At 32.5% G+C, this 143,231-nt stretch overlaps 13 protein-coding genes, 1 long non-coding RNA gene and 1 other non-coding gene across 26 annotated transcripts in view; 9 read left to right on the top strand and 6 right to left on the bottom strand.

Annotated features, from left to right (window-relative positions):
* Nucleotides 1-3,530: 3,530 nt before the first annotated feature.
* LOC109803946 (plasmodesmata-located protein 1) lies at nucleotides 3,531-4,995 on the bottom strand. The gene is made up of 2 exons (XM_020365649.3): nucleotides 4,120-4,995; nucleotides 3,531-4,029 (listed from the first exon to the last, which is right to left on the bottom strand). The coding sequence occupies exons 1-2, from the start codon at nucleotides 4,946-4,948 to the stop codon at nucleotides 3,893-3,895; spliced, it is 966 nt and encodes a 321-aa protein (XP_020221238.2). The 5' UTR covers nucleotides 4,949-4,995; the 3' UTR covers nucleotides 3,531-3,892.
* A 10,790-nt stretch (nucleotides 4,996-15,785) lies between these two features.
* Nucleotides 15,786-22,259, top strand: SUVR1 (histone-lysine N-methyltransferase SUVR2-like protein). Of its 7 annotated transcripts, none has more exons than XM_020365120.3 (12): nucleotides 15,786-15,874; nucleotides 16,082-16,239; nucleotides 16,335-16,539; nucleotides 16,621-16,653; nucleotides 16,775-17,279; nucleotides 17,777-17,946; nucleotides 18,106-18,924; nucleotides 19,090-19,352; nucleotides 20,379-20,445; nucleotides 20,569-20,619; nucleotides 20,970-21,066; nucleotides 21,878-22,259. In XM_020365120.3, the coding sequence occupies exons 3-12, from the start codon at nucleotides 16,357-16,359 to the stop codon at nucleotides 21,901-21,903; spliced, it is 2,214 nt and encodes a 737-aa protein (XP_020220709.1). In that variant the 5' UTR covers nucleotides 15,786-15,874; nucleotides 16,082-16,239; nucleotides 16,335-16,356; the 3' UTR covers nucleotides 21,904-22,259. The 7 variants fall into 7 exon arrangements, 6 of the variants coding, with proteins under 6 accessions (XP_020220709.1, XP_020220713.1, XP_020220710.1 ...); XM_020365124.3 differs by lacking the exon at nucleotides 15,786-15,874 and having other exon boundaries at nucleotides 15,881-16,239; nucleotides 19,090-19,115; nucleotides 19,209-19,352; XM_083059286.1 differs by lacking the exon at nucleotides 15,786-15,874 and adding an exon at nucleotides 15,921-15,938.
* Nucleotides 22,260-25,028: 2,769 nt separating this feature from the next.
* Nucleotides 25,029-26,058, top strand: LOC109804064 (large ribosomal subunit protein uL14x/uL14z/uL14y). Its single transcript, XM_020365819.3, has 4 exons — nucleotides 25,029-25,180; nucleotides 25,268-25,552; nucleotides 25,637-25,678; nucleotides 25,822-26,058. The coding sequence occupies exons 1-4, from the start codon at nucleotides 25,168-25,170 to the stop codon at nucleotides 25,902-25,904; spliced, it is 423 nt and encodes a 140-aa protein (XP_020221408.2). The 5' UTR covers nucleotides 25,029-25,167; the 3' UTR covers nucleotides 25,905-26,058.
* A 6,242-nt stretch (nucleotides 26,059-32,300) lies between these two features.
* LOC109803254 (HAD superfamily, subfamily IIIB acid phosphatase) lies at nucleotides 32,301-37,968 on the top strand. 2 transcript variants are annotated; one of them, XM_020364744.3, is made up of 3 exons: nucleotides 32,396-32,887; nucleotides 34,037-34,246; nucleotides 37,604-37,968. In XM_020364744.3, exons 1-3 carry the CDS (start codon nucleotides 32,499-32,501, stop codon nucleotides 37,779-37,781), a joined length of 777 nt encoding a protein of 258 aa, XP_020220333.1. In that variant the 5' UTR covers nucleotides 32,396-32,498; the 3' UTR covers nucleotides 37,782-37,968. The 2 variants fall into 2 exon arrangements, with proteins under 2 accessions (XP_082915416.1, XP_020220333.1); XM_083059290.1 differs by lacking the exon at nucleotides 34,037-34,246 and having other exon boundaries at nucleotides 32,301-32,887.
* Nucleotides 37,969-40,381: 2,413 nt separating this feature from the next.
* On the top strand, nucleotides 40,382-47,384 carry LOC109803402 (protein PHOSPHATE STARVATION RESPONSE 1). 2 transcript variants are annotated; one of them, XM_020364953.3, is made up of 9 exons: nucleotides 40,382-40,610; nucleotides 42,251-42,314; nucleotides 42,409-43,063; nucleotides 43,160-43,373; nucleotides 43,463-43,539; nucleotides 43,619-43,658; nucleotides 44,569-44,626; nucleotides 45,368-45,437; nucleotides 46,708-47,384. In XM_020364953.3, the coding sequence occupies exons 3-9, from the start codon at nucleotides 42,416-42,418 to the stop codon at nucleotides 47,068-47,070; spliced, it is 1,470 nt and encodes a 489-aa protein (XP_020220542.1). In that variant the 5' UTR covers nucleotides 40,382-40,610; nucleotides 42,251-42,314; nucleotides 42,409-42,415; the 3' UTR covers nucleotides 47,071-47,384. The 2 variants fall into 2 exon arrangements, with proteins under 2 accessions (XP_020220542.1, XP_020220543.1); XM_020364954.3 differs by having other exon boundaries at nucleotides 40,385-40,610; nucleotides 43,172-43,373.
* A 5,788-nt stretch (nucleotides 47,385-53,172) lies between these two features.
* LOC109804323 (uncharacterized) lies at nucleotides 53,173-58,116 on the bottom strand. The gene is made up of 2 exons (XM_020366140.3): nucleotides 54,345-58,116; nucleotides 53,173-53,686 (listed from the first exon to the last, which is right to left on the bottom strand). Exons 1-2 carry the CDS (start codon nucleotides 57,673-57,675, stop codon nucleotides 53,310-53,312), a joined length of 3,708 nt encoding a protein of 1,235 aa, XP_020221729.3. The 5' UTR covers nucleotides 57,676-58,116; the 3' UTR covers nucleotides 53,173-53,309.
* A 15,978-nt stretch (nucleotides 58,117-74,094) lies between these two features.
* Nucleotides 74,095-78,807, top strand: LOC109803789 (uncharacterized). Its single transcript, XM_020365465.3, has 2 exons — nucleotides 74,095-77,356; nucleotides 77,684-78,807. The coding sequence occupies exons 1-2, from the start codon at nucleotides 74,095-74,097 to the stop codon at nucleotides 78,055-78,057; spliced, it is 3,636 nt and encodes a 1,211-aa protein (XP_020221054.1). The 3' UTR covers nucleotides 78,058-78,807.
* A 422-nt stretch (nucleotides 78,808-79,229) lies between these two features.
* LOC109804053 (eisosome protein) lies at nucleotides 79,230-80,854 on the bottom strand. Its single transcript, XM_020365804.2, has 3 exons — nucleotides 80,655-80,854; nucleotides 80,424-80,506; nucleotides 79,230-80,337 (listed from the first exon to the last, which is right to left on the bottom strand). The coding sequence occupies exons 1-3, from the start codon at nucleotides 80,715-80,717 to the stop codon at nucleotides 79,455-79,457; spliced, it is 1,029 nt and encodes a 342-aa protein (XP_020221393.1). The 5' UTR covers nucleotides 80,718-80,854; the 3' UTR covers nucleotides 79,230-79,454.
* A 557-nt stretch (nucleotides 80,855-81,411) lies between these two features.
* Nucleotides 81,412-81,497, bottom strand: TRNAM-CAU (transfer RNA methionine (anticodon CAU)). The gene is given in 2 exon segments: nucleotides 81,412-81,447; nucleotides 81,460-81,497. It is a non-coding gene; the product is annotated as a tRNA-Met (tRNA).
* Nucleotides 81,498-82,074: 577 nt separating this feature from the next.
* Nucleotides 82,075-88,542, top strand: LOC109803151 (protein NRT1/ PTR FAMILY 5.2-like). Its single transcript, XM_020364601.3, has 4 exons — nucleotides 82,075-83,436; nucleotides 84,058-84,275; nucleotides 85,769-86,340; nucleotides 86,829-88,542. The coding sequence occupies exons 1-4, from the start codon at nucleotides 83,304-83,306 to the stop codon at nucleotides 87,724-87,726; spliced, it is 1,821 nt and encodes a 606-aa protein (XP_020220190.2). The 5' UTR covers nucleotides 82,075-83,303; the 3' UTR covers nucleotides 87,727-88,542.
* Nucleotides 88,543-90,427: 1,885 nt separating this feature from the next.
* LOC145958880 (uncharacterized) lies at nucleotides 90,428-93,353 on the bottom strand. Its single transcript, XR_014434423.1, has 2 exons — nucleotides 92,986-93,353; nucleotides 90,428-90,615 (listed from the first exon to the last, which is right to left on the bottom strand). It is a non-coding gene; the product is annotated as an uncharacterized LOC145958880 (long non-coding RNA).
* A 7,049-nt stretch (nucleotides 93,354-100,402) lies between these two features.
* Nucleotides 100,403-103,514, top strand: LOC109804582 (protein NRT1/ PTR FAMILY 5.2-like). The gene is made up of 4 exons (XM_020366435.3): nucleotides 100,403-100,598; nucleotides 100,709-100,926; nucleotides 101,606-102,165; nucleotides 102,454-103,514. The coding sequence occupies exons 1-4, from the start codon at nucleotides 100,466-100,468 to the stop codon at nucleotides 103,355-103,357; spliced, it is 1,815 nt and encodes a 604-aa protein (XP_020222024.1). The 5' UTR covers nucleotides 100,403-100,465; the 3' UTR covers nucleotides 103,358-103,514.
* Nucleotides 103,515-113,064: 9,550 nt separating this feature from the next.
* On the top strand, nucleotides 113,065-116,938 carry LOC109803790 (protein NRT1/ PTR FAMILY 5.2). Its single transcript, XM_083059291.1, is given in 3 exon segments — nucleotides 113,065-114,032; nucleotides 114,159-115,071; nucleotides 115,296-116,938. Coding segments are annotated over 3 exon segments (1,953 nt in total). The 5' UTR covers nucleotides 113,065-113,899; the 3' UTR covers nucleotides 116,203-116,938.
* Nucleotides 116,939-120,578: 3,640 nt separating this feature from the next.
* On the bottom strand, nucleotides 120,579-125,476 carry BARD1 (breast cancer associated RING 1). Its single transcript, XM_020366418.3, has 13 exons — nucleotides 125,306-125,476; nucleotides 125,062-125,115; nucleotides 124,896-124,966; nucleotides 124,620-124,715; nucleotides 124,173-124,519; nucleotides 123,798-124,061; nucleotides 123,549-123,649; nucleotides 123,278-123,464; nucleotides 123,069-123,175; nucleotides 122,629-122,719; nucleotides 122,176-122,341; nucleotides 121,412-121,530; nucleotides 120,579-121,142 (listed from the first exon to the last, which is right to left on the bottom strand). The coding sequence occupies exons 1-13, from the start codon at nucleotides 125,404-125,406 to the stop codon at nucleotides 120,798-120,800; spliced, it is 2,049 nt and encodes a 682-aa protein (XP_020222007.2). The 5' UTR covers nucleotides 125,407-125,476; the 3' UTR covers nucleotides 120,579-120,797.
* Nucleotides 125,477-131,641: 6,165 nt separating this feature from the next.
* Nucleotides 131,642-143,231, top strand: part of PSAT1 (phospholipid sterol acyl transferase 1) — a 12,076-nt gene continuing 486 nt past the window's right edge. The window contains exons 1-16 of one of the 4 annotated variants that reach the window (XM_020364709.3): nucleotides 131,644-132,041; nucleotides 132,449-132,584; nucleotides 132,824-132,968; nucleotides 134,028-134,197; nucleotides 134,304-134,380; nucleotides 135,106-135,319; nucleotides 135,400-135,565; nucleotides 136,025-136,124; nucleotides 137,217-137,311; nucleotides 138,057-138,108; nucleotides 138,287-138,358; nucleotides 139,007-139,175; nucleotides 140,095-140,199; nucleotides 140,283-140,367; nucleotides 140,673-140,762; nucleotides 142,975-143,231. The exon at nucleotides 142,975-143,231 is cut by the window's right edge and continues 486 nt beyond it. In XM_020364709.3, the coding sequence (XP_020220298.1) occupies nucleotides 131,826-132,041; nucleotides 132,449-132,584; nucleotides 132,824-132,968; nucleotides 134,028-134,197; nucleotides 134,304-134,380; nucleotides 135,106-135,319; nucleotides 135,400-135,565; nucleotides 136,025-136,124; nucleotides 137,217-137,311; nucleotides 138,057-138,108; nucleotides 138,287-138,358; nucleotides 139,007-139,175; nucleotides 140,095-140,199; nucleotides 140,283-140,367; nucleotides 140,673-140,754 (1,884 nt within the window). In that variant the 5' untranslated portion in view covers nucleotides 131,644-131,825 and the 3' untranslated portion in view covers nucleotides 140,755-140,762; nucleotides 142,975-143,231. Of the gene's footprint in view, nucleotides 132,042-132,448; nucleotides 132,585-132,823; nucleotides 132,969-134,027; nucleotides 134,198-134,303; nucleotides 134,381-135,105; nucleotides 135,320-135,399; nucleotides 135,575-136,024; nucleotides 136,125-137,216; nucleotides 137,312-138,056; nucleotides 138,109-138,286; nucleotides 138,359-139,006; nucleotides 139,176-140,094; nucleotides 140,200-140,282; nucleotides 140,368-140,672; nucleotides 140,763-142,974 lie in introns of those variants that run through there. The other 3 variants (XM_020364707.3, XM_020364706.3, XR_002240150.3) reach the window with 3 other exon arrangements.

Genomic DNA, 143,231 nt, shown 5'->3' on the forward strand with positions numbered 1-143,231 from the left:
TAATATAAAATTTTATTTATATGATCTAAGTGATATGAACTTTCAATTTAACGATTAAATTTACAAAATTCGCATTTAATATAAAGTTATTGAGCGATGTAACACTTAGTAAAAATCACACCGGTATTATTATAACTCCTCCATATTTTATTAGAAGTATATATATAAATGCACTATAATCGCGAAAGGGATAAAAAATAATTGGATGAACCAAGCAAATAAATAGTGGGCAATTTACGTTTAATAGTAGTATATACTATAGATTTAAGGCAAATTCATTTGGCGTCTTTCTTTTTTGTTTTGTTTAGTGGCTGGCCAACACACTTGCAACTGAACCATGTTACACATGTCTCTTTCGAGAAAATAGACCACAGGTGTGTGTTTGAATTAACGTTGTATTTGGTTGAACCAAAAAACTATATAATAAGTGTTGAGTTGTTTTTAACAAGCATCTGAAAGTGGAAAATTCACCAACTAAACACGTTATCAAAAGTTAATTTAAACAATATCTGATTGCATAATCTATCCATAGATATTGTACATTTGTTAACTACGGCTATTAAACTTGTATATGTTTTTTTTTTATATGATGTAGACCTCCACTGAACTAATCATTAGCACACGGCGCAAACCTTGGCATTCTTATTTCTTCACCACTACTTTCTATATTAAGCCCACGTTTCCATTACCATTGCTAATTTTATTTGTAGATATTTTGCCCTAAACTTCTTTCATTTTAAATTCCGGTGTGCTTTTTTGTTTCGATTTCTGGTGGACATTTCTGGTCTTTAATAATACTGATTTGGATTTTTTGTTTCACCTTTTTACCTTTCCCCCACTTTTGAGCCTAATGTTTCTTACCACTTTTTATTTAAGTGCATAAAAAGCATAATGGTCCAAAATGTAGTCTGGTTACACCTTTTAAGACCACTTTCATTTCTTAATAACTAAGAAAAAAAATTGCACTTCCGTAACATTCAGAGTCTAGCTTCTACAGCTACCAGAAAATGACGCAAAGAGACATCTAATTAACGAGGAATGCTAGTGTGAAACCTGTTCTATATAATGTATATTTAAGCTTTATATAGTTTCGGTGGTTACTGCAAATGTACGACTTATTATAGCAAGCACCAATGCACAATACGTTACATGCATTCATTACTTCCCTTTCAAACATTTGTGTTTAGCAGATCCCTCAATTTCCGCTAGTAAATTATGAAACATCGACATTATTTAAGGTGGCAATTAGCTGTGCTTAGTCAATCTGTACAAGGTTTGAGTTTAGCTTTTCATTTTCAAGATTAAAGTTTAACTTGTTCATTTTAAAAAAATTAAATATTGAGATCTAATTCACATAGTTAAGCATATTGCGAGAATTGTTGGAAAAAAATATTTAGTATCGAGTTCAATTTCCATCGGTTTTGCATCATTAAATTTTAATGAAGTTATTTTTTTAACTATTTTCATATATTAAAATTAGTGATTTAATGATTAAATTTAAAATCTTATTAAGCAAATCAAATTACTAAATATATAAACTATATGTTATAGAATAAAATTAATTTAACTCATAATATAGTTTTTTAAAACATGAATAAACATTAATTGTAAGTTTACATAATTTCTAACGTTTAACTTGTGTAAACTTATATACATATATATATATATATATATATATATATATATATATATATATATATATATATATATATATATATATATTAGAAAATGTTATTTAAATAGAATGACATTAAATAACTTTACCAGACCTTGATTTCTTTCTGTTCAACATAGCATAGACTTCTTTTCAAAAGTTGTTTAGAAGTATAATTTATAAGAAGATATTTTAAATAAACTTATAAACATTCTAAATAGGTTAATCTGCATAATAACATTATATGTTATCTAATGAGCTTAAATTTTAAAACAAAATGATAAACACATAATTACAAAATAAAATTATTTCTTTTATTTCAAAATGACTACAATTTTAACATTAAAAAAACCCTAAAATGACTAATGTTTTTCAAATTTTAATATAATATTTTTTCTTCTTCTAATTTGTCCCCTTATAAATTCTTCAACCACCGCACCTAAAGTGATAATTTTATTAATTGGAGAATTTTAATAAAATTATATACATATATATTATTCTTAATTTGTATATAAAAATCTTAAATTTTAGTCAAGATGAATAGGATACAACAAATTTTAATATAATAATAATATCAAAATCCCATTTTATATATATATATATATATATTTTAATAATTTCGTTAAGTGCGTGTTTGGTAACGTGTCAGAAACATAAAAATCATGTAATTTATCATAGAAAACATGGAAGCTATAGTTATTTACTTCTCATTTAACGTGAAAATTCGTATTCAGAACGTGGAAGCAAACACGCTCTAACTTAAAAGCACCTTTTGATTTATTTAAATATAGTCTTTTTAATTAAACATATTGTTGAAAATTTTTAAACCCTAAAATAGCAAGTCTAGCATAACCTAGCGACAGTTTGATTTATAAAATTTTAAAGTTTCACCCCACATTCAACTAAAATTTTATTGACAGGTGGTATTTGTTAGTGAAAAAGTTTTTCTTGCGCAATCATCATTTTTTGTTTTCCTTAAAGATTCTTAGGAATATTAATATAAAATATAGAAAATTAAATATTTTAATATTTGGTTATAATATATATTTATGTGTATATAAATATTTTTTATAAAAATAATTTTATTAAATATATTTATTTATCTAAATTTTATTACAATTATGATATTAAATTATTTTAAAAATTTAAATTTTATGGTTAAAATTATTTAAATATAAAATTTAGCAAAATAAATATTAAAAAATGTCATCTTATAATTAAGAAAAATAAAAATTATTTTATTTTATTTTATTCAAATAAATAAATAAATATGAATAAATATTATTAAACTACAAAAGTAAAAATATTATTAAAATTGATAAAATTAAAAATAATAATAAAATACAAGATAAAAATGAAGAGAAGAAGACGAAGACAGAAATACATATAGAGAGAGAAAGATGGAGCGAGGGAAAGAAAGAGAAATAGAAGAAAGAGATAAAAAGAATTACTCGTGAATTTCAAAAAAATAAAAACATTTTATATATAGAACACTCCCGTACAAATGTACATGTCATGAAAGTAATCATGAATACAAACACAATCATAGAATAGAGGCATGATTCAATAAATTAACTTTAGTATATAACATTTTAGTTATACTACTTTTTTATATTTATTATAAGGACATTTGAAGAAAAATACTATACAAAATATTTTTATATTTCAAGAAATCTTAAATCGTAAATTTCAGTAAAATTGAATACAGATAGGTAATTTATTAATTTTTTTATTATACGTAAAATTATTTTTTCTATAATAGAGAAAGTAAGAGTAAAACAAATCATGTAATCTCTCATTTTTTAATATTTTTTATTTACATTTTAACAGTGTGATATGGCATATAAAGACATGGAGAATGATAAAGGGAAAGCAGTAAGATTTGAAGGGTGGTAATAATTGATGAGAACATATATAAAGAGGTTACATCATGAATTTGTACATTTTACCTTCAATTGGTGGTATGAGATGCAGATGATGCAAGAGTAGGGAGAGGAGAGGATATGCATGGCAAAGGCAAAGGCAAAGGCAAAGGCAATGACCATGTCCAGTGGGGACACAAATCTCCACCACATCACCCAATAAAACTTCTGTTTCACACCTCACTTAATTTATCCTTTCCCCTTTCCCCTTTCCTCTCACCACAACTATACAAAGACAAAGGTATATTCACTTCACCTAATAACAAACACAAAAAAACTCATCTATCTATCTATATATACAAAATCCAAACATCCCTCAACGCTTCCCACCTCTTTTCTTCAACGCCGACTTCACAAATAACATACAAGCAATCAAGAACCCCAACGCCGCCACGCCTCCCACCGCAAGCGCCACCGTCCTCTCCGTGTGCTCATGCCCCCCTTCCCCTGCTCCTGCTCCGACCAAACACAAAAGGAAAAAATTAATTAATAAATCGGAAAAAAATAATCTTTAATTGATTATTAGTTTATTATTATTATTACTCGGCGAAGACGATGCGGCAGTGGGAACTCCATTAGGGTAGAAGCTATAACTAACATAACAAGCGTGGAGATAAGTCTGCGCGGAAATAGCGCGACCGCACTGAGCCTTAGCCTGGTCCGCAGCACTCCTGATACAATCCCCGCAATCCGCATTTCCCAAATCACCCTCGCACTGGGCCAACACGTACAAACTCTCGTAACTTCCCGTGTAGAACAACGCGCCGCTGCTCTGCACGCCGTTCTCCGCCATCTCGAACGCCGCCTCCCTCCGCGCCTCCAAGCCCGCGCCGTCGGAGAGCCGCCGGGACCCGCACACTTTGTAGAGCAGCTGCGTGGCGGGGACCTGCTTGAAGCCCACGGCCTCGTAGCGGAGGTAGCAGCCGCCGAGCTGGACGCGGGCGGCGGCGACGTCGGCGCCGCAGAGGGAGGGGAGCATGGCGGGGATCCTGGCGACGCAGGCGGAGCAGTCGGCGTTGGAGAGGTCGCCGCGGCATTGGTAGGCGGCGGTGAGGGCGTTCTGGGTGGCGGTGGCGAAGGGCTTTTGCGCTGACTCGGACACAAGAGAGGCCAAAAGGGGTTTCAAGCTTGATGGGTCTTGCAGCTTCTGGTCGGCGCAGCCTTTGTAGATGAGGTTTGTGTTGTCTGCGCCTGAGGTGGGTGTGGGTAGTAGAAGGAGTGGTGTAATCAGAAGGAGGAGCGTTTGTGTTTGCTCTTGCTCTCTTCTTCTCGACCTACCCATTTCTGAGTTTGGTGGTGTTTTGCACTTTGCTGTTATTGCTTCCTGCTTTAATACATATATATATATATATATATATTTATATTTGTCCATTAAATCTCACACACGTCGCTTTTGGTTCATTAATGTGTGCAGCTGGGAAAGAGAGGAAGGGTGAGTATATTGGCTTGTGGGTGAATTATTGCGATGGCCTAAAAGGGAATGCGATTGAGTGCTGGAATTATTTTGACCAGAATCATCAAAGGTAGTAACTTTTGATGGAAAATAAATAATAAATTTTGCAGTCAGAGGTGGGCCTGTTAATGTTCTTTGTGGTACCGATGGGACCCGCGGCGGTTTTTAACGCGTCCGACACTGGCACTGTTGTAAATCAGCTTCAGCGGGGAAAAAACAAAGTAGACACAGTTCGTGTGCCTGTTGCTGTTTACTACCATGTAACACAATTTTTTATTTATTAATTTTACATTTTCATGATGCGTCACGTACACTAGGTTATCATCAATGAATGCTTCCAACTATTGTGTACTTATGTTAGAGGTGATTTTTGATGGCGGTGACACTTTTTTTTTTTCCTCCTCTTCTTGTGCGAGTTGTGATTTGCACTGCAATGGAAGAATGTGAGTTCAGATTTCATTTATGAGAATAGAACGCACAAGTGCGAAACTTCTACAATGAGACAAAAAAAGTGTACGAGTTTGAGTCTTTCACGACCAAGTGTGGATTAACCTTAGAGGATTAGTGGGAACACAAACTCTTCACTCTTCTTTTCTTACACAATGGCAGAAACGTGGAGGTAAGTGTGAAGAGGGGAAACGAAACTAATAAGGAGAAGGATCAAAATCATAATTCTGTTAGAATTTTGGAGACTTAGTATTATATATAGGCTATTCTCTTTCCTTTGTAAAAAGCAGATTTTAGATTCAGTAATAAAAGTATTTTTCAGTTTTCAGTTTCACTCTTCTTCTCTCTTCTCCCTAACATGGTATCAAAGCTATCCTAGATTCTTAAAAATGGGTCACCCACCATTCATTGATACATGCACCATGGGCATGAGGGGTGTATTCAAGTCCCGTCATTAAAAAAGGGCCACCTACTATTCATTGATACATGCACCATGGGCATGAGGGGGTGTATTTCAAGTCCCGCCAATCCTAGATCATTGAAAAAAAGGGCCACCTACCATTTATCCACGTACCAAGCCTAATAGTGCTGGACGTGAGGGGGGTGTATTGGGAAAAACCCAAGTCCCACATCGACTAGAGATTAGGCAATTAAATAGTATATAAGTGGAAAGCAACCCTCACCATACAAGCCGGTTTTGTAGGGTTGAGTTAGGCTTAATCCACTAGCGTGACCATGGCTTCCGCTCAAAAATTTCTTGTTCAACATTTCTCTACCCCTATTCCCTGTCGTCTCACTGAAGACAACTACCTCACATGGAAACATGAAGCTGAATCCACCATCAAGGGATACAGATTGAAGAAATACATTCAAGGAGATGCATCGATCCCTCCCAAATACGATTCTACAGAGGAGAAGGTCAAAGATAAAGTGAGTGAAGCTTTCGAAGATTATGAGCAACAAGATGCTCTTCTCAAATCTTGGCTTCTTGAATCCATGGAAGCTGAATTCAAAATTCGAATGGTAGGGTGTGAGTGGAGCTATCAGATTTGGGAAACCCTTGACACCTATTTTACATCTCAAACGCGTGCTCGGATCAAGCAACTCAAGATTCAATTGCGATCCATCAAGAAAACGTCCTCGATTACTCCGTATCTTTTGGAAATCAAGAAAGTTGTAGATACCCTTGCGGCAATTGGTGCTCCTTTGAACGTTGAAGAACATTTTGATGCTATTGTGGATGGGCTTCCTGATGAATATGATGGCTTTGTGACTTCCATTCTATCTCGAAAAGATCCTTACACCATCAAAGAAATAGAGGCATTGCTAATGGCTCAAGAAGACAGATTAGAATCACGAAAGAAAGTTGATGGTACCAACATGCAAGCCAATCTTGCACATGGAAATCACTCAAATAACCGTGGTCGTGGTACCTATCCAGGTCGTAGTGGAGGATTTCAAGGTCGTGGCCGTGCTCGAGGTGGTAGATTTCAGAATACTGGTGGAAGGAACAACAAAATTCAATGCCAATTGTGTGGAAAAATGGGCCACTCTGCTTATAATTGTTGGCACAGGTATGATCAAAAATTACCTGATCCAAATCAAAACTCACATACATTTGTTTCTCAAAATACAGGTCAGAATCCAGTTGCTATGCAAGCCATGAATACTTCAACCCAAAATTTGTCCTATGATGATAGTTGGTATCCTGACTCAGGAGCCACTAATCATCTAACTCCTGATGTTAATAACCTTCAACAACGGACTGAATATTCTGGCCCAGAGAAGATACATATGGGTAATGGCTCAGGTATAGGAATTGCTAATATTGGTACCTCTTATATTCAATCTAATATTGCTGATCAAAATCTTATCCTGAAAAATCTCTTGCATGCACCATTAATTACAAAGAATTTGTTAAGTGTTTCTCAGTTTGCTCGGGAAAACAAGGTTTTCTTTGAGTTTCACCCAGACACTTGTCATGTTAAATCTCAGGTATCCAAGACCACTCTTCTTCAAGGGAGACTTAGGAATGGTCTATATGAATTTCAACATGTTAAACTTGTCAATCCCTCAACAAGCTTCTCTGCAAAGTCACATGGTTTAGCTTCTAGTAATAGGCTTGTAAACAATTATGAAATTCTTCCTGTACAATCTTGTGCTTTTAATATTGAAAATAGAAGTACTATGTTTGATGTTTGGCATGGTAGACTTGCCCATGCTTCCAATAAGATTTGTGAATATGTCATGAGACAATGTAATGTCCCTGAAAAAAATCTCAATAAAACAAATAGTACATGTACTGCATGTTGTATTGGCAAGTCTCATGTTTTGCCCTTTCCTAATTCTTCCACTGATTATATGGCTCCTCTTGATCTTATTTACACTGATGTTTGGGGCCCCTCACCTTTACCTTCTAGACTAGGATATAGATATTATGTAAATTTCATTGATGCTTACTCTAAGTCCACATGGTTGTACTTTATGCACAACAAATCTGAAGTTTTTACGCACTTTAAACATTTCAAAACTCTTGTTGAAAATCAATTTCAGAGAAAACTTAAGTGTGTTCAAACAGATGGTGGAAAAGAATATACTGTGTTCACTAATTTTTTGACAGATCAAGGAATTATACACAGAATGAGTTGCCCATATACGCATCAGCAACATGGTACTGCTGAAAGGAAACACAGACATATAGCTGAGGCTGGCCTTACCTTATTAGCTTCTTCTTATTTACCTTCTAGTTTTTGGGCAGATGCTTTTGCCACAGCTAATTATGTAATCAATAGGTTGCCCACTCCTAATCTTCAATTTCAGACACCCTTTCATAAGCTGTTTCACAAATCACCTGACTACACTTTTCTCAAACCTTTTGGTTGTGCCTGTTTTCCACATTTGAGACCCTACAACAAACATAAAATGGATTTCAGATCCAGTCTTTGTACTTTTGTTGGCTACAGCCCTCAACATAAAGGGTACAAGTGTCTCACTAATAAAGGTTCAATAATTGTGGCCAGAAATGTGGTGTTTCATGAAACTGAGTTTCCTTATAAAAATAGGGTCCAAACTGCTATTCACCTGTCGACTGATGCACAACCAGTGACAATGCTGCCTACAATTCCGATAGTCTCAACACAACATCCTATTCCACAGGTAATTACTAATCTTGTTCCTTCTAGAACCTCTACTGATATTGTTCCCTGTTCAGGTATACCTCTTGAGAATTCAAATTCTGCATCACCATCTCCTTCTGTTTCTGCTCAACCCAATCGTGAGACAACTTCCTCCACTCTCCCACAAACTGATTCTGTTGTTCCACCTCTCAACATGTCTCAACCTATTCCCAGTACTCATTCCATGACTACTCGCGCCAAAGCTGGCATTTTTAAACCCAAAGTTCTTCTTGCTACTTCAGAACCATCCAATCCTATACAAGCTCTCACCATTCCTGAATGGAAACAAGCCATGCAAGTTGAGTACAATGCTCTCTTACACAATAAAACTTGGAGTCTTGTTCCACTTCCACCCGGTAGGAAAGCTGTCACCTGCAAATGGTTGTTTAAAATAAAATATGATACTGAAGGAAAAATCAGCAGACATAAGGCTAGGTTGGTTGCCCGTGGATTTACTCAGCAGGAAGGGCTTGACTTCACCGAAACTTTCAGCCCTGTAGTTAAGCCAGTCACCATCAGGGTAGTCCTTTCCATTGCTCTATCAAGAGGCTGGCCAATCCATCAACTTGACATTGATAATGCCTTTCTCAATGGCACTCTTCAGGAGGAAATCTATATGCAACAACCACCCGGTTTTAGTAATGGCAATGCCAACATTGTCTGCAAACTTCACAAAGCTCTTTATGGCTTAAAACAAGCACCACGTGCCTGGTTTCAAAAGCTTGGCTCAACTCTCCATAGACTTGGCTTTAAAGAAACCAAAAGTGACACCTCTCTTTTCACTCTTCATACACAAGAATTTACAATATTTATGTTAGTGTATGTAGATGATATTATCATCACCAGCAGCTCCGGTCAAGCAATTTCCAGTTTAATAGCTAAACTCAATGCAGAATTTCCTCTCAAAAATCTAGGCAAGTTGCATCATTTTCTTGGTCTAGAAGTTCAACCAGCTTCAAATGGTGGCCTTCAGCTCTCTCAAACAAAGTACATTTCAGACTTGTTAACAAAAACTAATATGTCAAATGCAAGGCCCATAAAGACTCCGTTTGCTCCTTCAACCAAACTTCTAGCTGATGGTACTGATCAAGCTCAAGATCCTCAATTGTATAGATCTGTAATAGGAGCATTGCAATATGCTACAATCACTCGACCGGATATTGCTTACCCTGTCAACAGATTGTGTCAATTCATGCATAATCCTCTTGAAGTTCATTGGACTGCTGCGAAAAGGATACTTCGATATTTAAATGGCACCATTGATTATTGTCTCCATTTTAACAAAACAAATGATCTTAACATTTCTGCTTTCTGTGACAGTGATTGGGCCTCTGACCCAAATGACTTGAGGTCAACTTCTGGTTACTGTGTGTACTTAGGAAACAATATTGTCTCCTGGACAGCAAAGAAACAAAGAGTGGTATCCAAGTCTAGTACTGAAGCTGAATTCAGATCCTTATCAGCTGTAGCTTCAGAAATTACTTATATCCAAAACCTGCTCATTGAACTGCAGATTCCTATCACTAGAGTTCCATTGATTTGGTGTGATAATCAGGGAGCTGTACTTTTATCTGCAAATCCAGTTTTACACAGCAAAACCAAACACTTTGAATTGGATTTATGGTATATCCGGGAGAAGGTTGCAAGAGGAGAATTGCTTGTTAAACATGTTCCAGCTCGTTTTCAAGTTGCAGATTTACTTACCAAGGCTCCTTCATCAAGCACCTTTTTGGAGTTAAGACCCAAACTCAATGTGAAACAAAGATCCACATTGAGTTTGCAGGGGGATAATAAGGAGAAGGATCAAAATCATAATTCTGTTAGAATTTTGGAGACTTAGTATTATATATAGGCTATTCTCTTTCCTTTGTAAAAAGCAGATTTTAGATTCAGTAATAAAAGTATTTTTCAGTTTTCAGTTTCACTCTTCTTCTCTCTTCTCCCTAACAGAAACGATGACGAAGGTGAAGAGTGAGGCACTCTCGCAAGTCGCAAGTGAATCGATGATGCACAGATAAATAAGTATTCTAAACCTCTTCAAGTTATCAATGTTATAAAGCTTGCAAATTATTAATATTTGAACCTCTACAAATTACCCTCACTATGAAATAACACTTTCCTTGAAAGGAAAACAACCGGTATTTATCGACCACGAAACATCAATTGATGTTCAAAGAAAGACGACAATTCTTTGAAACCTTTGTAGATTGCTTTAAACCACATGTTGGAAGAAAAATAACAATTCTTAGCCTTTATAAGGATCACCATCATTCTTTAATTTACCTGCCTTCTAAAGGTTACATTTTAAACATACATTTCAAACTTAGTAGATTCTTTAATGTATTGGGTTTGGGTAAGCATGAGAGTTAATGTTTGCAATGATATTATAGTTTAACAACATTATTTTAGTGAATATCCTTAGAGCTTTGAGCTACATACATCTTTCTACAATTTTTCTAGTTTATAAAGCATTATAAGAGGACTTGAATCACAATTGTGTAATATCACTACAATAAAATGTTACATAGTGACATATAAAAAGTGTCATTATAGATACAATATATGTAGGTATATGTCTATTTGACATATAGTTACACATAATTTTAGTATTGATTTTGAATGAGATTTAACAACATATTTTGTGTGTCACTATAGTTTATACCCATACTTTTTAATAATATACCAACATATATTATAATTTTTGTGTGGATAAAAGTAATTTTTAGTGACATCTATAGTGTCATTATAGAGTGTGTGTCACATATGACAATTTTGTTGTAGTGTATATGAATTATCTCCTTCATGTTTTGATGTTGTCTTTTGCTATTGTATAAACGTCTTATTAGATTATAATTAGAGAGTTTTTTTCCAACTTTACAATAGAATTACAACACCTTTTAATACGTTGTAGAATAATTGTTAGCTCATTTTTAAACTTATAAGTATCACGAACAAGTTTTTGAGTAAACATTATGCATATGCATTCCAATAACACTTGATGACTTTTTAATGAAACCTTATGCAATCATTTATAAGTGTGTTTTGTTATAAGAAGGGCTTTTTGACATAGATGAAAAACAATCAAGAGCTCTCCTTGTTAGGATACTTGTTGATATAACTTGTAAACTTTTATTCCTTTTTTATTAATATAACCTACCCGAGGCATGGACAAAACTAACCTACAAAAAGGTTACCAAGTCTTGCAAGAACAACAATAAAACTTCAAAGGGGAGATCCTCAAGGAGGGAAAAAATCGTAGAGCTCCTATATATGAGCCAGAGTAGCTACATAATCAACCACACAATTTGCTTCCCTAAAAGTGAAAACAAAAATAATTTGTCATTTACGAGATAAGAGATCAGCTCCCCGTTGAAAGAGATTAAATTGGTGAGGCAATAAACTATGATGGAAAGCAACCCAAGCCACCTAAGAATCAATTTCAATAATGACACACTCATGGCCATGGTTCCAAACATTCTCCGAAGCAGTGAAAATAACCCATATTTCAACAACATTTGAAGAACAGACCTCCAACCTCTAACTAAAGCCTTGAATCCACTACCCCTGATCATCATGGAGGACTCCTCTACGGCTAGATTGGAAGCTTCCCCACCAGACTAAGGCATCTACATTATACTTCACCCAACCCCCATCAAGGGGATTCCAAGAGCCACCCCCATCCAGCCCCTTTTGTAGTCTATAAGTCCTCAATATCCAAATTTGTGCAACCTCCACGGTCAGGATTTTAGTCTTTTGAATAACCCTGTTACTGCACCAGTCAAGGCTTAAGAAAATGTCATTTTGGACCTCTAGATGGACCACAAGGTGATACCAAAGAGAGATTCCAAGCATGAAAGGGGGCAGAGACATTCATTGTGATCCAATTCTTAACATTACTCCTGAAGAAATTGGAGTTCAAATTTCTCCTATTTAAAAAAAAAACGCTTAAAAGATATAAAATGAATTTATAGTGTCAACGTGTGTACGGAAATAAAACAACAAGTATTTTCTATGAAATATGAAAGATTTAAAAAATAATTGGTTCCCTTCCAAATAAGGTCTAGGTAACTGCACTTCCAAATTAGGCTTTTTCGCCGTAATGAATTAAAAAAAAATTACTAAAATAAATTAATAAAAAAATTATTTATCAAATTAAACTTGACGTTTTGTGCACATACAAACATAGTGGATCACATGCAAACGCAGTGGGTGCAATGGAAAAGCTTGCAAAACTGAAAATGTCAGCTTGGCTGACGAGTTCCTCCCCGAACAGGTTACAGGTTACATTAATCTCACTTTAACAATTTGTGTTACAACAACTTCGACTGACATTCCACGATAACAATCAAGGGCTACTTCTGCAGTTAGAGCATCCGAAACATAAGAATGCAATTATTTGATGCACACAATATACTAAACCATCATGCAGTTAGCAAAAATTATTGGTTAGAAGAGAAAGAGATGAAACAAATAAAATTTCGTGGGGGATCAAACAAAAGAAGAGAAAATAATTAAGGAGTTAAGTAAAGTAAGTAACCTTGTGAGCAAAAAAGTGTGCAAGTGAAAAGTAACTAATCAACATTGGCCCAATGCTTCGAGTGTAAAGTAAAGACCAACCTTCGCTTGCTTTACATATGGTACAGGGACAACAAATTCACCAATATCCATATCTCAAATAGATCGTGAAAGACACAAGCCACCAAAAAACTGAGGACTGACGTTCACGGGCCTGTATCTTTCTACTACAAGGAGCATTGACCACTGCGAGGTACAAAAAACGTCACAATGGTTAATGTTTTCTGTTCACAATGGACTATGCAACTATTCTTTCTCTCCTACATGCACGCATTTCTGAAACTTTTCACGAGAGCTGACGTTTTCTTTTTCTCTTCGAATTTATTTTAGTAATTTTTATTTATTTTTTTAAATTTATTATGACAAAAAAAAACCCTCCAAATTACCCTTAAAATCGACTTAGACAATTTTTTTTTTCAAACTTTGTTCTCTTCATTTCAATATTTCTCATTGATAGGTAAAAGAAAATTTTCAAATATATCAAGAAAATAAATATAATTTTGTTAGATAAATTATTATTCAATTTGACCTCTCTTTGTTTTTGTAATGTTCAAGTTTGATCCTACTATTCTTAAATAGTTTAATATGCTTATCTAAGGATTTAGGATTTAGAGTTACTATTAATTTGAACTAAAGAACAATATTAAATATTTTATAAAAATTTGATAACTAAATTAAATTATTTAAAAATAATAAATTCAAATTAAATCTCAAAATTAAATAGAGACATTAAAAATATAATTTAGTTTTAACTTGGTATTCAGCATGTCTTGAATAACCATACAAATAAATTTCTTTCAATAATTAACCATATGTATAATTGATTATTGTTATAATCAATTGTAATTAAAATAATTTTTTGTTTACATAAGTTTGTATGGGTGATCAATGATTTGATGCAATTGGTTTCAGACCAATATAGCTCAAACTAATATAATATAAGGGTTGCATTATTTAAATCTGAACTTGATAAATAGCTTATTAGTTTAGGAGGTCTTCGTATGAGCAGATCTCGATTTTAATAAATGTTTTTTAACATGTAGAGATGTATTGACCGTTTAATCATTTAATTAGCCTAAATAAAAATTTTATCCAATTTATTATCTTTATTTTTCAATTATTGTATATTTTTTTTTATACATTTAATCATTCAAATATAATTAGGTTTGCTTAGACTCAAAATGAATAAAAGTTATTAAGTTTTAAATATTATAATAATTTTTTTAAGTACAAAAAAAAAATTAAAGACTACGTCCTTAAATAATTTTTTTCACGATAACAATAAAGATTAAAAATAAATTAAAATAAACTTAATTTTTAGATTTTAATAATAATTACTTTGACATTTATTTTGTTTGGTAGAATCAAGTCTAATTAAAATTAATCGTTTTAAATTATTTTCTTAACTTGTATAAATCAGTAACCTATATGAACCCACCCATTTACATCTTTTTTTCTTTTAATTTTTTTGACTTTGAATTGAGTCTCAGATTATATATATATATATATTTCAAACCTTTGAATTTGTTGTTACATATATACAACTTTTTCTTTTTTTGCATTTTTTTTGCCTTAAAAATAACAAAAATGAGTGAAAATATTTTTTACCAAACGTATTTTAAACATACTAGTATATTATGTAAAAGAAAAAAAACTAGATATTATTTAATAGAGTTTTTTTTTAAATGAAAATTTGGTAGAGGTGTTAACCATATATTTTTTATCCGACTCTTTTTAACACACAATTTACTATTAATTAAAAAATATTAATTATAGAAATACAAGTGTAGTTCAATTAATAGAAAAACAAATTCATAACATTTTAAATATTTCAATAATTTTTAGTTCTACGTATGTTTTTAAAAATTATTATTCATATTTTCTTATTCAATTAACTCTATATATTAATCACAAATAACTATCACATAACTTGATATATATAGAAAAATAATTTTAAAGATTCTCTCTAAGAAGATTATTTATAGAAATTTTTCTTTGATGAGAAATATTTTGAATTTTTTTTAACTTTTCAATTTATATTTATTAAATTTATTTATAAATTAAATTTAATAATTTTAAAACAAATTATAAATAAATAAAAATAATCTTATATCTTAATATTAATTATTTTTTATAAAATATAAAATATAATTTATATATTGAAATATAATATTTATTTATATACATAATTTATTATAAAATTTTATTTATATATAATAAAAAACATGGAAACATAAAAAGCATTAAATATTTTCCATAAATAATAATAAAATAAATGATATAAAATATTAATTGAAAATATTAATAAAATCCCCCCCCTCAAAAAAGAAAATATTAATAAAATAAATGCTACAATATAATTTTATTATAAAAATATTAAATGAAAACATAAATACATTTAATGCACGGAAACATAAAGAGCATTAAATATTTTCCATAAAAAAATAATAAAATAAATGCTATAATAAAAGAATTCATTTAATACTTTCTGATTAATGAATAATTCATTTAATATAAATTGAAAGGTGGCAGCAACAGGTTATTATTTAAAGTATATATATATTTTGACAGAATTTAAATTATTATTTAATACTTGACATAAGTTAAGATGTGAAGGTATGGTGTGCAGAACGCGCTTCCGTTGAAGGTGAGAGAGTGTACTGTTAGAACTTAGAAGAGAGTCCTCCACGGTTCCCAGTTCCCAGTTCCCAGTTCGCATGCTCCTTCCTTTTAAGTTTCAACACTCTAATTCTGCCCTATTTCCATTCACCCCCAAACTCTTTCCCTCCCACAACCGCAATCAAAAAATTCAATTTCACCCTTTATTCCTCACTGCATTATTTGTTTCCCGCAGGTTTAAGGTTTCTGTTTCACCATGCAATGTGTCTTCTGCACCTTTTCTCGCTTTCGCTTTCGGTATCGGTTTCTTTGACCGATAATTTCTGCGTTTCTGTGCCGTTCACCGGTCTGGATTGTTGATTGACTTTTCGCTCTCTGCTGTTTGTTTCGTAGGTTAGTACTTCATAACTGTGGCTTAATTATTCATAGATGTTGTGTCGTTTATCTTTGAAATTGAATTGTGTTTTGCACTTGGGAACGTGTAGCAGAAGTGGTTTTGGGTGATCATACATGGCGCCCAATCCGAGAGTGGTGGCGGCCTTTACGGCAATGGCGAATCTCGGGATTCACGAATCAAAAGTGAAACCGGTGTTGAAGAAACTGCTTAAATTGTATGATAAAAACTGGCAACTAATTGAAGAAGAGAGTTATAGGGCCCTGGCAGATGCAATATTCGAGGAGGAAGAAAATCAGGTGTGTTTTCTTCTCCACATTCTGCTTTATTTTACCCATTATTAACAACACTCTGATTCATTGCTTGATATCATTTAATAGGTGGCGGAGCCAGACCAGAATAATAAAAACAAGGTTGGTTTTGCTTTGTAACACTTGTTATTTATTCTATGTTGCTGAGTTTGTCTGCATTTCTTTCTTGCTCTTAAGCCCATGGATGCTGACATGTATTATTTCTGGTTTTTCAAACGTTCAGGATGGAGTAGATGATGAAGAGGCTCGTACACATGAGGCGCCTTTGCGACCTTTGAAGAGGTTGCGTTTGAGAGGTCAAGAGGGTCAATCTTCACGCCCTATGACTATGACTAGTGGTGGCCCCAGCTCGGGTGCCTTTCCATTGAAAACGCCTAAATTAGAAGATGGCACTGTGCCTGAAAGTAGTTCCAGATTGCAGCCTCAAAGCACAGCAGCGTTATCCGATGGAAATGCAAGGGTTGATGCTCGTCGTGTTCCCCCACAAGATGCTGTTGTTGACAAGGGAAAGCAACCTTTATCACCTCAAGTTACTCCTAGAGGGAGAAGATCTACATCTGACAGAAGCCCCCTTGCAGAAACACTTAAAGGGCCAACAGTTGAGCCAGGAGCCACTCCGACAGCAAATAAAAAAATGCCTCCTCCATTTATTTTTATCAAGCCCAAGGATGAGCCTGTTGATGAATTGCCAGATTATGAGATTATTCCCATTTCAGTGATTCTTCCTGGTATTCAACTGACTGCTTTGATGAGAGCTTCTTACTTTCTGTCTTTTGTTTTTTGTCGTGACATCTTGGTGGTAACTTCTACTTCATGGTGCACTTTTATTGAAGCCAATGATAAGTACTGTATTTTGTTGGCAATGCTGCAGAGTAGGTGGGTTATTCTTATTAGGAAAATATAGGAAAAGACTTTAAATCCAAAATACCTCAAAAGAAGAAAAGAAGTTGATGTGCAAATTTTGGCTAAACTGTGAAATAGTTTTAGTTGAATAGAACCTGATTAATTTTCTCTCCCTGAAAACCTGTCATATGATCATCTCTGTTTGCTGTTGCTTCTATATGTGGAAGATCCTTGGTTCCTGACACCAGAAATTGCCTTGTATTTCAGACTTAAACCAAAGAAATGTTACTTCCGTGCCATTTTATTTTGTTGTTATTCTGTTTCTAACCCCATATTTAAGTTTGTGTTGACGAGTTTTATTTTGATTTCTTTCCCTCAAAAGAACCATCAAGTGGAAGAGACTCTCTAATGGGGGAAGCTGAGAACCAAGATGGCCATGACACTGTGTTATCACAGTGCAGAGATGAAGATGTTGAAGGTGAAGATATTCTTCCTTCCTATAATGAAGAAGCAACTTCTAATGTCAATGTAGTCTTGTCATCTACGAGAGAGGTAAAAATTTCTGTGCCACAGCTCAGTTCTTTGGAACCAGATTTTTATTTGCCTAGTCATGATGAAATTCTAAAATTATGGAGGATAATTGCTTGCTATCATATAAAATCTTTGACCCTTATTTATGAATTTGGAACTGATTCAAATAATAACCCACAGGAACACTCTTTAAAGATAGCACAAGCTGACGATGTTGCAAAGGAATTTGAGACCAATGGCTCACCAATTTTTGGAGTAAATAAAGATTCAGTCATGGCAAATGGATCAGTTAGTGTCAAGTCTTCTTCTACCGTGGATGCACCTCATGTTCCTAGTTCTCTACCCTGTCCGAGTGATATAGATGATGCTGTAGTAGTTTCCAAGAAGGTTGGAATGAATGATTTATTACAAAGTAATGGAGGGAAGGAGCTGGAGGGGCCTATATCCCCAAATTCATGTACTTTAGTGGTTGTTCCAAAACATCAGCTTACAACTGACAATATAGGAACTGTTCATGATGTTAATGACCTAACAAAAGGAGAAGAAAGAGTGAAGATTTCATGGGTGAATAACACTACTAATGATTTCCCACCACCCTTTCACTACATACCCCGAAACCTTGTGTTCCGAGATGCTTATGTTAATATTTCTCTATCTCGTATTGGGAATGAGGATTGTTGTTCAGCTTGTTTGGGCAATTGTGTATTGTCATCTAAACCATGTTCTTGTACAAATAAAACTGGGGGTGAATTTGCTTACACTGCACAAGGCCTACTAAAGGAAGAGTTCTTGGAGGAGTGTATTGCCATCAGCCGTGATCCTCAAAATTATTTCTATTGCAAAGCCTGTCCACTTGAAACATCAAAGAATGATGATTGTTTAGAACCTTGTAAAGGACACTTAAAGAGGAAGTTTATTAAAGAGTGCTGGAGCAAATGTGGGTGTGGGAAACATTGTGGAAATCGGGTTGTCCAGCGTGGAATATCTTGCAATTTGCAGGTGATTTTTTAACTAATCTTTCCCCCTAGTAAACAAATATATTTTCTGCAATGTTGAGATCAATGAGGTGACATCATTGCATTGTTTATGTTCTCAAATGCATTTTTTCCTTGGTAGGACTTTTAACTTTATTTAAATATGCCTTACCTATTATCCACTGCTCAGGTGTTTTTGACTTCAGATGGAAAAGGGTGGGGTCTTCGTACCTTAGATGATCTTCCAAAAGGTGCATTTGTATGTGAGTTTGTTGGGGAAATTTTAACCGCCAAAGAGTTGCATGACAGGAACATGAAATATCCCAAAAATGGGAAATATACATACCCAATTTTATTGGATGCGGATTGGGGTTCTGGAATTGTGAAGGATAGTGAAGCTCTTTGCTTGTATGCAGCATCATATGGAAATGCTGCTAGATTTATTAATCACAGGTATTGAAATTTCTCATATTTCAGTAGTTGTCTTTTGCAGTTATTTATAGTAGTTTTAGTCCTATAGGCTTTCATACTTTTTCTGTTGATGTGTTTAAAATAATTATTTTAGCTCTCATTAATGTCTTTTTTTATAGAAAAAAAGTAAATGTTACTGTGGTATGTGGGGTTTGTTGAAATTAATATTAGTAATTTGTAGCTTTGTTTGATACAAACAGCTATTTGCCTCAACCAAACTTCGTTTTACAGTGATTGTAATGGTTTGTTTTAGATTTTAGGTTGTTAAATCAATTCTGCATCGAGTAGAATTGATTTTGTGCCAAGTGAATTTTTTAGAGTTGTTCGATTTTGTTTTTATTTTCAATTATCACTTCTAATTATGTAAATACGATCATGCTTTCATTTTTTTATTTTTTATTTTATAGATGTGTATAGAAAATAGTGAAAACAATAAAATCACTGGGTTCATCAGAACAATTTTTTTCCAACTTTTTTTGTCTTTCACATACTTTTCTGTTGTGTTTATGACACGGGAAAGAGAAGATTGAAGAAGACAACATGTAAGCAATAAAGGATTCAACTTAAACAAAATATGTGAAGGGGGAAAAATCATTCTTGGGAAGATACCTTCAATTATGATACTTAATAAATAATTCTATTGTGGCAGAAATCAAGAGAATCATTATTCTAGTGTAGATCATTTTCCCATTGATTTTACTTTTTGACACCAGTTTCTAATTATCCTGAGAGAAAAGGATAATATTATTGTTTTATTTTTATATTAGTGAATTGCATAGAAAAAAAGTACTTGGTATAAAAGATGAAGCTAGGAAGGGATTGGTTCAATTTTATTATGTACTGATTAAGGAATTAATGGCTGCATATGAGCAGACTGAGGTTCTTTACATGTGCTGTTGATGGGGTGTTAACTAAAAACTTCTATGAAAAAGTGGCATGCAGACATTACAGTGGACTCATTATCTGGCAAATGTGAATCAGAAGTTTAATATTTCTACTTTTTGGCAGATGTTTGGATGCAAACTTGATTGAGATCCCAGTTGAAATTGAGGGCCCATCTCATCACTATTATCATGTGAGAAGTTAGCAAATCCTCTAATTCCATTTCCCCTTTTTTAATACCTTAGTTGGCATTTGATGGGAGTCTATAAAACACATTGCTTTCTGATGTTTTTGATGTGTTCAAATGTGCATGCAGTTTGCCTTCTTCACATCCAGAAAAATAGCAGCGCAGGAAGAGCTCACTTGGGTGTGTGAGTTTGGTTCTGTATTATGTTTTGGTGATTGTATATTGCAATGATTGTTGCATTTTTTTTATGGTTCATGTTAATTGGTCTTTTTTATCAAGTAGGGCATAAATTAGCTACAAAGGTGAGATAATTTGATTAAATCATGATCCAAATATGGTTGTATTACTGGCTACTAATTTAGTAAATGCCACATTGTATACTGGGTAGTAGTTGGGTCTTCGCAGACCATTTGTGAGCAAACATCATAGGTTCTCAATTTTATGTATTTCTGTTTCTTCAAATTATGTAATCAGTGTAGGAATTTATTTACTTTTCTCTAGAAAAGCTTATGTGCATAGTGTTTCTGCAGGATTATGGCATCAACTTTGATGAACATGATGAGCCTGTTGAGCTGTTCCAGTGCAGATGTGGCAGTAAATTCTGCAGGAATATTAAGCGATCAAATAGTGAGTTCAATCTATCATTTATGTGTAATGTGCAATTTGTTTCACTTTCAACATAAAAATTGTGACCTGTTATTTATCTTTTGGATGATTCAATTCCTACGCTGTGGCTATGCCTTCTCTACTTCTGTTCAATATTTGTTTTGAGTTGTGTATTTCAATTTTCACTTTCTCTAATAGTCATGATACTATTAGAGAGAGTGAAAATACACTGCATCTACTCCTGAGTTGGACAATGGTTTTATTCGATGGATGCTATTCTTCATTCAGCACATCCATACCTGATCAATGGTATCATTGAACAATAGTTTGTAAAAAAATGAATTAATCGCATACAGATAACCTGGAAGTTGTAATATTCAATTCAAGGCGACCTTTGATTGTCATTAACATTATTCTTTGCTGCATATAACCTACCCATCATTATGCATGATTGATAGTTGGAAAGGCTCTGATCATGCTGAAGTTGACATTCTATATTTTTCTTGCTTTGTTTTATAAATACTTTTTGGCCTCTTGTTTTTTTGCCTAGTTTATCCCAATTGTGGTTATTTGATGATATGGCTGATTTGGCCTAATGCCAAACTGCCCTAGCATTAAATGACAGTAAAATTTGAAGACTCGTGATCATGTGCTTGTACCAATGTGATCAGAGTTACATTGGTGCAGTCTCTGTGAATCTTAATTGCATTCCGATTTGCTCAATCTTCTTTCATTCTTACCAAGTGGTGTATGTGTTTCATTTATATTCTTTTTGACTTTAATGGTTATGATTTTACTTTCTTACTAATTCTTTTACTCTTTCTTATTGCAGGATCCAACAGATCTTCAATTGCATAATGGCCATTCTCTGCTAAACCGATTTTGTTGGTCTAATGCATGACCAGATAACCGATTAGTAGTAACAAGTTCCAACTTACTGAATTGGACTCTTTTTTATTTTATTTTTCATTTTTCATTATTTTGCTCGGAGGTTGGATACCAGTTACCATTTACAGTCTCCTAAAAACTATAAGGCAGTCATGGCCTAGAAAAAAAAGTCAGAAAAACAATAACCTTTAGGCTTTAGTAATTCTGAATGGTTCATAAGGTTCTGCCGAATGGCAATGGATGATTCTGTCTCTAGGTTTATGTTGTGCTAATGCATGCATGACGGATTAATGATTAAGAAAACTTCTCACACACAATTTTTTTTATTCTCTCAATTTTTTGAAAGCTGAAAAAAGTTCAATTTTATTATAGCTACGTTGTGAAATGAGTCGTGAACAACCGGTAACAGGTGCTGACCAAATATTTTTTTCGTAAACGACGGGACCTAAGTCGCCAAACATAATGCTGATTAAAGATCAAAAAGGGGAAAAAAGGAGTTTGTTAGCCAAAAATTAAAAACATGCATCCTCTGTTTTTGACGGTCGGAGTTTTTTTTTCTTTCTAAAGCATGGACCTTTGTTAATTGTGATGATGGGAAAAACATGCTATTAGGTTTATTAGTCATATCACACTCAGCAGTTCATTAAATTAAGGCTATTCCATGTTGCGCTTTTATTTTTGCTATCAATAATACTCTTATATGCGGGTGATGTGAGAGTTTGTGACAATTTTGCAGTTCAAATTCTAGAATATCATCTGTATATTTTAGAATTAAACTTAGAAGTTTATTTGTTGAGAAAATAATTTATAAATTGACAATGTAAATAAATTTTATATTGTCATATAAAATAAGTTTACAGGCTTTTACTATGCTTTAAAATTTATAAACAGTGAATTTTTTGTGTGTCAATAAACAGTAATTTATAATTGATTGATAATGTAATTTTTTATTTTTTTATTTAATTTCTTTTACGTATTGCCATTAAACTATTGTTTAATATGCATTTAAAAAAAATGAAAGTTTATAAATTTCATAATTAAATTTTTGAATGTCTATTTATTACGCATTTCACAGTTAATATATGGGAAGTTTATTTTAATTCTAGATTCTAATATTATAAATTTGAAATATGTAACAAATAGATTTATGAAAGTTTAATTTTGGAATGTGTAAATATATTTTTGGAATTTTATTTTCAAAATAAACAAAGAAAATTTGAAAAGATTAATTCTGGAACAAAGAAAGACTTTCAAAAGTGTAACAAATAAAATACGAAAGTTTTCTATTCATTAGAAGTTACAATACTAGTTATAATGATTTTTTTTTTCTCTTTTTGTTTCTCCACATTAGATTCTGGGTGTGTTTGGTTTGTCGATCAGGCATTGAATTAAATTGAGGTTCATCTTACATGGAACATTGCATCTTTTTTGTTTGTGATTTTCATTTTCCATTGAGTGGAATGTCATTTTCCTTTAAATATAAGTTTGATGCAAAGTTACCAGTCTCATGGTTTTCACTTGAACGAAACTGAATTGAAAGCATTTTAGATTGCACTGAGATGTATTTGACAACATTACCTCTTTATAGGGGTGGGTAGATGGACCGCGGTCCGCAAGCCCGCGGATTTTGCGGATAACGGGCTCGTTTTTTTTTAAAACCGTATGATTATGTCTAATTTTTGAGCCCGGCTCGTTAAGTCTGCAGACTTGGCGGATTTAATCCGCGGGCTCGCGGGCTAGTCCGCGGACTTCACATTTAATATTTTTAAATTTTATGATTTTAATATTAAATTGTGTATTTAATTTTTTAAAATTATTATGACATTAAAATTATGTTTAGTTGGTATATATTTGTCATTTGAATTATTTTTAATGATATTTTGATGTTTTTATTATTGAAAGTTTGGTATTATTATTTAAGTATTTGTAATTATTTTTATTTTAATATTTAGTATTTTAAACCATTTTAACTATTGATAATTTTAGTATGATAAAATTTAGCTTATAAATAAAAAATATTTTTTTTTCTTTTAATTTTATGTATTTTTATTTTTAAAAAATTATTTTTTTGAACTATTATTTAGGCCCGCGGACCGGTCTGTTATCCGGATTTTGGCGGGCCGGATACGGACTTAAAAAATAAGTCCATTTATTTTACGGACCTGACTTATCCGGCCCGTATAAAACACGAGTTTTATGGACCGGACCTTAAACGGGCCGGACCGGTCCGTATACCCACCTCTACCTCTTTATATAAAACAACATCTGTACATAAGTATACATCTAAAAGTGTTTTTGATTAATATCACTAAACAAGTTTTATTTAATAAAAACACCATTAAAATAGAAGTATCTAAACTTAAAGCAATTATACTAACCTTACTTTTAGCTAAATTTGAGTTTACAAAATTAATTTTAACTGCACTTCATTGGGTAAATTGAAATCCAAACACACACGGCATGAGGAACCTTTCACAACCAAAGTTCATGGGGAATAGAGAAGAATCACAACTTCACAAGGACAATTGATATTCGAGGGGGAATAATTATAAACACTAAAATGATGTTCTTCACCTTAGACTTCCTCAGTAATTGCCATTTTATAATTCAATCTGTTTCATTGACTTTTTTTTTTTTAAGTGAAAGTTATCTTTTATGAGATACAATCTTACTTAAGTCGGTATGAAATTTTGTTTCTGCATAATCAAATTCATTTCTGAAATTTATTCATCGATAGTTTTCTTTGGATAGGCAAATTTAACAAATAAAATTACATCACCGTTTTACTTATATATTTTTTTTATAAGTAAACATTATATCTTTTTTATTTATTTATTTATAAAATATGTTTTTAATCATAAATAAAATTACGAATATATTTTTTTAAGTTCCATATAAAAATTATATTATGAATTCTTTAATTACTGTAAATAGATAAACCAATCACATTTTCATTTTCCAAAAAAAATATGTTAATCTCATTTAAGAAATATGTATTCTAAAACATAAAAATATGAAAAATATTGTAAAAAAATAATGTTTTCTTTAAAAAAAACAAACAACTCTCTTGAGGTCTATATGTATTTTTTGAATCATTGGATAGTAATGGGCCAGTTTAAGAGCGAAGCCCAAGCCCACAGCGACAAAACCCTAGTCTGAGGCGAGAACGCGCATGCATATATAAAATAGAAAGAAGCACAGCTAGGGTTTGTGTTGTTCCACAGAGACGCAACAATGTCGAAGAGAGGTTCGGTTTCATCTCTCAGATTCTTCAACTCCTTGCGTGCTCGATTATGATTACGGTGCGCTAATCAATTAATATATGCCGTTTCAGGTCGCGGTGGATCGGCGGGGAACAAGTTCAGGATGTCACTGGGTTTGCCAGTGGCGGCGACGGTGAACTGCGCCGACAACACCGGCGCGAAGAACCTCTACATCATATCGGTGAAGGGGATCAAGGGAAGGCTGAACCGGTTGCCGTCGGCGTGCGTCGGAGACATGGTTATGGCAACCGTCAAGAAGGGAAAACCCGATCTCCGTAAGAAGGTTTTGCCTGCCGTTATCGTCCGTCAGCGCAAGCCCTGGCGCCGAAAGGACGGAGTCTACATGTACTTCGAAGGTATATCACTCTTTCTTTCCCTTCCTCTGTAAAATTATTTGTGTTTTGGAACTGTTTCTGAGATTGTGGTTTTCGTTTGTGTAGATAATGCTGGTGTGATTGTGAATCCCAAAGGTGAAATGAAAGGTACGTGATATCTCTTGTCAATGCCTGGTTTCAATTATTGATTGAGTTTGCTGGTTTAGGGTTTTGTTTGGTTGGTTTTGTTAGTGGGAAATTGGAGTGTGATGTTACTTGTTTCGGTAATTGTGTTTGTCTTGTAATTGTAGGTTCTGCTATTACTGGTCCAATTGGGAAGGAGTGTGCTGATCTGTGGCCCAGGATTGCTAGTGCTGCCAATGCTATTGTTTAAGTTGGTTTTAGCTACTGTAATGTTTCTGCATTTTGAACTTGTTTTTGATTGTGTTTTAGGTTGAATTGTAGACATATAGTCTGTCTTGCTTGATTTTGAGATGAGAATGTTTTTGATGGGATTAATTGATAATTATAAGAGTTGTTTCGCTTTATTCTTGTGTTCTGAATTTCTTGTTCAGTTTACGTTATTACTTATTCTGACCGAGTGGTGTTGAAGAATGGTTTTCTTTTGGTTAAAGTTATGTTCGGGTTGTTTGGAATTTCCCCTGGCTTAGCGAAAATTTAGTATAATATGGGGCGTATTGAATAATTAACTTGGCTAAATGATTTGAAGTTTTGGCTATTTAGTTGTTCAAGTAGAGTATTGGTTTTGTTTTAGGAGGTTGTTGTGGCCAAGAGGCTTAGTTTAAGTTGTAAATATCAACTACCTAGTCCTTGCCACGCGATCCAGTTATAAATAAAATTAAGTTGTTAAAACTAGGGCTTTAGGAAAGGTGTGCCTGCCTTCATATTCATCCAGTGTTAAGTCTAAAATAATTGCGGGAATAGTGTGGTGGACTGTGAATAACGTTAATGGATGACGTTGGGTCTTTTAAAGGATATAATTGGTTGCCGTGAAATTTTTTTTTACACTGTGTATAGGTGATTAATTTTACATATATTGTCTAATTATTTTTCTTCCAAAAATTTCATTCAACAAACTATCCATACATTCAACTAACTAGTTACTATTATACAATTTTCATTTGTTATTTTTACTTTTTTAAAAAACAAAGAGGCATAAGTGCCTCTTTTTTCGTACATAACATAAATAAAAGACTTTTGATTGTGAATAAAAAAAAATGAAACATGTTAGAGAAATTCATCAACACACCATCTTATTTATGCGCTTTGACTTCGTTATGAAACATTCGTGTTTTCTTTGGTGTCTTTGGATGCTATGTGCGTGTTACTGTTTATCGCAAGATATTTTACTCCCTAAAAATAGGATCCGATTTTAATATTTATTTATTTTTATTCGCTTTCTTTAATATTAATGCTTGATTTAGCGTGAATATGGCTACTTCACTTATCACTAATAATTCTTCATGTTACTTGCTACTCTTGTTCAGCCGATGCAATGACCAGAAGTCTGGAGCATTGTTATACTACACATGTCAGACTAACACCGTATGTCTTTCTTTTAGGATAGGTCGTGGATACAAGCTCATCCGATGTTCCAATGAAACTGATCTAATTCAAAAGAAAAATTTTGGATTGCTTCGTACTATGGAATCGGTTTGAATTTAAAAGTTAAAAATTCAATTAATTAATTTAATTCGGACTTCGAGTTTTGAATTTTGAACATCAAATTAAACCAATTCATCCGATCAAATTAATTTTTTTTATTATTTTAATAACAATTTATTAGATTTGTTTTGTGTTATTAAATTTTGATTATTTATGAAAAATAAGTAGTAAAGTGGTCCATTCAATAACAAATGAAAAAAAATAAAACCTATTTTTTCTTTTAAAAATTTCCCTCACCATCCCTTGGTGTTGGTCATAACACTTGACAAATTTTGTCTAGTTTGTAATATTATTGAACATGACAAATGATAGATTTGTAGATTTTGTGTTGTTGGATAGATTTATGTTTTTATATAATGATGCTTGTTACATTTTAATTTAATATTTTATCTAGTACTCTATAATGTTGATAAATATGTTTATGATGTTAAATATTTTATTAGTTAATGATATGAAAATATATTTTACAAGTTGTTTAATGTAATTTTTTTAAAATTTTTAATAACAAATTCAATAAATTGATATAATCTAAATGAAATATGATTGAATGAGATTGGTTCGAGTTAAAAATTAAATAATTAAAAAATCAAAAAATCTAATTTAATTAATATTAATTAATCAAAATATATTTGAAATTCGATGTGGAAACACACTGATTTCTTTGCCTTAATACTCCATTCAAATTAGAGAGGGTTCTTATTCTAAATCTTGAAAGTAGAATTTAATTTGTTTAAAAGTTTGAATGTACGGTCGTATCCTCATTTTTCCAATTTTGGTGAAAATATTGCAAATTTTACTTTTACTTGTGATGTATTTAAGGATGGCATGATCTGTCCCTCAAATCAAACTTCAAATTGATTTGGGACTAGATTTATTTTTTTGGTACTCAAGAGGTTAAAAGAAGGAAGGTTGTTGATGTGACTTTTTATATATGCCACAAACTTTAATTAGTGTTTACACTTGGTGGTGCTTACAAGTGAGTGAAGGATAACCTGCAGAAATCTAACCCAAGTGGACAGGACCTTTGTTTTGAGATAGTTCAATCCTACCCTTATCGGTGAATTTTATTTCATTAACATCATTATATGAAACGAAGAAAAGTTAGTGATTTCTGAACTAGTCGTTTTCATACTTATTATAGCTATGGATGAAGCATCAACCTTTGAGCAAAACACGGTAAAACACAAATGATGCACACTAGCAAGTACTGGTAGGTCTTCAAAAAGTGCTTGAGCACCCCATTGATGTTACACCACTAGAGGACATTTTTTCAATCCACTCCATGCTGTGATCATTATTGAGGCAACAAGCTAAAGTGTGATCACTTGATGCGATGTTCATGACCATAATGTTTTCACCTACAACAAATCAAAAATTGACACCACCCTATATTTGGTTCCCTCCTTGTGCGGTGCACACTTTATAACATGCTTTCATCCAGTCCAATTCCTCATCATGCATGCATTTCTTATAGCAACTTTAGTGTCTCAGTTTTATATCTCTCAGATCTCAGTTGTAGAAGCTTGAGAGAAAAATGAGAGTTAGTCCTTTAGTGACACTTGGTAATGTCCCAAGAAGGGGGTTACTTGGCTGTGGCACCACATCAAGCGTTCTCAGACAGCTAGTTTGCAAGTGGAAACGTAGGTGGAAGCATTCTATGGGATGGCACAAGAGAGGACCACAATACAGCTATGATTTTCGCAGTTATTGTCTTAACTTCAGTGATGCTTCTTCCAACGACCATATCCATATCCCTCCTTGTGTTGGCTGAGACATATTATATATATATATATATATCTTTTCTCTATAACCATCCCCTTATGTCTTTTCAGAATTTGAATTAGTTTATATTTTCATTCTATAATCATATATGATAAAATGATATGTAAATTGCATGGTTGTAAACAATTGCTTCAGCAGCCATTTGCCATTCAATCTTTTGTTGTCATGAGCATGCTTCAGAAGTTAAAATGTGGAATAAAGCATATGTCACTTGAATTTTAATCTTGTTCAGGTTCTGGCATTGTGATTATATAAATGATTTCAGTGTGTTAATGATAATTTTACTTCTGTTCTTTCTGGAATCTGTTCTACATTCATTTTACAGTGTACTAGTGTGTTAATGATCATTTGGATGAGCTGTACTCATAATTATCCTCTTTCCAAAGAGAAATTATTGAATGATGGGACTACCATGTTTCCATGACTTAGCCAATTTTTAAATCATTTATGATTTTTTTTCTTTCAAATTTCTAATTTTTTAATAAAACTTAATTGGGTGTCATGCACATAAAAATTATCCCAATCTTTTGCATGCTGTCTTTTTATTTATTTATTTTAAAAAAAAATTAAGATATGATTGTTATAATCATTAAAAAGTAATGACATTCAAGATCTAACAATTTTTTATAGTATATCGATTGAAGAACTTTTATTTATTTATTCTTTTTTAAAAATTAAGATATGATTTGCGTTATTAAAAAATATGACATTTCAAGATCTAATAATTATTTGCAACATATAGATAGAAGAAAAATAATATGGGACAATTAACTCAAATTTCATAAGCAAGAATTAACAAAAACTTAAAAAATAATACAGGAGCTGTCCTTTTATTTTATTTTATTTTACTATTATTATTTATGCAATTCTTTCGTATGAACTTTATGGGCAGGGATGTAGAAACTTAATGCTAAGAAAATAGCAAAGATTAACTATTCAAGATGAGTACCTCATTCGTTTATCAACAAAATAAAGGTAAAAAAAGTTGGCAAAATTGCTCCCCTTGCTGGAACATACATCAATCCTTCTGTCAATTAGCGTAATTAGCGATTTAATCAATTTTGCTAAAACGCATTTGTCCATGTATGTCGGTCGGTATGTGTCTTATCATATGGGAATCCAAAGATTAATAATGGACCTAAAAGCATCTTTTCAAACATAATCTCGATTCGTAATTGTCCATTGCAATAACAATATTATGCGAGTATTATTAAAAATAATTAAGGAATTTAGTTAATTTAATTTACCATATTAAATTTATTAATGATTTGTATTATTTTCTTAAAATTATCCCTCAAATTATTAGAACTTTATTTTCGACCTTTATTATTAGGATAAGTTTGTAAAAATATTATCCATAAGTTGTATATTCATGAACATGGATTTGTTAGCTATAACTATAAAATTAATAGCATACATAAAAAATTTAAAATTACTTCCATAAATGGGAACCCGTTTTCAAAAAGTGGGACTTATCCCATGTATTTGCTTCGCTAGTTTTAAAGCAAACTGCCCCATTTTAGTTGAAGAACTCACCATTTTCAATTAAATCAATTACTAATATCTTTACTTAAGTTTCCTATTCCTATAAAAAAGCGATTTTTTTAAAAAATAATTTATTACATATTATTTATTAACTAGAAAATATTGAATAATTGAGTATGTTTGTGTATTATTTTTGGATGTAGTAAATAATTAGGAAGAGTCTGTCTTACAGAGAAGGAATCAAATTCAAAGCAAACTTTCCAAGCGTTACTCTAAAAACCGGAAGGTGTATTATGTACAAGCATCAACGTGATTATTATTTTTTATAATTTGTTCATAAGTTATTTTTAATTTATTTTAATAAGTTCTTTATGATAACTTATGGAAATAGCTTATAGTAACTTGTATAAAAAAATTAATTTAATTTAATTATAAATAACTTATATATACATAAATACCTATGCAATAAATATTTATTCAATAAGAATTTAATTAAATTGTTTAAAGATGCTAGGTAAGATTTAAGATGTGAGAACTTTTTGAAAACAGCTTAAAGAGCCCGTTGTATGTCCATATATCAATGATAAAATTTCACGTCTTTTCTAGAAGAAGGAGCCCGTGATCTGTGGCAATGATGACGGGCCTAAATTCTTATTAGGGGCATAAAGAAAATTCAATTTTACGTATAAACGTATGTAATATTATATTAGTTATTATAACAAATTAGTAAAATATACTCGCCTCTTCTATATTTACATGTAAAAACAGTGAAGTTATTTTTTCAACATTAATTTTATGTATTTAATAACATGGTAAGTCATTTGTACACGTTAAAGTTTCTTTTTTTTAATTAAACACTTTGTTCATCGACTTATTTCTCCTAAAAGAAATTGTGAATAAAAAGTCATATATTATGAAAAATCATGAATAAAAAGCTTAAATAAGTGGTCATTTCATCACCAATAAATAGAGGCTTTTGAATGATGCTATTATATGTTTCAATCCATTTTACAGAAATAAAAAAATAATATGAGAAAGATATTGTATTTCTGTATTAAAAAGAAGAGAGAATTATTCTGATCACAAAATTGAAAGATAGTCATTTAAGGAAAATGAGAGATCCTTTTGAGAAAAGACAATTTGTAATCATACTTTTATAGTGAAAACATTTTATTGGATAAGTCTCATGATATTTCTCTGTATTGAGAAGATTTCTCCCTTAAAAACTTTGGTGTCATTTTTTTAAAACTTTTTATTCTTAATTTTTTTGGTTTCTGTACTGTGTTTATTTTGCATACACAAAACTGTCTTTCAATTCTCAACTGTACAAACGTTCTAAATGATATTGAAGAGAATATACATACGGTTCTTGCAAAATTCTCTATCTCAAACTAAGGAGGGTATACATTCTAAACCAATATGATTAGAAAAGTGGAAATAAATAATAAGGCTCACATGCATGCCATTTAATGCAGTGCTATTGAAGTTAATCAATACTTTAATTTGTAGTAGTCATTATAGCTCATTGAAGCTACTCCTACCTAATAATAAGTAGATCAAAAAGTGGGAACATTTCTGAGTTGTCAACAATCCCCATTGTCAACTGTACATTATACTAATTATGTCCCAAACGTTGAAATTGAATTACAAAGCCATTCGATATCATCATTTACCACACTATAATGTTATTCACATTTTGTTTTGCGCTTATATACATCCTGTATATTAATTACATTTGCCTCTAAATTATTCATAGCACAATTCAATTAACACTTTCTGTATTATTTTCCCTACAATTTGATGGATATGATATTAATTAGTCACGTATCTTAAAAAGGCATGAACAAAAATATCAGCTAGCTAAATTTTGATGTAGATGTTTAATTTTCCTATTGCATCATGTGAGTATATGAAGAGGAAGGTCATGATAGTATGTCCCACACTAGAACATTTCACGCCTATATGTTTCTTCACCAAGATTTCCTTTTCATACAACTCATCCACCCCTCTTCCTTTGTCACTTATCTTTTGTGCAATGGCAAAGTTTCTGGCACTCTCACTAATCATATCAAGCCTCTTCATTGGCCTAGTGAGTGCAGAATGGAACATATTGAACCAAAGATGGGGAAAAAGAAAAGGGATAGTTGAAGAGAACTTGAAGAACTACTGTGAGAGTTGGAGGATAAATGTTGAACTAAACAACATTAGGGGGTTCAGTGTTGTGCCTCAAGAATGTGTGGAGCACGTGAAGAAATACATGACTTCATCTCAGTACAAGGCTGACTCTGTGAGGGCAGTGGAGGAGGTTAGGCTCTATTTGAGTGGATGCTGCACTTTCAAAGGTGATGGCAAAGATTCCTGGATTTTTGATATTGATGACACCCTTTTGTCCACAATTCCTTATTATAAGAAACATGGTTTTGGGTAAGTGCCTTATGCCAAGCCTTTTCTTTTTATTATTATAGTGGATACACATCAAATTAGTTTTTGGTGTTTTACTCTAAATATGGAATCCGATGAGTTATCATAGTAGTTAGATATTTCGCTCTAATTATGGAATTTGATGAGTTATCATAATAGTTAAATATTTCGTATTCATATAGTGTGAGAACAATCTATTTAATAGAGAATCTCGTGTCTAATTTCTGATATTTGAAAATTCTTTAAATTAGCGATAGTTACAATATTATAAATAAGATTAGTTTTTATTCCATGAATTGAAAATATCCATGAATGTAATAAAAAAAACTTTAATTATGGAAATTGTTTAGAAATTAACTAATTTATAAGCGATGATGACTATTCTATGACCTGTTGTCCACATTAATGCACTGAGGATTTTGAATTAATCTCTCATGAAAAGCTCATATTGTTGTTTTTGACTAGTTGGAATAATGTAAAGGCTATTTCTATCAGATCTGTTCTTTGGATGTTGTCGTGGTGAGTAGATCTAGTTGCTGCAATTTGGGTCTATGTGGTGCAAAACTGGTTCATGTCATTCATTAATGGTTAAGATGTAGTGGAATGAATTGAATTTTGTAGGTTGAATTTATTTATTTTGTGGTTTGTCTTTTAGCTAGGAAGTGCAATCTGTGATGCGTCATTTAGTGACGTGTGTAATTCACTCCAGCTTCTTTTATTTCCACTGACGAAAGTTCTTAAAGTTGTTTCAAGAATTGTAGCCAAAATCCCGTCTCTGTGAAAATCATCAAAAGAAGAAAAGGTGAATTACGTGACTAGCTAATCTGATCTAAGCAACACACTCAATCAACTTATACTTTTTAAACAAATTTCAACTGATAAAAGACTGTGTTAGAAGACATTGTTCTCTTCTATGATTGTGTCAGCTTCCACCCCCAAACAAAGAAATATATGGTGCAAGAATAAATTATTAACAGATTATTCTTTTTCCTCCTAGGGACTTATTATTTCCCAAATGAAATATAAAAGATAAATTGTATGGTGGAGTTTTTATTCTTAATTAACATAAATAAATTTTCTGAGTTATTAGAGTTAGGATTAATATTAAATTTGGTGTCTTACTTAATGTATTGGAATACATGGAAACACTAGGGGAGAAAAGGTGAACGCAAGCTCTTTAGAAGCATGGATGATGAGAAGCAAGGCACCTGCTCTAGATCACACACTTGAACTCTTCCATGAAATCAAGAACAGAGGGATCAATATCTTTCTCATTTCTTCAAGAAAGGAAAACCTTAGATCTTCCACCGTAGACAACCTTGTGAATGTTGGGTACCATGGATGGACTAGTCTTACATTGAGGTAATTCAATGATTCTTTATTTTTTTTATGCATTCAGTTCATGGGACCCACATTTCCTACGATCACAAAGTTAATTGTAACCGTTGAGAAAAGATAACACCACCCATTTTATCACACAGATCATACTTAAAATATACACCTAAATTTTAATCTTCATATAATTTAATAGATTGATTTTTTTTTTAATACAAATTGTCAACCTTTTCAATTCATCAAAACAGGTTGAGTTTGATTAAATAACTCTAACTCTTCAACATATATAACTCACCAACTCAATACTTTTAATGTGTGAGTTGGGTTGGATTATTACCGGTTATGTTTTTTATTTTATTTTATATTTTTATAACATTTTTATAAATTTTTTAGTTAAATATTTTTACTAAATTTAATATTTTGTGAAGGTTTATAAATTTCACGTTATTTTATTATTTTACTCTACATTTATCTAACCTCATAAATGTAATATAATTTGTGTTAAGACAATTTAATAAGATATTATTCTTGTGATTGTGTTTTGATTATTTTATTTGTTTATTTTTGTTATGAGTTATCTAATTTTTATATTTTTAAGGATTAAATATGTTTTTAGCTTCTACAAAATTAACAAGTTTTGATTCTAGTTCTTGTAAAATTTTGTTTTTGTAACGACCCACCCTAGGCCGTCACATCAATAACTAACCAAAATAAAATAATATAAAATAAAGAAAATAGAGCAAAAGCCAGCTACGCTAGAGTGTAATTATACAATAACATATAAATTGTTTCCAAAATATATAATATAATCTTCTATAGCAGAGTCATCATCCTTAGTAAAGTTATACAGTAATCCAAAAAGATAATATAATTACAATGTCATGAAAACATCAAAATAAGACACCATAGGTGCTGGTCAAGCTCTAAACCTAGCCACTTCTCAAAGAAGCTATCCAAAAGACTCCTTGCTATCCCAAGGCCTCACACCTGATCTGCTCCCCCACATAGTGAGATCATCACAGTCCAAACCACATGGAAACATAAGGGTTAGCACATATAAAACCAACCATAGTATATCATAATAAAATATCATTAAACAGATATTTATCCACATTATTTATCCATGCCAAAAAGTCATTTCCATTCTAAATTTAAACCAATATATTGTATACACATCCATGTCAATGCATACATATTTTATGATAATAAGAAAATCCATAACCAACGTATACAATCCATACCATATGTATACATATTCCACATCCAAAACAAAGTCACACCACTGTATAATCCACATGATGTAACCAACACATCCAAACCAAATGTTGGCCTCGACACCATCCAAACCAAGTGTCAAATACGGTGAAACAGGTGATCAACCCATGTCCCACTCCGAACCTCTCATGGAAAATATACAGTTGGATTGCGTCGTCACGTAACCCTGGTGATCATGGCCACTTCATCCATCGGTATGACTCGGCCTTGCCCCCATACCGGTAGCAAATAGAATACTTAAAGGAGTACTTCAGAATCCACCTAACATCTGAAGTGGTTTATTATACAACCTTTGAAAAAGTTCCATATTGGAATCCTCACCATGGGATTCCCAATTTTTATATTTTCCAAAGATTATATCCTGATCTCACCAAGAGATCTAATCCATACCATAACCTTACTCGTTTAAGTCCTATTTACTTTTCCAAACCACATACACATAGCATATTCCATAATTAAACATAACCATAACCATGCCAATTTGTCAATATAATAATAATATAAATAATTAAATATCCAAAACAACCATCAATTGATCCAAATTATACTATATGAAATGAAAATCTCCACATAAAATAGCATATTAAAATTATACTATTTCTATCATGCTCATATATACTAGATTAATTTTATCAGCACTACCCTTACTTGTATAAACCTGAACTGAAACTCGGGCAGAACCTCCTCCTCTCTCTTGCTTAAACAAGAACCGAAACTCGGACAGAACCTCCACCTCTCTCCTTAAGCAAGGACCGAAACTCGGGCAGAATCTCCTCTTCTCCCTCCTCTTTTCTCTCCCCTGGCAGAGCCTCCTCTACTGGATTCCTCTTTCTCTCTCCTCTTTTCTTTTCTTTCTCTCTCTCTCTCTCCCTTCTCTTTCTCTCTCTCTCTCTTCTCTTTCTCTCTCTCTAAGATTTTCACTTCCCTCAGTATATTTTTTTTCACCCCCCCTGGCCCCTATTTATAGGCAACCAGAGTCACCCGGAACGTCCCGTATTGAATTCGGAACGGCCCGTTCCGAATCTTTCAAATGTACGCAAATTTTTAAACTGGAACGACCCGTTCCAAAATCGGAACGGCCCGTTCCCAAAAAGCAGAACGGCCCGTTCTAAAATCAGAACGGCCCGTTCCGAGACTCATCCAGAACGGCCCGTTCTCCTTCCGGAACGGCCCGTTTTCCCTCCAGAATGGCCCGTTCCAAAGTCAGAACGGCCTGTTCTCCTTTTGGAACGGCCTGTTCTGGGCCCGTTCTCACTAAAAAAATATAGTATAATTTTTAAGCTTGGAACGGCCCGTTTTGCTTTTGGAACGGCCCGTTCCAAGTTTCCAAAACACCCCTTAAATTTTTTTTTAATTGCGAAAATGCCATCAGTAATAAAATTACAAGAATACCCCTATACCTTTATAAAATTTACGAAAATGCCATTGATAATTAATAATAAAAAAATGGGTATTACAGTTTTTGTTTTATTTTATCCTTATAAAATTAAAATTATTATTTTTAGTTTCTATTTTTATGTGATCATTTTTTAACTATTTTTATTTATTAAAAAGTAAAATAATTATCTTAAGTGTTATCTACAATCATTACTAATATCATATTGATATTTAATATCTTTAAAAAAATTTATAGGTCCTTAAAACAAATGTTATTTATCCACCTTAAAATAACTATTAAAGACTAAAAATAATTAATTTAGATTTTAGACTAATAAAAATCAAACAAAAATATTTTAAAGAGATCAAAATCAAAATTTACTCATTTTATAAGGACAATAAATAATGTTTATAAATTTTAAAATGAAAAAAATAAAAAAAAAACAAAAAAAATATTTAAGCTTATTTTTTAAAAAAAAATTAGTAGAGCCATAACCCACTTTGAGTTTATTTGGACAAAATTTTTTAACCTAATTACAAATTGAGTCTAACCCAATTCAATTTTTTTTTTTTAAAAGTTAGAAGAAAATTGGTTATTCTCTTTTAACCTACCTTCTTAAAATGTAAGAATCCATGATGATCACACCCAAACTCATTAGTCATTAGTTAATTTTGTACTTTCCCAATATGTATTCATTAAGTTATTCCCTTAACCCTTTATTATGTGGGCAGGGGTTTTGAAGATGAATTGGTGGAAGTGAAAAACTACCATTCCAAGGTGAGGCAACAATTGGTCGATGAAGGTTATCGTATTTGGGGTATTATTGGAGATCAATGGAGCAGCTTTGATGGGCTTCCAATGGCAAAGAGGACATTCAAACTACCCAATTCCATTTACTATATACCATAATTTTTTTCATTGTTTACCCTATTATGTGATCATACTCTTTAACTTTGTCAACATTAGCATAAGCTATTGTCCCTTCATCTATGTCAAAGGCTTATGAATATGGAACTTTTGTTATTCTATTACTTACTCCATATCAAAGTGAATGGACTTTTATGTGGGTAAAGGAAAAGGCTATTTCAAAGGGTCATGATGAGACAGCTTTATTTCTTTGATCGCATCTATTTTCTTCTTTTCTTGGGTTGGAATAGATGCGTTGTAAAATATATAAAAAGCAACTTTCATGTGTCACATGGTTGCTGACATGTTTTTCAATAACGTTTTTGATATCTTAAAAAGAATAATACTAACAAATTTGGTTTGATTTTCAAACGATTAACATGAAGAATGTGGTAATAATGAGGTCCCATTGGCCCATTTATTTCTCACCATGTCAAATTGTTGATTGTCCTTGTCTTATTTTATAGGCTAACTCTCCTCACATTGTCGAACCATAATTTATAAGAAAACAAAAAAGCACAATTGAAGGTGGGGCCATGGGGAAGGGTCTTAATCATAGTTTTAAAAACTGGACCGGTCCTCGAATCGGTTAAGGTACTGGGTCAGTGGATCAAAGGTTGAACCGGTGGGTCATTAGTTGAACCGCATGACTCGATTTTTATTTATTTTTATTAAAAAAATATTCATATTAAATATATTTTATACTTATAAATTTTAATAAATTCATATTTTATTTTAAATTTCAATTTTTCTATCTTATTTAAAATTATTTTTATTTTTATTTTGTAAAAAAATACATAAAAAATTACATGTTAAACGGTATATTAATACAAATTAAAAATATAAATAATATGTACATATATAATATGTTTGTAATTAATATTACAAGATAATATATGTAATATTTACATAAATATTATATTATTAAATATATAATTTAAAATTAATAATATACTATAAAAATTATTTAAGTTGTATATATTGCAAACAAATATATTAGAAGTAGTCATTGTTATATTTAATAAGACTCCTTGCTTTTTCATTAAGAGATTCAATTTTCATTATTATTTTTTATGGTTTATGGTCCATTAAAAAAAATTTTAAAAAAAAGAAAAAAAATTAGTTGAACCGGTTTGACCCATCGGTTCACCGGTTGAACCGAAAAATTGTCCGGTTCAATCCGGTTTGAAACGGGTCGACTGCATAACCGATCTAACTTAAGATTCGAACCGGCTAGACCACCGATTCCCGGTCTGACCGACCGGTTCGGTCTGGTTTTTAAATCACTGGTCTTAATGATGACAACATGGAACTCACTTACATTTATTTTTGAAATAACAATTTCAATTTTTTTGACTTCTTATATTTATACACCAAATTTCTAGTCTCTCTTCTACTTCATTTTCGTATTAGTTTTTGTTTTTATTTTTATCACATTATTTATTATATTCTTCAGTTTTGTCTTTTTGTTTTTTTCTTCTTCTCTCACTCACACAAACTTAAAAATTAGGTGCACATATTTTTCTATATTTGTTTTTCATGCTTTGCTGCCATAAAAATTAGCAGTATGCAAATGTGTTACTCCATCAGTCAGTTTTTTTTTTTTTTTTTTTTTTTTTTTGCAAATCAAACGTGTTGTTTGATTTTCTTAAATTAATCTAAAATATTTTCTTGTATTAATTGTTTTTCTATAAAGTATCTTTTATTAAAATCAATTCTTTTTTATTTAAGATATTTAAATAGTTAATAGAGTAAGAGTCTTGTTAATATTAACAGTAGTTTAAAAAATAAATTTAATATTATTAATTAAATTAATCAACTTTCTCTACAATAATAAATTAAGTAATTAAATTTTCTTAAAAGAATTGGATAGAATATGAAAAAAGTAAAAGGAAGAGAAAACCAGCAGAAAAATCGATGCTTTGGATTTCCTTGTCTTCTGATTAACATTCACCAACCACATAAAATCACTTAAGTTAAAAATTAGAAGAAAGCTAATCCCAGCCTCCCACTTGAATGAAATATTTGCTAGATAATAACTACTATATTGCTTAAAAACAAAAGTAACTCACTTAAAAAAATCATATGTCTTACCTTTAATATTTAACTTTTAAAGCAATAAAATACACTTTGAAAGACAAAATATGTTTATATTTAATGCATGCACTAATAACATAAAATATTTTACACCCATTCAATTACACATTTTAAAATATAATAGATTTTTTAACTTTAATTATAAATACATTAAAAAATCATATCAGAAACAATTTTTTTTGTTATTGAGTAAATTTTTTTACCTTAGCAATAAATAAAAAGTAGACCGTATCTTTTACAATGAACCTTTAATTATTTATTTATTATAGAGATTAATTTTTTAATTTTAATCTTTCTGAAAAAGGTATTTCCAAAATTGCAAGCATGAAGATGAAGCATGGTAATTTAGTTTGTTTTTGGCTTATGAAGAAAATGAAAGAACATTTACCTTTTACTAATCATGTGGTGCAAAGGAAAGGCCACGTGTAGACCGTTAGATATTTTCTAAATGCACTCCAATCAGAGTCGTACGTAAGAAAAACATGATTACATTGGGGAATGCTATGTTATGTTATGTTACATAGTACCACCACCACTCCAATCACCGAGACTGGGCTTCACGCGCCACATTCGCGCGTAAGGTTGGCAGCGTCTATTCCTCCAAAAGGGACCAAAGCGCATTCCTTCGTCACCGTTCACTCTCGCTCGCCAGCACCCAACCTTGCCCTTGCCGGTGACGGAATTTAAAATCACCCGCCCTAGTCTCCATCAAACCTTCACGTGAACCCTCTTTGGGTGAGATTTTGATGCAACCGATTTCCGTTATCTTCTGTTATTTGCGAAAATACCCTTTGCTTCAATTCCCCCTTTTTTCGTTCTTTGTTGTGTCCAATTCGCATTGGCTCACTTCTATTCTCTTTCTTTGTGTCATTGGTTTCACCTGTTAACATTGGTAGGAAGTATGTTCCCAATTTACCCGTATTTTGAGGTTAATTCAACAGGTTTTGAGTTTGCATATGTATTGCTGGCACATCGTGTGAAGATTTGTTTGTGGAGTATGAATTGCTTTTCAGGGGAATTTAATTTAATTTTTGCTATGGAGCTGGTTAATCATCGGTTTATACTTCTTTTAGATTATTTTTTTAATAAATTATGGTTCCTTGTGAGTTGTGCCTATTGTTGGGAGCCTGGCAGTGATGGCTTGCATATTGGGGTGCTTTATTTATGTCTTGTTTTCTGGGTCTTGACTACCCCTTTGACGTTTGAAATGTGGAAACAGTATGGAAGAAACTGAGATTGGTAAAAAGTGAGGTACTCAGAATGCCTTTTTTTACTTATTGTCTGTTTGGACAACACCCGACAAAACTTAGATATAATACCATAAATTCTATTGGTATTGTTCTGCAATCAAAATTGAAGTTTTATTTCAGTAATATTCATTGACATTTAATAGAATCCTTTATTATGCATATTATCTGCTAGGATAAAAGCATCAACAACAACTATAGTACTTCATGTAAGTTTTATCCTTTTCTCATTGTGTGCAACTTTTGAATTTCTGCTGAAGCTTGCCATTCTTGATGTGTTTGGTTAGTAAGCTAAACCTGTACTGAGCAATATCAATGGTGAAATTGATTGTGAACTGTGATGTTCTTACTTATAAGTACTTTTCAATAGTATTTGTAATTTGTAGGCTTTGGTTCGTATTGTATGATGATTGTAATGTATTTTTTTTTTATTCTTTAGGCTGGTGTTTTATCAAACTTAGAGGATTTTCAAGCATGCTCCTTCGCTGTGTTGTGATACTTAGAAGCAAGGCGTTTTTTTCTCTTTGTAGTTGATTGCTGTAGCATTCGATAGATGTCTGGTTTTTATTGTATCATGTATCAAAGTTTTGCAGCATATTGTGACAAATAGAATTGTACCGTTGCATGTTTTGTTATCATAATTTAAACAGTTATATCTCCAGTAGAAGTGTTCCTCCTTTACATATTATTCTTACACATTGACGATCATTGTTTTTAAAACATTAAGACATACCTCTCCATTTTTATATCTGAACCATACATAGTACTATTTCAGAAATTAACCCCAACATCCAGAATGGTTAGTATAATTATTCCTAATTGCAAACATTACGATATTTTTCATACTTCAACCCATGGCATTGAGTATTTTTCTTACACTCAACTTTTAGGTTTGTGATTAGCAGCTATGACGGTTTAAGGTTTTTAAAATGTTCATATGTTCCTTCTATCGAGTTTAGATTTGTGTTTAAGATTACCCATTCTGTTTAATGTTTATTTTAGTCTTACGTTCATGATCAAGTCTTATAATCTAAAGAAGCAATGTTCTCACAAGCGAGTTTTTCTTTTTGTTTTTTGGGGTTAACTTTTGATGCTAAAGTATATTTTTTTTCTTTCATAATTGTAAAGATTGATGACAACTTGTCTGGCTTGGGCATCAAGAACAAAAATCAACCTTTGTAGAGTTTTTCTGGTGAGCATTACATCCAAGGGAAAATGTAAAGTTTAAAGCTTTTACTAGTTTGACTAGATAACTGATATTTTTATCTTTTCAATTAACAATTTAGGAAAATTATGGAAGCACGTCCTGCTTTCTCCATTGAAAGATCAAGTGCTAAGCAACTCACTAACATGGGGATGTCTGAAGCGCTCCATTCATCGTTGCCTGTCCTACCAAACCCTCTAGAAGAGACATACCCCAAATTATCTGATTCTCAGTCAGCTTTTACAGATAAAGAGCTTGGAACAAAACCTTTTACTCATTCAAGTCATTTAACTTCCAGTGGAGCAGTTGGGCATATGTTTTCATCTTCTCCTGGATATTCGACTGATCTTCATCACTCATCCTTTTCATCTCATGAAAAACAACACCCTAGAAATACTCATTTTATTTCACAGTCGTTGAGTAACATGGCTTCATTGCCATTATCTTATTCTTCAAATAGTGGACCAGTGCCTTCTACAACGTCAACCCCTTATTCCAATGGTAACAGTGTTTCCTGGCATACAGATCCCCTGCCTACCTTTCTTGATTTCCCTGTCAATACCTCCATTGATAATAATCAAGTAGAAAGCAGTGCCTGCAATATTGTGGCAACTGAAGAGTATTCTAAGAGAAATGATTGGCAGGAGTGGGCTGACCAGTTAATCAGTGATGATGATACTTTGACTTCTAATTGGAATGATCTTCTTGCTGACAACATTCAAGATCTTGAACCAAAGGTGAAGTTTTTAGTTCCTCAAACAAATGAGTTTGCAGAGTATACTTATTAGCAATTTATTCAAGGAATGTGTTAGAAACTCATTTTGTTTCTTAAGGTGGTGTACCAGGTCTCAAAATCATCTTCACAAGTTCTGATAGGACGCCAATCCCAAAGCCATCAACAACTTCCCACTTTATCTGGAGAAAATCGTGTTGGTGTTGCCCCATCTTCCTCAGCAAATTCTGTACCTGCCAAGCCACGGATGCGGTGGACACCTGAGCTTCATGAGGCATTTGTAGAGGCTGTCAACCAACTTGGTGGGAGTGAAAGTATGTCTATCTTCTTTCTCTCTTTTCAATGCAAGGCCTTAGTTTCTTTAACTTCTGCTTCCTTATTTTTTCCCATTTTCTTTTTACAGGAGCTACCCCTAAAGGTGTGCTAAAGCTCATGAAAGTTGAAGGATTAACTATATATCATGTTAAAAGTCACTTACAGGTCTATACAATTTGCTTTGTCTTCCTAGGTTTGTTTCCTTGCATGCTTTTGATGAAACATATTGCTCCATGAAATGCAGAAATACAGGACAGCTAGATATAGACCCGAGTCATCTGAAGGTACACAACATATGCATTGTATCACAAATACCTTATGTGTACTGTATAGATAATGTTTTGCATGTCTGTTAGGATGAGATCATTGGCTATTGAATAACTTTTTGATGTAAGAACCTTTTGCAATAGTATTTTCCAACTTGATAATTCTTGTCGAATTTCATATTAATTGGAAACTTGTTTGCTGTATATATATTTTGGAACTTACATGATATATACTTTTCAAACAAAAGAATCTATTGCCTTATATAAGAAGTTATTGATTGGTGCAAGCATGTAAAGTCTTACATTGTTGCTAGTGGATCATAGCCCTTTGTGTATATGTTTTTGGTTTCTTTTATGGTATCAGATTTGTTTCCTTCATTGTGCTACTGTATTATGAAACTGTTCAGGATGCAAGTTCGCGAGGAGTCTTTCCCTATATTCTGCACAAATTAGTTGTCTAAATGTAACGTGTTTAAGAAATGAATGCTGTGCATGTATGGTGAATACAGAAACAAGTATTGTATCTGGTAAAATAAGACAATGGAATCTAACAATTTGGTGAAAAATAGGCTACAGCAGCCATACATATGGACTTACATTCAAGTATCTTGGTATGCACTTGCACACGAAGTAAACACTAGTTTATTTTTTTTATATGAAATCCAAAGAGAATAGAAGAGTTTCTAAACTGCAAATAACTACCCAAGTATGCATTAACTGTAATTTTCTTTATTTTAATTTTAGGGTAAGGTTTATATATTGGAGAGATTATGAGACCTAACTCTATGAGGTCTGTTATTATCCTGGTGTTCTGCATTTGATGTCTGGAAGTAGTGTCTCTTAAATCGCTTCCTTGGAATCTAGAGCAATGCTCCTTCTCTGTGTATTCATATATTATAATGCACAATTTGTTGACTACTGTTGGCAGGAGCTGCAGAGAAAAAACTAAGTCCAATTGAAGAGATGTCATCTCTAGATTTGAAAACGTAAGTAAACTATCTATTGCTATTTAAGTAACTTCTCTTATGTAGTATTGTATTTCCATGAAAATTGATACATCAAATTGTTCAGTAACATTTTGTTCTCCGCTGTGACTTTGCTAATATGAATATTCTCTGCAGATCTTAATTATTTTATGTATTTCTCTTTAAATTTTACTGGCCATGTCCAAATCAATCTAAAAGGTACAAGAAAAAATGGCTTTTGAAACTTGTAATGTGGACTTAAGTTTTCCATTTATCATTGGTGTTAGTCACTTGTTATGTTTGGTGGGAAAAGTTGTATGTCCAAACATGTTAGCTGGTAATTTCATCCTAGCGATCGACACTAACACTCACAGAACTGGCATGCAACTTGCATGGAGTTTTAGCCCTGTAAGCTTATTTCTTCTATTGGTCGTAATTATCCAAATCTTATCAGTTACTTGGAGAAGTGAACAGATGGATAGAGAAAGAATTAGGGGAAGCTTCAAGAATGAATATAAGGAATAAAATAAAATACAAATTTTTTTATATAACCATCAATACATTCTGCAACAAGATTCTTAGTGGATTATAATGAAAGAATCAGGAAAGAATTTTGAGCCTTTTCAGGGATCCATCCAGGATTAGGGCTATGGGAGGATTAGTATTTACTTGCTATGTTAAGTTTTTCGTCATATTTGACAAGTATATGTACAGACATGAATACTAATTGATATGCTGACTTTACCACTGAATTGTTCACAGTGGTATTGAAATCACTGAAGCTCTGCGACTGCAGATGGAAGTTCAGAAGCGTTTGCATGAGCAGCTTGAGGTATGAACTCTGATCTTTCAGGAATTTCCTTCTAATGTGTTGAATTGTTAAAAGTCTTGAAATGTGATTCAAAGTTGCCATGACTATCAAAACTCATCATTTATAACATAGAATTAGTGAGAATAAACTTTTAGGACTTGCTGGTATTATGAATTTCAACTGATGTTTGTGAGCTTAGTGAAAGGAATTAAGGAATGTAACTTGCCTATAAAGAAAGGAGTTAATATTGTTTACTGTTCCTCTCACTTTCCGTACTTCTATTCCTATTTTTTGTTGAAGTACAAAGTTGTAGTTTTCAATAAATGATCGGTCTCAATAGACATTAGATTAGTGTCGTATCATTGTAGATACTTGTGGTACCTTTTAAGTAACAATAATTCATTAAGAAAGGAAAGGAAATAGTAGAAAACAGGAGGATCCTGAATCTTCCAAAAGCTACAGGGAAAAAAATTGGCTCAAAAGAGCAACTCAGACCCTTTGCAAGTGTGACTTAGAATCACACTTAAAAAACCCATAAAGGAAACTTGCGAAGAGGCTATCAAAGTGTGTTCCAAAGTTGTGAGGATGGAAGATAAGTATTTCTAAAATTTCTGGAATTAAACTCTAATGAAATACATTGGGTTCCTTCAAAAGGAGGACACTTCAAAGCATTTTTTATTGTCTTTTCTACTCCCAAAACTATAACCACCAAATCAGGCACACATCCAGCAATCTCTGAACAGCCCAAATGGCTTAACCAAAGTTGCCATGCTACCTCAAAACTCAAAAAGGTGATATTAATTCTTGTTATGATCTTATCCACTGCGATTTGGTTGTTTGTCTTTGCTATTGCTTAGAAATTAGATACTAAACATAAACAGAGCATTATCATTTTTAGGTGATGCCCATACCCTCGAGTCCTTGACTATCTGTAGAGGAGATAGAACTATGCTCATCAAGTCTTGCACGCTTTCTTTTGAACCTTGTGTTCTTTATAGTTTTTTACCCTTTTGATTTTGGGAGGAATAAAAGAATATGATTACTATAGTTAGTCATGTGGACTACAGGTATCCTTTGTTACAATGGCGAGAATGAGAACTTTTGTTCTTGGAGCGTGGAACCTATTTCTATTATATTATTTGGCAAGTAGGTTATGGCTAATAGAATTTTGTGGCTTGGGGCTTTTGTTATATCATATGCATGAAATGTATAAGGCATACCAATTGTCTCTTATGGTTGTCGTTCCTTTTTCCATGGTATGATCTGATATAGTTCTCCTATTTTCTGTTAGATTCAAAGAAATCTACAGTTGCGAATTGAAGAACAAGGAAGGTACCTTCAGATGATGTTTGAGAAGCAGTGCAAATCTGGCGTTGAAACATTTAAGGCTTCATCCTCTGCCATCGAGAGTCCATCTGGAGTGTCTTCTGATGCCATGAAAGATTCTCCTGCCAAAACTGAATCAGCAACCGTCAAAGTGGACAATTGCAAGTCAGGACCTGATCAAGCTAATGGCAGTACCCCAGTTGAGGAAAGCCCATCTGAAGTGGGTGAAAAGCAGGATGCTCCTGAAAGTCTAGCTTCTGAGAATCCTAAGAAACATGCTAGTGAAGATAGTGCTCAAGCCCCAAAGCGTCAAAGGACGGAGGAGTAAGCCATATGATCTATTGAATCAGCATTGACTGACAAGATGATACTGATTCATTTGAGATTTTTATTATTTAGTAAGGAAGACACTGATGTCTAGAGCTCCATAACTTTAGTTCCCCCGACTTGTTGTGTTCAATGAGGACTTGCATGTGTATCTTTCATTTTGTTACAAAAATGATGAGTCCAATTTTTGATCATGACGATCTTCAAACTTTTTATGTAGCATCCTGGTTAGGATGAGATTCTAGTGTACAGTACAGACAATGGCTTCATCTCAAATCATAAGTGAGGAATGAATTAGGATAGTATCTTACCAAATACTACCATCCAAAATTCTATGTTGATACGTACATCTACAATATAAATGTTTATTTTAACAGCTCAGAAATGATAAAAAGAAGGGTATTCTAGTTCTGAAGTTCGTTCTTAACAATGCTGAAGTGCATATTTATTGGTCGCCTAGTAATGTCAGTATATGCTCTGTCGCTATTTCCACAAGACAGGGTTTGTATGTCACTTTATTATATATTTGGCCCATTTGTTTCACTTGGAATAGAGTCATTATTTCTACTGTGACATGTATGCGAAGGCAATGGGTGTGTTGAGAATATGAATTAGCATTTATTATTTGAGTTTATTTCAGATTAATGGAGCATTATTAGAATTTCTACGGTTATGAATTTTAATTATAGGAATTATAGGTGCTGTTACACTTTTATGAATATTTATATTTGTCATTTAATTTTATGTTTATGAGCAGAATTTGTATCAGCTTTCAATTGTGCATTTAAAAGGTTGCAAGTATGAATAAAATATGAGTTTAAACCTTCTAATTTTTCTTGAATTCCAACAAGTGGTATCAAGAGCTTACTTCTTACGGGCTGTGAGGAAAAGTTTATTGAGCGCTAAACATATTGAGGTTGAGTGCAAACACTAAATTGAGAGATTTATTGTTTAAACAATTTTTGGTGCAAGGATGTCTACTTCCATCAATTCACCTGCAATTCCAATGTTTAATGGCCCAAATATGATAATTTTCACCATTAAACATTGGAATTGCAGGTGAATTGGTGGAAGTAGACATCCTTGCACCAAAAATTGTTTAAACAATAAATCACTCAATTTAGTGTTTGCACTCAACCTCAATGTGTTTAGCGCTCAATAAACTTTTCCTCACAACCCGTAAGAAGCAAGTTCTTGATACCACTTGTTAGAATTCAAGAAAAATTAGAAGGCTTAAACTCATATATATTTTATTCATACTTGCAAATTTAAATAAAACTAGAGTAAATACAATTATCCTTGTCCTTCAGTACTTCAAATAAAATAGTAGATCCTTCCTTGATATTGTTGACTTGGCAATAGTCAGTCCATCCTCTAGTTAAATTGCAATGTAGAGTTGATCTAGTTTCCCAAGTTATAATGCATTCAAATGTGTTGCCTTTTGGATCAACTAAATCAATATGGTCGGCAGTTTTGGAAATAGCATTTTCACAAAACCCAATTGGCAGTTTATATCCAGGCAAGTATTCGCAATGAATTTCACGATTCTTGACGTCTTTCAGAGTTTCCATTGCCTCTTCACGATCATAAGCAACAGACTTCTCCATTTGAATGAAGAATAGTTTCAAAGAAAAAGAATAGTTTTGGCTTCTGTAGCACAGTCAAAGTTCTTTGTCATATTTTCTTACTACACAACTTTACTTAGACCACTGCTACAGAAGCCAAAACTATTCTTTTTCTTTGAAACTATTCTTCATTCAAATGGAGAAGTCTGTTGCTTATGATCGTGAAGAGGCAATGGAAACTCTGAAAGACGTCAAGAATCGTGAAATTCATTGCGAATACGTGCCTGGATATAAACTGCCAATTGGGTTTTGTGAAAATGCTATTTCCAAAACTACCGACCATATTGATTTAGTTGATCCAAAAGGCAACACATTTGAATGCATTATAACTTGGGAAACTAGATCAACTCTACATTGCAATTTAACTAGAGGATGGACTGACTATTGCCAAGTCAACAATATCAAGGAAGGATCTACTATTTTATTTGGAGTACTGAAGGACAAGGATAATTGTATTTACTCTAGTTTTATTTAAATTTGCAAGTATGAATAAAATATATGAGTTTAAGCCTTCTAATTTTTCTTGAATTCCAACAAGTGGTATCAAGAGCTTACTTCTTACGGGCTGTGAGGAAAATTTTATTGAGCGCTAAACACATTGAGATTGAGTGCAAACACTAAATTGAGTGATTTATTGTTTAAACAATTTTTGGTGCAAGGATGTCTACTTCCACCAATTCACCTGCAATTCCAATGTTTAATGGTGAAAATTATCATATTTGGGCCGTCAAGATGAAATTTGTTTTAAGATCTCAAGGCTTATGGAATGTTGTAATTTCTGAAGCTGATCCACCACCATTGAGAGAAAATCCAACCATTGCACAAATCAAAGCTTATGAGGAGGAGAAGCTGAAGAAAGATAAAGCCATCACTTGTCTACATGCAGGACTTGTAGATCATATTTTTACTAAAATTATGGATTTGGAAACACCTAAACAGGTGTGGGACAAGATTCAAGATGAATTTGAAGGCAGTAGCAGAGTCAAATCTGTTAGACTTCTCACATTGAAGAGAGAATTTGAATCTGCTGCCTCCCGTAGGATAATGAATTTGTCAAAGATTATTCTGGCAGATTAATGGATGTTGTGAACCAAATGTGACTTTATGGTGAAACATCATTTACAGATCAAAAGGTTGTTGAGAAAATCATGGTTTCGGTGCCTGAAAGATTTGAAGCCGAGATTAATTGAAGAGTCTTGTGATTTGCAAACTCTCACAATTACTGAATTGACCAGCAAGCTTCACGCATAAGAGCAAAGAGTCTCCACTAGAAGTGATGAAGCTGTTGAAGGTGCCTTTCGAGCAAAGCACAATGGAAGGAATTTTGGAAAGTCACGAACTTTCAATAAGAACAAAGGAAAAGATGAAGGTTCTTCGAGAAAAGAAATTTTTTTGCTTTGTTTTCATTGTCAAAGAACCAACCATTCTAAATAAGATTGTTGGTTTAAAGATAAATTACTTTTTCACTGTAATTTTTGCAATAAAAATGGTCACAGTGAAAAGTATTGTAGATTAAAGAAGAATCAGCCTGAACAACAACTAGAAAAACAGGCAAATGTGATTGAAGAAAAAAATAATAATGAAGATAAGTATTTATTTATGGTATCTCAAGAATTCAATTCACATGAATTGAATACTTGACTCATTGACAGTGGTTGCACTAGTCACATGACTAAATCTTTATCATTTTTTACCTTCATTGACAAATCAATTAAGTCAAAAGTCAATATGAGAAATGGTGAAATTGTACAAGCAAATGGAAAATGAATAATTTTTATTGCAACCAAGAAAGGTATGATAATTGTTAAAGATGTTCTCTACATTCCAAAATTGGATCAAAATGTTCTTAGTGTTCCACAAATGCTAAGGAGTGGTTATGAAGTCTCTTTTAAAGAGAATTATTGTTTTATCATGGATGAACATGGTTTAGAGATTGCAAAGATTGAGATGACTAAAAACGGGTTTTATTTGAAATTTGATTTGATTTGATTGAAGATCATGATTTTATTGCTAAAATTGATAAGAGTAATGTTTGGCATGGAAGATTTGGTCACACTTTTATTCAAGATGTATTTGATATGACAAATTTCAACAAATGGTATTCAAAGACAAGAGAAGGAGTTAGATTGAATGGCAGACATTTTCACAAAGGCACTTCCAAAAGGAAAGTTTGAGAACTTGAGAGGGAAACTTCGAGTTAATAGCTACTGATACAAGGAGGAGTGTTGAAAATTTGAATCAACATCTATTATTTGAGTTTATTTCAGATTAATGGAACATTATTAGAATTTCTACGGTTATGAATTTTAATTATAGGAATTATAGGTGCTGTTACACTTTTATGAATATTTATATTTGTCATTTAATTTTATGTTTATGAGCATAATTTGTATCAGCTTTCAATTGTGTATTTAAAAGGTTGCAAGTATGAATAAAATATATATGAGTTTAAGCCTTCTATTTTTTCTTGAATTCGAGAAGGGCGTGTCGCAGAAACCTTTAGCAATGGAAATCACTTTTTTCCCACTCCATTCATTCACAAATTCATTTGGGTTCACAAGAATTAAAAGTATACTTGTCATTCTATAAACACTGTTGTCAAGACTAGAGTTAAGGAAGCATAAGATATACTAAGTTCTCATTGTATGACAATTCATCAAATCCAGGTGCTCGAGTCTTGTTAATGGTAGGGGTAAATTAAGCCTAAAAAATGTTTATCCACATCTTGAAGGTCATTACCAACATACTCCACTTATCCCACCAACTAGTAGTAATTTTAAATACGGCTCAGGAGACCTTTGTTTGGGAATCTATTTTTGGGTCATCATCTCGCATCTATTTCCTTTTGTTTCCTCAAATCGGAACATTAGTACTCTACCCAATACTTCTAGCATTAATTTTCTCAAGCGGTTGCTATTTCCCCTCGCACCACACCTTGCACACCCCATCACCCTCACTCTCATTTTCGCATCTTTAACCCCTCCCATTTCCCTTCATATTGGCATGAGTATCCTCCTTTTAGAGTTATTTATTTTATCAAATTTAAGATTTAAATTTGAGATCTTGAGGTTTGAATTTTTTTTTGGTTCGTCCCTGGAGTATCCACCGCCGATAGCAGTGACTAATCTCCTCGTTACGTTGGAGGCACCTCAAAGGGTGGGATAGCTGGCCCCAAGATTTAACGCGGCTGCATACACAAGGCAGGATTCGAACCCCTGACCTTGCTTAAGCGTGGATCAAGAAACTGATAACTAAATTACATCCTTTAAAAAAAATTAGTTAATTTAATAAAGAGCATTTAAATTGTCAATAATATAAATTATTTTTTCAAAATTAACCTTTTCTCTTTCTTCTTAATTATTTTTCATCTAATTAATTAATGTTTGAAAGAGAGATATCACTTTATATTTTTATCTTCTTTAATCTTAATAAAAGATAGAATTTTTATCCATTTAATTTCAAATATTTTTTTATCTTTTGTTAAAAAGAATTGTTAATTAAATAAGAGTATTTTAGAAAAGATACTATTAATACAATCAACAATTAGGAGATGATCTTATAAAAGAGACAAATTAAAAAGTAAAAAAAGTCTTATATATATAAAGACGGAAGTAATATTAGTTTTTTTAGTTATTTAAACTCATATGAAATTGAAAATATTTTGAAATAACTTTTAAACTTTTGTTTAAATTTATAGTTAAAATATTCGTGTAGATTAGGTTTTTATTTATTTATTTATTTATTTTACATCTTGTAGATTAGTTATTGAACATGTAACAGTGGACAATAGTTCAATTAACAATCTGACACCAAAATGTTAAAATTTTCGTAGCACACCATAAAGACTAAGCTCCAAAATGTACACCTCCTTAAGTCACTTTTTCTAAATCCTACCATTTTACATCAAATTTACTCCAATTATTATACAATCCTCTAAAGTGAATCTCACATATTATCTCATAATATTTCTTTTAAGGGTTAAATATGCTTTCAAAGTCTCTCAAATAGTAAATTTATTTTTAATATCTTAAATTTAAAATCGATCTTAACTTTTATAATTTTAAAAATTTTAATTTTAATTCTCATACTCAAATTTTATTATGAAACCTATTTAAATATCATATTAAATTTAACTTATAGTGCATAATTACTTTGATCTATCAATTTTAGATATATTATTAGTGATTTGAGGAATTAAAATAAGATTTTTTTAAAAAATATATGAATTAAAAATATTATTAAATTTGAGAAAAAAAATTTATTCTAAATTTAAGGAATTAAAAATATATTTAAGTTTTTTTTTTAATTACAAAAGTTAAAGTCAACCTGCTCGCATAATAATACCGAATAAGAACCGGTTCTTAAACTTGTGAAGCTGACATAAACTTGGATTAGAGTGTGACATAGGGCTGAATGCAGAAAGCAATGGGGTCAACACCGCTCTAACTCAAACACGCATACAGAATTACACATGCTCCAATCATCAAACCTATCCTTTATTGTAGTATTAAATTTGAACTTCAAATATAATTTTACAACCGAGTATACATATTTGTGTGCAAGAAAATGAAACTAAACACATTTCTACAAAGTTATGACACAGTCCTACATGACACTATTTCTGGAACCCTGTAAGCTTGCTTATGGTTATCATGCCAAAAGGCTCGGCAAGATAAGCCTGCGTAGTGGCTGATAGTTCTTGTGCCACAGAACGCATCATGGGTCTGGACTCTGGAGCCACACGTGTGCATGCCAACGCTATGGTCACTGTGAACACTACTGCTTCTGCTAATTGGCCCGTTGGAGGTGGAAGCCGTTGGTCAAGCACATCCTTCAGTAGCACCTCTGCTTCCTCCATTGATGACAAGTACTTGTTTGAATGCATCCTAGTCAACAGTTCTCCAGGATGCTTTCCCATCATTATCTCCAACACCACCACTCCAAAGCTATACACGTCACACTTGTCAGTCACCCTCATGGTTTGTGCTAGTTCTGCAAATTACAAATTTTGTTAGTCACTATAATATATATCCTATTGTTGGGATTCAAACAAGTCTCACATCGATAAAATAATACAACAAATAACAATTTATATAATACAAACATACTTCAATGATTGAGAGGCCTTTGGTGATGACAAAAAGCAAAACCGTGAGGACTTAGGCCCAAAGCGGACAATATCTCATCATTGTAGAGTATGTTTGTGTAATAACCTTATAAAAATAACTTATAATATATCCTTTCAGACAAATATCATAAAAATAACCCCATCAGTGATATCATGTAGAGTATGTTTGTGTAATAACCTTAAGGCACTGTGTATGGCACAAGGATATGTTAAAGAAATGAGATGAAAAGATTGCATTAAGAAAGAAAATATTCATTGTATCTAAAATATAAATCATTTAATACATGTTTTTAAATTGTTGGAAATATTTAATACAATATATTTAAGGATTTAATAGTCATGTACTGTCATTATAAAAACTTTTACATTGTAAGCTAATTAGAAATCATTGTAATATATGATTTGTGATTGGATGACTGTTTTACGGTACAAAGCCTATTTTCTCATGTATTTAATATTTCCTTGGCATGATATATACTATAGAGTATATATGCTAGAATTGAAATTGGTTGGATCATATACCTGGAGCCATGTAGCCATAGGATCCAGCAACCGAGGTCCAGGTTGAAGTGTTGGAGCTTAGCAGCTTTGCTGTGCCAAAATCTGCAAGGCGAGGTCCAAAATCTGAGTCTAGTAGAATGTTATTCAATGTAATATCCCGGTGCACAATGGGTGGGGAGCAGTCAGTATGCAAGTATGATATCGCATGTGCTATTCCCTGCACAATTTTAAGCCTTGTAGCCCACCTTAGTTCCAATTTTCCTTCCTCTCCATACAATACTTTCCCCAAACTTCCTCTCTCTACATGTTCATAAACCAAGAACATTTGTCCCCTCCAAGAGCAGAACCCATAAAGCTTTATTATATTGCGGTGCCTCACTCCTGTAAGTGATTTTATCTCATTCTCAAAGCTCTGGCGGTTCACCGCAGGAATTTCGTCAGAGTTTGATATGTTCAGCCTTTTAACAGCAACAACTTGACCTGTGAGTAAATGTGCTCTATAAACACTTCCAAATCCTCCCTTTCCAATGCAGTACTTGTCATTAAAGTCATCTGTGGCCTTAACAAGTTCAGAAAATGTGAATTTCCCATCTCTTCCCCACACCATGCTAATAGACTGATCACTTTTTTCAATGCTTTTGGACTCTTCATCAAGGCGTTTTTTGGCGTGCTGCCTGCATAATAGGACTCCAACACCAATCATCCCAATAAATAAGCAACAAACCGGTATGATAACACCAAGAAGAACCTTTTTGTTTACCCCTCCAGATTTGCCTGGGGAAGACACTTTGGGGCAAGTTAATCCTTTTACCTCACCACACAAATCATTGTTCCCAACATAGGCTTCAGCAGTTGCTGTCTGAAAAACACCACCTGTGGGGATTCTACCACTCAAGTTGTTGTAAGAAAAATCAATAGATTGAAGGCTGAGCATGCTTGAAAATGATTGTGGGATTTTCCCTGATAGATGGTTGTGTGAGACATTGAGAATCTCCAATGATGCTAACTTTTCAAGGTTTTGGGGAAGAGCCCCAGAGAGAGAGTTGCTGCTGAGGTCCAACATGATTTGGAGTGAGAACAGATTGCCAAGTTCATATGGTATCTCCCCAGATAGATTGTTGTGGCTTAAATTCAGACTCAGCAAGCGACCACAATCACCGAGTTCTCTAGGAATTCTTCCACTGAAGTTGTTATTTGACAAATCAAGATTATTTAGCTGAGCCAATCTGCCATAATTCTTTGGGATTTCTCCTGATAAATGGTTACTACTCAAGTTGAACATGAAAAGCTGGCCTAGATTTCCAATTTCAGGTGGGATATTGCCAGTGAATTCATTGGAATGAAGGCTTAGATACCTCAATTGACTCAACTTACTTAGTTCAGATGGAACTTTTCCGGAAAGTTTGTTGCTTCCCATATCCATCAGAGTTAAGTTGACACATTCACCCCACTCCGGGGAGAGCTCACCAACAAGCTGATTTCTACTAAGTGAGATAAAAACAAGATTTGGGAGTACCCCAAATGCGTCTGTGATGCTTCCAGTGAAATGGTTATCATCAAGCCGAACTCTAGTTAGTGATGAACAATTTCTGAATGACTTTGGCAATGGCCCTGAAAAGCTGTTGTTATTGACTGCCAAGATAATTAGATTCCCATCATTGCACAAGTCAGGAGGCAGTTCTCCGGAGAAGCTGTTATTTGAAAGATAGATATGAGTCAAAGCAGGATTACTCTTTCCAAATTCTCTGGGAATGCTGCCAGTGAAGTTATTGGTGAACACAGAAAAATTTCTTAAAACAGTTAGTTGAGTAATGGTCTCTGGCAACTCCCCATACAAGTTATTGGTGTTGACATCAAAGATTTGCAGTGAGGTTAAGTTTCCAATATCCATGGGAATGGTTCCAGAGAGCTCATTGAAGAAAAGATTCATGACTTGAATGTTTGTCAGATTCCAAAGTGTTGATGGAATTTGACCAGAGAATTGGTTTTGGGAAAGGTCCAACTCTATCATTTCCTTCAGATTTCCAATCTCTACAGGAATTGAACCAGAGAATAGATTATTGTACAGATAGAGGTAATTAATTTTTTTCAACAGGCCAATCTGTGGAGGAATCTTTCCTGCAAATTTATTGTTTTGAACTTGCAAGGAGATCAACTGAGTCCAGTTAGAGACGAATGAAGCAGAAAGTTGACCAGAAAAGGAATTCTCTGATAATCCCAATTGTGATATTTTAGCCAGATTAGCTAATGACAAAGGCAAAGGACCAGTCAAACTATTCATTGCTAAACTCAAAAAGGTTAGATTTGTGCATAGGCCAAGCTCAGAAGGGATTGTAGAATTCAAAAAATTATTACTGAGATCAAGGTACCGGAGCTCCCTGAGTTGGCCTAATGAAGAAGGAATTTTCCCATTGGCAGAAATGTTATTCAATTCAAGAATTTGAAGCCCAGATATCAATCCTATCTCAGTGGGAACAGAACCATTAAACATGTTATTACCTATACGAAGTTCTTTGAGATTAGAAAGCATGGACAAGTTGGGTGACAGTTTCCCTTGAAGGCCACAATTGGTGAGGTTGAGGTATTCCAGCTTGGCCAAATTGCTATACAAGGATTCAGGTATGGTGCCATTCCACTGATTCTGAGAGATGTCAAGGTATGTCAAGTTCTGGCACTCCAGTATGAATCTTGGGAATTCAGCAGTGAAGTAATTGAGATCCAAAGCAAGGTAAGTTAAGGAAGGCATGCCTGAATATTTTGACCACTCAAAAGGACTTATAAAGTAGTTTGATCCAAAGTCCAGGTACCTTACCTTAGGGAGATTCATGAGCTGATAGGGAATGGTACCATTGAGATTGTTGTAATAAAAATTAAGATATTGAAGTTCTCTTAGCTGCCCTAGCTCATAGGGCAGTATGTCTTCAAATAAGTTGTGACTCAAGTCCAAAAAAGTCAGCTTGGAGAGGTTGCCAATTGCTGATGGTATTGAACCACCAAAATTGTTGGCATTGAGGTTGAGTTGGGTGAGGTTAGGAAGGGAAGCAAAGTCCAAGCCAATGAGAGTCCCAGTGAGATTGTAACCAGACAAGTTTATCTCGGAGACTGTTGAGTTGGTGTTGTCACAAACAATGGCATCCCAATTGCAAAGGTTGCCAAGGTTGGTGAGGGACCATGAAGAGTTTAGAGAGGGAGGAAGAGGAGGGGATAGAGTATTTTTCCATTTCACAATGGCTTCTGCTTCTGTTCTTGGTGATGCTGTGATTTTCAAGGGAAGCAAAGATATCAAAAGCATGAGAAAGATAAGAGCATGAACCTTTTGAAAAGTTGTCATGTCTTGCATATGGCTTAGCATCTATGTCAATATTTTACTCTCTTATATAGCATAATCGATTTCTGTAAGGGCTGCGGAGCTGTCAAACATATTATGACATGAGAATAAAGAATCCTACTAGGATTTAGTTAAGCCATATTATGTTCATAAAAGTCAGAGTGAAGAGGTAAATGTAAATATGGGAAAAAGATGTCACGCTATGCAGTATCTCCTAATCAACAAAGTATGTTATGATTGATAAATAACCTTACATCTTAAACATATGCTCATAACTTTAATTGGAAGAAGTTTATCTCTTAAATAAATTTCATTATGTCAAAAGATTAATCACTAACATCTTTGTTTAAAAAATAATAATAGTAATTGTATCCCTTGTTTCTTCAGTCAAATAAATGCATTGCAAGCTGGAGAGTCTTACTTGGAGTTGATTTGTTAGGTTGACTTTATGGTTTGATATTATTTTAACAAGCACAATTGGATATTTAATTTGAAAGAATTTACCCACAATCCATATGTCACATGTTTCGGTCTAAACGAATTTCAGTGTTTGCCCCACTTTCAACGAAGCTTCCGTATGGCCATTTTGGATCGGAATTGGAATCTCTGTAGTTGAAGTTTCTAGTGCACAAATCTTAACCATGTAATTTTTTTTCTACATAAAATTATAAACTAAAATGCAAGTTAATACATTTTAAACGTAAAAGATGGAACTGCATGACCCCTGAAGATATAACATGTAAAAAGTGGTGAGAGATTTAAGTAATATATAGAAAGTCTTAATTTTAAACTTTGTTATCGTAAATATTAAAAATAAAATAAAAAAGCAAGTATAGAGGATTGTCTCCTGTTTGGATCTCACTATAGATGTCAACTTGTTAGGTTCTGATCCAACTCATTGTCGCTTCGATTGCAGAAATCCCGTACGATATGACGTAATATATTTGACAAGTTCCATTGCATTACAAACCCAATCGAGATGTGTTTTCTTTACACACTGTTAAGGGAGAAAGATTCCAAATACCTACCTAATACAAAATTTGATGGACCAAACGTTAAAAAAGAAAAAAAGAGACGACGAAGACTGTGATAATAATGAAAACAAACTATTTAATTCGCTCTAAAATTGAGATTTTATGGTAAATAAATGTTATAATGTGAGTAATGGCGGATATAAACTCTCAGCGGGACGATTTATTTTAAAATATAAAAACTAATAATTATTATCATTACAGAAATACATGAAATGTGAGGTGAAATGAAATGTCTAGTTGAATAAAACAAAATATATTATAAAAGCTAAAAATGGAACAAAAGGTAAGAAAAATATTAATCAATGAAAGACAAATTTAACAAGAGAGTAACAAATAGGAATGAGAGAGTTTAAACTTTAAAATACATAAAAATAGGGAGTAAAATATAAAAACTATACTTACTGTTTTCTCAAGGCATTTGCACCTAGGGATGACAATGGGCCTCATGGAAGCGGGTAATAGTAAACTCGCCCTTGTCTCATTAGATGAAAATTAGTCACATACCCACCCCATATTCGTGCGGGTATCCATTAAGCGAGTATCAATGAATTTCTTGGATATCCATGAATATTTATAAATTTTTTAAGAAATTAAAAAATTATATTACAAATAAGTTTAAGTTTATATTTAATGTCATTGAAATATTAAAAGTAAAAATTCAATGTTAATTTTGAACTTGTATTTAACGTTAATTTTGTTGAAATAATAATAAAAATACAAGATAATCAATAACTTAAAACACATCAATCTCACACAAGTAAGTGAAAGTGTCATATCAAAAAACTACAATAATTCAATCTCATAATTCCAAACGACAGTAAACAACTTAAAATACATAAATCTTATTGCTCCAATCAAAGCTAGAAAATTTATCAAATTACATCCAACATAATTCTATGGATAGTTTTAGGGTTATGTGATACAAGAATAATTAGGATATTTAAGAAATATTATTAAACGGGTATCTGCGGATATGAATATCATCATACCCGCCCCCGTCCCGTTTATAAACGGGTAAAAAATTATTCATTCCCATTATCCGCAGGTACCCAATTAGCCTATCCATTTATTATCCGTAGCGGATTTTACCCGCCGATACCCGCAGGTGCGGGTATTTTTGGCATCCCTAATCATACCTGCCCCCGCCCCATTTATAAACGGATAATCCGTCCCCATTATCCGCGATTACCCAATTAGCCTATCCATTTATTATCCGTAGCGAATTTTATCTGCAGATACCTGCAAGTGCAGGTATTTTTGCCATCCCATTGCACCCCTCAATCCTACATGGGCCCGCCACTAGATTTTTCATAAAATTTTTGTTTGTCTAGTTTAATTTTTGGTTTAAATATGGTTTTAATTTTTTTAATTTGGTATAAATTTATTTTTTCTCAAATTTAAAATTTTTGTAATTTAAAAAAAAATCTTTACTTAGTCTTTTTGTTCAATTTTTTAGTGAATATATCAAATATTATCTCACAAATTCTATTTATTAGTGTTTTTATTAATAAAAATATTATATTAAATCTAGTTTATATAGTTATCTCAATCTGTTGTTGTTAAATATTTTATTAGTGACTATTTTATCTCAATCGTGTAGTTAAGGAGGAACAAAATCCCTCGTCAATGAATTGAAGTAAGTATTTAACCGCTGAACCAAGACAAATTTCTACATATCAAATGAGTTCATATTTGACAGTTGACATCCATAACATAAAATAACTCTAAAATAATGTTTGATACTTGATAGTCAAGGAGCGTTTTAATTAAGGAAAATGCTGTATCCTTAAAAAACGGAGGCCGAAAAATTGTCCAAATAATTAAAAAATTATTATTTTTTAATAAATTTATTATAAAATAATTATCTTTTATATAAATTTATTAAAAAATAATAATTTTTTTAATATTTCGAAAGTTTTTCGCCTCTATTTTCGGGGCTGTAGCAATGCTCATTAATTAATAGTTATTTGACTGCATGTTTGTAGACTTTTAAGACTTCTACTTTTCATTTGATTTTAGTTTTTTTTATTTTTATTTTTTTACAATGAGTATCTTGTGTGTGGAAGGTAATTTCATTCGATTTAAATATAAACATTATAAGTTATTTTTTTAAGATAAAATGAGAATAATTTATGTACTACATAAAAAAAAAATTATGCCCTAACACGTATTATATTTGATCATATTTCGTTTTATCTATAAATAAATAATTTAAATATATTTTTAATTATTTAATTAAAATAAATTAATTTAAAACACTCAAAAAAATCTTTGAATCGTAAAAAAATAAGTTTAAATGAAACTATAATAATTAGATTATTGACTTTAAGTTTGAAATGAATTATGTTAAGAATGAAATATTTATTTTGTGTGTATATATATACGTTTTTTATGAAAATTAATAATTATTTTTATGATGAAGACATTGTACTAATATCATAATTATCTAAAAAATATTATATTATTTTTATTATAATGTTATAAAGTTATATGTTTATTAATTTATTTAAATAATTAAGGTTACTTTTTTAATCAATAGTTGAGTTTATTAATCTTCCATCAAAGCTTAAGTCAGTTAATTATTAAGGAATAAAGTTATTGCTTACTTTTAAAAATATCCTATTATAAAGAGGTCTTCTAAATATATTTTTAGACTATACTAAACTTTTTAAAAGAGATATAAAATCTTAAAAAATTTCTTAAGTTTTAAAAAATGAAATAAACTTATTTAAGTTAAAATTAAACTTACTCAAACTCATTTATCTTTATTTGCACAATAAAATAAGAGTGCTGCTATATCATCTCAAAAAACGTGGAATCATTCTCCTAAGTCCTAATAAATAATTAAGTGGCATCTGTAAGAAAATTTAAAATATAATAATATTCACTCTCTGTGTTTCGGTAAATTCTTCGGCAATTCTATTCAGAGAGTTCAGCATTTTCCACAAAATAAACAACATTTCTCACTTACATGTCCAACAACTTACCATTTGCTTGGATCAATTTAATACAATTTACAAGCTTTATAGATTTTCTTCAATGGAGATCAAATTATTCTTCTAGTAATTTTTGCTAGTATAGATTGAATTTTAATCGTCATTTTATTTTCATTTAATAGATAAGTTTACAAACTTTTGTAAAGGTCGAAAACCCTTTCATATTTTCTGACATTATATAAGTAAAAAAAAAGTATTTAAAATTTTGAGTTTAAATATAAGTAATTTTTAACTATTTTAACTAAATTTAATATTATTACAAAAAAATTTCTTAAATTAAATATGATTATTATTTTCAATAAATATTATTAAAGGTGATTTAAGAACTGAAGTTTAGTTTTTACTTCCTCAAAACCTATATATAAATAAAAAATATATTTAAATATAATTAAATTTTAATTAAATTAACTTTATTCAATGCTCTTAATCTAAAAGTATTTTAAGATAACAAATGATAACACTAATGTGATTAAGGATATTTTAGTAAATATAATATATATTTCAATATAAAATTATGAAAATTAAATGTACTTAATTATTTTTTTTGAGGGAAAACTTAATTATTTTTTTAATCTATATAAAATTGATTATTTTGTTTATATATGAGTTTAGAAGAAATATATAAATTAATAAAATTAAATGAACTTAAAATTTAGATATTTTTTATATGAGTCTAGAGAGAATACTTTATTACATAAGTTTAGGGTTTATATAAGTTCAAATTAACATATTTTATAAAAGTATTAAATTAATGTTTGTCACTTTAATGAAACAAAATTGCTTACATGACAAATTAAATACACAAATATGAAGACACATCCACCTATATTTCTTAAAGTATGTTTGACAAAGGTATTTGAATTTTATAAGTTCTTTTGACATATTTAAAAGTTAATTTGACTAAAATAAATTTGTTTGAAGCGAAAATTTATTTTAAAAATTTATTTTATTTTTATAAGTTAATTGAAGTAGCTTGAATTTATTAGTTTTTAATTTTTTTGTTTCATTTTTTATCTTCATTAATTTCTGAAAAGCATTTTTTTACTTTTTTAATTTATAAACTATTTTATTATAATTAATTAATTTATCAATTAATTTTATTAAATACTTCTAATTCAATCAATTAACTCATAAGTATCTAATTTTGAAACTCTAATTTATAATTTATAAACTTTCAACTAACTTATAAATTTGGTGAATTTATAAATTAGTTTTTATCAAACAGTAACACACCTTTAAACAGCGTCCAGATGAAACATTATTTCAGGATCATTGAAATTTTGGTGTGGCGTTTGGTTTGGAAAAGCTATCATTATCATGAGTGGCGTTGAATGGTTCCATGCATGGACTTTCAAGTTTCAACCCTTCTTTCAATTGGTTCATTTAATGAGCTATTTAAATAATCAAAACGTGAAATATTAATTAAGTAAAAATGGTAAATTAAATAGAATTAATCACTTATACATTGTCAGTATAAATTTTTTTTACACTGACAGTCAATCAGAACTGTTAATAGTATCTTTTCATCTGCTCATTTAATTAAATTAAAATAAAAAAATACTATTAACAATTCTGATTGACTGCCAATATAAAAAACTTTACACTAGTTGTATATAAGTGATTAACTCAATTAAATATTCAAACCTCTCACTCAACTCATCCTAGGAATTGTCTTGAGACGTGAGATAGACTTAATGTTCGCAAGATCAAATTTTGTTGATATTAAAATAATATTTAATTAATAAAAAATTATGTTATTTACATATATATTAATACTTGATTGTTAATTAACTTTGAGGCTTTACATTAATTAAAAAAAATGTAAAATTTTATTTTAACTTTTTTTAATAAGAAGATATAGTTTCTTATAAGGTGAATTTGTGAGACCCCTTTATTCCTTTTCTTTCTTCCCCGGACTCTCTTTCACTCTCTTCTCACTCAATTCTCATTTTCTCCTCACTCACACTCTTCTCTTCCATTTTTACTGGTTGTGCTCTCATTGTCCTTGTGGTAACTTTGTGATCAAGGTGCTGAGTAGGTGTTTAGGAGCTTGCTGTTGAGATTTCCGTTGAAACACTTTTGTTAATATTTGTAAATTCGTTTAATTCTATCAACGGTCTCAAACACGGCAAGTATACCGGCCGTTCAAGTAGTAAAAATATCGTATCCACAGAGATTAGAAGGTAAAATAAGCATTTATTGACTATTCGTGACTAAAGAATAATTCCAATTTATAGTTTGTCATGTAAATGTGAGATGAAGAGCATGACTATTGGAATGTTAAAACTATAAAAAGATTAGTTTTAGAATGGGAAAGAGTAGAAATGGGATAATGGTATTGTGAGGCTGTGGGGGTCAGATTTCACCGAACGTAACACTAATGTATCCTTAATCTCTTGTTAAATTCATTGCTTAGTCAACCCAATAGTTTACTCAAACCTAATCCCTTAGAGAAAAAGCCTAGGTGCGGATATTGAATATCAATCCCTTGAGTACCCAATACCTACACCCGCATTACGGGCTAGGGTTTAAGACTACTAATGGGTCAAACTCTATCCCTAGATACAATCTCCACTAGGCATATGTTCCAGAACTAATTTCAAAGGTATTTCCCAATACTCAATGGAACCTTAAATCATGCAAAGGGTGATCAATCCAAAGCAAGCATTAAGCAAAGAAACAAACACAACAATGAATGAAACAACAAATATATATATCATTGAAAACGTAAGGATTACAATAGAGTATGTTGGCTACATCTAACCCCACAAAATGGGTGAAACCACTCAACAAAGAGGGCAAATACAAAATAGAGATGAAAGGAGGATGAAGAACCGAAGGAAAGATCCGCACACGGACGATCCCAAGCCCTGGGAATCCCTTCCGCAGCTCCTGGAGGCGCCCAATGTGAGGATGAGGGAGAAACCCTCGAAAATGGCTTCAAATACGAGCCTGGGAGGTCAGATTAGGGTTTCGCGCCCGGCGCATAAGTCTTCGCGCCCGGCTCAGAGTCTTCTGAGCACTTTCTGCCTCGTTATAAGCCCGGCGCAATTACTTTTACGCCCGGCGCAGTGTCTTCCAGAGGCTTTCAAGCATTCTCTGCCTTAGAGCAAGCCCGACACAATTCTCTATTAAGCCCGGCGCAATTCGTTCCAGAGAGTATTGAGGTACTCTCTGCCTCGATCACGCCCGGCGTGGTGGAGTCTCGCGCCCGGTGCATGTATGACTTCCAGAAGTCCACTGCTCTGTTCTTCTCAAGCCCGGCGCGGAGTCATCTTGCGCCCGGCGCAGCCACTCTGCTCTGCTCCTTGGCTCCTTATGTTTACAATCCAAAAGATCTTCAATCCTCAAATCTCTAGCTCAATACCTGCACAAAAAATGAGGTGTATTAAGGTATTGTTAGCTAAATTTGGGTTAGTTATATCTGCACACAAAATGAACCAAAAAGAGAACAATTATATTGCAATGGTTCAAAGAATGAGTGAAATTTGTTCAATAAGTCTCATCCAAAAAGAGATAAAATTGAGACTTAACACTTGCGGAGGCTCAGAATTCTTCTTCCTTCTTCATTCCCCATCTCTTTCAAGCTTCTTCTTCCTCGTGCCTCCCGGAGCTCGAAAATTTTGAAACCGAGGTAAGGGAAGCTAGACTTTGGTGTACTTTGGGTTGCAATTGAGTCTTAGTACTCACTAGATGATTGTGAATGACTGATTCTTGGCTGAAACTCGAAGGAAGTTGTTTTCGGGGTTACTCGGGGATTTAAGGAAAAATTTGGGGATTTCTTGAGTTGTTGTTGCATGTTGAAAAAGATGGTATTTTTGAGATGTTTGATGAAAACGTGATATCTGGAATGGATTGCATGTGGAGTTTTCTGGTTATTTTGCAGGTTTTTTAAGAAATTTTTGAAAGTATGAGGTTACTGCTGAACTCGTGCTGAGTGCAGTTCTTCGCGCCGGGCGCGTGGCCACCTGAGGGCAGCATTTAGGCAAGCCCGCCGGGCGCAAAGATGTGTGTGCCGGACGTGCTTGAAGATGTTAGCCTCTGGATGGCCCACGCCGGGGGAGGGATGAACCGCGCTGGGCGCGATGTCAGTTGTGACTTATTTTTGGGCTTCTGGCATGGCGCTAAGCGCGATCTTGGTCGCGCTGGGCGCGGGGGACTCCTTGGAGTCTCTGCCATGGGGGCGCAGGGCGCAATTCGAATTGCGCTAGGCGCGAGACCAAGGGAGGTCTCTGCCTTCCCCACGCTGGGCGCGGGTTTGGGCACGCCGGGCGCATGAGACTCCTTAAAGTCTCTGCCTGACATGCGCTGGGCGCAATAGGTATTGCGCAGGCGCGTGTGAGCTTGGGGCTCTCTGGCTGGGTCCCGCCGGGCGCAATCATGCTTGCGCTGGGCGCGCTGGCCCCCTGGTGCTCTCTGGTTGCACCGCGCTAGGCGCAACCACGAGTGCGCCAGGCGCGGAGATGTGATTTCACTAAATGTTGTTAGATGTTGTTTTATGCTGAGTTTAAGTGGAAGTTGATGAACATGAAGTGATGACTAGTAGATAATGCTGTTTGATGATGTTGAGTTGCATCAGATGAATATTGTTGTAAGATGTCTTGATGTGCTGTAAGATGATATGTTGTGCTGTAAAGTTGTGTTGTGTTGTATGATGATATGAGATGTTGTAGGCCATAATGGCTGAGTTGTTGTAGGCCATAATGACTGAGTTGTTGTAGGCCATAATGGCTGAGTTGTTTATAGGCCATAATGGCTGAGTTGTTGTAGGAGATCTCCGAAATGATATGCGTGATGACGCATTATTTTGCCAATTGCTGATTTGTTGTACAATCGATGAGATGTAGGCTGATGATGTGTTGATAGTTGTAGTTGTTCATATTACTTAAATCTTGCTTTACGTTGTTTTTTTATACTAGCTTATCTTTTGTTGTTTCCATGTGGTTTGGACTGCAATGATCATACTATGTATGGGAGCAGAGCAGGGATAGGTGGGTGGCTAGTGGTGAGTCTGCAACTGGCAGGCGGAGCTGGTCTTAGTTGATGTTTTGTTGTTCAGTTACTTGATGTAGTAGCTTGGTTGTATTGTTGTACATTTTGAATCTAGTCAGACTTTGACCATGTATATATGTATATTCTAGACACTATATATATGCACTTGTTCCTTTCTGTTCAGTTTTTAGGTGTACGGTGTTGTGTATAGTGACTAGCCGGGTCGTTACAGAATTGCTATAAAATTAAAGTAGTAACACATGACTCTAATCCTGACTTCAATCGTTAATAAAAAAATACAAATGCTGAATTGTTTATAGTAAAATTCTATTGTAACCTTCATTCTAATTTTCTAATTCAATTAATAACCGTGTATTGTAAAAATTAAGAAATAAGAGAGTTTAACGAGTATTTAAAAATTCTTTATAAAAAAAATCTTTTTTTTGAAAGACATGTACATAAGTGCTTGTTTTAAAATAGAAAAGTCAAATTATATATTTTATCCTATGAATTTTTTTTTTTATCTTTAAGCATCTTGGTATTTTTTTCTTCATATTTTGAAAAAAAGAACTGAATAATATCAAAATATTAGAAGAATAATTAAAATATAACTCTTAAAAAATTATTATTCTATATCAATATCATAATTTATAGAGAGAAAAGTTTAAAAAAAAAATAAGTACAAGCAAATGGATATCACATAAATAGAGGAGATGTTTTATATGTGAAATACTTTTACCTTTTCATGAATTTGAAGTTAGGAATATTAGTTTTTCATTTTAAAGAATAGCATTTTTAAGAAGTATGATTTTTTGGGGATTTTTTTTATATAAATTTTCACAAAATTTTCTATGAAGTAGGTAGGAGTTTAACATTCACGAGTTAATAAAAATATTTTAGTACATTAAAAATATTACATTATTTTAATTTATTTAATTAACTCAGTAAAAATATTTAATTCTCAACTAATATTTATAAATATTTTTAAAAATATTTATGATTAATCAAAGAAATTTGATTAAATTCCAGAATCATGATTCACAATATTTATTATTTCTAAAAATCATAATTTAATGTATAAAAAAATCCCCTTAAAAGTCCCTAAATGAAATTAGTTTTGAAAAGATTTTTTTTTAGTGAGTATAATTGATTGTAAGATTAAAACCTATACTTTTTTTTTTGAAAATACATTTACATTTATATTTTAAAATTAATTTATGCTGATATTTAAATAATAATGTTTTCTCAATTTATTTTAAAGATTAGTTTTCAAATATAAAGTAATTCTTTGAATAGATAAATGTAATATCACATTTTATAACATTAAGTCTATTAAATTTTGAACGAAGAGCCGCTACACTGTTGAGAAATTTCCAAGTTATAGAAAAGCAATTGCCAATTTGTAACCAAAAAAATTCTCCTTTTGTCTTTGACTATAAACCATGTTTCAGACATTTTCAAAGCATTCATTTATTGTTTTTGTGAAATATTGCTGTTAGTTAATTGGTCGTAGCAAGCTCGTTGACCGGAGTTCGATTAAGACTTCGGATTCTGTTGCAAGTATAACGATAAATGGATAATACTATAAGTGTCCATTTATCTTTTGAATTCCATTTTTTAAGAAACATTTTATATTTATATTTTATAAATAAAAATATATAACCAAAAGAATATTTCACTAAATATTGTTAATCAAATTTCTTGACATAAATTAATTATCAATAAATTTAATAAATATTTTGTATTAATAATATTATTAAAATATATAATACAATCATTTTGTCAATCGATACGAAAACTGGGGTTTCACATTACTTTCTCATGTTACTTTCTGAAAAGTTTTCTTTTTCTTCTCATCCCATAAATTTTCTCTGGCTTCTTTTCAGACTTATTATTACATTGACTCGTATAATTTTGTTTCATAAATAGCAGATCTTTAATAATAGCCTCATTTTTTATTCTGTTCGTATACAAAATTGAATAAGTCAGGTATTTGCGACAAAGATGTTGGATAGGTTCACCTGTATTTTTTTAGCGTAAAATTTTTTTATACATGTAATTAATAATATATTTTAATTGTGTTATGTCATTGTTAATACATTTATTTTTAACAGTGACATAGCATAAATAAAAAATATAATTCGTTGTCAGTATAATTTTTTTTTTACACTCACAGTATATAAGTGATTAACTCTAAGTATAGATATTAGATAATAATTCAAAAGATTTAAATATTTTTTAATATATATAAACAACGATCAAATAACATCGTGGAAATTTTATCAACTATTATATTATTTTATAAATTTATATTATATATAAATTTTATCAATCTAACCGTTGAATTATAACTCTATATTATTTTATATGTTTATGTCAAATTTTGTTAAAATTGAATAATTTGAAGGTAATCAAATTATTTATATATGTTAATATATTTTAAAAAATATATATTACGTTAATTTTAATCTATATAAATGAAATATCAAATTATTTTATATTAATATAAAATTTTGAAAATACTATCTAATAATAAATTATGAAAAATAATCATTTAATTGAAAATTATTAAATGATATAATAATTGGTAAAAGTTACATCGATGTTATTTGATCCCAATATATATATATATATATATATATATATATATATATATATATATATATATATATATATATATATATATACACATATATAACTCTAAAAGTAAGTCTATTTAGATTTACTCTATTACATAACTCATGTTTTATATTAAATTTTAACAATTCATGTAACAACCCGCTTGGTCACTACACACTACACAATACACCTGAAAACCGGATAGAAAGGAACAAGTGTATACATATAGTGTCTAGAATATACATATATACATGGTTCAAGTGTGACTAGATTCAAAATGTACAAAAATACATCCAAAGCTACTACACCAAGTAGCTGAAACAACAAAACATCATCAAGGATCAGCTCTGCCTGCCAGTTGCAGACTCACCACTAGCCACCAACCTATCCCTGCTCTGCTCCCATACATAGTATGATCATCGCAGTCCAAAACTACATGGAAACAACAAAGGGTAAACTAGTATAAAGAGAATAACATATAACAAAATTTAAGTAATATGAACAACTACAACTATCAGCACTTCGTCAGCATACATCTCATCAGTTGTACAGCATAATCAATAATAAGCACACAATGCGTCGTCACGCATATCATCTCGGAGATCTCCTACTACAGCTCAGCCTTACGGCCTACAACAACTCAGCCTTACGGCCTACCACAACTCAGCCTTACGGCCTACAACAACTCAGCCTTACGACCTACAACAATTTATATCAACATACAACACAACACAGCTTTACAGCACAACATATCATCTTACAGCACATCTAAACATCTTACAGCAATATACATCTAATACAACTCAACATCATCAAACATCATTTTTAGTTAGTCATCACATTATATTCATCAATTTCAGCTTATACTCAGCATATAACAACTTCTAATAGCATTTAGTGAAATCAAATCTTCGCGCCCGGTGCCAGCATTCCCGCGCCCGGCGGGACTCAGCCAGAGAGCCCAAGGCTCACATGCGCCCGGCGCAATACCAATTGCACCCAATGCATGCCAGGCAGAGACTCCAAGGAGTCTCACGCGCCCGGCGTGCCTAAACCCGCGCCCAGCGCGGGGAAGGCAGAGACCTCCCCAAGGTCTCGCGCCCAGCGCAATTCAAATTGTGCCCAGCGCCCTCAAGGCAGAGACTCCCAAGGAGTCTCACGCCCAGCACGACAAGGGTCGCGCTCAACGCAGAATCAAAAAGCCCAAAACAGGTTACAACTGGTATCGCGTCCAGCGCGGTCCAAGTCATGCCCAGCACGGACCAACTAGAGACCCTCATTCTCAAGCACGCCCGGCGGGCTTGCCTAAATGGAGTCCCCTGGTGGCCACGCGCCCGGCGCGAAGAACGGCGCTCAGCGCGAAGCTCAGCAGCAACTTCACCAAGTTCGAAAGTTTACCCAAAACCTGCAAGAATCCACTTTCCAGCACATGCAATCTAGCCAAGATACCACATTTTCATCCAAGAGTTCAAAAATAACATCTTTTTACACATGCATCCACAAATCAAAGAAAAACCAAGAATTTTCTCAAAACCCCAAAGACCCCAAAAACTCAAATTTTCACCCGATCAGTAAAGAATCAACAATCATAAACAACCAAATGAGTTCTTAGACCCATTTTCAGCCAAAACGCAACAAGAAAACTAGCTTCCCTTATCTTGGGCAAAGATTCCGAGCTTCCGGGAAGAAGAACAACAGGAAGGAGAAGTGAAGAAGAGAGAGCTTGAGAAAGGAAGAGTTCCACACGGATCAGCTAGCTCCTCTAAACTTGGTCAGCACCTACACACCTAGAGAGTCCAGAGAATTTGAGACCAAAAGCCAGCAAAAGAAAAGAGAGAATTGAGAGTGATGGTTCTGAAGTTTGGGGAAGGAAAAGAAAAGGGAAGGGGTCTCACAATTCAATCGTTAAATTAAAAATTCTTAATGAATAAATCAAGTTTGTAAATTTTTAAAAATTTTGAAAACTATTTGTTACTTCGTTTTATTAATTCAAATCAATGTAGATAAAATATTTTTATAATTATTCATTAATTTGAATTAATAAAATAGAGTATCACCTCATACTTAATATTGGTTCATTGAATGATGTGTTGTTTTTAATAGGTGAATTCTTTATATTCAAATTAGCAACTTTAACTTAAATATATTCAACAAATTATGATTTTTATATATTTCCTAACCATTATAATAAGACTCGAATCTCATAGAATAAAAGTTACATGATTAAATAATTAACATGAAGATTGATCAAAGAAAATCATATAAAAAGCCACTAACATCAAAGAAAATAAAGAAAAAAAATATATTATATTAAAAGAAAAAGGAAAGGTGGTACAAAAATACAAACAAGCATCCACCAAAACCAGAATCCCAAAGAGTGAGTAGAATGATATATAGTATATAATATTTCTGATCCTTCTCTCAAGTCCAATTCGAGTATTTAAAGAGAAAAATTAGTTATTAAACATAAATATAATATGTATGCAATTTGGTTAACCACCAATAATTGATAGGAATTTCTTTAACTTTCTCTAGGAATTCCTTGGCAACATGTCCTGTTTTTTTTTTTTTAAATTAAAAAAAAAACCCTTAATTCTTTAGGTGTATTCACTAGGCACTAATGCATTACGCTTAAGAATCTCTAAGAGCTCACATACATAACCTACATAACTCCCCTTCCTAGAGCCTATGCAAATGATATGTCTAAATTCTTCAATTCAATAACTCAAAATCTCTCTCTCAAATTAACCTAAAGTTAGCTACAATTACATGGTTTCTACCTTGCCAAAAGCATTAATTAAGCATAGAAAAATGAAAATGACACACAAAGCATGTAATTAAAGTTTAATTGAACTAGCTAAATAGAACAATATCATTGAAAAACAATGACTCGGAATGAGAAGGAGACGAACAAGAAGCCATAACTAGTACCTTCTTCAATTATTGAAAAGCTACTTCACATAATGTCTTCCCACATTTGATGCCCATCTAACTAAAATCGTGTTGATATAAAATATTAGTCAAGCCTCCTTGATTTGCAAATACTTGTCCCATATCATTATTCATTATTAACGGTCTTATAACTATTTGGTCATCATGCTTAAGGTGATGTCTTTATAATTATCAATTGGAGAAGATATTATTGGGGTGACTTCCCTGTTGTTCGATCTTTTATAGTCAAGGTACCACCTTCAATATATTTCCTGAAATTGTATTAATTTATATTTGTGGTGATAGAGGGCAAGATGGAGTAGTGTAGATAAGGATTTTGTGAGTTGAATTCACCTTCAAGTGATCAATCAAATGTGACCTTAGCTTGCATTGTTTGACATTGGTGTTCAACTGTTCATGATGGGTGGGAGTTGGATTTACCGCATCAATAATATGTTCAAGATAGTCTGTTAACTTTAACTAAACTCTAATTAAAGTTAACCAAAACTTGCTTCCATATCCATCTCCTAATATTGATTGAGCTCTCTAGCACTATGACTATGAGATACCTTAAATAATAAGTTGATATTCATAAAATACACTTTGATATTCAAATTAATAGAGATTATACTAGAATGATAATATGTAATAAATGTTTATCTATCTCATATAGTTAATGTTAGTAGTATTTCTAAGAGTTTAGCCGGATAAATATGAATTTTTTATGATAAAAATTAATTTTGTGTTATTTATTTATGCTGCAACAAGTTTTTAGTCGGATAATTTTTAAATCGATTTATATGTATATATAAAATACAACTGGTGAGTTTTAAAGTCACCAGAAGGTGACCGTCACAAATTGCAACGCTGCATGCGCTGTTTTTTTTAAACTATTTCTGTGCGATTGAGAGTAAAAAAAAAAAAAAAAAAAAAAACACTGTAGTAGCCACACTTTTTTATTTCTCATATTTTATCCATCAAACAATCAAACTTATTTTATTCTCTCTTCCTTTCTCAGATTACTAAACAAAGAAACCACTAGGGTTAGCCTAGTAATTGGTAAGGAAAAGATCGGGATAATTAAAAACATGACAACCTAGGCTCAATTCTTATTACGTACATCTTTGTAATATTTTCTATCTTTACAAAAAAAAAATTACTAAACAAAGGATAACATGTAATTAGAAAATAAAGTTTAAGCTGTCTGAGGCAAAATTCAACAATTCTTACAAGCACTTACACAAACTTGGAGTTAGAGGGCCACTAGGCCAATCACATCATTTGTTAGTCAACTATAAATTAAGTATGATGATTATATTAGTTAATAAAATTGTTAGTCTGCTTCGCCAAACACAATTACTCTAGTTTTACGCCGTCTAAAGAGTGTTGAACTTAAAATTATACAATTACAATGCAATGTCAACTTCCCTTTCTCGCGCAAAGTTCTCTAGTCTAAACCATTTCGTACCCAGAAAATGGTGTATTGAATACACAGTGTATTTGCTTAGCAATACGCAAACACATAATAACAATATAAAACTTTTAAAATGTTACCTGCAACAGCTAACCATCTGCATCTTAGGTTGTTACCTAAACAAATAGGAATTGAACCATACATATAATATATACAAGGTCATATGATTCATATCCATCACTCAAAATTCTCTCAAAACAATTCATAAATTAATTGTTTGTAATTTCTTTACTTGTTCCTGGTTCAACGCCAGTGGAAATGTTCAGCTCTAAACCAAAACATAATATCCACAACTCACTTAAAATAACCTCATGTGACATAAGATGTGACATAAGATTTGCTCATAAATTTTGATATGAACAAGTCTTCTCTTTGTTGAACTAGCCAATTTACCAGCATGAAGAAAACTTTTCAGCTGACAATTTTCTCTCTGGTTTTGTGTTGTATACTTGGAGAGATTTCTGCACAGAAAGAAGCAGAGTCTCTTAGAACCTGGATATACAGTTTGAACTCTCCCTTGTCACCTTCATGGAACAAGAGCAATAATCCATGCAAATGGACTGGCATTACTTGTAACAAAGAAGGAAGTGTTGTTGAGATAAAGCTTCCCAATGCAGGCTTAGATGGAACACTTAACAGGTTTGACTTCTCAGCCTTTTCTAACCTCACCAACTTCAATGTAAGTTTGAATAACCTGGTTGGAGAGATACCATCTGGAATTGGAAATGCAACAAAGCTGAAAATACTTGATTTGAGTAGCAACAATTTCACCTTTCCAATCCCCTCAGAAATAGGAAACCTCCAACAGCTTCAAGTTCTTAGTCTCGATAATAATTCCCTCTTAAATCAAATACCAGTTCAACTGAGCAATTTGCAGAATCTATGGTTCCTTGATCTAGGGGCTAATTATTTGGAGAATCCTGACCCAGTTCAGTTTAAGGGCATGGCATCCTTAACTGAACTCAATCTCAATTTTAACTATCTCACAGAGGTTCCCCCATTTGTGTCTAAATGTCCTAAGCTTGTGTCTCTTGATTTATCACTCAACAACATCACTGGGCAGATTCCAGTACACTTACTAGCAAGTCTCAGGAATTTGAAAATCCTAGACATGAAAGCAAACAACTTAGAAGGGCTAATTCCAGCAGAAATTAAGAACCTTTCAAACATCAAGCACCTTAAGCTTGGACAAAACAAGCTTAATGGTACTATACCAAAGGAGATTGGTCTCTTGTCAAACCTTGAGGTGCTTGAATTGAATCAAAATGTCTTCCAAGGTCCAATACCATCATCAATTGGTAATCTCCGAAAGCTTCGGAGATTGGATCTTCACAAGTCAGGACTAAATTCCAGTATCCCAGCTGAGATAGGCTTCTGCACCAACCTTACTTATCTTGATATGTCAGGAAATAGCTTCACAGGTTCCTTGCCTAATTCCATGGCTTCATTAACAAGGATTAGAGAGTTGGCAATATCTTTTAACCATTTATCTGGAGAACTTCATCCATCTCTTCTTTCCAGTTGGCCAGAACTCATTTCTTTGCAACTCCAGTTGAATGAACTATCAGGAAGACTTCCACCTGAGATTGGTTCACTTCACAATATAACTATCTTGCTCCTTTTTTCCAACCAGTTTTCTGGCCAGATACCTTCAGAAATTGGAAACTTATCGAGCTTACAATATCTTGATCTGTCCTACAACTCTTATAAGGGTTCAATCCCACCGACCATTGGAAAGTTACACAATCTCATAAACTTAAATCTGGCCTCAAACCAACTAAGTGGAGCCTTTCCTCCTGAAATATGTGATTTGGAAAGCTTACAGGCACTGGACTTGAGTGGAAACAAGCTTGCAGGACCTTTGCCTTCATCAATAATCCGTTTGAAAAATATCAATCTACTTTATCTTCATGCCAACAATTTCTCAGGAACTATTCCTGAAGATTTTGGACCTGCCTTTTTAAGCAATGTTAGTTTTGCCAACAATAGCTTCTCCGGAAAGCTCCCGCCAGGAATATGCAGTGGCGGAAATCTTATCTACTTGGCAGCCAGTATGAATAATCTAACAGGTCCAATCCCAGAAAGTCTGAGAAACTGCACCGGACTAATCAGAGTGGTGCTTGGAAACAATCTTCTCAGTGGAGACATTACTGATGCATTTGGTATATATCCACACCTGGACTTCATTGATTTAGCACACAACCATCTCTATGGTTTGTTATCAAGTAACTGGGGAGAGTGCAAAACTCTCTCAAGTTTCAGCATAGCTTCCAATAAGCTACAGGGAAACATTCCTCCAAAGCTTGGAAAATTGCTAAGGATGCAAAATCTTGACCTGTCCGAAAACAATCTCACAGGAAGTATCCCAGAGAAGCTTTTTAGTTCATCTTCTAAACTACTCAAGCTAAATTTGAGAAAAAATGATCTCTGGGGTCAGATACCAACAGAGATAGGAGAACTGTCACAACTGCAGCATCTGGATTTATCAGCAAACAATCTGAGTGGTCCAATTCCAAAAGAACTAGGAAACTGCCAGAAACTTATATTCTTGAAACTAAGTATGAACAACTTAGATGGACACATGCCACATGAGCTTGGGAATTTGGTGAACTTGCAGCCACTGTTAGATCTCAGTCATAACTCACTAACCGGTCAGATAATCACACAGCTGGAAAATTTGATATCACTGGAGGTTCTGAATCTTTCTCATAATCAGTTTTCTGGGACAATACCTTCTGGTCTCAAAGGACTAATCAGCCTTCAGTCAATTGATATATCCTACAACAAACTTGAAGGTCTCCTCCCAGACCAAGAAGCTTTTCATAATGCTCCAGCAGAAGCACTGGTTGGCAATGCAGGTCTATGTGCTGGTCCTGATGGCAATGCAAATCTGAACCCATGTGGTGGAGGAAAAACCAATAAAGATGATAAACATAAGCTAATAATTGTTGTAGTCATTCCACTTGCTGCCTTAATCATTCTATTGGTTTCCCTTCGAGTCTTCGTTTTTCGGCATCATCATAGAGTTGATCAAGATGAAAAGGACAAGAGTTCAAACACAAAGGACTTATTCTTTATATGGAACTACAAGAATACAATAGAGTTCAAGGATATATGTGCTGCAGCTGAGAATTTCAGTGATGAGTATTGCATAGGGATAGGAGGACAGGGCAGTGTCTACAAGGCAATGCTTCCAACAGGTGAGACTTTTGCGGTGAAACGTCTTCACCAACATGAAGAAATGGACTTACCTGCATACCAAACAAAGAATTTCAGGTCTGAAATTCTTGCAATGACTAACATTCGTCATCGAAATATTGTAAAACTGTGTGGCTTTAGTTACTTGCATGGATCCATGTTTTTCATATATGAGTACGTAGAAAGAGGCTCTTTGGCAAAGGTGTTGCAGAAGGATCAGGAGGCAAAGACCTTGACCTGGGACATAAGGTTAAACATGATAAAAGGGTTGGCAAATGCATTGTCTTACCTGCATCATGACTGCATACCCATAATTGTTCACCGTGACATTTCAGGAAACAATATTCTGTTGGACTCGGAATATGAGCCTAAGATATCTGACTTTGGTACAGCGAGGTTGCTTAAAACTGGAGAATCAAATTGGACAGCACCAGCTGGTTCATGTGGCTACATGGCACCAGGTTTGTCCAAAACCTTAGAACAAAACTTCTAGAGTTTAATTTTTATGTGTCATCATACAATTTTTTTTACATCGATGATCAAAAATCATGATTGGTATAACTTTTAAAGTAGTTATCTTAAAAGTTAACTTACCATACATGTCAATTTGTGATCGAATATCAGTGTTAAATCAATTTACACTATCAATGCATAGATTATTCTCTTTAACTTCCATTTGCTAATGATTTACCAGCAATTTAAGGCCTGCAACATGGCCTTAAGAAAACATCATCCAAACTCTTATTGCTATTAATACTATTGCCACTTGTATGTGTAATGTTTTGCAGAGCTTGCATTGTCAATGAAGGTGACAGAAAAATGTGATGTTTACAGTTTTGGGATTGTTGCATTAGAAATTCTGGTAGGGAGGTACCCTCATGAGCTCCTTTTGTGTCTAGAGTCTGGGGAATTTAATCAAAACTTTTTAGATTTCCTAGATAAGAGGCTGACTCCTCCTGAAGGTACTGCAGCTCAACTCCTAATGTTTGTAGCAAGCCTGATGCTGAAATGTATTGATAAGAATCCTTTGTGTCGACCCACCATGCATCATGTGTCCCAAGGGTTGCTCACACTCCCTGTCCCTAGCTTTCAACATGACCACACTGCACAATCATCTACCCAACAAATAGACTGTGAGATTGAGATGTCAACTACACTTTAGCTTACAATGTTTGTACTTTGTAGATGTTATAGCTCTTGTAGACACATGTACACATTGTTCAATCTTCTTTTCTCATAGAAACAATTATTATATGTGTTTTCGGTCCTACCAACTGTTGGGGTTATTTTATGATGTTTGTCTGAGGGGATATTTTATGATAGTTATTTTTATAAGATTATTACACAAACATACTTCACAATGATGAGATATTGTCCGCTTTGGGTCTAAGCTCTCACGGTTTTGCTTTTAGTCATTACCCAAAAGGCCTCTCAGTCATTGAAGTATGTTTATGTTATATAAGTTGTTATTTGTTGTCTTATTTTATTAATGTGGAACTTGTTTATATCCCAACACCAACACATATCACAAAGAATGGCCGACGAAAAAGTCTAGATCTCGAAGAGGGAGATGCTGTTAAAAATCTCATCACAAAGAAATTGTTGCACGTGTCACTTGTTTAAATTTTGATATTTCAAAACTAATTAGCACAAGACGCAGACCCATCACTTACTCATATTTATTTATTTTAATTTTTTTAAATCAAAATAAGATTGAGTCAATTAAATATATAAAAGTGGGTGGTAGGTCTCATCATTAATTTGAACTAAAATGCTAAGGTAATAAGATTGAGTTAATAAACATATAAGTGGGTGGTAGGTCTCATTGTTAATTTGAACTAAAATGCCAAGGTGTCTATATAGAGCAAAGAGAATATTAGGTGACGTTCTATTTGCATGAAATACTTTTCACCTGAGGAAAGGTCAAGTGTCAAACTAAGTTTGAAATTCAGCGAAGCAATTATTAAAACAGCATGTTAGGTTGTATATCTTGCTCCAAAATCAAATTTAAATAGGCAAATCTTATAGGCTATATAAACCAATTTAAAATACACGAACTACCCTGTCTAATTAAACAGATTTTTTAAGCCTTAGTTACTATTTAGGCTACATTAAAGAGAGTCAAAGGCAACAATAAAATCTTTTTTAAGAATCTATATTTCAATGCCTTCGTATCTTAGAGAATTAAACACACGCATTAGCCACCTGAAGGGGAAATAGATTTTACTCCTTTGTTGTTATATTCACCGTAAGTCATTGTTAATAAATATAACGTTGCCCTCTCCCCAATAGCTTCACCAATTATCAGCATTTTAAAAACATGCGGAGACAATATAAAGATAAAAGCTACATGACAATTGTATTGATCCGACCACATATTACAACATGAAAGCAAACAACACACACTTTCACATTCACAAAAGAATCAAAAAATGCACCCCAACACCCAAAATCACATCATTGGAATCTTGTCTAGGATACATGACAAACATCTCTTCTCTCTCCAACCTTGTCTCAGAAATTGACCCTCAACCATGACAACCATACTTGATTCAAATTTCACTCCAAATGTACCCTTCTTGAATTTACTCTATTTGCTGAGCCAGAATCCTCAGCATAGCCCCCGCAATTCCAGTAGCTCCCAACACTGCCTATAATAGGCCTATCTTCATAACTCATCACTGAATTTGAGCCTTGTGAGCTGCTCCTATCTGGGGTACCCACATCATACAAACCCTTGTTGACCGGTGTAGTTTCTGATGAAGCCAACCAATTTGAAAGGCTAGCATCAACTGCGATTTCCTTGTTCAACTTCTTTGGCGATTCTGCTCCAAATGCAGCTTGATTCAAAACCAAATTCTCCTTCTGAGACACCAATGGTGGTGTTCTTTTAGCCTTAACTGCTTTCCATTGACTGAGATTCTCCACAGGGTTCAGCACAGGATGAACATACACACTCCTATCTCGAACATTGCGGTTCAACCCCATTGATTTCACATCCTTATCATACACATGAATTGGACTTTCCAGCTCCTCAACAACCCCTTGATTATTAGCACCATTTCTCGACCTTAAGTACACTATTCCATCTTCAAAGTCCTCTCCAACTTCTTCATACTCTTCTCCCATGTCACTATCACCATCATCCTCATCTTCAGCAGTGAGATCACTGTCCCAATATTCCATCGCTCCATCTTCTTCATCTTCACCAGTACAAGAGCAATTGTGGTACCTATGGTTTGTTGGATAAGACTCCACTGAAGTCACTGAACTTTCTTCAGAGTAAGACCTTGATTGGCTTAATTTCTCAACCAAAGTTCTTTCCTCTTCACTCTTCTCTGGTTGGAAATCATAAACCTGTTCAGGCTCATACGTTTTCACATTGACATCAAAAGTTACCTTCTTTCTGGGGCTGGCGTTTAATTTCCCCTCAGGTTTAGCCCTACATCAACCCAAACCAGTTTTTCACAAACTTCGAACATGCTTTATTGAAAACCAAAACAGAAGGTTAGAAACTGAATTACTTACTGGACTTGCGATTCAGTGGTAAGTAGCACCGTTTTGGAGCAATCCTGAACGGAAGGTTGCTCTAACCTGTCTCTGGCATTTCGCTGCAACAACATAGAAAGCATTCAATTAAGTTAGAGAAATAAAAATGAGGCCTTTTGCATGCAGTTAGAGGAAAGAAAGAAAAGGGTGATAGAATTTGGAAAAAAAAGAGAAACTTGGGGAAGAGAAAGTGGAGGGTGTTATTGTTACATGGTGATGGTGTGTCTTGCGCCTGGGTTTTGGGGAACCTAAACAATGAAGAAAACAACCCATTATGAGAGATGTGTTTCTTTGTTGTGGTTTGAGGAAACGGGTATGTTCTTCATGGCACTGCAATGGGTCTGGTCTTCATTGGCATCTTCCACACAAGAAACGCAGAAATCTTACGCTCTTTTGTTTCTATAAAAACTAAAAAAAGTTTGTTTTATTAAAAAGAAAAAGTGGGAAGTGACCGTTGTGATGACAGCCTGTAAATGTAATAATGTCTTAACATTGCAATTTTCTTGTTTTTTGTGAAACTGCGTCAAAGACACACCACCCAACAATCACTTACTTATATTTTTCGTTCTCCAAATTTATACGTGAATTTGGTCTTTCCAATTTTAATTATTTAAATTAATGTTATGTTTCTATTGATTATCGAATGAAGTTCTGAAATGAGGACTTGATTTAAACAATTGAAAATTTGTATATAAAAAATAAATTAATATTATAAATAATTAAAATTAAAGAAATCAAAATTACACATGAAATGCTTATATGAGGACTAAGAGTGTAATTAATTTTGAGTAAAATGATTTTAACAAGAACCTTATGTATAGGCATAAATTTAATCCAAATTTATAAATTGGTGGACTTAAATCTCATGAAAAAAAAAAGGCAAAAAAAACACTTTAGTTAGCAAGCACACAGGTTAAATTTTGACTTTTGATATTTCACAAAAAGAGTCTAAAAGAGCAAAAATTGATGGGGTGAGAGAGGCTCGAACTCTCGACCTCAGGATTTCTCAGAAAGCTATGAGACCTACGCGCTAGCCAACTGCGCCACCACCCCACTTGTTATTAAGTAAGAATTTCTTTGTAAATAATTCTTTTTATTATAATGCCCCATTCCCCTAGTTAATAAAAAGTTGGACTTAGCAGATTCAAATTTTGAATTAATTTCACTTTTTAGGTTTGTATAACCCCAAACTCATCAAACAATTTTGAGAAAATATTTTTTCATTTTTTTAAAATATTTGTATGAAAAATAGTGAAAAAATTTAAAGCATTTTTAAATTTAATGGCCCCTATTTTTTATAGATTAACGAAAAAACTAAAATTAATACGTAAGAGTTAATTATCTATACACTGCTAGTGTAAAAAAAATTTACACTGGCAACCAATCATATTTTATAATAGTATCATGTTATTTGCTTATTTAATTAAATAAAAATAAAATAAAATAATTTAAAAAATATGATTGACTGCCAGTAAAATTTTTTTACACTGACAGTGTATAGATGATTAACTCTTAATATAATGTTACACCAAAAAAAAAAATTCAAGATACACAAAAAAAAAAATATAATGCGGTGATATTGCGGGAATAACATAATCATTTAAAATACATATTGTAAATCATCTATTAGTCTAATTTCTATTTTTATAACTTTAATTTATAATTTTTAAAAGTATATATGATTTAATTTTGCATGATATTTAAAGTCATAATTATCTAAATATCAAAATAGCCTTATATAATTTAAATTGATAGTTTATTTTCGATCAAGTTTAGATTCGAAATATTGGTTGTTTAATTGTATCGAGACAAATCAAATCCAATCTAATTCATTATATAAGACTCTTAATACTTATTTGTCTTCATGGATTTTAACTTAGTCAAGAAAAAAAAAAATTGTTTTCTATATTTATATTATAACAATAAAAATAATGGTAAAGTGTTAAGTATAAGTAAAATTCACATTCAATGTTAGTTATAAACAAGCTGAAACCTACTACTGATATTCAACTACGGACTATTAATTATACACTACGAAATAATTAATTAACACATTCTTAAGGTTATTTTATGTAATCAACATTAACTGTACCGGCTTTTAGCCTTTGACGGCATGTACATGGATGTATCTACACAGAATAAATACTTATGCAAATTACAATTATCATATTTCAGTCTCTCTAACTCATTATTTTATAAACACGAAGGGCCAACCTAGAGTATGAAGCTGCGTAAGATGGTGAGACATATCAGTACAACCTAGTAACTTGTGACTGAAAGAGGACAAAACATATCAATTGTTTCTTTAGTTAGGCATCAAAGTCACATTAACTTCCAAAATAAAAAAGTTAACTAATAGATGGTTTGTTTGACTGTTTGGTAAAACTAATTCGTATAATGTTTAGGCCGTTAAATGATTTTGTAAAAAGTACTTTTTAATTCTTTTGGGAATAATTTTTTTTGCAGAACTCATTACTTCTTATAAGTATTGTTATTATTATATTTTAAAAGTAATTTTATTTTGTGATCCAAATAGAAGTAAAGTTAAATGAAATCTTTTGAAATGAGTTGTTCTATATAAATCTTTTAATATTAATTCTTTATATAAAAATTTAAGATTATATATATATAAAGGTACAATTTGCACATGTGTAAATATAAAATCCATGAGACGGACAATGCGTAAATGAATGACAAAAAGGACAAAACAAAAAGAGTCGTTTTTAATTAGAATTGTTTGTTAGTTAGCTAAGCAATTGGACAATTAATGTATGAATTTAGGCTGAAGATGCCTAAATTCTAATATCTGATTCCCCGTCCTAACTATATAAATAGTTCATGAAAAGCTAAAAACATGACATGATTCCAGTAGAATCAAGAATCATGTCAGTGGTAGAAGAAGATTACACCCAAGATGGCACGGTGGACCTCAAAGGGAGACCCATTTTAAGATCAAATACTGGAAGATGGAAAGCTTGTTCCTTCATTGTAGGTAAATGCAACCATTGTGGCTTTAATGCCTTTTTGAATATCACTTACTTTTAACCCTTTTACTCTTCCATAGTTCTTAAAACATATTAGATAACTTAATCATACAAAATTGATTTGTAAGCAGGATATCATCTACTTAATATAATTAATGAATTGTTATAATTAATATCTCTCTAAGTTTCGAATAATTTATTTCTTGCTAGTTATAACTAATATGATTTCATTATTTAACATAAAAAATAATTATTATATGTCATTTTATATATAATAACCTCAAAGTGTACTTGGATTAAAAAAAATCTCATCAAAGAGTAATTGTTACAAACTTGTGTTATTTTTCTAACAACTTGGAACTTGGTTTATCGTCTGAAAGTAAGGTTTATGAATAAAAAAATATAATAAGATAAACACTACTTAAAATGACTAAGTAGATTCTTTGACATATTGACAAAATAGAAATAGGTGAATATTTTGTAACAATAATATAATTAAAAAAAGTTTTGCTAACTTATTTGCTTTTCATTTATAGACTTATAAATGTTTACAATAAAAGTAAATATTTGACAATTTAGTGTGTAAAGAACTGTACGAATTTTGAACATGTTACATGGACGTTTTATAGGGTATGAAATGATTGAAAGGATGGCATACTATGGGATAGCCTCAAACCTAGTGTTGTATCTAACAAAGAAGCTCCATGAGGGCACTGTGAAATCTTCAAACCACGTTACCAACTGGGTGGGTACAGTATGGATGATGCCAGCTGCTGGGGCATATATAGCCGATGCCTATCTTGGCCGATATTGGACCTTCGTTATAGCATCTGCCATTTACCTTCTGGTATGAACCATCAAATTGCCACACCTTAATTTGGATTCAAATCTTAATTCGGAAAGATTAACGATACTGTTGGGCACCGGGAATTGGGATACACATGTCTTCACAATGTTAACATATTGTTTCCACAAATCTTAAATACTCGTTATTTTACTTTTGGACATTACTTAAAAGATTTTTTACTAATGAATAAAATTATGTATATAAACTTATATTTATCTTTTTATTTGAACGATGTACAACTTTGATTATATCTCAACAATCCTCCTTTTAAACAAAAAAAAAATGGTTCATCCCATTTACAGTAAAAGTTAGTTCATGAGTACATCTGATGATGACATATAAAGTTCAATTATGTTCTAAGTACTTGTACAATCATAATCTTTTATTTGAGGAGAAGATTGTTGAGATGCAATCAAAATCTTATATTATTTTAACAAGAAAATAGATATGGGTTTATATACACACACAATGTTTTCATTGGTAAAAAACTTTTGGATGATAATCAAAAATAAAATCATAAGGACTTAAGCTCAAAGTGACAATATCTTACGAATGTGAAAATATGGTGATAACTTCTAATGCACAACAAATACATGTATAACAATTTGTACAATGTTATTTATTATTTATATTATCTATTTTTCTATCATAATAAATGTAATTGTATGTTATTATTTCTTGCATTTCAGTATAGTATTGACTCACTTTATTAGTTTGTGTCTAAGTCATATCAAAAAGTGTATAATTTGTGCCAAAAAAAAAAAAGTGACCAATCTGTGTTGAAGAGGTTTCCCAGACAATTTTTTTTAATTATGATATGGTGGAGCGATATTGAATGAGTGTCCAACAAGTATTGTGCTTGAAACTTGTCAAACACATGGATAAAACATTCTATATAGATGTTTGCGGAGAGAATTGTTAAGATACAATCAAATTCTCACATCGTTCAAAAAAGAGAATAAATATGAGTTAATATATACACACAATGTCTTTATTGATAAAAAACTTTTTGAATGATAACCAAAAGTAAAATCAATCTAAAGTGACAATATTAATCAATATAGAGACATATATGTGGTAATTTCTGATACACAATAAAATACAATAATATTTATTATTTATATAACTTATCTCGGAGTCATAATAAATGTAATAATTCATCATATGTTATTATTTCCTGCATTTTAACATGATATTAGATCACTTTCTTAGTGTCTATTAAGTCGTATCAAAAATTTAAGTTGTACCAAAAAATGATAATTTGTGCCGAAGAGGTTTTCAAATAAAATTTTTTTAATCATGATATGGTGGAGAGGTATCGAACAAGTATGTGTTTGAAACTTGTCGAACACATGGACACGACCTTCTGTTGATGTGTCTGTGCTTTTTAGTTAATTTTTGTGTCTATCTTTTTTCGACATTAATAAATGTAATACTTTATTGTATGATACTATATCTTGCATCTTAACATGGTCATGTGTTTTTCATCTTAGGGAATGTGTTTGTTGACTCTAGCAGTGTCACTACCAGCACTGAGACCACCACCGTGTGCCTCAGGCATAGCAGACAAGGATTGTCAACATGCATCATCATTTCAAGTGGGAATTTTCTTCTTTGCCTTGTACATCATTGCAGCAGGCACAGGCGGAACCAAGCCCAACATTTCTACAATGGGAGCAGACCAATTTGACGAGTTTGAGCCCAAAGAGAGGACCCAAAAGCTTTCCTTCTACAACTGGTGGGTGTTTAACATTCTAATTGGAACCATTTCTGCCCAAACCCTCTTGGTATACATACAAGACAGAGTTGGTTTTGGCCTTGGTTATGGGATCCCAACCATTGGACTAGCCCTTTCAATTTTGGTGTTTCTGTTTGGAACTCCACTTTATAGGCATAGATTGCCCTCAGGAAGCCCTTTAACCAGGATGGTTCAGGTCTTAGTGGCTGCTATGAGGAAGTGGAAGGTTAAGATCCCAGATAATCTAAATGAGCTAAATGAACTCAGCATGGAAGAGTATTATGCAAGCATAGGGAGAAGCAGAATTTGTCACAGCTCTTCTTTAAGGCTAGTAATCTAATTGCTCTTTAAATTTGTTTTCACCTGCAAAATTGTTATTAACATCACAAAAAAAGCAAATTAATTTAGTAACTAACTTGAGCAATTTGGTCTTCAAGTTGGTTTGTATCAGCCAACCAAATTGACTAGCTCAGAACTATTTGTTTTTTTTTTTTTCAATACTAAGGATGAAATTAACCTATAAGTATTAATTTCCCAAACTAAATTGAAAATTTTCTAAGTTAAGGATTAAATATACTATTTTGTAATGCTTATCAAAGACAGTCTATCAATGTAGATTAATTTTTTATTGTCAATTTTAAGATATTATATGAATAAAAAAATATATCTTTTATAAAGTCATTGTTTTATTTTCAAGTTTCACTTCATTGTTTTTGCCATGTCAGACACTTGGTATGAATCATTTGAATAAATGTACCCCTTAGTGTTTGGGTAGAGAATCACGACAATCTTATAACCTAGACAAATGTTTGCAGCTTCCTTGACAAAGCAGCAGTAAAGACAGGCCAAACATCACCATGGATGCTTTGTACTGTGACTCAAGTTGAGGAAACCAAGCAAATGATGAAAATGATTCCTATTTTGATCACTACATGCATTCCAAGCACCACAATAGCTCAAACCAGCACACTTTTCATCAGACAAGGCACCACACTAGACAGGAGCATGGGACCCCATTTTGAAATCCCTCCGGCATGTCTCATAGCATTTGTAAACATCTTCATGCTCATAAGCGTTGTCATCTACGATCGCCTTTTTGTTCCTACAATCCGGCGCTACACAAACAACCCCAGAGGGATCTCATTGCTGCAAAGACTAGGAATTGGCCTTTCTCTACATGTTATCATAATGCTCACTGCATGCTTAGTTGAGAGGAAGAGACTCAGTGTTGCAAGGGAAAACAACCTTTTAGACCAGAATGACACAATTCCTCTAACTATTTTCATCCTCATTCCACAGTTTGCTTTGACAGGGATTGCTGATACCTTTGTTGATGTTGCCAAGTTGGAGTTCTTCTATGATCAAGCACCAGAAGCCATGAAAAGTTTGGGAACATCATATTTCACAACCACCTTGAGCATTGGAAGTTTTCTTAGTACTTTTCTTCTTTCAACTGTTGCTGATCTCACACGTAGACATGGTCATAAGGGTTGGATTTTGGATAATCTAAATGTCTCCCGTCTAGATTACTACTATGCATTCTTGGCCACACTTAGTGCTATCAACTTCCTTTGCTTTGTGGTTGTTGCCAAGTTATATGTCTATAATGATGATGTAACACAAACCAAAATGCACTTGGATATGAACCCTGCTTCATCTAAGGGCAATGCTGGAACATGCCAAAGTACCCCACAACCAGATGTCAAGTCCTAGGGAATACAGCTTCTCTCTTTGTTGTTGTTATAAGCCTTTTGAAAGTGTAAAGAAGTTAAATTTCAGATATGTCCGCTGTGATTCCTTTTTCTGTGTTTATCACGCCCTTGCTGCTTACCAGTTTAGTTAAAGCTTCAAAGCATTGTGCTTTTCATGTCCAGCATTAGTATTGTCACAGTTCTAGTTCTAGGTTGAGTTCTCACCAAGTTTAACATTTCAGTTAATAGTCATTTTTTTATTTGGCAAGTAGAAAATTTTGTAGCCTTTGTATTTATTGCCATGCCCAACAAATTTTCCTTTTACGAACCCTGCTGTCAACCTAATCTCTGTGTCTGCCTCTGCCATCTCATTACCCTTATAGAGATGTATTTTATTTTATTATTATTACTAGCAAATCTTTAAACTGACATCTTTATTTAAAATTATGTTTAAATATAACTTTAGAGACGTTTTCATAACTTCTTTATAAGAAAATGCATTCTATTTTTAATATAATGTTTTTAATTTTTATTCAAACAGATACTAAGATGGTGAAGTCTCTGATGGGGAAGTTTAGGAAGTGGTACATTCGTGCTGCATGTTTAGGATTTAGGATGACCTTAGATATAATATAAAAAATAATGAATAGTTGAGATTAGTGATAGTATATTATACACATTCACACACAGGATCAAAAATTTCGAATTTTTTACTGAAATAAATTTTTTTTTTCAACTACTCAAAAACAAACACATGTTACGACGTACGGAGGTAGCTGCTTTTCAGTTTCGGAACGGGCCGTTCTAAAATCAGAACGGGTCGTTTCATATGAAAAATATACACATGAATATTGGATCTGAACGGGCCGTTCCAGATGAAAAACAAACACATGACCAAAAGGATCAGAACAGCCTGTTCTGAAATCAGAACGACCCGTTCCGAAATCAGAACAGCCCGTTCCAAATTCAAAAATAAAACACAACTAATTAACACAAAACGGGCCGTTCTGATTTCGGAACGGACCGTTCTAACTACAAATTTGTCATACGAATTTTTTAAGCAAAATAATATTTTTTTTTTCATTCTACTAAATTACATCTAAACCCTAAACCCTAAACCCAAAAAGTCTTATACTAAGGCCTATAATATAAGACCAAACAATATAAACTCCTATACTACCAAAAATATGAGAAAGGTGGTCATCCATGAAGTTCAAAACTAGGTCCAATAAACTTAAAACCCAAAAAGTCTTATATTAAGGCCCATAATACAAGACCAAACAATATAAATTCATATACTACCAAATATATGAGAAAGATGGTCATCCATGTAAAGCCAAGTAAAGAGAATCCTAGGCCCACCAAACCCATTAGGCTCACTAAGCTCAAAAGTAATCAAAAGTTCAAAGGCCCATAAAGCCCAAAACTAGGCCCAATAAGCTTAAAACCCAAAAAGTCTTATACTAAGGCCCATAATACAAGACCAAACAAAATAAACTCCTATAATACCAAATATATGAGAAAGGTGGTCATCCATGTAAAGCCAAAGTAAAGAGAACCTTAGGCCCACCAAATCCATTGGGCTCACTAAGCTCAGAAGCAAAAAAAAACCCAAAGGCCCATGAAGTCCAAAACTAGGCCCAATAAGCTCAAAACCAAAAAAGTCTTATATTAAGGCCTATAATACAAGACCAAACAATATAAATTCCTATACTACCAAATATATGAGAAAGGTGGTCATCCATGTAAAGCCCAAGTAAAGAGAATCCTAGGCCCACCAAAACCATTGGACTCACTAAGCTCAAAAGCAAACAAAAGCTCAAAGGCCCATGAAGTCCAAAACTAGGCCCAATAAACTTAAAATCCAAAAAGTCTTATACTAATGCCCATAATACAAGATCAAACAATATAAACTTTTATACTACCAAATATATGAGAAAGGTGGTCATCCTAGTAAAGCTCAAGTAAAGAGAACCTTAGGCCCATCGATATATGTTTTATTGACATTGTATACAATAGCTAATGTAAAAATGCTGATAAAAAATTTTGCAGTCATTTTTATTGTCACTCAAAAAGGCTAGTGACTCAAAAAGGAAAAAATATATATAAATTGATTCAATGAAAGCTACTTTAATCAACTGAAATTTTTATGCTAATTTATAACTCATGACTTTTTATGACATATGAATCTCACGTTAATAATGTTTAGAGTATAATCTCAAGAGACTTAAACGTAACTAATCAAATTTAATTCTTTGGCTAAAAACCTAATTTGGTCCCTTATAATAATTTTTGTTTCAATTTAGTCGCATTTTTATTTTTGGTTTCAATTTGGTCTCAAACTAATTAATTGGTTTGAATTTAGTCCCTAATAAATTAACTGGTTTCAATGTGGTCCTTCCGTCAAAATTTCTTAAACAGAGTTAACTTTTCAAAATTTCTCAAAAATTAACACACCACCAGTGCAGCAGAACGGGCCATTCTGAAACCAGAACGGGCCGTTTTGGTCTCAGAATGGTCCGTTCTGGATTCAGAACAGCTCGTTCCAAAACTAAAAATAGAATATTCTTGCTTAATTGTATTTTTGATCGTTCAAGTATTATAATTATGCAATTTTGATCCCTAAGATTTTAATTGAGTAATTTCAGTCCTTAAAAGATTACAATTGTAACGACCCAGCTGGTCACTACACTCGGCACAGCACACCGGAAACACCAGACAGATAGAACAAGTATATAGATATAGGATCTAGAATATAAATATATACAAAGTTCCAATCCGACTAGAGTTAGAGTGTGCACAAAATACAACAAAGCTATTACACCCAGTAGCTAAAACAACAAAACATCTACACCAATCAGCTCCGTCTGCCAGCTACAGACCTACCGCCAGCCACCAACCTATCCCTGCTCTGCTCCCATACATAGTAAGATCATCACAGTCCAAACATCATGGAAACAACAAAGGGTAAGCTAGTGTGAAGAAATCAACATACATATATAAATATGTGAATAAAATAAAATAATAAAAAAAAAAACATCTACAGCTATCAGCACGTCCGCACAGCTTACATTACACCACAACAATTCAGCAATATCAGCACCGCTCAGCGGCTACAACAACACCACAATAGTGGCTAACAGCACCAACTTAGCGGCTATAACAGCACCACAATAGTGGCTAACAGCACCGACATAGCGGCTATAACAGCACCACAGTAGTGGCTAACAGCACCGACGTAGCGGCTATAACAGCACCACAATAGTGGCTAACAGCACCGACATAGCGGCTATAACAGCACTACAGTAGTGGCTAACAGCACCGACGTAGCGGCTATAACATCACCACAATAGTGGCCAAACACAACATATAGCTCAGCAATAGACAGCACAACAAAACAGCTCACAACGCAGCACAACAAAAAAACAGCATACGGCACAGCTAAGTAGTATTCAAAACAGCTTACTACTCACAACTCAGCTCATCATTCTAGAGCACAATCATATTATAAATCAGCATTTAAAATCATCAATAACAGCCCAGTTCAGCACAGAGATATACATCTATTACAACTTAACATCATTTTTCAGCTTTTGCATCTAGTCAGCACAACATATTTATCAATTACATCTCAGCTCAGCAATTTCAGCATAATTCAACAACTATCAGCATATAATTCAGCTCGACTCAAACAATAAAGTTCAGCATTAGCATCACACAACACAACTTTTCATCACACGACATTGGCAGCATTAATCAGCATAAACAACATTCAGCACAGCTCAGCTTGATAACACAACCTATCAACTTACAGCACATCTAAGCATCTTACAGCAATATACACCTAACACAGTTCAACATCATTAAACAGCAATTTCAGCTAGTCATCACATCATATTCATCAATTTCGGCTTAGTTCAGCATAAAATAATATTATCATCAAATTTGGCATATAACTTCACATCCTCATACACGTCCGGCGCACTCATGGTCGCGCCCGGCGTGGCACAACCAGAGGGCTCCAGGGCCAGCGCGCCCGGCGCAAGCGTGTCTGCGCCCGGCGAGACTTATCCAGAGAGTCCAAAGCCCTCTCTCGCGCCTGGCGCAATACCCAATTGCACCCAACGCAGGCCAAGCAGAGACTCCAAGGACTCTCACACGCCCGGCGCGCCCCAACCCGCGCCCAGCGCAGGTAAGGCAGACACCTCCCTTGGTCTCGCGCCCAGCGCAAACCAAATTGCGCCCAGCGCCCTCGAGGCAGAGACTCCCAAGGAGTCTCACGCCCAGCGCGACAATGGTCGCGCTCAGCGCAGCACATCAATATCATCATTCAGCTTAATAATCATTCATCACTAACAGCTTAAAACAACATGATCAACACCTAATACGACCCAAACATCTTGTTTAAAACTCATCTATCTTGTCAAATTACTCACTCAAACAACAAGAGTACACCTAAGCACCTAAAACAACTTTCAAGTTAACCAAATTCACTAAATGTGAAATGGCAACCATCACAGCAAACAGCGCATCAGGAGTTATACTACTCCTATCATGCTCATCCTTATCTCATATGAAAGATAATCAAATTTCCTACAACTCTCATGAAGACACCAAGTCTTAATTCCTTCGTCTACCATGCTAAAAATGATAAAAACCGCAACAGCTATAAACAAAGCTAGCAGCTCGACCCCTCTTCACTAAAACAGCCATATCTAGAGTTCTAAAACTCGTTTTTGAGTGATTCCAGCGCCATTGGAAAGCTAACATCCAAGGCTACAACTTTCATGAAGACTATAAAGTCAAATTCTGAAAACAAAACAAATTCGCGCCCGGCGAGTTAAAAGCGCGCCCGGCTCAATTCTCAACCAAAGACATATAAAGGTCTATTGCGCCCGGCGCGGTTCTCCCCGAGCTCGGCGCGATTCACCCAGAAATTACCCAGTTCAAGTCGCGCCCAGCGCGAAGAACTGAGCCCGGCGCCAATTCAAACGGAACCCTTACCAGCTTCAAAAATTTCATCAAAACCTGCGAAAAATACTAGGAAAACAACATGCAAACCATCCAAAAGTTTACACTTCCATCAAACCTCAAGAAAAACAGCTCATTTGCAACATGCATCCAAAATCAAGGGAAAACCCCAAAATTTCACCCAACCCCGAAAAACCCCGAAAACTAGTTTTTCTGAAATCTCAGCCAAAGATCAACCACCAACGAACAACGGATGAGTTTCTAAGACACATTCTCAACCAAAAACAGCAAAGTAACTAGCTTCCCTTACCTCAGTGCGAAGATCCGAGCTTCCGGGAAGAGAAACGGAGAAGAAGAAAAAGAAAGCTCCACGAAGAAGAAGGAAAGAAGCTCCGCACAGTTCAACACGAAATCTAACCTTCACTCAGCACCTTCAATCCAAAAGAGCACCACCTAGAGAACAAAATCAGCCACACTAGAAGAGTAAAGGAGAAATGGGTGAGAGTGAAAAGGAAATCCGGGAAGGAAGAGAAAAGGGGGAAGGGTCTCACAACCTTCCCAACAACAGGAGTTTTCGTCCCCGAAAACGGACTTACTTGGGAAAAGAAACGGATACCGCTCCTTGCACTGCTGCTCCACCTCCCAATAGCCTCACCAATAGCTGCATCCCACAACACCTTCACCAAAGCAATAAACTTGCCCTCAACTCCTTCAGCTTGTGATCAACCACAGCTATCAGCAACTTCTCAAACGTCAGATTCTCCTTCACCCGCACATCATCTAGTTCAACCACATGACCAGGGTTATAAACATACCTCCTCAGTAGTCTGTAGGATTAGCTCCGGTCCCACAACCACTGACTCACCATCTCGATACCAGCACAGAGGAGTTATACATCTCTTGCCATACATGGCTTCAAACGGCGTCATCTCAATACTAGCATGAAAGCTATTATTGTATACATGAACTCAACTAGCGATATGACCTTCTCCCCAGCTTCCCAAGTGGTCTAACACATCAGCCCTCAGCAAATCCTCCAACACAGCTTTCTTCAGCTTAGCATCATGAGGTAGGCAAATCCTGCCCTTGCACCTCAAGATTCCATCTCCGCCCAGCTCAAAACCAACAGCCTTCTCGGTACTCAGCAACCTAAGAAGCTTCACCAGCTCGACATCTTGCAACTGTTTCGGTCCAACCTGCCTCAAGAACTCACTAGTTATGGCAATCATCCCACAACTAATGTGATCCTAAGCTAACTCCGCACAGAGATTCAAATCTCTGAACTTCTCCACCAGCTCCAGCTCTTTCACCATCATACCAGACATGTGGATGGATTTCCTACTCAGCGCATCCGCCACAACATTGGCCTTACCAGGATGATACATCAACTGGAAGTCATAATCCTTCAGAATCTCCATCCACCGCCTCTACCTCATGTTCAGCTTCTTCTGATCAAACAAGTACTTTAGACTCTTGTGATCACTGAAGACGCTGAACCGAGCACCATAAAGATAATGTTTCCATATCTTCAAGGCAAACACCACAGCTACTAACTCCAAGTCATGAGTGGGATAATTCCTCTCATGATTCTTCAATTTCCTTGAAGCATATGCCATTACTTTCCTGTTTTGCATCAACACGAACCCAAGATCCTGGTGAGAAACATCACAATACACATCAAAGGGCTCACTAGAATCCGGTAACACCAGCACAGGAAAAGTAGCCAACCTCCTCTTCGGCTCATCAAAGCTCCGCTCACAGGCATCGATCCAAATGAACGGCTGCTCCTTCCTCGTCAGTTGGGTTAAAGGCGCCACTATCTTGGAGAATTCCTCAATGAACCTCCTATAGTAACTCGCCAAACCCACAAAACTCTGAATATCAGTGACAGTTCTTGGACGCTCCCACTGCAACACTGACTCCACCTTAGTCGGGTCAACAGCAATCCCCTCAGCTGAGATCACATGTCCCAAGAACTTCACCTCACTCAACCAGAACTCACATTTTGAAAGCTTAGCGTACAGCTGCCTTGCCTTCAAAATCTCCAGCACCAACCTCAAGTGCTCTCTGTGCTCCTCCGGGGTCCTTGAATAAATCAAGATATCATCAATAAACACCACCACGAATTTATCCAAGAACGGCCGGAAGATCCTGTTCATGTACTCCATGAACACTGCAGGGACATTGGTCACGCCAAACGACATCACAACATATTCATAGTGACCATACCTAGTCCTGAAAGCAGTCTTCGGTATGTCACCCTCCTTCACCCTAATCTGGTGATAGCCTGACTTCAAGTCAATCTTCGAGAAAACTGATGCTCCCTTCAGCTAATTCATTAAGTCATCTATCCGAGGAAATGAATATTTGTTCTTAATGATCAACTTGTTCAACTGTCGAAAATCAACACACAGTCGACTACCTCCATCTTTCTTCTTCACCAACAACATGGGAGCACCCCACTGCGATACACTCAGTCACACGAACTGCTTCTTTAACAGGTCCTCCAACTGACCTTTCAGCTCAACCAGCTCAGCAGGAGCCATCCCATAGGGATCCACCAACACTGGCCCCGCACTTGGAACCAAGTCAATGCTAAACTCCATCTCCCTAACAGGAGGCAATCCAGGCACCTCATCAGGGAACACCTCAGCAAAATCCCTCACCACATCAATCTCAACAATGACCCTCTCGGTCTCCACACTCATAGCAGCAAGCAGAAGATAGCACTATGCTCCATCCCTCAAAAATGATTCAGCTTGACCAGCTGAAGTCAACAGCTCCTCCTCCACCTGAGAAAAGATCAACCGCCTATTGGCACAATCTATAAGGATGCGATTAGCAGACAACCAATCCATCCCTAAGACTATGTCAATATCCACCCAAGGTAAACAGATCAAGTTCACCTTGTACCCCTCCACCAATGCTCAGCCTCTCCAACCAGCATGTAGACAACATATGCCAGTCTCCTCTCCTGAGAACATCCCAACACAGTGAAGATCTTCTCCATCTCACAGATCTAGTGGTCAGCTACCTCTGGGTCTGCATCTCCCTCGAACTGAGGAGGACGGCATTTTCGAAACTCAGCTAGATCCCGGCTCTCCTACGACCCCAAGGGCCTTGCTGCACCAGCTGCAGCTCTATCAGCGTCCATCCTAGCAAAATACGCATTTTGCTACTGCATAGCCATAACCATCATCTCGATGGCACGTGCTATCTGCCCATTGGTTCTAGTCATTGTCTACAGAAGTAACAGCATCTTCAGTATACAATAACTAAACCAAACAACTATCAACAACACAGCAATCAACACCACAGCAAAATAACACAGCAATCAGCACGACAAACAACACAACAAGGCTACAAGAAGTCAGCACAACACAGAGTTCAGCACAACAAAAGCCTAAAGGAACCACCCCCAACGAGTGCCCACTAGACTCAAACTGCTCTGATACCACTAAAGTGTAACGACCCAGCTGGTCACTACACTCGGCACAGCACACCGGAAACACCAGACAGATAGAACAAGTATATAGATATAGGATCTAGAATATAAATATATACAAATTTCCAATCCGACTAGAGTTAGAGTGTGCACAAAATACAACAAAGCTATTACACCCAGTAGCTAAAACAACAAAACATCTACACCAATCAGCTCCGTCTGCCAGCTACAGACCTACCGCCAGCCACCAACCTATCCCTGCTCTGCTCCCATACATAGTATGATCATCACAGTCCAAACATCATGGAAACAACAAAGGGTAAGCTAGTGTGAAGAAATCAACATACATATATAAATATGTGAATAAAATAAAATAATAATAAAAAAAACATCTACAGCTATCAGCACGTCCGCACAGCTTACATTACACCACAACAATTCAGCAATATCAGCACTGCTCAGCGGCTACAACAGCACCACAATAGTGGCTAACAGCACCAACTTAGCGGCTATAACAGCACCACAATAGTGGCTAACAGCACCGACATAGCGGCTATAACAGCACCACAGTAGTGGCTAACAGCACCGACATAGCGGCTATAACAGCACCACAATAGTGGCTAACAGCACCGACATAGCGGCTATAACAGCACCACAGTAGTGGCTAACAGTACCGACGTAGCGGCTATAACATCACCACAATAGTGGCCAAACACAACATATAGCTCAGCAATAGACAGCACAACAAAACAGCTCACAACGCAGCACAATAAAAAAACAGCATACGGCACAGCTAAGTAGTATTCAAAACAGTTTACTACTCACAACTCAGCTCATCATTCTAGAGCACAATCATATTATAAATCAGCATTTAAAATCATCAATAACAGTCCAGTTCAGCACAGAGATATACATCTATTACAGCTTAACATCATTTTTCAGCTTTTGCATCTAGTCAGCACAACATATTTATCAATTACATCTCAGCTCAGCAATTTCAGCATAATTCAACAACTATCAGCATATAATTCAGCTCGACTCAAACAATAAAGTTCAGCATTAGCATCACACAACACAACTTTTCATCACACGACATTGGCAGCATTAATCAGCATAAACAACATTCAGCACAGCTCAGCTTGATAACACAACCTATCAACTTACAGCACATCTAAGCATCTTACAACAATATAAATAGAGAAATAATTTTTTTCTTTTTCTCTTTCTGTTTGAAGAAATATTTAAATATCATTTTATAATTTTTTGCAACTTATTTAAAATTAGAGGAATAAAATAATAAAAATTAATAAGATAAACATAATAAAATTAAATATAAAAAATATTAATATATTTATTCTATTAGACATACCAATATAATTAAAATAAAATTAATAATATATATTTTGTGAAATTATTAATATTTTATATATAAAAAAAATAAACCGGAACGGCCCGTTCTGAAACCGGAACGGGCCGTTCTGGTTTCTTTTTAGGTGTGTTAATGTTGCACCTGGAACGGCCGTTCTCGATGCAAAATTAACACACCAAAAGTGTAAGCAGAACGGCCCGTTCCGGTTTCAGAACGGGCCGTTCTGGGTCTAGGTGTTTTCAAAAAAAATTCATCCACGTGGCATCCACGTATGCATCTACGTGGCATCCACATGGCCAAAAGTTAACTCCGTTTAAATAATTTGGACGGAAGTCCCATATTGAAACCAATTAATTTATTAGGGACTAAATTGAAACCAATTAATTAGTTTGGGACCAAATTAAAACCAAAAATAAAAATAAGACTAAATTGAAACAAAAAATTATTATAAGGGACCAAATTAGGTTTTTAGCCTAATTCTTTCCTTACTTTGCTAAAAGAGTATTTAGAATTTGATTATAAGAATTTAAGAAAAAAATAATAAAAGTGTTTGAAGTTTTGAATTTCAGAAAAGAATTAAATGTACATTACTATGAATAAAAGTGTTGGAAGTTTTGAATTTATTGGACCACCCTCACATGTACTAGACCATCACTATTATTAAATTTTAATTTGTGTTAATTAAACTACCAATAAATTTATTTAAATCCTTATCTATTAGGTTTAAAAGCCTAAGCCCAATTATTAATCCTCAATTAATCAAATAATTTGTATTAAAATCAAATTTTATAAATGCCGGCTAATAATCCTTCTATTACATTATATATAGTTATAAGTTTTATTATATTTATTTTCTAGTTCGTAATTTAAAAAATACTTCCTAACAATGTTTACTCTTAAGAAATGTAATTATGAGTCATAAAAAAATTATTAAGAGTAGAAAAATATAATAAATAACTAAATTTTTTTAATAAATAATTAAAAAAAGAATACATGAATTTTGCTACAACAAATCTCAAAACAAGTGTAACCAAAAAAAAATCTCAACACAATTAATTAAGTTTTGCTACTCAGACACGTTAAAGGATTAAAAAAATGAAAAGACAAAGATAAATAAATGTGGATACCATGGATCTGCTTAAGATAACTCTATTTTTCAAATTTGGCTCTTTCTAAACCTTTTCCTCTTGTAAAATTCAAATAAAAAATAAAGAAAATTAAATAAAAATATTAAATTTCACAAAAAAAAAATGTTTATTTGAAAATTTTATAAAAATTAATTTCAAACAATGTTTAAAAGCATAAAAAGTTTAAAATAGTGGTTGATATATACATTTAAAAAGGTGAAAGTCAATCATATATAACAATTCTTTAAAAAATCATATATACAAATTATCACTTATGCATTTCTTCTCTAAGGAAGGAAATTGTTTGTTTCAGAATAAATGGTAGGTTCAAGACAGCTACATTACTTATTTGATAGATTTCCTGCAAGGTTTTTGTGCCTCCAAATTCGGCTATACTTGTAGGGTAGACTCTCCGGCTTCAGAGTATTGTCCCAGTTTTAGTTCTAGGTTGCGTTCTCATCAAATTTAATATTTCAGTTAATAATTTAATTTTGTTATTTGGCAAGTAGAATTGGTAGGAAATTTGTATAGCCTCAACCCTCAAGGTTCTTGGATATGTAAACTTGTTATGCCTGCCATCGCATTAAGATTTGACATTATAAAGATGTATTTTATTTTATTATTACTAGAAAAACTATTACCTGACATCTTTGTTTAAGCCCATATTATTATGTATACATATATATATGGATGTATTTGCATAAGGAATGTGCATTCGGCAATTACAATATCTTAAAGCTTCAAAGTCAAGTATATATATATATATATATATATATATGTATCTGTATGATAGGAACTAGGAAGGAAAAATTAGGGTGTCATTCCCATAGGATAATTCATGAATTATCAATTAATTTCGTTTGATCTTTTTTCTGATATTAAATTTATATATTTAAAATTTGAATCAATCTAAACTGAACCAATTATTTTATTTTATTTTTTATTTAATTAACAATTAATATATGTGCATTATTTTGATTATTTTGAAGACATTTTTGTGTTATAATATATAGATTTTTTTTTCAAATACTTAAAAAAATTAAAAAAAAACTATATTGCAATATATTGATTGTATCTTTACACATTATAGTGCATTTAAAATTCTAAAATGAATTAAGAAAAAAAATCAAAAGAAAATATATTATAAATTTATCAATTTGATTAATTTTTGATAATATATCAATTTGGTTAATATTAAAAAAAATTATTATGAAAAAAAAGGGTTTTTATTTTTCTTTTTTAAAAAAATCATTAAATATTTAATGGACCGAACTAACTCGACCAACATTAGATTGGTTACATTCGACTTAAATTAAAAAAATTATGAAATTCAAATTAATTACATTTAATTGATTTGGATTAAATTTTTATTCAAATTCAAATCAATCCGACCATGAAGGAAAATCCAAGAAGCATGAGATAGAGACAAGTGGGACATTATATTACAAATGGCAAGTGACTGAAAAAGGAAAAAAACGAATATACAAATACAAATGCATTCAATGAAAGCCACTTTAATCAACGGATATTATTCTGCTATTTTATAGCTCATGGCTTCTTGTGACATGTCAATCTCACGTTAACTTCTATGATGGTCGATAATTAAAAGCTAAACACCAAATATGTAGGGAAAGAGAGAGACGGAAAATGTGTATATAAATGATAAATACAAAACGAATTCAATGGGGTTGATTCCTTCTATGATTCCTGTTTATGGTCTTGATATTTCTTTGTCAGTTAGCTCATGCAAATGGACTGTATAACATTCGGTTGAGAAAGCTAAGCTTCTAGAATCAGTCCCTATAAAAAGCTCGTGAGAGAAGCTAAAAAACTTGCATGTTTCAACATCATGGCAGTGATAGAAGAAAAAGGCCCTGCAAATGGGAACCAAGATTACACTCAAGATGGGACAGTGGACCTTAAAGGTAGACCCGTTTTGAGATCAAAAACGGGAAAATGGAAAGCATGTTCCTTCATAGTAGGTAAATGAAGACTTTAGGACCTGTTTTTCTTTCTTATATATTGTTGTACGTAAATGAATTATTTGATATCACTTGTGAATATGGCATAAGCATGTGTTTGTAATTTATAGGGTATGAAGTGTTTGAGAGGATGGCTTTCTACGGGATACAATCAAACCTAGTGCTGTATCTAACAAGGAAGCTCCATGAGGGCACTGTGACAGCTTCAAACAACGTTAGCAACTGGGTTGGTGCAGTGTGGATGATGCCACTGGCAGGAGCTTTCATAGCTGATGCCTATCTTGGACGATATTGGACCTTTGTAATTTCATCAGGCATCTATGTTCTGGTATGAATTGTGAGGTTTATTTTCGCCATTTGAATATTACTCAGTGGTAAACAAGGGATGGAGTTGATAACAACCTTGGTAAACATTATGGTTTTCTATAAATTGTTGTTCAACTTACACTCAAAAACAATAATATATGAACACCTGTTGCCAATAAGTCGTTTTTGAATAGAATCAGACTTAATCCTCTTAAAGTCTCAGATCTGAGTCTTCTGCAAAGAAAAAAAAAATGATCAACTAAGATTTTAGGTAAAGATTAATTACTGTAGAAAAAAAAATAAGAGATACGAGGTAATACTAATGTTGTGGGTGAACGTAACAATTCACTGTATTTTTTATTGAATAAGAGATGACCTTTAAATAACCATTTTACAACGTACTGAACTAACAAGAAGATAATAAAATATCTTATCAAATCAAAACTTATCAAGAAACTATCTTATCTAATCTGAAACAAAATAACTCAAAAGATAAATCAAATAATTCCAGATAACTTAAATCGGATATCTCGGATATCTCGGAATCTCTAAAAATTTAAGATTTTCCAACAATTACTTCACATCAATAACATGGCAAAAGGTGTTCATATATCATTATTGTGGCTTAACTAAATTGTTATTATGTATACCTATCCCTTGTAGTTATAAACGGGACATGCACATGTTTTCTTTGGCCATAGGGAATGGCTCTGTTGACTCTAGCAGTTTCATTACAAGCCCTGAGACCTCCACCATGTGTTGATGATCACAATTGCCCGCATGCATCGTCACTGCAATATGGTATTTTCTTCTTAGGCCTTTACATCATTGCAGCAGGCACAGGGGGAACCAAACCCAACATTTCCACCATGGGAGCGGATCAATTTGATGATTTTGAGCCCAAAGAGAGATCACATAAGCTTTCCTTCTTCAATTGGTGGTTTTTTAGCATTTTCTTTGGTACCCTTTTCGCCAACACCTTTTTGATCTACATACAAGACTATGTGGGTTGGACCATTGGATATGGCCTTCCCACCCTTGGCCTTGCTTTTTCAGTATTGGTGTTTCTGGTAGGAACACCTTATTATAGGCACAAATTGCCCTCAGGTAGCCCTATAACAAGGATGCTTCAGGTCTTTGTTGCTGCTACAAGGAAGTGGAAGCTACATGTCTCAGATGATCCAAAAGAGCTACATGAGCTGAGCATTGAAGAGTATGCAAGTAATGGAAGAAACAGAATTGATAAGAGCTCTTCATTCAGGTTAAGTCCATTTACCTTTTACCCTTTTTCAATATCAACAATCTCTTTAATATTCTTTTTTAATACATTCTTTATTATAAGTCAAAATTTATTAGAAATCACAAATTTTATGAGTCTTACATCGTATTTAATATATCACGTATGATTTAATGATAAGACTTATCAAAATATGTGACTTTCATAAACAAGAGAGTTTCAAATAAAGTGTTGTTAACATTTCTCTTTACTATATTAGTCTTTCCGTAAACATGAATCATTTGCACACTTTTCCCCATTCTCTTCTTGCAGTTTTCTTGACAAAGCTGCTGTAAAGACAGGTCAAACATCACCATGGATGCTTTGTACAGTGACTCAAGTAGAGGAAACCAAGCAAATGACAAAACTGATTCCCATCATGCTTACAACCATTGTTCCAAGCACCTTGATAGTTCAAACAAGCACACTCTTTGTCAAACAAGGTGCCACCCTAGACAGAAGCATGGGACCTCATTTTAAAATTCCCCCAGCATGCCTTACAGCATTTGTAACCCTCTCCATGCTCATAACCATTGTCATGTATGACCGTCTTTTTGTTCCCGCAATTCGGCGCTACACAAAGAACCCAAGAGGAATCACAATGCTGCAGAGACTTGGCATTGGACTCGTGCTACATGTCACCATAATGGTCACTGCATGTTTTGCTGAAAGAAAGAGACTGAGTGTTGCAAGAGAGAAGGACCTTTTAGAGCAGAAAGATGCAATTCCCCTAACTATTTTCATCCTCCTCCCTCAGTATGCTTTGGCAGGGGTTGCGGATAACTTTGTGGAAGTTGCCAAGATGGAGTTATTCTATGATCAAGCACCAGAAGGAATGAAAAGTCTTGGAACATCATATTTCACAACCACTTTAGGTATTGCAAGTTTTCTCAGCACTTTTCTTCTGTCAACTGTTGCGGATATCACCAAGAGAAATGGTCACAAGGGTTGGGTTTTGGATAATCTAAACGTCTCTCACTTGGATTATTATTATGCTTTCATGGCCATACTAAGCTTTCTCAACTTCCTCTGCTTTTTGGTTGCTGCCAAGTTCTTTGTGTATAATGTTGATGTAACACAAAACAGATTGGGTTTGGAGGTTAACCCCCCTTCGTCACAGCCACAGGACAAGACTGGAATAAGCCCAAGCACCCCACAAGCAGATGCCAAATCTTAGGGAAAACACCACCTCTTCTCCTCCTATTAGTCATTTCAAAGTTAATAAGATTATCTACCATTCCTATGTTCATCTCAGAATAATACTTAAAATTATTGCAAACATGTAAATCAGCGTGATGCGTGGATTAAAAATAAATTATTTCAATTTAAAAATATATTATTTTATTAGTTAATATATATATAAGTTTTAAATATAACTTTCTTATTATGCAATATGAATTTATTATTGTTTTTCTTACACCAAATAAATTTATTATTGTTAGTAACGAAGTTTGAGATAATACATGAAGCTCTATGATCTAAAATTTAGTGCAACTTTTGTATAAAAAAAAAATAGTATTACAAATTATTTTGGTATTTATGTTTATATAATATTTATATCAATATTAATGATCTATCATTAATATCTTTAAAATTTAATTAAAATAAATATTAAAACATTTACCCTTTAATACTAAAATTGCAATATGTGATAATAATAATATCTCTTTAAGTCCATTACTTTTGTAGAAGAAAAAAAATACATTACTCTTTTTTCTTGAAGTGAATTCATTTGTAAACACATCTATATTTATTTAATTAAGAGTAAGAAATTAAAAAATAAAAAAATTAAGAGTAAGAAAATGTTAATTCAATATATTATCTAAAAATCAAAAAAATCATATTTGAATAAATGAGTTCATTTAACTCTCTAATATTTACATGGTGTATGATTTTACATTTAATCTTATTTTACATTTTACTATTACTATAACATATATATATATATATATATATATATATAATTTCTTTATCAATTAATTATGCGTCTGCAAAAACAAAAATTATCATTTGCAAATCAAATTTAAATATATATTACATGTTGTCATATTTTAGCAAATACATATACAAAAAAGTTGTAATACAACTTTATTTAAATTTTTAAATACTTTATTTGACTATTTCACTCAAATAATAGATTATTATATGCCTCATTTTTTTAATATTTATTGAAATGTTCAAATTAAACCAAAAATTAAAATGAAATGGATAAAATGAAAAAAAATCATATAAATTAAATTCCTAAAAAGGCTAAAATACTCTATTATAATTCTAAACAAAATATAATTTGAAATTATTTTATTATTTTGTAATATATGAATAATATTGGCAATGAAATATTTCATAATTTAATTTTAAATTTCATTATTTTTATTTTGTTAGATTCAAATTCAAAAACATAAGAATCTGGTGAGTAAAATCTTTTAAAGAAGTTCATGCTTAAAGGTGATATATCCAAATAAATATTTAATCAATATTTTCTATAACTAATTATAAAACAATTTATTTTAATACTTTATTAAATTGATAATAAAAAAATATACATAGATTTGTTATATGAAACTCTTTATCTAAAATCTAATTTAATAGATTAAGTCTTTGTTGTTATCTCTTTTATTACTTTTTATAAAGTAAAAATGGAAAATATAAATATAATTTAATTTAAATATTATTAAATATTAATTCTTATGTTATGTCATATTACGGTAACAATAATTTTAACATGAGTAAATAGTAACTTCTCTAAAAGTGGTGAGCTTTGTCGTATTAGGTTCAGAAAGTAAGAAATAAATTTCTAAATTTAACTTTGTTATCATTTTAGTCATGAATATATATCAATATTATTATTTTAGTTATATATTTTATTTAATTTTAAATTATCAATTTACACTTTTAGATAACAAGTTGTTAATTTCAATAATATTATAATATTGGACTCGATCTCTCTAAGTAAAGTCTTGTTTCAAGTCCTTGTGGATGAAATAAATGTGATTAGAAGGAGGACAAACTAAAAGTATTTAGACAAAATTTTTGACAAAAATTAATCATCAATTAAATTAATAGATATTTTATACAAATAACATAACTATAAAAAAAAATATAAAAAAACTACTTATTTGACATTTTCCTAACTTCATGTATTAACATGATGTTTTCTAAATTCAATGACCAAACTCGGTATTTCCGTATCTTATATGTCAATATGAATGAATATTTAATGATTATACAGGAATTGCAAGTTTTACAAAATAGGAACATTAAATTTATAAAACTAAAAATTAGGAGAGCAAAATTATAAAATAAATACTGGGTCTGCCTGAAAACATTTCTCTAAAAATAATTATAGGAGAAAGAAATAGGGGAAAAAAAAAAAAAAATATATATATATATATATGTATGTATATATATTAAAATAAACTAATGCATTAGTTAAATTAAACTGTTAAAAATAAATTTTATTAAAATTAATAACAAAGAACTTTTATAAATTAGCTTATAATAAGTTAATTTTAACTTATAAGAAATTATTTTTTTCCTTCTTATTTTTCTCTTTTAAAAATATTTCATAAAAAAAATTTATCATATCAAACGACTACAATTATGTGACCTAAGATACAATCAGCACTATAATTATATATTGTGACCTAAGATACAATCAGCACTTTCTTAGCCTTTGACGCCATGTACATGGATGTATCCATTTTGAATAAATACTTACGGAAATAACAATCAACAATTTTTTATTTCAACCTCTAACTCTTTATCTCATACATACATACATATATATATATAATCAGTTAAAAAATAATAAAGTGAATGAAAATTATAAGTGAGAAATATAATAAAATTAAAGGCATTTGATTTAAGAAAATGAAAAATAAAATAATGACTAATTTTTATTGGAGAAGTTAGTTGTCTAATTTTAATAACATAATTTGAAGAAAAAATCAGCGGATCTTTTTTGTTGGCTTATGACTCATAACTTTGTGGGACGTCAATCTCAGTCAATAATTTAAAGGTAGAATGTGCAAATGTATAAGTATAATATAAAATGAATATTGAGAGGACGGACAATGCATCAATAAATGGTAAAAAGGAGAAAACAAAATGAGGCGTTTTTTATTAGATTTCTTTGTTAGTTAGCTAATGCAATTGGACAATTATATAAGCCGAGGAAACCTAAATTCTACAATCTGATGCCCCGTTGTCATTGTTCATGAAAAACTAAAAACATCACATGACATGATTCTACAGGATCATGCCAAGGTAGAAGAAATAGGCCTTGGAAGTGGAAGAGAAGATTATACCCAAGATGCATATGGCACAGTGGATCTCAGACGTATACACTCATTTTAAGATCAAATACTGGAAGATGAAGAGCTAGCTTGTTCCTTCATTATTATAGGTAAATGCATGCAACCATTATGCCATTTTGAAATTAATTTGCTTTAAACTCGGCCATATATTATTTTACTCTTCATAATATCGTTTTTGAGGATTATCACTGTGAGTTGAGAACAATTTATATTAATAAAATTTCATTAAAAATTAATATTATATGTCACATTATATATAATCATCTCTATCTTTTATTTATCTTATTAATCTTTTCCATATACAGGTATTTTAAAAAAAAATTCACAACAAAATCAAAGAGACAATTTTTTTGTCGTCTCAAGATTAATGCTAAAAATACATTTTTTTCCCATTTAATGAGTTTTTAAATATTTGCTATCAAAGTAAATATTTGACAACTTACTGTGTAAAGAAGTGAGTGTGACTTTTGAACATGGTACATGCACGTGGTACGTGTATCTAACAAAGAAGTTACGTTAGGTTTGAGATATTATGGTGCTGCATCAAACCTAAATATTTATAAGATACAGCATATATATTTTGGTATAGGTACTAAGAATGCTTGTATATTTGATAGTGTTAAGCGGTGATGTATACAGAAACGTAAAAGAAAGGCTTAGAAGTCTTGTATCATGATTAATGACTTAGAGCTACTGAAAAATTGAAGCGAATACCGTATATATAGGAAAATGTCATGATAATTATGGAATATAAAGTGGTACAAGGTTGTAGAAATTGTCACCAACATGGTTAGACTGTGGAGCAATACTATAAACAAGACTTATGTTGTTAGAATTCAAGTTTGAACAGAATTGACATGTAATAGAATTAGGTAATTCGTTGAATAATCCATAACTGAGATAGATTCATCAATCTAATATTTTAAAATTTCGATTTAAAATGAGGCATTAAATGTATTTGTATAGTTTGCTCGCTATATTTAACCCTACTATATATATGATGGTGTTAGTGTATGTTACCAACATATTTGCTGCAAACTATCGGATATATTTGCTGCAAGGTTTTTGTACCTCGTATTGGTTCATTTTCACTTTCTACACCACGTTGATTTTGGATTTTTGGTCATCAACATTATTTAGTGTTGCCCCAGTTCTAGGTTGCGTTTAAGTTTAACATTTCCTACAGTAATCATGTTCTTAGATTGTATTGGAAAAATAAAACCATAAAAAAAAATAACAAAAAAAAATTATTAAAAAAATCATAAATTTATTTAATGTAGTTCAATCTCTTTAATGTCCACATATGTTAAATGTTTATTATTTCAAACGAAACTTGAAAAATATTTCTACATTATTTTTTATGAGAATAAATTTTCCTTACAAGTTTTATGAAAAAATTAGATAAATTGTTCTTAGAAATTTTCAATGAAACTTTAGATACCTTTCTTACATGTGATCACTACTTATTTAAAGTAGTGACCCTTATACAAGTTGAGATGATTCTTCATATTTCAAAAACTTTCATTTATTGATATCGCATGTTAATATTATGAAGGAAATAAATCTCTTACATAAAGATAATATTTAAATTCTAATAATATCTTAAACATATATAAGATAATATATTTTTAAATCTAAACAAAAAATTTGAGTTGTTTATCCAACTATTCTTTTCACAATTAAAATTTTTAAATTTCACCCTCAACTCTCATTTTCATGAATGTTCATTAGAGCCATCTTAAATCATGTTTCTACTAAGCAAACTTTTTAATGTTTCTTGTCTTTACTCTCTAAGTATTGAATGGACTTGTATTCTAAACCCTAAACTTGAACACACTATTAACTTCTAAGTTGCTAAGAAAACTTTCAACACAAAGATAACACAATACATCATTAGTTTCATCAAGCTTCAACATTTGTGTCATTCAGCCACTAGCTCTAATATCATTGTTGGAAACCAAAACATATTTTCTTATGCACAATGATAAGAGAACGCACAAAAAAAAACACCATAAAAATAGAAAAATGTCACATAATTTATTTAACGTGTCTTAGTTCCTTGTGGCTACGTCTACAAAATGTCCATTATCTCAAACTACATTACAAGTTTTTTGACTAAACTTCAAAAACTCACCCTACAAGCTTTCTAACAAAACTTAAAAAACTTACCAAGTTTTCTAGTGAAAATTGAGAAACTCTCTTCACAAGTTTCTTAGTAATAAAGCTCCATAAACTTTTGTTGCATATGATCTCTCTCATTTAGGGTGATGATTAACTCCTTTCACAGATAAATAAAATATGTGTGTGTATATATATATATATATATATATATATATATATATATATATATATATATATATATATATATATATTGATCTTAACAATTTATTGATCTTACATCCTAAAATTATAAAAATAAATAAATAAATAAGTATAAAAAAATAACTAGTATTTCAGTATCGTAATGCACAGATAAAATATTTATTATATATAACTAAAATTTAAATTGTATATAAATAAATACTATATTTGAATATATAAAATTATATTTTAAATGAGGAGGGTTCAACTGACACTACTATAACATTTATCAATTATTACATTACTCAATAATTTTACATTAAATGTGAATTTTGTCGATACAAACATTGAATTATAATTTCGTATCACCTTGTATAGTTATATGTTTATATCAAATTTTGTTAAAATTGAACAATAAGTTGAAGGTAATCAAAGTGTTCATATTTTAATATATTTTGAAATGTATATATTACTTCAATTTTGTTCTATAAAAATGGGATATCAAATCATTTTAAATTAATATAGAATTATATATATATGATCTAGGAGTAAGAAACTTTTAATCTAAAGGTAAGTTTTAACAAATTTATATTTAATTAAAAGTTATTGAGTAGTGTAATAATTAATTAGTAAAAGTTATAATGATATATTTGAAATCTCCTCATTTTAGATTTATGATAAATAATTTATATTGTAGTATAAAATGATTTTTATTTATAAATAATTTACTTTAAAAATATTAAAATTTAGCTCAAATAATTATAATAAACAAAACCTATTAAATATGAAATTGAAAGAATTTCTAAAAAAATTACTTTTAAAACACTTCCACCTAAAATAGTCATTGTATTTTATATATAAGAATTATAAATTAAAAAATCTCCAAAATAAAGATAATATTTTAATAATGAGATAATAATTTTAAAAAATAAATAAATATCTTAGATATTTTGATTAATAAATTTGAATTGGTTACAAACCGTTCTCAAGCAGCAAATCATAGTCTTCAGTTATATTGCTCAGCGAATTTTTTTATAACAACCTTAAAGTACATAAATATTAAAATATGTTTTGTCTGTCATCTCAGGTTTATTTTATTTTAATAGTGCTTTCATGTATAAAAGTAAGTGGATAAAAACGAGTGTGTGAATAATTTTTGAATAGTTATATATACTATATATAGGATATCATTTTTTATTTTCACATTTTTTTAAATATTTATAGCACTTTATAATAAATTATTTTTTTCATCTATTAAGGGTAAAACAGAAAAAAATATATATGTATAAAAAAATTAATTGTTCACTTTATCAAAAATAAATATCAACTTATTTTGTAATCTTGTTTGTCTCTATTTTTGTTTAAAATTATTTTATTTTTTTTAATTATCCATTATTTCATTTGATTTATATATTATAATTTCTATTATTTTTATTTTATATTACTTTTAAACAAAATTTAAAGAGATAGACCTCATTAGTAGTTATAAGGGTAATTTTTTTATAAAAAAAATTATAGAGAAAAATAAGGAATAGTTTAAATAATAATTTTAAAGATAAAATTGTTCAAGAAAATGTAAATGTGAACATCAATATCAAATGAGATAATTTACATTATTAATCGATACCTATATATAAAACGATTCTATGTTTTCATGTATATAATTTTTGAATTATTTTAATCTTAAATTTTTAAATAATAAAAAATAAAATAAAAATTAACTATTTTTCTAAATTTAAAATCTTAAAGTTTAAAGACTAAATATAATACTAATTAATTTAATAATTCTTAAATACCTTTAAATAAATATAAAAATATGAAATATCTCGTCCTCCTAATAATAATAATAATAATAATAATTACTTAGAAAACTATAAACCTAAAGCGTCTGTGTGTGTGGACACAAGTATATATATCTTTGTAAAGAAGATGCTTTCGGCAGTATTTTGTTTCTTTTGTGCGTAAAGAATATGCTTTCGGCAGTATTTTTTTTTTTTTAGTGCAAGTTCTAGTTAGCTTGTTTTAGCACCAAATAATGATAACAGTTCTTTAATGTTACAAGCAAGTGTCTTTCTCTTTCTTTTTATCACCCAGCAAAAAACAAATACACTTCTACTTGTGAAGTGTATACATAGTTCGCAAACATGGTTTCTAATGCCAAAAAATACTAACTGGGAAAATGGCTCTGCCATTAAGGGCCAAACAAAAATGTATCAAAGAATTTTTTTTTAGAATTTTGAACTTGAATTTTTTTCAATATACCCCTTCACGTGTCATACTATTGGAATGGATAAATGGTGTGGATGACATCTAGGATAAGTGGTCATTTTTAAGGATTTAAGATAATTTTGATATCATCTTAGAATAATAGATTTGAGTCTAATTCAATCATACAAAACTGACTTATAAGAGAATGATTACTCTCCACTTATATACTATTTAATTGTCTAATTTTTAGTTGACTTAAAACTTGTATTTTTTTTAATAAATTTATAGAGATATCTTCTACTTTTTAGCTCCTTATATATTCTTTCCCTAGGACTTAGCATTTTCTAATGTTTATTGTATTTAATTTTGGAAAAATTTAGCAGAGTATATTGATTAGTAGAGAGGGAGAGTGTGTTGGTGGAGGGAGAGACAAGGGCACGTTTAGATAAGTTTTTCTCATAAATATTTTTAGGAAAGGAAAGTAAAATGAAAAGTGAAATTATTTTTTATAAGTAATAATTAAAATTAACTTATACATAAGTTAAAAATATGTTTTGTAAAAATTTTAGAGAATTTATCTAAATTTATTTATGCATAAATTAATTTTAATTTTTAAAAAAGTTTGTTTTAACTTTTTCTTCTTAATATATTCTTTACAATTGTTTATGAAAAAGTTTTTTAAACAAGAGCACATCAACATTCATTACAAAAATGGTGTGGGTGACCAGTAAGACGGCATAAACCATTTTCAATTTTAGGGTCATTTTCTTTGTGTTTTAAGAAGAAATTCGTTTAAAATAAAATAAAAAGATAAGATAATGAAACTTGTTAATAAACTCTAGGACTTCTTTCAGTTCTTTGCAATATTAAAACTGGTGTCATTATCTGATATAGTAAGTAAAGACAATTGTTCACATGTGATTGGACAACGTCAAAGGAAATATTAAAACAATTTACTTAAAACATATAACAAAGGAAAAATCATTATAATTTTCTTACTTTAGTTTCAAAATCGAGTTTATAATAGGAGTGAATCACAATTTTGTTACTTGGAAGTGTGAAGTTTTGATAAGTTAGTCCTGAGAATTGAAAGTGTAAATTTGAAAGTGATCGCGTAATTACGTGACTTTTACAAAATTTTATATTTAAGATTTAATTTTAATAATTATTTTAGGTGTTCAATAAAATTAAAGTTTTCACTCATTATTAGTGCATTTATTGTATTTGATAGTTTAAATTTTATAAATTTGATTTAAACAGATGTTATAAAATATGATTGTTTTTGTTTTAATTCTTCCAATTTTAGATGCTTTTCATTTTAATTATCTTAATTTTAATTGTTTTTATTTTCGTTCCTCAACTTTTAGTTATTTTCATTTTTAGTCTTCTCAAAATTTAGTCCTATAATTTCTTGACTTGTTTTTTTATTTTAGTTCCTATAATTTTTTGTTTTTCTCAATTATATTTGAGGACTAATCAAACGATAATAGCCAAAATGAAAAAGAATATATATATATATATATATATATATATATATATATATATATGTGGACTAAATTAAAAAATAATAATAAAAAGTACTAAAAAGCAAAAACTCTTTATTTTATAAGAATGAAATAAACTCTTTAAGCCAAAAGAATAACAAAAACACAAATTCAAAAAATATACGTATTATTAATTTTTCATTTTAGTATTGAATGTTTCATTGTAGTTTCATTATGGTCCTTCAATGTTCCTATTTGAATTTTCTTTAAGTATCTATTTTAGTTTCTAAATTTTTATTTTGGTCTTATTGACGTGGATACAAGAAAAAGAAAAATCAGTAAAAACTTTGCATTTTGATCCTCAAAGTATGAAAATTAAAAATTAAAAAGAAAAAAAAAAGTCCACAAAAGTGTAAAATGTTACTTATTTTAATTAAAAAAAGTGTGAATTACATGATAATATTAACATATGTTTAGATATTAAAATGAAAACAAGTAATTGAGTTTAGAAACTATAACTTTCAAGGTATTTTATATTTTCTTAATTTCAAGAATTAAAGTACTCATTAATCCAAATGGTATCATTTTGATTTCTGAAAGTTTTATTGTAATCTCTAATGTCACCTGTGAGCCAACATTATAAGGCATTTAGTATATGTTTGTTTTATTGGTAACACATTTCTAAGTAACTAAATAAAAAAAAAAAATACGTGAAAGGAAGCTTTCAAATTCATTTCCGTTTGACCTCTTCAAACTTAAATCTAAAGACACTCTTATCATTTAACTTCATCATTCCTTAACATCGCTAATGTAATATCCACTAACTTAGTCGATAGAATGCATATCAGGAACTAATTTACAATTTTGATTAGGATTAACTAGTTAATGCTCAGAATTTCATGCACCAAAATGATCAAGACCTCCGAAAGGAAGAATGAAGCATGGAATAGAGACACGTGGAGCAAGCATTGCAAAAGACTGGTGACTGAAAAGGGAATAAAGTATACATACGTTCAGTGTCAGTGAAAGCCATTTTAATTAACAGAAATTTTTCTGCTAATTTATAGCTCATGACTTTTGTGACATGTCGATCTCACGTTAACTTCAAATATCTAGCTATCAATACCTAAATCGATAATTAAAAAGTAAAACACCAAATTCGTAAGGAAAGAAGAAGAGGGTATTAGAGATATAGGATAAAAATGTGTACATAAATGACAACAAGTACAGAACGAGAAATACGGTTGATTCCTTCTCCGATTCCTTCTTTATATGGCCTTGAGATTTCTTTGTTAGTTAGCTCATGCAAATGGACAATGTATAACATTCGGTTGAGAAGGCTAAGCTTCTAGAATCAGTCCCTATAAAAAGCTCGTGAGAGAAGCTAAAAAACTTGCATGTTTCAACATCATGGCAGTGATAGAAGAAAAAGGCCCTGCAAATGGGAACCAAGATTACACTCAAGATGGGACAGTGGACCTTAAAGGTAGACCCGTTTTGAGATCAAAAACGGGAAAATGGAAAGCATGTTCCTTCATAGTAGGTAAATGAAGCCTTCACTGGCCTTACCCTTCCTCTCTTTTGTTTTCCTTCTTATTTTTAACGTACAGTATAATAAATTGTTATTGTCAGTTATGAATATGGATATGCATGTGTTTATGACTTATAGGGTATGAAGTTTTTGAGAGGATGGCTTTCTACGGGATAGCATCAAACCTAGTTATATATCTAACAAATAAGCTCCATGAGGGTACTGTGACATCCTCGAACAACGTTAGCAACTGGGTTGGTGCAGTGTGGATGATGCCACTGGCAGGAGCTTACATAGCCGATGCCTATCTTGGACGATATTGGACCTTTGTAATTTCATCATGCATTTATGTTTTGGTATGAAATGATATTTTTTTTTCACCATTTGTATGTTACTTGATAACAATCTTGGATAAAGGTTGTGGTTTTTATAAATATTGTTCAATTATATTCAGGCTTAACTAAATTGCTACTTGTTTTCTTCTGCTATAGGGAATGTGTCTGTTGACTCTAGCAGTTTCACTGCAAGCACTGAGGCCACTACCATGTGTTGATGATCTCAATTGCCCGCGAGCACCGTCACTACAATATGGTATTTTCTTCTTGGCGCTTTATATCATTGCAATAGGCACAGGGGGGACCAAACCCAACATTTCCACCATGGGAGCTGATCAATTTGATGAGTTTGAGCCCAAAGAGAGATCACATAAGCTTTCATTTTTCAATTGGTGGTTTTTTAGTATATATTTTGGTACCCTTTTCGCCAACACTGTCTTAATTTACATACAAGACAATGTCGGTTGGACTATTGGGTATGCCCTTCCCACCCTTGGCCTTGCTGTTTCAGTATTGGTGTTTTTGGTAGGAACACCATATTATAGGCACAAATTGCCCTCTGGTAGCCCATTAACAAGGATGCTTCAGGTCTTTGTTGCTGCTACAAGGAAGTGGAAGCTACATGTCCCAGAGGATCCAAAAGAGCTACATGAGCTGAGCATTGAAGAGTATGCGAGAAATGGGAGAAACCGAATTGATCAGAGCTCTTCATTGAGGTTGAACCCATTTACCTTTTTCCCTTTTTCAAAATCGATGATCTCTTTAATACTCTCTTCTAACATGTTCTTTATCAAAAATCACAAATATTATGAGGCTAGCATCTTATTTAAAGAGTATGAACAAGAGAGTATCAGATAGTGTTATTACATTTCTCTTTAATATATTAGTCTTTCCATCTACATGAATCATTTGCACACTTCTCCCCATTCTCTTCTTGCAGTTTCCTTGACAAAGCTGCTATAAAGACAGCCCAAACATCACCATGGAAGCTTTGTACAGTGACTCAAGTAGAGGAAACCAAGCAAATGGCAAAACTGATTCCTATTTTGCTTACAACGATTACTCCAAGCACCATGGCAGTTCAAGCGGGCACACTCTTTATCAAACAAGGCACCACGCTAGACAGGAGCATGGGACCCCATTTTAAAATCCCCTCAGCAGGGCTTGCAGCATTTGTAACCATCTTCATGCTCATAACCATTGTTGTCTACGACCGTCTTTTTGTTCCTGCAATACGCCGCTACACAAAGAACCCGAGAGGAATCACGATGCTGCAGAGATTTGGCATTGGACTTGTGTTACATGTCATCATAATGATAACTGCAGTCTTAGCTGAAAGAAGGAGACTCAGTGTTGCAAGAGAGAACCACCTTTTTGGCCCACATGATACAATTCCTCTAACTATTTTCATCCTTCTCCCTCAGTATGCTTTGGCAGGGGTTGCTGATAACTTTGTGGAAGTTGCCAAGATGGAGATATTCTATGATCAGGCACCAGATGGCATGAAAAGTCTAGGAACATCATATTTCACAACTAGCATGGGTGTTGGAAGTTTCCTCAGTAGTATTATTTTGTCAACTGTTGCGGATATCACCAAGAGAAATGGTCACAAGGGTTGGATTTTGGATAATCTAAACGTCTCCCGTTTAGATTATTATTATGCATTCATGGCCGTACTAAGCTTTCTCAACTTCCTCTGCTTTTTGGTTGCTTCCAAGTTGTTTGTCTATAATGTTAATGATGTAAAACAAAACAGATCGAGCTTGGAGATTAACCATGTTTCATCACAGTCACAGAACAATACTGGTGTAAGCAGAAGCACACTGCAACCAGATGGCAAATCCTAGGAAAACACCTCATATTCTTATCCGATTAGCCTTTTTAGGAATATATAGTGTGCTTTTGATGTAGATGTATCCTACTGGGATGCTTTCTTAGCCTAGTCCTTGCCTTGCTACTTAAGATCTTGGTTAAAGTGAAAAATAGTGTATTTTGCTTGTTTAAGAACATAAACGAAATCATGGGCAGTTTTCTTGCAACTGTGCTGAGAAAATTTCCAATTTCAAATTTTCCACCCATGTATTTTCTTGCATGCAAATATTGAGAAAATGTAGTTTTTTATCGGTTACTTATAAGTACATCTAAAAAACCTTCAACCAGTGTGCAGCATTTTATAAGTACTTATTGCCCCAAAGTGTCTTCCCCATACAACTCTGGAGGGGTTAACAAAAAGGTTCTTCTTGGTGTTATCATACCAGTTTCTTGCTTATTTATTGGGATGATTGGTGTTGGAATCCTATTATGCCACCGGCACACAAAAAGAAGCCTTGATGAAGAGTCCAAAAGCATTGAAAAAGTGATCGGTCTATGTTGAGAATCTGAATCAGCATCTATTATTTGAGTTTATTTCATATTAATGGAGCATTATTAGAATTCCTATGTTTATGATTTTTTAATTATAGGAATTATAGGTGCTGTTACACTTTTATGAGTATTTATATTTGTCATTTAATTTTATGTTTATGAGCAAAATTTGTATCAACTTTCAATTATGTATTTAAAAGGTTACAAGTATGAATAAGATATATGAGTTTAAGCCTTCTAATTCTTCTTGAATTCCAACAAGTGGTATCAAGAGCTTGGCTGTGAGGAAAAGTTTATTGAGCGCTAAACACATTGAGGTTGAGTGCAAACACAAAATTGAGTGATTTATTGTTTAAACAATTTTTGGTGCAAGGATGTCTACTTCCACCAATTCACCTGCAATTCCAATGTTTAATGGTGAAAATTATCATATTTGGGCCGTCAAGATGAAATTTGTTTTAAGATCTCAAGGCTTATGGAATGTTGTAATTTCTGAAGCTGATCCACCACCATTGAGAGAAAATCCAACCATTGCACAAATCAAAGCTTATGAGGAGGAGAAGCTGAAGAAAGATAAAGCCATCACTTGTCTACATGCAGGACTTGCAGATCATATTTTTACTAAAATCATGGATTTGGAAACACCTAAACAGGTGTGGGACAAGATTCAAGATGAATTTGAAGGTAGTAGCAGAGTCAAATCTGTTAGACTTCTCACATTGAAGAGAGAATTTGAATTGATGAAAATGAAGGAAAATGAATCTGTCAAAGATTATTCTGGCAGGTTAATGGATGTTGTGAACTAAATGCGACTTCTTGGTGAAACATCATTTATAGATCAAAAGGTTGTCGAGAAAATCATGGTTTCGGTGCCTGAAAGATTTGAAGCCAAGATTTCTGCAATTGAAGAGTCTTGTGATTTGCAAACTCTCACAATTACTGAATTGACCAGCAAACTTCACGCACAAGAGCAAAGAGTTTCCATTAGAAGTGATGAAGCTGTTGAAGGTGCCTTTCGAGCAAAGCACAATGGAAGGAATTTTGGAAAGTCACGAACTTTCAATAAGAACAAAGGAAAAGATGAAGGTTCTTCGAGAAAAGAAAATTTTTTGCCTTGTCTTCATTGTCAAAGAACCAACCATTCTAAAGAAGATTGTTGGTTTAAAGATAAACCACTTTTTCACTGTAATTTTTGCAATAAAAATAGTCACAGTGAAAAGTATTGCAGATTAAAGAAGAATCAGCCTGAAGAAAAACAGGCAAATGTGGTTGAAGAAAAAAATGATGATGAAGATGAGTATTTATTTATGGCATCTCAAGAATTCAATTCACATGAATTGAATACTTGGCTCATTGACAGTGGTTGCACTAGTCACATGACTAAATATTTATCATTTTTTACCTCCATTGACAAATCAATTAAGCCAAAAGTCAAGATGGGAAATGGTGAAATTGTACAAGCCAATGGAAAAGGTACAATTTCTATTGCAACCAAGAAAGGTATGATAATTGTTAAAGATGTTCTCTACATTCCAAAATTGGATCAAAATGTTCTTAGTGTTCCACAAATGCTAAGGAATGGTTATGGAGTCTTTTTTAAAGAGAATTATTGTTTTATCATGGATGAACATGGTTTAGAGATTGCAAAGATTGAGATGACCAAAAACGGTTTTTATTTGAAATTTGATTTGATTGAAGATCATGATTTTATTGCTAAAATTGATAAGAGTAATGTTTGGCATGAAAGATTTGGTCACACTTTTAAGCAAGATGTATTTGATATGACAAATTCCAATAAATGGTATTCAAAGACAGGAAGAGTTAGATTGAATAACAGAAGATCAATTGGCAGACATCTTCACAAAGGCACTTCCAAAAGGAAAGTTTGAGAACTTGAGAGGGAAACTTCGAGTTAATAGCTACTGATTCAAGGAGGAGTGTTGAGAATCTGAATCAGCATCTATTATTTGAGTTTATTTCATATTAATGGAGCATTATTAGAATTCCTACGTTTATGATTTTTTAATTATAGGAATTATAGGTGCTGTTACACTTTTATGAGTATTTATATTTGTCATTTAATTTTATGTTTATGAGCAGAACTTGTATCAACTTTCAATTATGTATTTAAAAGGTTACAAGTATGAATAAGATATATGAGTTTAAGCCTTCTAATTCTTCTTGAATTCCAACAGTCTATTAGCATGGTGTGGGGAAGAGATGGAAAATTTACATTTTCTGATCTTGTGAAGGCCACCGATGACTTTAATGACAAGTACTGCATTGTGTGGGCTACAAGGCTTAAAATTGTGCAGGGAATAGCACATGCAATTTCATACTTGCAAACTGACTGCTCCCCACCGATTGTGCACCGGGATATTACATTGAATAGAATACTACTTGACAACCTCGCCTTGCAGATTTTGGCAAAGCAAAGCTGCTACTCTCCAACACTTCTACCTGGACCTCAGTTGCTGGATTCTATGGCGACATGGCTCCAGGTACATGATCCAACCAATTTAAATTCTAGGGTATATACTATATATCATGCTAAGGTAGCAATAAACATGAGAAAATAGGTCGAGTATAAATCAATTTTACACTTCAATCACAAATCATATATTGTAAGTTTATTAACTTCTGTAATAACTAAGTTATATCAACAATGATTTAGTTGATAGTGTAAAAGTTTTACAATAGCACTACATGATCATTAATGTATTAAATGATTTATATTTAGATACAACAAATATTTTCTTTCTTAATACAAGTCTTTTTATTTCGTTTCTTTAACATACTCGTGTCATATACAGTGTCTTAGAGTTGCATTCAGCACATAGATATATATTGTAGTGACTAACAAAATATGAAATATGCATTGCTAGCACAAACTATGAGGGTGACTGACAAGTCTGACGTGTTTAGTTTTGGAGTGGTGGTGTTGGAGATAATGATGGGAATGAGAACTATTGACTAGGCTGCATGCAAACAAGTATTTGTCATCAATGGGAGAAGCAGATGTGCTACTGAAGAATGTGTTTGACCAACGCCTTCCATCTCCAACGGGCCAATTAGCAGAACTGCAGAAGCAGTAGTGTTCACAGTGACCATAGTAGTGGCATGCACACGTGTGGTTCCAGAGTCCAAATCCATGATGCGTTCTGTGGGACAAGAACTGTCGGTCACTATGCAGGCTTATCTTGCCGAGCCTTCTGGCATGATAACCATAAGCAAGCTTACAGGGTTCCTCAAATAGTATCATGCTGGACTGTGTCATAACTTGTTGTAGAATTATGTTTTCTTTTCTTTTTCTTGCACACAAATACGTATACTCGGTTACAAAATTATATTTGAAGTTGAAATTTAATATTACAATAAAGGATATGTTTGAGCTTACAGGACTCCTCAAATGGTGTCATGCCGGACTGTGTCATTAACTGGTAGAAATGTTTTGTTTTCTTTTTCTTGCACACAAATACGTATACTCGGTTTTAAAATTATATTGAAGTTGAAATTTAATACTATAATAAAGGATATGTGTGAGCTTACAGGACTCCTCAAATAGTGTCATGCCAGACTGTCATAACTTGTAGAGAGATGTTTTGTTTCCTTTTTCTTGCACACAAATATGTATACTCGGTTGTAAAATTATATTTGAAGTTGAAATTTAATATTACAATAAAGCATATGTTTGATTATTGGAGCTTCTGTGTCTGTTTGAATTAGTCATGCTCCTATACACTAATCTTGCGTGAAGGCGTGAAACAAAAAAACAGAAAAAAGACATTTATTTGTTGCATGGTAGAATTTGCCTTGGCATTTATTTGCGGTATGAGACCCCCTATGACCCATCTGGCCATCTCAAAACTCAGGATCCTGTTAATTTAAAACAACCAAGATAATACATTCCACATCGAGTCATTAAATAACTTTTATATAAACCAAATATACTAACAGCCCGAGCCCCGAGCAAGACAAAAAATTAAACTCAAGCTAATCCTATACACAATTGATCAATTCTTTTGCAGAAAGAACGCCCTATCAAGAGATCGACAAAATATCTGCTACCCCATGCATTTTAGTTTACGAAAGGCTGCAGTTTACATGCAGCAATTGATTCAAGAATCCACGTGTGACCAATGACTTGTAGAGTATTGGCAGCTAAATCCTCTGCCTCGTTTAGCCTTTGCCAAAGAATTGAAACTTCATCCCCCAACTTGCATCCTTGTGGTGGATCCAGGTTGTAAACAATCAGCAGCTTTGAAGAATCCACTTCACATTTATGTCTTTGTGCTTCCAGTTCTTCCTTGCTTCTCAAAACAGTACCTCCCCCCACTTCAATTAAATCTTCAAGATCTTCCTTATAAGCTGGCACATAATCCCCAGAAAAATAAAACTTCAAATCGCTGAATAGCTTTGGCTCCTGCTCCCACAACAGTTGGAATATTAGAACATTACAAATGAATATCATCGCATATAAGAAACCTCCAAAAGACAAGAAATAAAAATGTTAAAGTCAACAAGTCACTACAGAGCTTAACATAACACAGCCTTAAAATTCATCTAGATGCTTCAGTTGCTTAACAAGGAAAATAAGAGGCATTCAAAAGTTATTTGATATTATAATTTTTGATGGTGCAAGCAACAACCCATGCATTTACATGAATATATGAATCAAGACAGAATATTTACATTGGCCAATGCCCGAAGTCTGCCAGATTTTGGACCACCTTGACACCCTTGGTTGTCAAGATTAATTTCAAATGGTTCTTCCTCTACAGGATTTATCTCTTCTATGCATACTTTTATCCCTACAGTACAAAATGTTTAGAATCAGCATGAATTCAAAAATAAGAATAAGCATTAAAAAAATATACAGAATGCATAACAATCACACGTGAAAAGCATGTAAGATATAACTCAGTCATAAACAGTTAAAAATGGATTAATGAGGAAAAAATCATTACTGTGCCAGAGTATAAGTAGAAAATTATATTTCAAGCACCAACATAAATTTCCCATGTTAGCAGACTGATAGCCAGGCTCCTGCACCAGGCCCCCAGCAAGGATCCTAGCCTTAGGATTAACAAACTCGCAAAACCATTATACTAATAATTATTGTAAAGGACGTGTTATAATAGTAAATAGTGACTACCAAGATTTCATGCTAAATTATTGGTACTTCAAGATTCCGAGTTAAAAAATCAATGTCTTAATTAACAAGTTCTTTTAATTTGATCCATAATCTTTACCAAAATGTCAAATATATAATTTAGATAATGACTTTTAACTTCATGGATATAAATGATTTCTAAGGGTAAACTAAAAATATCATATAGAACATAATTGACTTTGGTCTCATTTCCTCCAAAATGAAAGCCATCTTCCAAACCAGAACCCTAAAATTCAAACCCATTAGGTGACTCAACATTGAACAGAGAACTTGAACAACTTACAATCCACTTTTAGAACCCATCGTCCATTTAGAATTGCCATGAGAACTTTTAATGTCCTAGAGCATGCTCCATTTCCATCAGTTGATGCAATTACGTGAGTGACATTTGATGTCCAGAACTTGGTCACAGTAGCACCAATTTTGCTTGCATAATTGATCAAAAGTACCTGCACCATCAAGAAGATACAAAAAAGAAAGGTCAGGAAAATACATCAACTAGGTAAAACATGGTATATGAGGCACAGAATGGTGCACCATGCACTTCATTGTGTGTAAACACAATTTTTCTATATATAAATGAGCAGTTCCATTAAAGTCAGATAGTTCAACTTATCAAAACTCAAGATTAGCATCCATTTTTTATTTTCTTGCAATTAAGAGTTCCCAAAAAGAAAAAAAAGTAAAGATAATGTAGATAGCAAATAAACTTGACCAGAAATGGTTCCATACTAACCTTGTCTTCATTTGATAGAGCAGACCCACAAAAAACCAATTTTTTACTATCATCCTGTGAAGCTTCAAGAGGATTTGAGTGGTGAGATGGCCTGTATAGAGGAGTTAGTTAATAATAGTATCAAACCTTGACAGGAAAATTGCACACTCATAAGAATATTACGACAATCAAAAATGTAGTATGAACAATATTTATTATTCATAGATCTACCTATTAATTTTGAACAATTCTCTGGCTTGGAAATTGAACTACAATATTTATTACCATAATATGTATTGCACTTTAAATCTTTAATTTATGGTTTAATCTACTGGCATTATGTTAAAATTAAATAAGAAACCAATTTGAAATCCGGTAAATTCATCAAAACATTGGAAGAGAAAGCAATGCATGAGATTTTAATAATGCTTAAAGAGCAAATGACAAGGAACAAAACATACAGATGAGGCAGAGTGGGGTGCTTCTGAATTGCCTGCTTCTTAGATCTGGTTTTCTCACATGGAAATTTGACATTTGAATGGACAGGACAGAGCAAGAGAAAATCCTCCTGAAACAGTGAACACCCAACAAAGTTTAGATAAATGGAAGGAAGCACATGTGTCTTTTAAGCAAAATATAAAATAGTAGCTTTAATATGAGAAATAAGTACATTATCCCATCGGCAAGTTGAGATGTCCATTGCACAAGGAACATGATAAGTCCTTCTACAAGATTTGACATAGCAGCCAAGAGCAGCTCCCTTTAGATTACATTTACTGCATTTAAGTTTTGCTCCCCTTGCCACTTCTGCCTTCAAATTTTTAACTACTTCATCAACAAAGTACACCTGGGGTGCCCTGGATTCCAAAAGTTTGTACCACATTTATCAGCAAAATGCAAATAGAAAGCTAAAAGATTGTAAAATGTTCAAATTAGCATACCAGTCAATGCAACTTCTATGCACAGGTATGACATTTGATTGCATTGCTGCATCTCCTGTAACTAAGTTCCCATTTGCATAATGCAGCATTGGCCCAGTAGCCTACAAAAATCCACCATGAAGACCATAAAAATAGTTTCAGCAATTGGTCCAGCAGCATATATAGCATGAGGATAACATAATCGTCAGTAAAAGGGTGGATACACAAGCAGTGATAATGTGCAGGAAATTGAGGCACATCAAATATTACCTCTGAGATTCTAGAGGACTGGCAGAATGAACAGATACTTCCAGTTGGACATACGTCATTTGAAGCACTTGTGGGCAGTGATGCACCAGGGTCCTTTCCAGATTTAAGGTCCAGAACTTTTTGTCTCTTGAGATCCCTTGCAAGACCCTCTGTTTCAGAGGCTGAACTTTCAGATCTTAACTGTCCCATTCTTCCCTTCAGATTTACATTTCCTGCACTAGCCCTCTTTAATGAAGAATTTTCCAATCTATCAGAAGGTAATGGCTGAAACGAAGAGCATGCGAGAATTAGGAACAAGTTGAAAGAGAATAGAACCTACCGTTGATTTAACTACGTATATACACAAGACCATAAATAAGAGCATGTTTTTCTTACGTGCCCACTATCTTGATCACTGCAGTCATTATCTGAACCTTTAGTATCACAAAAAGGAGGGCTATCCGGTGCTGATTGTGTCACTTGATTCACATCCATCTCCACAACAGCACAATCTCCACGAACCACAAGTTCCATATGGGAAGATTGCATTGGAGCGAGCTTCCCTCTCCCACAAGACAATTCAAGCTCCTCAGCTTTATCATGCACCAGAATCCTGGATTTCTGACTCTTGCCAGCCCCGACCCCACTATAATTAGGCAAATTCCGAGGAAGCTTGGCAGCTTTCATGCTACTAGAAGTTGAATTGAGTAATTCTTGGCACGGCTCCAAAACCCCCGCGTCACCTACATCAACAATGTCAAAAACATCAAGTCAGCATCAATCAATACATAGTCCTTCTCTCCAATCAAAAAGAAAAGCTTCCTAAAAGCAAAGTGACTTCACCAGTAGAGCGTTGCTGAAACAGACTAGCACAGAAGGTGGCATCCAAGCTTCTGTAAATAGCCACCACGTTTTCCACAAAAGGCACGTGCCTTACATCTGCCACACATTTATCACATAGGTAGCATAAGTACATATACCAAAAAAGCATACACATCAAAAATTAAATAAAATAAATCCAGCTTATACTATAAACCATTACACAGAGAAATAAAATAAAACAAACACGACCAATACGCAAAAATGCAGCAACGCATGAAAAGATTAATAAAAGCTTACCTGTTTGAGTATACTTTGCATTACAAACAGCGCATTCAGAACCAGCCGTTATACAATCAGCCAAGCAGGAACTGTCGAACACAAAATAACATCCAGATTTTAAATCACTTTCACGAACGAAAAACTCGCGCAATAAAATAAATAGAGAGAAAAGGAAGTAACGAACTCGCAGAACAAGTGATTGCATGGAAGTAACACCGGCCGCTTGAACAAACTCAAACTGCAAGATCCAGCGCCGCCACAGGCAACAAATCAAATCAACTACTCTAAAATATAAGGCGAAAAACACAAAAGAAAAGAAGAAAATACAATAACACGAGCAGAAATTTAATCGAAAGAAGAAGAAAAAACCGCAAAGGCTAAAATAAAAGCGATTGAGAGAGATTCGAACAGAGTGAAATTCAACGAACCAGAGAGGGCACTTGAGCTCGAGAGCGAGTTTCTGGAAGTGGAGCATCCATGGATTCAGTAGTTTGGTTTTACTAACGGTGGACTTTCCAGAACCTTCCATGTTTTCTTCTTTTCGGTTTGCAGAGAGGAGAGGGGGAAGGGTTGTGGAAGAAGAGAGTGTTGGGATTTTAGATTTTAGATTTTATTTGGTTTTTATGCAGAGGCGGTCTTTTCAGAAATGATGCATCTGATGCATACGTGGACGGCTCAGATTTGTTGACTGCGAGCGAGGGCGCGAGCGTGGATTTGATTGGCGCCTCGCAACGATGACGTTTTCGTTTCAAGCGCTCGCGCCACTTTTCTTTCCTTTTCGCTCTATCTTTACTCTTTATTCGTTTTCATTTTCTACTCCCGCTACCTGCTTTTTCATTTTTTCAATTCCAAACGATGCCTTAATTTCTAATTTTTTTAAGTTTTGAGATACATATAAAAAACTATATTATTTTAATAATTGATTATGTGGATTTGATAAGAAACGCATGGGAATAAAACATGATGAAATTAAATGTAAAAAAACAACGATTCCTTCTTACATATGCGAACAATTAAATAATTATTGTTTTCCACGCAATATTCCTTTAAAATGCATAATTGCATATCACTTTTCTAGTGGGAAAATGCAAAACGTTTTCATTGGAAAGATATTTGATAAGTATACAAGTTGTTTTATATCGACACAAATCGTTTCATTCATTTAAAAATAAAAATAAAAACAAAAGTGACAGTTTAGTGAAAAATATTTAATATAAATATTAATGGTATTAACAGATACTTTGTAATATAAAGAGGAAAAACAAAGTAAGTTTACAATGAGATATCGGAAGATTTCTAATGGTTATTTTCAAAGGCTATTTGTAAATAAAAAATTTGGTAAATAGAGAAAAAAGTTACACACTATAATTCTTACAAGTATGTTTTAACAAAAACTCTTTTGTATATAGTTTGTTTTGTTATTAATTGTTAAATTTGAGTCTTAAATAAGATGAAATATATATGTATTCCTATTTTAATTTTAACTAAGTATTTTAACTTTGAAGTCTATAAATATTTTGTTTATAAGGAATACTTTAATTATTTGAAGCATAAAGAGACTCGGTATTAAATAATATTAAGAATGTTTATTTGAAGAAAAAAAAATACTTAAGTTGGACTAATAAAGACTTATATATAAAAAAATAGGTTAAATTATGTTTTTATCTTTTATTTTATTTATTAAATTTATTTTAGTTATTTATCTATTGAAGTGTTTATTTTGATCATTTGTCTTTTATATTTAGATTAATTTGGTTATTTTTAAAAACAACAAAAAAACTTTAATTTTGTAACTCGATTTTGAAATAATTTTTGATCAATTTAAGACATAAAACTTATAATAATAGATTCAACTATATAAAAATTTAACGGCCATTCAGATTTATAAGACATAACATAATAAAAATAAACTAAAAAATATGTCTAATAAAAAACTATAAAATAGTATAAAATTATAATTTTTTAAAATTTCAATTGCCTTTTAGACTTGTTTTTATGTAATTTTCATCATGTCTATAATACTTTTTTGTTTGAATTTTAGTTGTATTTAACATATTTTCACATAAGTGAATCTAATACGTGGATTTCAAATCTTAAATCAGTCAAAAAATAATTTAAAATTATATTTTAAATTTGAAAAAAATTATTGTTTGAAAATTATCAAATTAGTCCAAAATTAAGAGATGAATGATCATAATAAACATTTTGAAAGATAAAAAATTAAAATGAATATAACAAATAAATAAAGGACTAAGAGTATAATTTAGTCTATAAAAAATTATAACTTTTTAAATTAATAAAACTTAATCAAGTTGATAAAAATAAATATAATCTTAATGGTTGAAATATTATCTAAACAAGTCATTATAAAACTTTTGTGTTCTTGTAATGCCTTTTACTTTTTTTGTCTTCTTGTATTGTTTTTTTTTTTTTGTGTCTATCATCATTTGTTGTGCTTAGAAAACGTTGAAGATTTTAATGGACATAATTCAATAATTTTTTTTGTTCATATTTTGATTTCACAAAGGTGGTATGTTAGTTAATCCAATACTAACTCAAATTGTATTAAATGGATTCAACTATATTAACATGCTAATTAGATGAATTTGATTCTCATGAGATTTTTTATTTGCACTCCTCCCAACTTAGTTGTAAGCTACACACACGTTTTTAGACAATTGATTTTTGACAAATATATTTTTAACATTTGACATTCTCACAACATAACAATATCGTACTGTGTATCTCAACATGATCCTATTGAGTATGAAATCCAAATACATAATAGAAATTTGTTTTTGTTGTGTAACAAGATGTGTCAATTGATTGTACATAACAAAAATGATCTTTCATTTAGTATTTCAGTTTTCATATATATACATGACAAAAACATATTTTTTTTGTATATACGTGATTAATGAAAACATATTTTTTAATTCAAAAAAATAAGGTAAAAAGAAAATTGGGACTACCAATAATATGTCTCTATTTTTATTTTAATAAACACCCATGGTCAATCCACACAGCAACCCATTAAATAACGACTTCCGCCATCCTTTTAATAACAAAACATTGAAAAACCTTTAAAAGAAACAATATTGAAATTCTTGGAAGTTTATATATATATATATATATTGATGGGGTTATTTTATGATATTTGTTTGAGAAGATATTTTATAATAAGACTTATTTTTTATCAGATGAGCATAATATAATTTTATTCATGAGTCTCTATTTATAGAGAAAATTTGTTATACAAAATCAAATATATTTGATATTATCCTATTCTAAAATAAGGAAATAAATCTTAAAATAATCAGAACAGATTAAATCTAAATATTTGAAATATAAATAAAATATTCTTATAAAAAACTAACTTAATCTTCTAAAGATATTTAGGCATATTTCCAATATATATATATATATATATATATATATATATATATGAGGAGGGTTCAAATGACATTGATGTAACTTTTACTAAGTGTTACACCACTCAATAACTTTATATTAATTGTGAATTTTGTAAATCCAACCGTGAGATTGAAAATTCATATCACTTTATATATGTATATCAAATTTTGTTAAAATAAAACAACAACTTGAAGGTAATCAAAGTGCTCATATTTTACAATATTTTAAAATGAATATATTACGTCAATTTTGTTTTATAAGAATGAAGTATCAAATCATCTTGGATTAATATAAAATTTTGTATATATGATCTAAGTGACATGGACTTTCAATTTAACGATTGAATTTACAAAATTTGCATTTAATATGAAGTTATTGAGCAGTGAAACACTTAGTAAAAGTTATACCGATGTGATTTGAACCCTCTTATATATATATATATATATATAGTTAAATGTCTAACATAAGATAATTTGACCTTTTGTCAATAAATAAATAAAATACTTAACCCACTAAAAAATGTTAACTTGGAATCAAAATATTATTATTTTATCCAATATCAAATACAAATACATATTTACTGTTAGAGCTATTGGAGTATATAACATGTACATCAGTTTGTGCAATTCAACTATTGATTTATTAATTCAATTAACAATCCATTAACTTATTATCTTGATTGTTATCTTGATTGTGTCAATGATCAATTTAACTATGATAACAATGCTTTTAAAATCAAAGACATATGTCAAATTGGGATTTTTGTATTAGAGATAATTGCAAGAATTTTGTGATTCTAAGATACTTAAAGTCTACTACCGTGTTAGTTAAGATGACATTATTGAATTGTCGATGGTTTTAAGATGATATTTTTATTATATTTTCACTCAGTTATTTTAGAATTAGATTGCAAAGTTGTGGTAAACAAACTTCATCAAAGTTTAGTTCACAACAAACTTCATCAAAGTTACTTTGATTCACAACAAACTTCATCAAAGTTTAGTAAATGCATATGAATAGGGGATTATAACTTAATGTAACATCATTATAGTTATTCATCAAGATTCTAGTATCAACTTTATTAGGAGACAAGCCAATATGTTAACTCATGCTTTGTCAATCACATCCGTTCATTGTACTTCTCTTGGTGTTTTTAAGATACACCACAACATGTTACTTTTTTATTTTATTTTAAATGAAATGCCACAAGTTTATTATAATAAAAAAAACAAAGTCAATCTAATACCTTTTTCATGAATAATAAATTACATTTTTATTGTTTTAAAATAAAACAAACTAATAAGTGAATACAATTTTTTATTGCGTTGTACACAAATATTTAATTTTATTTCTCATTCCTTAAAATTTAGGTTAATTAGTTGGTTTGAGTCATCCTAAACCAACCTATACTAAATTAATAATTTAACAGTTGATTAAGTTAAACCAAAATTATATAGAATAAAAGTTTATTAGCTCAACTCGAAATTTTATATTAAAATAATTATACTAATGGTGGAAATTAGCTCATTTTAACATTCATCTAATAGTTTTACATGACTATTTATTTTGGAAAAAATTTAATTTGATGTATGATTTACTAATATACCAAATGTGTATCTCTTTTTACTTCTCCCAAAGGATATCAATCTTGTTACATATGAGAGATAAATCCTCGTCCTAAGAATTTAGAAATCACAAGTTAACCATAAACCAATACCACAAATAACATAATTCAACATGAAGAATAATTATTCACCATATGATATATCATAATCGAATATCACGGCGGCTATAATAAAATATCATATAACATTATGAAATATAGGTGGAATATCATATACTATAGATTTGAATATAGCTTTGTATAATGCGATATACCTAACCAAATTTGAATATTCACGCAAAATATTCAAATATCATACAAAATATAAATACTTATACACGCCATATTTAAATATGGTATACAATATTAATGCATGTTATAGAATATAATTGAGCATAATCATATAATTTGTTTTATATTCAAATATAATACGCAATAAAAATACTTTAATAAAGGTCAAGAGAGTAAAAACAAACAAATAGTATAGTAAATAATCACGAATAGTTAAAAGAAACGAAAGATATTAATGCTTTTAAGTTAAATTTTGCTTAAATTTGATAAATTTTTAAAGTAATCACTATTCATGTGGGTTCGACGGAAATTTAACTTAAATCCGCATTTTTTCCCCTTTTAGTCTTTGACCAGGTAGGACTATCTTTTTATCATTTTACTCAAATTCACTCTCCTCCTCCCTCTTTCCCTCAAATTCGTTTATGCCCATGAAAGAATAAGTCAGCCACATTAGCATTTTAACACCGCTAATAAAGGAAAAATAATCTAAAAATGTACAAGGACTTGAAATGGAGATAAAAAGCGGGAGTAATGAGAGATTAAGAATGATTAAAAAAACTGAATAAAATGACATAAAAGCCCATTAGAATGGTGGGGATATTTTTGATAATTTAGAACATTGATAATTAATTGAAAAAAATTAAAAAAGTGATATCTTTCATTAACAACAAACATTAATAAGAATTGAAAGCATGCATTAACTATATATATTTTTAATTTTTTAATTACGAGATAATTTTTTTTAATCTTCAAATTTTTTTCTTGTAGTCTTCTAATTTTAAAATAGTTTGTTATAGTTTATCAATACTATTGTATAAATTTAACTACTAACATAATTGCTAATAATAAATTTATATAATATTTTAACGTGATATTTTATTATTAAAAATATTAGTTAAATTTTGTGTGTCAAGAATTGATAAATTTATTAACAAATTTGAATAAATAAACTAAAATAAAATATTCACTAAAGGATGAATTTTAAATTTGGAAGATAAAAACAAATTTATATACATATTTAATTCTTAAAAACGTTGCATGATATGTGAACTTTATTCGGTAATTACCTTTGAAAACTCGACCAGCGAGAACAAGAGCTACTTAAATTATAGAAAAAGCTACACTTAAGCTGTTAATTTCATCGTTAAGAGAACTGCTTGCACTTGCACATGCACATGCACAGAAACCAGAAACTAACTCAGAAATATTTGTGTTGAGCAACACTCTCTCAGGAAATGCAAAATAAAATCTAAAGCAGTGGTCCTATCTGCAATAGAATGTTGCTCCAGATCGACCTTTGCTAACCATCCAGCTCGCAGCAACCACGTCCAATAGATATCGTTTGATGGGTGCTTTCATTTTTCCCCTTTCCAGAACAACAATAAAAATAATAAAACAATGCTATTTTTGTATTTTTAACGCCTTTAGAAAAAAATGTTTGAAAAGTCCGAACAGGCCCGTAAAGTAGAAGCAACATAAAAGGGCCCAAAATCTCACATTCAATTCAACGTTCAAATCCCAAAAAAAGGTCAAAAATCATCTCCGATTATTGCAAATTTTCATTTATTCGCAACTTTCCAACTACCAATGGTCAGAGTCACGTTTTTTTCATTCTTCCCTCTCTCACTATCGTAGCCACAATGGCCAAAAAACCGTTACTCATCTTACTCCTCCTCCTCGCCGTACTCGCCGGAGCCTCCTCCAACGACGGCGGCGAGCTCGACTACTCCAAGCTCTCCGGCATTATAATCCCTGGCTTCGCCTCCACTCAGCTCCGAGCATGGTCCATTCTCGACTGTCCTTTCTCTCCGCTCGATTTCAACCCTCTCGATTTGGTCTGGCTCGACACAACCAAAGTACGTCGCAATCTCTCTCTCACTCTCTTCGTTGTTTCGCATTCTGTTGCATGAGGATCGAATCAACGAGAGTTTTTTTTTTCTTTTTTTTTTTTTTCTCGGTGATCGATATTTTGACTTTTAATTGTGACTGTTGTATTGCATCAATATTTGCCAATTCCGTCGCGTGTTTATGCCGGTGAAGACGTAAATTATCGAAGGACGCGTCCGAGAGAATTTATACGTTTAGAAAGAGTTTGTGAATTTGCTCTGACTGGAATGTAGTTTTAGCTCCGTTGTCTTGTCTCCTCTGTTTGTGTTACTATATATGAAAATTTTCTTGTTATATATGAAAATAGCGCTAGCGAGTTGCGAGTTAAAGAGTGAAGAGTATGGTATGTGACAGTGAGAATTCGTTTGTTTTGCAGCTTCTTTCTGCCGTGAATTGCTGGCTTAAGTGTATGGTGCTGGATCCTTACAACCAGACAGATCATCCTGATTGCAAGTCTCGTCCTGATAGTGGTCTTTCTGGTATCACAGAACTCGATCCAGGTTATATAACAGGTGTGCGTTTCTCTATGTTGTATGAGGTTTTAAATTGTGGTCGCTGTTTTGTTGCTTTATATATTGCAGAGTAATTATGGTCATGGATACTCGAAAACCTTGATGTTGCAGATGAAATTGCTGTGGGGAATTTTTTTTTAAAACCTTGGCTTTTGGCTTTGTCAAATATACGCATCTGTGTTTGTTCTAGTTTTTGTACTTATGGTTTGGGGATGTGTCATTTACCTGTTTAATGGCAGGACCTCTTTCATCGGTTTGGAAAGAATGGATTAAGTGGTGTATTGAATTTGGAATTGAAGCTAATGCCATAATTGCTGTTCCTTATGACTGGAGATTGTCACCATCTATGCTTGAAGAGCGGGATCTTTACTTTCATAAGCTAAAGTATGTTTACATCCTTGCATCTGACTTGTTGTATGCCACAGTTATTCTGCACAATGATTTGGATAAAATGCTTGCTTGATACAACTATGTTTTTATTTTGCTGGTTTGAATGTTTTGGTCGGGGGTTGATTTTTTTCTGCTAACCAACTAATTTTCAGTACTAGAAGTTTTCTTAAATGTGTACATGATAGTCATTAGTCACAATCTTGCTGCATTGTCTGTAAAATTGTATGTTTGTGCCCATGCCAACTTCATGAGAAAAAAAGAATATTTTTTCCTTTAGTCTAAGTTTGGAAGTTTTAAGAGAATGGCATGAAATAGAAGGGGAAGGGGTGGACTTGAAAATAGTTACACTTCCCATGTTCTTGGATGACTAATGAGAGAAGAAAGCAACGGGTAAAAATGTTGTTTAGTGTAAAATTTTAATATAATCCTATATACATTAAGTAACCAAATATATGGGGTAAAATACTAAATAACAAGTTTTTAAAATAAAAAGAGCCTCATCTATTCATTAGCTCGTCAGCTTGGAGGGGAACAAGCCCCCACATTACCTTCCTCTTTGTAAATTTTTAACTCCCAAACAAGGGAGTTGTTACTGGTTCCACCCCTTCATTACCTTTCATCTAAACAAATTCTTAGTTCAATTTCTTCAAACAAAAATAGTTGCAAGACTTGCGTAATAAATAGGTCATACAGTCTGTACTCGAGAACAGTTTATCATTCAAGATTAAGAGTATTCTCAATAACTTTAGTCTCTTCTTCATGTTTGTTTGTCAAACCTTAGCACTTGGTCATTCTAATATCCATATATACACAGAACATTGACAAATTTACACATACAAATTTGGAATTCTCTACTATGATATTTTGATAAGTATTGGTTATCTATAAGTGGATGAATTCTAATAGTACCTGTACACCTGATTCCAATTGTACCATTTCAAAAGTCAAAACTTGAGTTATTTATTTATTTTTCTCAAATGGTCAGATATTAGAACAAAATGGCTTGTGAGATATTTTGAGGATATTTGCATAAAATTGTATTTCTCTTTACAGATTAACATTTGAAACTGCTTACAAACTTCGTGGTGGCCCCTCTTTAGTTTTTGCCCATTCATTGGGTAATCATGTTTTCCGTTATTTCTTGGAGTGGTTGAAGCTAGAGATTGCACCAAAACATTATATCCAGTGGCTGGATCAACACATTCATGCCTATTTTGCTGTTGGTATGATTGATTTATGGGCATTTGTTACCCCTTTGAGGGTATTACAAATATGAATGAAATCAATGAATTGATAAGCTGATTTTTCTTCTATGCTTGGTTGTCCCAGGAGCTCCCCTTCTTGGTGCAACTGAAACTATTGAAGCAACACTTTCTGGATTTACATTTGGTCTTCCTGTATCCGAGGTTACCTTTTAATTTTTGCAATTTCTCTTATCTTTTGCATAACTGACATCACTTAGTTTTATTGTTGTTATTGTCACTTTTCTTTTGCATTACTTTTTTATCTGTTAATTTATCTTGTCTTGGGCGGAATCTGAACTATAAAAATAATAGCAAAGGGTAAATTATAAAGTTATTTTCATTATATTGACTGGTGTAAGCTTGCTTGGGATATGGTTAATGTATATAAATACAGAAGAGAAAAGTAATTTGATTTAAATTATAGTTGACTTACACAATACTAGCAATAAATAATTCACACTGTATTTCTTGGCATGAATTTTGAAGAACACCCCAAGAATTCAAGTAAAATGCTGTTTGTGTCTTATGTTTTGTGCTTCAATTGTTCAATAAGCAGTTGTAATAGTTGTGCTAAGTAGAACTGTAAATTTGGAAGAGAGACACAAGATCTAAACAGATCATATATCTCATCAAGGGGATGTTAATTCATAGTTACCTGATCTCTTAATGGTTATAGCACTGACTTACAGAATAGTCTGGAAGTGATACTATTCTATCATTCTCTGAGCCTAGATGATAATCAACTCCCAGATAAACATCAATCTGCTATCGATTAATAGATGGATTGATTTGGGCATATGTCCCATCCCATGTTTACTATTTCATATTCATATGCAGTTTTATTCTTTTCTTAATTCATGCTTATCATAATTTTTTTAAGGTATCAGGGGACAGCTCGATTGATGTTCAACTCCTTTGGTTCATCATTATGGATGATGCCTTTTTCCAAGTACTGCAAAACAGATAATAAATATTGGAAGCATTTTTCTGGGGGAAGGCATGTGGGTAAACAAACTTATCACTGTGATGAGCAGGAGTTTCGGTCAAACACATCAGGGTGGCCAACAAAAGTAATTAACATTGAAATTCCCTCAACTCGTGGTAAGGTTGATGATTCTTTTGCTTTTGCTTGTTATGGTACTTATGATCCTCAACTGCCTAATTGTAACATCTTCTTGCAGGATTTGATGCATACCCTTCATTTTCAGAAATACCTGAGGCCAACTTGTCCAGCATGGAGTGCGGACTACCTACTCAGTTATCTTTCTCAGCCCGTGAAGTATCAGATGGCACCTTTTTCAAGGCAATTGAAGATTATGACCCAGACAGCAAGAGGCTCTTGTATCAGTTAGAGAAGTTTGTATTATCTCAATAATAATTAAAAATATATTTTGCCAGTGTATTTCGATTATTTTATATGAAATGCCAAAAGGCAATCATCTGACGGAAAATATGTTCTTCCTATAGTTTAGTTGTTCTTAATATGCAACTAAATCCCTTCTTTCCTGAAGAAAAATTTAAACACAATATTTATAAATATGGTTACAACAGTGAGCTTTAAGAAGGAACTGTAAATATGGCGCTTGCATTTACCAGCAATTTATAATTAAAAATAAAAACCCGACTCTTCTCTAATATCTATTGTCCTAGCTGTCCTAAATTATAGGTTTTGACTAGTATGTTTTGTTGCTATGAGTGTGTTTTCATTTCTATTTTTATTTACTGTTTTTTTGGATTTTCTTTTACTTACTGCTAAGCATATTTATATTGTTATTTGTAGTTCTACTAAATGCTTGAATGTTTCAGATCATATCTTGGGGATCCTGTTCTTAATCCCCTTACACCTTGGGACCGGCCACCAATAAAAAATGTCTTCTGCATTTATGGGACTGATTCAAAGACAAAGGTATAGTTTCCTTCTACAAATGAGCATGCTATTATTTCTAATGTCTAGTTCAATTGCAAATACAAAATATTTCCATTCAAATGAAGTTTGGTCTTATATATGCATGCATTTAATTTAAATGCACCAACAGTGTAAAGATTTTTACATTGTCATCCAATTATACCTAGCATGATCACGATGTATAATAAGTTTGTTGATTTTTATAATAATTATACCTAGCATGATTTTTGATTGGTTAACATTGGTAATATTTACACTGACACTAATGTTTGGGTTGTGAACTCTATCAGACTTATGTTTTTGTTAACCATGTCTTACATTGCTATTTTATTTTTATGTAGCAAACATTGGGCCAATAAGTATGGTGCACTTGAATACATAAGTAGTGAGCTTTATTTGGTTTTGGAAGTTATGAAGTTCTTCAATCTTTTAGTTATATGGAATATCTACGTTTGTTGGAGTTACATTGCAAGTACTTATAGATTTTGTGATTCAATCATTTTATACTCCCCATCATGTTTATTTTCAACCCTTAACATTATTATTCCTTTCCCTCATTATGGTTAGTTGTGTTAAGCAGAGGCCACATGTAGAAGGAATATACAACAAAGAAGCATTTCATATCGAGTCTGAATAATTTAATAAAAAGGATTATTCTGGTCTCTCCAAACCTTAAATATTTTAAGTTCTATTGAAAATTAAAAACATTCAATACATGTTTCTCTCCATGATAGTCAGTTTAATAGCATTTCACATTCTAGACAGACTTTTTATCTGTGTGATATTCTGGTCTTTACTTCTTTTTGCTTATTGTTTGAATACTTAATACTTTCTAGTGGTATAGGGGTGACACTGGTATACTGCACCTTCATATCTTGCAGTTTTCACAGCTAAAACTTTTATGCTTTATTTAACTTCATAAATTTTGTCAATTGACAATTTCTGTATATGGACAATTTTTTTGCCTGTTTATCAACATTTACCTGTATCCTGAGATTCTTTATTTATATATCGTAAATCTTTGGGGAATCTGTTGATCATAAATAGTGTTGTTGTGAATGACATTTCTGGCATCTTGACTTTAAAAAATAGGTTGGTTACTACTTTGCCCCTAGCGGCAAGCCTTACCCTGATAACTGGATCATTACGGATGTCATTTATGAGTTTGAAGGATCTTTAATCTCAAGGTAACTGTCATATCTTTTCAGGCGTGTAGTTTTTTGTAGTTGTAAATGGAATGAAAATTCTATTGTTCTCTCTTTCTCTCATTTTTTATTTGTACTTCAGTGAGCATGTCTTTTTGCATAAAGACACAAAAGTATGTCTCCGTTGCACTATATATTTATGCTCTTTTGGTTTTGAGGCCAGGAAGAATACCATCTCTTCCTTTTTGGATGTTCAATCTCAATTCCTTTTCTATGTTCTCTTTTGTTTGACCTTTTACCTTAGAAGGGAAAGGGAGGGGGAAAGAGGGATTCAATGAAGTATATTAGCTGTGCAAAACAATTATATTGTCAATTGAACTAGTGTGCAGAGTATTTGGACACTGCAGCTCCTTTTTTGCTGTTGTCTTGCAAAACGTTGGTTGTGTCACCTCATCAATAGATCATATTTTTCTTATCACGACAATACTAAGAATCTCTTGGGTTTAGGCCATGCCAATTTATCATAACCAGTTCTTGCAAGAAGAAAATCTATACTATATTTTTTGGTAGTCATCATATTCATATCATCTCTTATTATTATTATTTTTGCAGGGGGGATGGTTTGTTGGTTAAAATTTTTTGGCATTAAAATTTTATATTAGTATTATTTTCAACAAAGCAATTTGTAAAATAGGGAAATAGTTATTACTATTACAGTTCTTATTTGTACATTTTTTTCTGGATATTCTATTTAAACTTGTTAAAGTGTTTTAGTTTCAACTGTCAGGTCAGGGAATCTGGTTGAAGGGAACCCTGGAGCCATAAGTGGTGATGAGACGGTAAGCTCAAACTATGTTTCCTTTACTGTGGTTGTGATGATGTAGGATTGCACAATGTATTTATGGGCCATTTATCCTACTTTTGTACTTCCACTGTTTTTGGAATTGCAATGTGTGAGCAACTGAGCATTACATGTACATTCTACAATTGGTTTACTACAAAATCAACTCTTTACAGGTGCCATATCTCTCCCTTTCCTGGTGCAAGAACTGGCTTGGGCCCAAGGTGAACATAACAAGAGCTCCTCAGGTATTGCAGTCTAAACATGATGTGTAAGTTGTGTTCAATTCAAGTGTGATTATGTTTTTTTTCCCAGTTATGTTTTTGGGATCAAGTTAAATAGATTTGTAAATGTGTGTTATTGAATTATTAATTTGCCAGTACTTACAGTATTGAATTAATGCTGCATGTCTTTATTTGTTTATATGGATGGGTGTGTGTCCACGAGTTGTAAGCCAGCCCATAAGGACATAAGAAGTCACTACTGAAAATGAATGATATTGATAAAGAGATAAAGGAATTTGTTTTTCACTTCATTATGCCTATTCACTCTATTGTGGTTTGATGTGGTGGTGTTTCTTTTTTATTATCCCCCATCCACTTTTCTAGTGTTTATGTGTTTCAAACTACTCTAGCATCCAGAGGCTCTTGAATCAGTCTCTGACTTAATAATTTCCTGACCATAAGCATCTCAAACCAGATGCCATCGAATTTTGATTTATAGAAAGCTCTATCTTTTCATCTCTGATATCTCTTGTTATTGTACCTTAATCTTCTTTATATATATATATATATATATATATATATATATATATTTTATCATCATTTAGCTTCATTTGCATGCATACTGATATTTATATCACAATATTTATATTTATCTTTGTTCTGACTTTTCAGTCAGAGCATGATGGTTCCGATGTGCAGATTAATTTGAATGTGGAACATCACCATGAAGAAGATATTGTTCCAAACATTACTCGATTGCCTAAGGTTAAGTACATAACATATTATGAAGATTCAGAAAGTCTTCCTGGGAAGAGGACAGCAGTTTGGGAGATAGATAAAGGTGCATGGCTTGTCCTTGGAGTTGTCATGGACTAACAAGCGCTGTTATTTATGACTAAAATAATGGTAGCTAGATTATGATGGTCATGCAGACAAAGTTAATTCAGTGTTGATAAATGTCTTGTCAATTTTATAACTGGATTTAGAGGTCAATGCTCACAAAATTTACAAACACTTAAAAGAATTCATTCACTTAGCAAAAGATTAGGGTTTCAGTACGAAACCAAATATTGGGTCAAGGAAATGTTTTGGTTAAATGTTATGTAAATTTGATCCTCCAAAGTCATGTCTTACCTCATTAGTCCTTGAAAAATTTAGTTATCAAATTAGCCCCTCAGATATTTAAATCGTCATCATTAGTCCTTAAAGATTTTGCATCAAATTAGTCTTTTAAAGATTTAATCTGTGGCACCAAATTAGTCTCTCAAACATCTTAAGTATGACCATATTGGTCCTTTATAGAGGATTAAAGCGGTGAATAATAAAATCTGAGGGTTTAATTTGGTGGCGGATTATAGCTTTGAGGTAGTCAGCGAGAATAACTAAAATGTCACCATATTGGTTTTTACGGAGGACTAAAATGGTGATAAGAAGAATCTGAGGAACTAATTTGATGATAAATTAAATCTTTGGGGGATTAATTTGGTGGCAAAATCTTTGGAGGATTAAAGTAGTGACAAAAATAATCTTTAGGGGACTAATTTGGTAACCAATATTTTTGAAGGAGAAATGTGGTGACACGTATAACTTTAATGACCAAATTGAGGGTTTGATCTGAAATATAAATTTGTTTTATTGATTAATGATTACTACTTTTTATGGATGAGCAAGAAGTATGGTCTCAGTATCTGCATGTCTTTAACAATAAAACAATCGAGTACAAGGATACATACAAGTAAACTAACACAATATTCTTGTAGCAAATCACAGGAACATCGTTAGATCACCAGTGCTAATGAGGGAGTTGTGGCTTGAGCTGTGGCATGATATCCATCCTGATGCAAAAACGGAGTTTGTCACAAAAGGTATTTCAAACTAAATTTATTAACAATTTTTAAACAGTTCAGCTGAGAATGTCCCATTACTTTGTGGCTTTGTTCCATTACAGGTAAGCGTGGACCTTTAAGAGAAGAGGACTGTTATTGGGATTATGGGAAAGCTCGTTGTGCATGGCCAGAGTACTGTGAATATAGGTAGTTTTCTTTCTCCTATATTTAAGTTTGATTTATTATTTTTGCGAGGATTATGATTTTGGAAATCTTAGCAAACATATTTCCAATTAAGGAAGAATTAACCAAATTCAGAAATAATTATAATTCCATGTTCACAGAATGGGTACTGGTTAAGTTAGCTGAATTACAGAATTAATCATAAATCCCAACATTTGTTAACTTTTATTTAATTGGAATTTTGTATGAAAAAGTTCCTAAATTGGAACCATTTTATTCTTTATTTACTTTTTAAAATTCTTTTAATATGTCAGTTGATCATAATGTAGGTATGTTTTTGGTGATGTTCACTTGGGACAAAGCTGCAGGTTGAGATATACTACAGCTGATTTGTTGTCGCATTATTTGTAAATAGTAAGGTACCTTCTATGATGTTCCTAATGTTGTTCTTCTCCTTTATTTGTCTTGAACGTGCACTGTTATATGATTTTAAATATGATTTTGATTAGGGTAGCCTAGCCTTGAGAAATAATTTAGTTACAAATTGCTCAATTGTCATGACTCTTGCATTTGTCAAGTCCTTACCTCCTAAGTCATTCTCTTAACTAATCTGAATTGCAATTATTAGTGATTTGCACAAGCACAAGTAATAGACTTAGTGTGCACAAATGAATATTTTGCCTCATTCAATAGCTTCTTAACATTGTTTTGCAACATCAACGAAGAAATCACTAATAGCTTCTTAACATTGTTTTGATCTATCAAGTATTGTTGCCAAATTATGAAGGTGGCAGATTTTTACACAACTTGAGCAGTTGAGCTAAATTTACACAATCTGGAGTTATTAAATTACTAAATTTAATTGATTATAAACTCAAAATCTAATATAGAAGGCACATAAACCTCTGTATGCAAGGCAAAAATAGGACAAAAAATTGCAGTTATACAACGAGTTTCTTACCAAATAATAATAACAATAACAATAAAATAATATTTTCGTAAGGCTTTGCATTACGAAGGAAAGTATGTTGATAGAAAAGTACTATTTGGCCTATTAATGAGACACTCACTTATTATCCATATAAGTGGATGCATTTATCAGCCTAGTAACAATATAAGTCAGACTTATTTGTGGGAAAAATTATTCCTTGGATTACGAGTGATTAAATACCACTTGAACCATTTAATTTTATGGGTATTTTGGAAATAAAATTTAAATTTTATGACATTATTAATTAAAAATAACTAATTAAATTATTTGCATTAGTTTTAATGAATTAATTATTTGTTTCTTATATAAAGAACGAGGTAGTAATATATATATAATTATTTATTTGATCCTTATAGTTTGCAAAAACATTACTTTTTAGTCCCTATTATTAAATACTGCTTGTTTAATCCCTACACAAGAACTTTTAGTTCCATTTTGGCCCCTACCACTAAATTGGATGACTTGACCCTGACATGTGTCGCGCTATATTATTTTGTCCTTATACTTGTGTTATTTTTGGTTACTATACTTGTGCAACTGTCACATTTTAGTCCTTCCACATGGAAACTATTCCTTTTAATCTGTATTTGAGCTTTTAATTTTTATTTATTTATTATGTTTTAGTCTTTATGAATACCTCTTCGCTTTCTCTTCCCTTCTCCTTCTCTTGTTGTCCCCTCTATGTTCCCTTTTTCGTTTTCCTCATTTCATCAACAGAATTGAAAGTGTTGTTTAGAGACATTAAAACAAATGGTTTTTAAGTGTATGTATTAAAAAGTAAAGTTTGTACAACTATAGTAACCAAATGAGTAATTAAACATCAACTTGGGTTGGTGCGAGTGACGAGGAACTCACATTGCTTAATCAAGTAACTAGAGTTTACTTATCCAACTCTTGTAGATGCATAAAACTCAAGATGGAAAAAGATGTTCACTTATTTTATAACATCTCGGACACATTGGAATGAGAAGGATTTAAAGATTATATAAGTATGAGATTGTATAGTTGAGGATGACTTAAAAGAATTAATTTATACTATCTATACCAACAAGATGCATCTATTTTTTGATAGCATATCTCATAAGAACTCTACAGTTAAGCGTGCTTAACTTGGAGTAATTTAATGATAAATGATCTTTTGAGAAGTTTCTTAGAAAATGTACAAGTGAGGACAAAGCATATTAAAAATTTTTGTGTTGATTTGTGGGATTAGTTATTGATCTTAAAAACGGACGAACATCTTAGAAAAGACTATCCATGAGAGGTTCTAATTGATAAAAGGTTTTAACCAATAAAAAATTGTGTGATGTGTCACTGAGTGAAGTGTCGTGAAGTGTTGAGACATTAAATCTGAGGGGTGTAAGGTGTTACATATTTAGTGTTTGTCAAATTTTTAAGGAAAATTGTCTTTATATTCGAGAACACTTATTGGTAGTAAAAAAAGAAAAGTGTAATTAAACTTAATATATTTTCTGTTCTCAAGAATATCAATAATCTTGCTTTCTATTCTTATCTGACATTTCATTCTTCAGTCATGTCATAAAATATTATTCGGAATCTAAAATCGTATACATAGACTAGGGTGCCTATTTGGTCTGTGTTTTTACTGTTATTTCAAGCTTTCAGTTTTTTCACCCCAGGTGCTGATGTGATTACCTTCTGGCAATTTTTACTGGATGACACGCTGCATACGCAATTTTCAGCTTTTTGGACTCTGGCCGCTCTTTGGCATTGTAGACTTGCGGGGCCACTGTATATCAAGCAAATTCTTTGTTTGCTCGTTTGGAACTTAGACTCAACTTCTTAATTCCTCTATTCATCCACAATTTGCACAGTATATCTTGGGCCAGATCACAGTCAATGTTGTACTATACTGTTACTAGCAGCGGACTCTCCT

Source organism: Cajanus cajan, chromosome 6 (genome assembly GCF_000230855.2).
Source record: "Cajanus cajan strain Asha chromosome 6, NIPB_CcT2T_4, whole genome shotgun sequence".
Taxonomy (NCBI): Eukaryota; Viridiplantae; Streptophyta; class Magnoliopsida; order Fabales; family Fabaceae; genus Cajanus; species Cajanus cajan.

What these genes read in the sequence shown, in the direction of transcription:
- LOC109803254 (XM_020364744.3), top strand. Translation starts at nt 32,499, where the DNA reads ATGGCAAAGTTTCTGGCACTCTCACTAATCATATCAAGCCTCTTCATT. An exon ending in TATAAGAAACATGGTTTTGG is followed by an intron (nt 32,888 to 34,036) that starts GTAAGTGCCTTA and finishes TGGAAACACTAG; the next exon opens with GGGAGAAAAGGTGAACGCAA. An exon ending in TGGACTAGTCTTACATTGAG is followed by an intron (nt 34,247 to 37,603) that starts GTAATTCAATGA and finishes TTATGTGGGCAG; the next exon opens with GGGTTTTGAAGATGAATTGG.
- SUVR1 (XM_020365120.3), top strand. Translation starts at nt 16,357, where the DNA reads ATGGCGCCCAATCCGAGAGTGGTGGCGGCCTTTACGGCAATGGCGAAT. An exon ending in TCGAGGAGGAAGAAAATCAG is followed by an intron (nt 16,540 to 16,620) that starts GTGTGTTTTCTT and finishes ATCATTTAATAG; the next exon opens with GTGGCGGAGCCAGACCAGAA. An exon ending in TCTTGTCATCTACGAGAGAG is followed by an intron (nt 17,947 to 18,105) that starts GTAAAAATTTCT and finishes AATAACCCACAG; the next exon opens with GAACACTCTTTAAAGATAGC.
- LOC109803151 (XM_020364601.3), top strand. Translation starts at nt 83,304, where the DNA reads ATGATTCCAGTAGAATCAAGAATCATGTCAGTGGTAGAAGAAGATTAC. An exon ending in AGCTTGTTCCTTCATTGTAG is followed by an intron (nt 83,437 to 84,057) that starts GTAAATGCAACC and finishes GACGTTTTATAG; the next exon opens with GGTATGAAATGATTGAAAGG. An exon ending in TGTCACAGCTCTTCTTTAAG is followed by an intron (nt 86,341 to 86,828) that starts GCTAGTAATCTA and finishes AAATGTTTGCAG; the next exon opens with CTTCCTTGACAAAGCAGCAG.
- LOC109804064 (XM_020365819.3), top strand. An exon ending in AGTCTACATGTACTTCGAAG is followed by an intron (nt 25,553 to 25,636) that starts GTATATCACTCT and finishes TCGTTTGTGTAG; the next exon opens with ATAATGCTGGTGTGATTGTG. An exon ending in TCCCAAAGGTGAAATGAAAG is followed by an intron (nt 25,679 to 25,821) that starts GTACGTGATATC and finishes TTGTAATTGTAG; the next exon opens with GTTCTGCTATTACTGGTCCA.
- LOC109804323 (XM_020366140.3), bottom strand. Translation starts at nt 57,675, where the DNA reads ATGCTAAGCCATATGCAAGACATGACAACTTTTCAAAAGGTTCATGCT. An exon ending in CTATGGCTACATGGCTCCAG is followed by an intron (nt 53,687 to 54,344) that starts GTATATGATCCA and finishes TGTAATTTGCAG; the next exon opens with AACTAGCACAAACCATGAGG.
- LOC109803402 (XM_020364953.3), top strand. Translation starts at nt 42,416, where the DNA reads ATGGAAGCACGTCCTGCTTTCTCCATTGAAAGATCAAGTGCTAAGCAA. An exon ending in TTCAAGATCTTGAACCAAAG is followed by an intron (nt 43,064 to 43,159) that starts GTGAAGTTTTTA and finishes TTGTTTCTTAAG; the next exon opens with GTGGTGTACCAGGTCTCAAA. An exon ending in TAGACCCGAGTCATCTGAAG is followed by an intron (nt 43,659 to 44,568) that starts GTACACAACATA and finishes TACTGTTGGCAG; the next exon opens with GAGCTGCAGAGAAAAAACTA.
- LOC109804053 (XM_020365804.2), bottom strand. Translation starts at nt 80,717, where the DNA reads ATGGGTTGTTTTCTTCATTGTTTAGGTTCCCCAAAACCCAGGCGCAAG. An exon ending in GCAAGACACACCATCACCAT is followed by an intron (nt 80,507 to 80,654) that starts GTAACAATAACA and finishes ATGTTGTTGCAG; the next exon opens with CGAAATGCCAGAGACAGGTT. An exon ending in ACCACTGAATCGCAAGTCCA is followed by an intron (nt 80,338 to 80,423) that starts GTAAGTAATTCA and finishes GGGTTGATGTAG; the next exon opens with GGCTAAACCTGAGGGGAAAT.
- LOC109803789 (XM_020365465.3), top strand. Translation starts at nt 74,095, where the DNA reads ATGAAGAAAACTTTTCAGCTGACAATTTTCTCTCTGGTTTTGTGTTGT. An exon ending in ATGTGGCTACATGGCACCAG is followed by an intron (nt 77,357 to 77,683) that starts GTTTGTCCAAAA and finishes AATGTTTTGCAG; the next exon opens with AGCTTGCATTGTCAATGAAG.
- LOC109803946 (XM_020365649.3), bottom strand. Translation starts at nt 4,948, where the DNA reads ATGGACAAATATAAATATATATATATATATATATATGTATTAAAGCAG. An exon ending in TGCCGCATCGTCTTCGCCGA is followed by an intron (nt 4,030 to 4,119) that starts GTAATAATAATA and finishes TGGTCGGAGCAG; the next exon opens with GAGCAGGGGAAGGGGGGCAT.
- LOC109804582 (XM_020366435.3), top strand. Translation starts at nt 100,466, where the DNA reads ATGGCAGTGATAGAAGAAAAAGGCCCTGCAAATGGGAACCAAGATTAC. An exon ending in CATCAGGCATCTATGTTCTG is followed by an intron (nt 100,927 to 101,605) that starts GTATGAATTGTG and finishes CTTTGGCCATAG; the next exon opens with GGAATGGCTCTGTTGACTCT. An exon ending in GATAAGAGCTCTTCATTCAG is followed by an intron (nt 102,166 to 102,453) that starts GTTAAGTCCATT and finishes CTCTTCTTGCAG; the next exon opens with TTTTCTTGACAAAGCTGCTG.
- BARD1 (XM_020366418.3), bottom strand. Translation starts at nt 125,406, where the DNA reads ATGGAAGGTTCTGGAAAGTCCACCGTTAGTAAAACCAAACTACTGAAT. An exon ending in GAGCTCAAGTGCCCTCTCTG is followed by an intron (nt 125,116 to 125,305) that starts GTTCGTTGAATT and finishes TGGATCTTGCAG; the next exon opens with TTTGAGTTTGTTCAAGCGGC. An exon ending in TGCAATCACTTGTTCTGCGA is followed by an intron (nt 124,967 to 125,061) that starts GTTCGTTACTTC and finishes TGTGTTCGACAG; the next exon opens with TTCCTGCTTGGCTGATTGTA.